This window comes from Thamnophis sirtalis, unplaced genomic scaffold, assembly GCF_051295495.1.
Source record: "Thamnophis sirtalis isolate CommonGarterSnake01/CBP01778 unplaced genomic scaffold, rThaSir2_p1.2 scaffold_6, whole genome shotgun sequence".
Taxonomy (NCBI): Eukaryota; Metazoa; Chordata; class Lepidosauria; order Squamata; family Natricidae; genus Thamnophis; species Thamnophis sirtalis.
Window position 1 is genome coordinate 63,403,307 of NW_028261386.1, and position 101,987 is coordinate 63,505,293.

Below are 101,987 nucleotides of genomic sequence, written 5' to 3' on the forward strand. Positions count from 1 at the left end.
CAGTTGCAATGTATGGCTGTGAAAGTTGGACATAAGAAAGGCTGAGCACCAAAGAATTGAGGCCTTTGAACTATGGTGCTTGAGAAGACTCCTGCAAGTCCCTTGGACTGCAAGGCGATCAAACCGGTCAATCCTAGATAATATCAACCCTGACTACTCTTTAGAAGGCCAGAGCCTGAAGATGAAACTCAAATACTTTGGTCACCTAATGAAACTCAAATACTTTGGTCACCTAATAAGAAAGAAGGACTCACCGGAGAAGAGCCTAATGCTGGGAAAGATTGAGGGCAAAAGAAGGGGACGACAGAATGAGGTGGCTGGGTGGAGTCACTGAAGCAGTAGGTGTGAGCTTAAATGGACTCCGGGGGATGGTAAGAGGACAGGAAAGCCTGGAGGAACGTAATCCATGGGGTCATGATGGGTCTGGCATGACTTTGCAACTAACAAACCTAATAACAGAGTTGGAAGGGATCTTGTGAGTCATGTAGTCCAACCCCCGCGCCCAAGCAGGAGACCCTGCACCATTTCTGACTGAGGGCAGTCCAATCTCTTCTTGAAAACTTCTAGTGATGAAGCTCCCACAACTTCTGAAGGCAAGCTGTTGGATTGGTTGATTGTTCTCTGTGTCAGAAAATTTCTCCTTATTTCTAGATTGAATCTCTCCTTGATCAGTTTCCATCCATTATTCCTTGTCTGGCCTTCAGGTGCTTTGAAAAATAGGTTGACCCACTCCTCTCTGTGACAGCCCTACAAGTATATTGGAAGACTGCTATCATGTCTCCCCTGGTCCTTCACTATACTAGTCATGCCCACTTCCTGTAATCGTTTTTCATATGTTTTAACCTCCAGTCCACTAAATCATCTTTGTTGCTTTTCTCTGTATTAAGATTGATCAACTAGCATATAATAAGCTGTGGTATGAGAGAACTGACAGCTTGGTACTCTTATCCTTATGACAAAAGAGTTTGAGTTGGTCTGAACTCTGTCCAAAGCAATTATTAGAGAGAAGCCAGATTCAAGCATTGACAAGCTTTCAGGCTGAATATCTATGGTATAGCTTTTTGTTGTCCTGGCACTTTGCCAGCAGAAGTGAGGATATTATAAACATAAGTTTTATTGTTACCTCAGATCAACAATTGAGCTCACACAGTGCACTAAGTAACACTATGCTTTGTCTGGTTCTGGCTTAATGGATGGTTACAGCGATCATGGTTTTTGTATAATTCACTACTTAACGTGGTTTTTGAATCCAGCAGGCCTCTCCCTTATTCTGGAAGTCCAGACTATAATCATTTCCAGCAGGAAGACCTGCAACACCAACCTATTGTTATAATAACTGTTGCCTTTCTCGACTTTACTTAATCCACGTTGGCATCTACAGACCATCTTCAACATATAACAAACTATCTCCAGGGACCCATCGGCAATTCTGTCCTGATCTCACTACATAATAAAGACAATATTTTTAGATCATCTCCTTCATCCCCAATTAATTTTAGAAACTTATATCATCTCATTTTTATACTGTAAGAGGTTAACACCCACTCCTCTCCTAGAAAACTGAAATATTCTATGAAATATTAAAAAGGTATAATATTGTATTTTCCCTAAAGGAGAAACATGTTTCTAAAGACAAACTCAGAGCCTCAGCTCCCTGCCCATCCCCCAGCAGATATTTTGATTGTCTACAAGACAAAAGACTTTCAGCTCCAAAGTGATAGAATTAGCCCTTCCTCAAGATCCAAACCAGGACAAAGCCATTAAATCATAATAGGAATTGCCCAAAGCCCCTTCATTACATCATCACCCAGCAAGATTCAAACAGGCCTGGGACTCGAGACAAACCTACAAAATTACCCCTGCATGGCCCCATGGGAGTCTGACAACCAATCAGACTACATTTCTTACACAGGAACAGGTAGCTCCAAGGTGGAGTCCAAGAGAGGGTATAAATTTATAAATCTCCCTCTCTCACCCACCCACTCACTTTTTTTGCCCAGGACCTCAAACCATCTGGTCCTGTCTACCATTAAACCATCTTTCCAAGCAATCTCCATGTTTCCAGTGTCTTTCTTCCCACTTGGAACTGAACCCAGATGGACATTTCTTCCAACAATACTATAGCTGCAATCCTATACAGTATACATTTACTTACCTAAAAATAAATTCTACTTAATTCATGTCACTTACTTATGAGCCAACTTTTATTTTTTTAAAAATCAGAATTTCCCCCCCAAAGTTACATATTATATTATGCATTTGATTTACAAACAGTCCAAATACTTTTTGTAAAATAAAATATAACATGTATATTCCAACTGCAGCTTGAATAAGCTTTTACACATAAATTTAGGTCACCTTCCAACAACTGTTATAGCCAAATCGGATTTCTTGATTTGGTGCTCTCTGTGCTGGCTACAGGTGTTAGAAGATATGATCCAACAATATGGAGTGCATGTGCATCTTTAAAATACCTGTGCCTAACCCAATGCCTGCCATCCTAAGACCAAATTTGGAAATGGAAGAGATGCATTGATTTTGCAATATTTGATGCAGCTTCCTGCCTTATCAAACATGATCAGGGCTACAGGTATAGATTGTATAAAATTCACCAGTAACTTCACAAAACTGAAAGCCATTCAATAACTGAGAATCTGTTTAATTAGAGAATGTACTGTACATAAACACTGGTCAAAACAGTTTGTTCAGCATAGTAAACCATTAGGTGGCACTGTAACATTATGCTCAACAATTGTACAAGAAATTTACAGTATTTTAAATATGAATTTATGTTATCTTAAAATTCTAAAAAGAGATGTCCCTTAAAAGCTTGGCTATTTATATTATCATCTTCCCTCTTTCATATCCTAAAGAGCTCATTAATCAAGTGGCCATAAGCCTAGTTTGGTTATTATTGTCACTGCAGAAATCAAAATTTGAAATTAAGATTAGTTGAATGGCACTGGACTGGGATGATGATAGCATAAATTGCCCTTAATTATTAGAGAGGGTGAATGTGTCTTTAATGATTGTGGTTTATGAACTACAAACTAGTCAACCAGCTCTTACTGCCTAGGATGCTTTGTGAGCCCAGTCCATGTGCTATTTTACGACTTAGTGTAGTCTGCAAACTCAGAAAATTAGATTAGATCAATTGTAGCTCAGTGTGTTGTGTGAATGCCACCATGAAGTTAGATGTCTATTGCTAACACTGTTCTATGCATCTCTGCAAGGAAATAATCCCATTTAAACAAGTGTCCACAAGTCACAAAAACACTGATGTTCTTTTGTCAGGCTCCTGGCACTTCTTCAATGCCATTAAGGCAGCCGGATTCATAACAGGATATGAATCAGAATTACTGAGCACATCAAAGTCAGCTCAGCTGCAGCTTGCATAAAGACCTTCCTTTTGTGATTCCTCGAATTTTCTGACAAGGAAAATTATCTACCTAGGAGGGAAATATCCAACTCCCAGTGGTGAGTTCTGATTACTGTACTGAATGTGATATAATAACTTGAAACAGCAGTGTTAATATGCATCAATTAAAATCTCTTTGGATGGCCTTCTTAAAAACATTTATTATAAATATATTTTGCAACATGGCAATATATACACAGTAGTCTTTGTACAGTATATTTGCATATGACCAGTTATCTCCCAGAGGAGGAGGAGGACAGCTGATGTCTTTATACCACATATAAAAGCATGTCTGGTGTGAATCTTGGGGAAGTTATTAACCCAACTATGCTCACACAATATTCTAAACTACTGTTCAATAAACAATGCTTTTTCAATACAGTATTTGTGGTTTACAAACTGTGGTTGCGTTTGTACTATATGTTAGGCTACAAAGAAGCAAACTACCTTTTGGATTAAACTAAAATGTTGGATTTCTGGCATTGTAACACATTGTCAAGCAACTCAGCTATCAGAAAGCACTCTCAGTTTGCTGAAGAACAGGTACCTTGGTTAGTTTCACAGCCCATCTTCTTCCTTTTATTGACATATTTAAAAACTCCAGTGGTTCCTTTAAATTAAAGCCACTTACAGAGATGGAAAATTGCTCTCTCTGCTTTCACTCATCCCCTTTTCACACATACAAACAAGCTCCTGCAGAGCAGATGTGTAAAAATAATAGAAAAGAAGATATGGTGTTAACTAAAGCAGTCCTTTTTTGCAGCTCCTTAGCCTTCTGTCTCTATGTCCAAAAGTTGGAAGGAATTTATTTAGATCAGTTAATTTATAATTGGGCAAAAGTGACTCAAACCTTAGAGGCACTATTCAGGACTGAAATATCAACCAATCCTAGCTTAACACCTGTGAATTCATTAGTTATTTGAGGAACTTTCCTAGTAGGACTGTTGAATATCACATAAGTCAGGGGTGTCAAAATCCTGCCCATGTGGTGTTTAGATCTGGCCCGCAAGGCCGCCCTGGAAATAACGAAAGACTGACCCATGGTGTCTCTGCCTCAGAAAACGGAACTCGGGAGGGCTGTGTACAGACCTCCTGGGCTCCATTTTTGCTGGAAGAGGGTTGCAGGAGGCCGTCACAGCCAAAAATGGAGCTTGTGAGCCTGTTTTCGCTGGCAGAGCACTTGGGCCACCACAGGCACCTCCGGCACAAGTGATGTCGAGCTGGCAATGTCCACCCTGGCCACACACATCATGCCCCCCCAAGGTCAAACACAATCCTGAAGTGGTCCTCTGAAATCAAGTTTGACACCCCTGAGACAAGTGCTTCCTTTTATTTATTGATCAGGTTAATCCAGTCACAATGTTTGCTTGGTGTGGCTTAGTCTGTTGTGTCAATGCAGCTAGTTATGATACTATGTATTCAATTTAAAAAGGGTTAAACAGATTTCATTTAGCATTTAACACCACTCAATGGGTGTGTTCACACTATATACAAATTTTGGCTAACTGATACTATTGTTTATTTTTGTTTCCTTTTTTATAAAATAAAACTATGGTAGCCAACTCAGGACAAAGAACAATCATTCATGAAGTGGGAAAAAGCTGAGTTTCTCTTTACTCTTTAAAACCACATGTTTTATCATATGCTTAACACACTATTTATGCCCATAAGTAGGGGCTATCAGCTAAGGGCACCAGTATTTTTTATCATTTTACATAGCAGCAAAGATTTACAAAAATCCTTAATGTTTTCTAGCATCTAGCAGTCATCAGGATTTTTGCAATCCATATTTGATAACATACATACTTTGCTGGGGAAACAATGAGAAAGGGACCCTTCAAATGGAAAAAAAGTTCCCCAAACTCAGTGTAGAATCGATTAAAACAATAATGTTAGTGTACTAAAAGATAAACATTCTGCAGGAACTTATACTTGAATCCGGTTTATGAAAACTTATGGAGAACTTTTCCACAATCAGGCAAACATTCAAACGAGTTAAACTGTAATTCCCAGCATGCTGACTGGGAATTCTGGAGAATTTTTGTTCTCCAACCCATCAGAAAGGTACCAGCTTCCAGTAGGTGGAATTCAATGTGTTTGCTGAGCTGCTTGTAAGAGCTTTGCTCAGTAATACCGTTAATGTCGTCGCACTAAAAAGTCTCCCAAATCCCATATCCTTCCAATAATTTATAAATGTTTTGGCCGGCTGATCAGTCTGGAATAGGAAACAACTCGAGAGAAATACAGTACACGCTTTGATTCATTACTTCACGATAATCTTAAAAGTAAAATAATAATAATAATATGATAATCACGAGGCGCCTCTCGCTGCTCACTTTTATCAGTGGAAAAACCATCTATAGCATAGAAAAGCCACGCTCACTTTGGGAGGAAAAGACCAGGAGGAAACGGGGGAGCTGCCCTTCTGGCTGCAGCCCAAAGTGGCGGGATTAGTCATCTGTTGTCCTCCTGATGCTGCTGACGTGGTGCCAGGGACAAAACGCCCACCCACTCCTGAGGGGAAAACGGACTGATTGGGATGGGAATTAGCATCTCTCCCGCCGCGTTACGTAGGCAAGGCAAGACAGAAACTCGCCGGACGCGGAGCCAAAAAAGCGCCTCAGGAAGGCAGAAGCGAAGCGCCGCCGCTGTCCCATCGCCGTCTGCTCGCCAACGCTGCGCCCGCTTCTTTGCCTGATTCTGCCTCGCTCTGAGGCTCGAGCGAGCCTCCTTCACCTGCAGCTGGGGTCGGCTTCGCCCCCTGCCCAGCCGATAGAGGGGCCGCTGCTTCTGCAACGGCATGGCCAGAGAGAGACGAGATAGCAAGGCGGCGGCGTTCTTCTGCCTGGCCTGGGCACTCTGCTTGGCTCTCCCGGGCTTCCCGCAGCATGTAGGTGGCCGAGAAGACAGAGCGGACTGGACTCAGGAGAAGGTGGGTGGCTTACAGCGTCCCCTGTTTTGTGGGTGCAACGGAGGCGAAGGGACAGGGGGCGCTGGGACAAGTACAGCCAAGAGGAGACAATGTCTGTGGGGTCGGCATTTTTGGCCTTTGGGGGAATGAAAGGGAGAAAATGTGTCTGTGTGTGTGAGTAACAGTATATATGTGTGTGTTATGTATGGGTATGGGAAGATATACTTTGTTTTTCATACATACATACATACATACATACATACATATAACATACATACATACACACACACACAAACACACACACACACATGCACATCTAGATGTTCTGCTTCTTTCTTTTTCATGGTAATACCAGTATGATGCATGGGGCATTGGGGCGGCTGGAGAGGTAGAGACCTGAACTCTTTTGTGTTATACCCTTGTTCTATTGCTATTCTTATTTGTGGAGTGGCCAGACGAAATCCGGTAGCATGATGTACGTCTTCTTCTTTTTTTAAGGGTAATGAGGTGGCTAATTGTATCATAAAAATAAGTGATCTGGAAGGCTGATGTACAAATAAATGCCTCTTACACAGCTGCACAGCCCTCAGACACTAAAGAGGAAAATATGGTAGCTCCCTCACCAACTAATGGGCAAAGTCTGAAGGCACATGATAATATAGCAGCATTGCTGAAGTCAAGATATCTGAAGTGGCTCAGTGCCTGATGAGAGAGCATCCAAACAACAGACCTACTACAATTGAGAGAGCCTCAAATTCCATCAGGGGAGAGGGCAAAATTGGAACTTTTTATTGGGCAAATATAGTACTGTGATCCTCTATTTTTATAGAAGAGTAGATCGCAAACTGGTCAGTTGGGCAAATTCCAAGCAGAGCATAATAAGAATTGTGCTCAATCAATTTGCCATGGAGGGAGGGATGTCTCCTGAGAAACATGCATAGCTTTGGTTGGCAAAGAAGGCATTTATTCATCCTTTGTTTGGCAAGCTGACAAGCATTTGAAGTTGTTACTAAAATTAATTAACAGTTGAAAGTCTTATGGAAGAGAAGCACCTTTATAAATTACTTAAATCCTTCCAAGAAAGTAGGGAAGGTCATATCAAAGCCTGGGAGCAACAGAAGAAGATCCCCTTCGTCTTGCCAGAAAGAATGTGGGCTTACCTGCAAATCACAGCAGGTGCATAACAGGAAATGCAGACCTTTAAATAAAAAGCCTAAAACCTTTTTGTACTGATGGCTTACATTGTATCAAGTACAGTAAGCAACAATAAAAAGTGATGATCTTTCAGTACAATCATGATAAGATTCTGACACTTTTTGTACTCCTTAGCAGCATATTTCCTACATTTTGCATTAATTGCAACATCTGGATACTTCTCAAGAAGTATTTCCTAAGCTTTGTCTCAGTTGTCTCATTAAACATGAAGGCATGTCTATGTAGAGGTGTCCAAGGAAAGAGTCAAAATCCATAAGATGGCAGGTATATGTTGCAATCAAAGCTCAATGCCTTTTGTATGTATATCAGTGTCCAATACACATGCAGAAATTGCAATACGTCACTGTCACCTGACAAGCCTTAGCTGCAGCCAAACAAAACAATTGGTTGATATTTTTCTTGCATCAAGCAATGCAGAGGTGGTATTCAGCAGGTTCTGACCAGTTCTGGAGAACTGATAGCGGAAATTTTGAATAGTTCAGAGAGCCAGTAGGTTTAGGTTTAGGTTTAGGTTTATTAGATTTATATGCCACCCTTCTCCCAAGGACTCAGGTCGGCGTACAACATTAAAAGAAACATAATACAAAACAAAAAATAAAAAAATAAATAGAATATCCCAAACCCAATTAAAATTGACAATGACATTTTTTTAAAAAAAATTCGAATTAAAATTAACAGTGATCAATAATTTATTTTGATTTGTTCAGGCCAGGCTGGCTTGCTGGAAAAGCCAACTTTTTAGGGCGCGTCGGAAGGACCGGAGGTCGGGAATTATACAAAGATCTGGGGGCAGCTCATTCCAGAGGGAAAGCGCTCCCACAGAGAAGGCTCTCCCCCTGGGGGTCACTAGCCGACACCTCTGGCCAACGGCACCCTGAGGAGGCCAACTCTGTGGGATCGCACTGGACAGTGGGAGGCTACCGGTGGCAGTAGGTGGTCTCGCAGGTACCCTGGGCCTAAGCCATGGAGCGCTTTAAAGGTCATAATTAGTACCTTGAATCGCACCCGAGAGACAACTGGCAATCAGTGCAGGCCGCCTAAGAGGGGTGTAACATGGGAGCACCTAGGTGCCCCCATGATAACCCACGCAGCCGCATTCTGGACCAGTTGAAGCTTCCGGGTGCTCTTCAAGGGCAGCCCCATGTAGAGAGCGTTACAGTAGTCCAGGTGAGAAAGGACAAGGGCATGAGTGACTGGACAGAGCATCCCGATCCAAGTAAATACATCCTGTGACTGGCTCTGCCCCCATCTATTCTCTGCCTCCCCAGTCCCAGCTGATCCAGAGGAAATGGAGATTTTGCAGTAACCTTCCCCTGGAGTGGGGTGGGAATGGAGATTTTACAGTATCCTTCCCCTGCCATGCTCACCAAGCCACGCCCACCTAGCTACACCCAGAGAACCAGTAGTGAAAAAAATTGAATCCCACCACTTACCCCTTAGTAAACAATTAAGACAGCAACCACCTATCAGCTTCATTAGAGAAGCAGAGTCAAGACTGATTGTGTAGATACAGGCAAATTATGCTGGCAATATTTTGATCTGCTTTACAGACTGTGAAAAAGTACATTAAACTTCACATGCACCATTAGCACATTGAAATATAACTAACATAATTTCCCCCAAATTTGACTGGCTCCAACAGAATGACATTAATTGTAGTTATGTGAAGCATAGGAAGCACACGGACATCCATAATAATGTCAAATAATGTTGGGAAATCTGATAGGATGTGAAGATTACAAAGAGAAAAAAAGACAAATGGCTTCTATGGCTAGATTCTGAGTCTCCCCCCCCCCCCCAAAAAAACCCACAACATTCCTAATCAAACTTCAGCATCCTCATGTTGAAGAAAATATGAGCAATTCTTTCTCCATATTACACTAAAGAAACCTTCATTACAAAATATTCAAATAATCACTCTTTTAATTTTTTTGGAATAGTGCCGTCTCGGGACCATAGCATTTGTTTTTCTTTCATCCAGATTAGAATAGCCATGAACTGTACGTATGTAGTAGCTAAGTGATAAAATATTTATGTATAAAACATGTCAAGATTGCACTTTATAATGAGGATAGTTCTGAATGTTGATTGGATTTATTCTGCATTTATTTTAATTTACATTAAAAACAATTACATTGACCTATTTTAGTAAATATGTATTATTGTGTTTTGCATATATTCAATTTATCATAATAGAAAGATTCATGATCAGGCAGCCTGTAGTGCAGAGTCTATAACTGGAGAATTTCAACATCCCCTCCCCCCTCATTTTTTTTAAACATGGAAATAGAAGTGATCTTCTTTGAACTGGAGGATTGCTCTACTTACCTGAAAGACTAGGGGTTTTTTAAATCAAATATTTGGCACACATAAGTAAATAGTTTATTATAGTCTTAGACAAGAGTCATAGACATAAGAGCATCTATGAAATATAACGTCTAATGGCTAGTATAATAGAATGAACTTTATTAACATCAACTTACGCTCTTAGAGGATAATACATTGCTGCAAATGGTTGTTACTAGGTAACAGTTTTGCAGCTGTATATGTCAGAGTTGGATTTTTATCAGACAATAGATAAAGAATATAAAATTTGTCGGGGTGCCTGGCATTTTGCTAAGTAGAAGTTCAAATGACTTTCAGTATAAAATGTATTGCATTTTCAATCAATTCTACCTCTCCTAGGTCCAATGGGATAGTTTTTGGATGACTGCTGTTTTCTTATATCTACCACCTAATATAGTCAAAAGGATGGCACCAAAGCAAAAAAAAGTCCAGCAAACTTTGTAATTTGGATTGACATGAATTTAGGTAGTCGGCTGGAAAGTGATTAGATTGATTTTTGTGGAATTGAAAAATCTTGTAATTTGGCCTAATTTGTATTGAAGCTCTTTGCAAGTACAAGTTTTAATGTGAAGTTACAACAGCACTGAAAACAAATTAATTTACAAACGGGCCTTACACTTACAACTGGTTCTCGCACTTACAACCATCACAGCATCCACATGATCACATGAATAATCATAATCAAATGCGGTTGCGTCAAGGGCTACTTCTCTCTCTTTCTCTCATCCCTTTATCTACCTAGCAAAGGAGTTGTTTTTTTAGCAGCTGCAGCAGCATTGTAAAGCTGTATCTTATTTTGTCTTTCAGTGGACACAAACTGGCATTGGTAAATGTTTGTACTATTTTATCAAAATCATCCTTTTATTGATTTCTATGCAACATTTTCTTGGCAAGTAAAATGGAATAGCATTTTAATTTTAATTTTTTCCATTATTTTTTTAACTACAATCAATCTAATCTTCATTACTCTTAAAAACTCTGTTGCCTAATATGCATTTTTTAATAAAAAAAATCTCTTACTATATTTTTCATTATTTATGGAAATCTATAATTTTAGCAGAATGCTACATTTGTAATAGGAAAGATTTAAAAAAATACTTAGAAGTGAAAAAGGTTGTGGATCAAACTGCATCTTACATTCTTCCAGTACTCAAAGGAAGGAGATGAATGAAATATCTCCATATACCCGTGATGGCAAACCTATGACATGCGTGCCGGATGTGGCACACAGAGACATTTCTCCAGGCACACCAGCTGTCTCCCATTGCTGTTCCAGTGCCGGTCCACCTGCTCCTTGCATGGGCGGGATCACTGGAAACCAGAAGAGCAGCTCCCTGGCATGCATGCACGTGCCGGGAAGCTGAGCTTTTGGTATCCAGTGAACACACACGCACTGACTACCTGCTCTTCGTGCACGCATGCACATAAGAAACCAGAAGACCAGGTGACCAGCATGTATGCGCACACTGGAAATCAGAAGCTCAGCTTCCTAAGCTGCTCTTCCAGTTTCCAGCGCTTTCACACATGTGTGCCTGGTAGCTGCTCTTTCGGTTTCTGGCGCTCCCCCACACTCCCGCAATCCCATTTCGGCACTTTGTGCCGAAAAGGTTCACAAACACTGCCATATACCATAAAATTAGCATGTGCTAGAACTGAGTCTTAGGAAGAGGTACAAAATAATTGCTTTTTGGAAGAAATTAATGGCACTATGTCTTCTCTAAAAATAGGAGTAGAGAATAGGAGTCACTGTACTAATGTCTTCAGTCTTTAACTTATGCACAGCATGTGTACATGTAAAAATACCTTACAGAAATGCCATACATTTCCATGCACAGTGTATCAATAGATTAAACTCTGGATAATAGCTCCTTATTGCTAGTTTTCATGTTAACCATAAACATTGATATTAGTTATTTTATCTTAATGTTTCCATCATGGATACAAAACAACATAAGCAATATAACTTCTCATCCTGATTTTTCCTTTAATTCTTTCTGCAGTATTCCCATCGCCCAACCATTTTAAATGCAACTAGCATCCGACAGGTCACTTCACAGACAAATGTTAATCGCATGTGGCAAAATGACCTTCATCCAATCCTGATTGAGAGATATCCAGGATCACCTGGGAGTTATGCTGTGCGACAGGTAAGACAGAACAAGTTGTACCTACTGATAGAGGTAAAATAATTCTACAGGCATAGAGAAGATAGAATAAGTACACTGCAATATAAATGTCATAGAGGTAATATCATTGCAAGAAAATTTTAAAAGCCTTCTTAAATCAAGCCAAAGGCCATCTATCCACTTTTCTATGTCATAATATGACAACTAATGATTCTAAACAGGAGGTTTAGAGACAGACACAAAGGCAATAACTTTTCAATTGCTTCCCTCTTCCTCCACATTTTTAAGCTATGCTGCTTATTATTCAGGAGGTGGTATACAGGTGTAGAATTAGTAATCATTAATTGAAACACAGTTAATGCTCCTGGAATGGAGAAAGTAATTATGTTGTCAGCATTAATGATAGCACAGGAAATAGCCACTAGCAACTAATATATTTCAACTTGGGGAAGAACTATACTTTACAGTCATAAAATACAGTCGCAAGTAAGCAGGACATTTATTATGTTAAATTCTGATCAATTGGAGATGTTGTCCAAAAATGATGGTGATTCTTAGTATAGTTGGAATATGATGATATATAAGCTCGATGATCTGCAATTTATGAAGCAAAAAAGGCAGATAAACGCTTTCAAAGAATATCTACTAAATGCTTGTTTCCTAGGAGATTGCTCATAAATAGCCTAAACAAAAATAGTATCTCTTGTGCTGCAGTAATTAAACATATCCAAAAAAGAGAATGTACTACTGTTCCTGGAGAAGATCAGTACAGTTTCTGAAAAAAAAGTTTTTAGTATGACAAATTCCTTTGATGTTCATACCACTGAAAATGACAAACCTAATTCAAGTCTCCCCTGCATATTAGGATTTCCAATCCCAAATTTATTTATTTCTGCCCATCTCAAACAATTAGATAATTAGCATTTACAGACTACCATGGGTATCACTGATAATCAACACCTATGATTATGTGTTCTGGAATTAATCCATATCCTAAAATACATCTTCATTCTTACAGGTAATCCCCCCCCCTTTTCTATCCTCTCAAAATCTCTGAAAGGTAAAGGTAATAAAAAGCTGCAAAGTGTTTAGTTTGTGATGGGCTATATTGGGGACCTTTCATGTACTTAGACAGGCATGGGTTGCTGCCAGTGTGCTTGTTTTGCTCACACACATGCTGTTCGTTCGTGCACTGTTCAATGTAAATTGTTCTTCGCGCATGCACAGAACAATTTACAGGGAACTGCACACATGCAGTCACTAAAAAACAAAATGACAATGGCCCAGCGGCAGCAAGGGAATCGGTTCGTGGGCATGGCAGGCCTGGGTCACTGCCTGTCCTGAGACCCAGGCATTAATTCCACTACCGGTTCAGCTGAACCGGGCAGAACCTGAAGCAACCCACCTCTGTACTTAGAGCTTAAGATAATAATACTAAGATTGTTGCTCTAATAAATTTACCAAAAGGAAGATGCCTAAAGTAAAATTCTTCTTTTCTTTGCCAGTGTCTTTATACGTATACGTGTACATAATTATGTCTTTTGTAGCTTCATTCTGATTAGCAGTAAGTCCTGTTTTTCAGTGCATAGATTTGATTTTATAGAAGATACATTTTTCTAACTATCCTTCAGCAATTGTAACCCTGTTACTTACAGACAAGTATCAACATGTTCTGTAAGATAATGAAGGCTCTCTTAGGCCTTGATTGCAGCAACTCTTGAGCTGCTATAGAAATGAGCAGCTGAGAAAACATATTACTAAGGAAACATCCAAAGACATATCCTCAGATGGGGGAGCAGCAATTATATATCATTAAGTGACAGCAGCTGGGATTGAGAACCTCTTACTTTCATAAGTCTTTCTTGCATTTCAATCTGGAATTGCTGACTGAAGTCCATTTTTCTCATATTTTGAACAATTTCTATGCCTTAGATATTTTTAAAAGTTTCTATGCCTTCTGCAATTATGACCATAAAGAAAATGTAGTGGCTATAGAATCTTCTCATTCTGATTTTCCTTTAGTTCTTTCTGTAGAATTCACTGCAGAAGTACTCTTATTCAAAGCTCACAATGGCCAAAACCTTTAGATTTGTCCATATATACAATTGCCTCTCTGATCCGTTCCTTTGCAACATGAGGTAATAGAGGAAAAAAGAGATACCCAAGATGTGGGTGTATGTGAATGTACCAGCATTCTGAAAGAATCATTCTCATATTAAAAAGCTAAAAATGAGAAAGGCGTAAGTAAATACTGTATATTATCACATTTTCTTTGCCTGATGACCTTTAGATGTATTTGATAGTTGTTCCTAGATGCTGCAGATAACAGGTGAGCTGGCAGAAAGTTATGGGAATGCACCATGTTGAAAAAGGCTGATAAGAGCTTGCTTAGTGCAAAATTTTGGTTTGCAGTATACAAACAGAATTCCAGCCTGAAACAGAAGACTTGTTCTGCTTCATTATCAATAGGCTAGAAAAGGTCTCCTGAAGAGAAATGTATTCAAAGCTGTGAATGAACATTTATCGAATAATAGGTTTCATTAGTCCCTGTTGATGAAGCTGGACCTTGGTGGCCAAGTGGGTCTGTTGCTAACGTACCTACCTCCCAACAGCGAGCTGCACTGGCTACCTATCAGTCTCCGAATCCACTTCAAGGTGCTGGTCGCTACCTATAAAGCCCTACATGGCATCGGACCTGGATACCTGAGAGACCACCTCCTGCCGATTATCTCTCTCAGACCAATTAGATCGCACAGGTTGGGTCTCCTCCGGATTCCATCTGCCAGCCAATGTCAGCTGGCGACTCCCCGGGGGAGGGCCTTCTCTGTTGCAGCTCCGGCTCTCTGGAACGAGCTCCCTGTTGAGATCCGGATCCTTACTACCCTCCCGGCCTTCCGCAAAGCCACCAAGTCCTGGCTGTTCCAGCAGGCTGGGGGGAGCTGAGAAGCATCTACCTCCACAGAAATTGTGAATGTTGGTTTTGTTTTTAATATGTTGTCTTTGTCTCATTCCCCCCTTTCCCTTGTCTTTTGTGAGCCGCCCGGAGTCCTCCGGGAGTGGGCGGCATACCAGACAAATAAATAAATAAATAAATAAATAAATAAATAAATAAATAAATAAATAAATAAATAAATAAATAAATAAATAAATAAATAAATAAATAAATAAATAAATAAATAAATCTTCTTCAGGAAATTTGTTGGCACCTGCAGGATTGATTTGTAAGGGCTTACTTAAAAATTAACACTATTGATCACTATTGATTTTTGGTTCTATATATTTTAGCATATCAAGCATCGGTTACAAGGACTGCAGGCTGGCTGGCTTGTTGAAGAAGACACATTTCAGAGTCATACTCCTTATGGATACCGCACTTTTTCAAATATAATCAGTACTCTCAATCCCCTTGCCAAGCGTCATTTGGTGGTTGCTTGCCATTATGACTCAAAATATTTTCCGCCACAACTGGATGGTAAAGTGTTTGTTGGAGCCACCGACTCAGCTGTGCCTTGTGCAATGATGTTAGAATTGGCAAGGTCCTTGGATAAACAGCTTTCTTTTCTGAAGGTATTTGCTTTTTCTTCAAATTGCTCCTGCATTTACTGTGATTCTAAGTAAGGTGACACACTTTCCATTCTGTTTTCCACTCATTCCATAGCAAAGCAGCTTGCCACCCAAGGCAGATCTTTCTCTGAAGCTTATTTTCTTTGACGGTGAAGAAGCTTTTGTGCGATGGTCGCCTTCAGATTCCCTATATGGCTCTAGATCTTTGGCCCAGAAAATGGCATCTACTCCCCATCCACCAGGTGTCAGGAACACAAATCAAATTCAAGGCATTGTAAGTGAAAACTTTATAAATAATGGATAAGGGATAAAAATGGCAGAACTATACAAAGTTTTTGGCGTAACGTTAATTTCTTATTTTATAAAATAAAATCCTATTAGTCCAATTTTTAAAATGTTATAATGATTGGGAAGAAAGCAAAAAAAATTGGAAGAGAAACAAAAATATTTTGCAATTATTACTTTAAATGGGGTTTTGAAAAGGGAAATTGTAGAGTGCTGTATTATTGGGGGCTGTGCTGTGAATGGTAGGGAAGAAGTCACCTCCAAATGTATCTGTTAAGCAGGAAGAGAGGAAGATATTCTTTGGGGGACAGGAGACCCTTACAAGGGAGCTGTCCTGTTTCAGGATGAACATACACACAAAATTGAGTTGTAATCTGTTTACTTTTAAGTTTTTAAGAACTATTGGCTTTGGCAGGCAGAGCTCTGATGTGTGCAAGCACACAAGAACACTAACAAGAAAGTGAAATTTTGCCTGTCAGTCCAAAGTCAAATCAGATCATGGGCATATGTAAACCAGGAACAGTACAATGATCTAAGTGCCATGGAAAATAATCAGACAGCCTAGGCTTCAGATAACACATAGGACTGAGTAACATAAAAATGCCAATCCATGGTTAGAGTAGATGTTCCCAACTGAAAAACCAACTTCTTGTAGTTGCATTATATTAGCTAGTGTGAACAAGATTTAATTAAGACAGTTGCTATTTTTGCTTCTTAGTGTTCCTCTACTCCACTCTCCAGGGTTCACAGCATGTTTTTAAGCTGGGTGGCTGCTTGGGATCAGGATCTTTGTGTTTTACATTGTTCTGCATTTGTTCCAGATTATTGCTAGCACAGTCAGCCTTTGGTGCTTGATTGCTCCTGATTCCTGAGTCTGATATCCTTCTTGAGCAGGGTCCCCATGTCTGAGTCCTTGGATTTAGAGGAGACCATGTAGGCCTGAGAAATCTATCTTTAGAAACAGAGTTCTAAAGTTAATTACATAGCACATTCAAAATTTAGTACAAACTTTCTTAATGAAATTAACAAAATAGATTCTGCTCTTATTTTTGTGCTGATAGGCAATGATTGTTCGTATAGGAGCAACGTTTGTAGTAAAAGAGTCACTAGTCTAGCACAAAACCAAGTCCTTCCTATAAAATCCCAAAATTTTCAGTTCTTTTGTAGCCATACTCCTAGAGCACAAGGATATGAATAAAGAGCCATGGAATCTATGTTCTTCACCTTAAATATGAGTAGGTTTATGAAATGAATTGCAAGCATGACTTTCTAAACTATCATTTAGAATAACATTAGCACTTCGACATATACTATTTCACAGTGCTTTACAGCCCTCTTTAAGCTGTTTACACCATATTGCCCCCAACAGTTTTACTGACCTCAGAAGGATGGAAGGCTGAGTCAACCTTGAGCCAGTCAGAATCAAACTCCTGGCAGGGTACCGAGTTAGCCTACAATACTGTATTCTAACCATGGTGCCACCAACAGAATAAAACAATCTGCAATGAAATAAAAACTAATCAGATAAAACAGACAAAGGTAGAGTTAATTGATAAAACAAATATAGAGGTATGCCACTTAAAAGCAGTTGTCATCTGAAGTTTTTGTAGACTTATTAGTCAGAATCAAGTCCTTACTAATTACAATAAGAGTCACACTAAGGTTTGTGAGCAGAAGATTTCAATCTCAGTGAGATATTTCTATTCAACAGTAGAAGTACAGTAACATAAATATATTGAAATACTTGTCTGGAATTGTCAACATTCACTGATTTTTAGACAATCATTAATATTCTCTTATGGGTAAAGCTCTGAGATTGGCATTTAAAGGACTAACCTTGACCCATTTCCTGTAGGATCTTTTTGTGTTGATGGATTTACTTGGTGCACGAAACCCTGTTTTTCCTGTTTACTTTTTGAATACAGCTCGATGGTTTGGGAGACTTGAATCGATTGGTAAGAACATTTTACAAAATATACCAGTTTTACTAGTAAAGGGATATTTGCATCTTCTAGTTTTATACAGTAGAGTATTTCTAGCAATACCATGCTATCACAAATGTTGCTATAAACATCTTTTCCCTTTGAAGGAGATGTTTAAACAAAAATGCATGCATTACAGAAGTTTCAAGAAATTAGTCATATATACATATTTTTTAAGATATTGTGGATTCTGTTGATTAAGATAAAAACTATACAAATGTTACCAAAACAGTACAATACAGATTAAGCAAAATATCTGTTCTAAGGCCATTTTCTGGGATACAGTAGCAATCATAACTATGAGTTTGCATTCACAAAGCATTGAGGGTGCATAGAATTCTGAAAACTCATTTTTTGCTTCAAATGTTTTAAACAGATTGAGAACTTAAAAAAAAACAATTATTTGATATTCATAACTTGATACTTTAAAAAAAAATCTTGCAGAACAAAACCTTCATGATTTGGGTTTGCTACATAATTATTCTTCTGAGAGGCAGTACTTCCGAAGTAATTTACGTCGACATCCAGTTGAGGATGACCATATTCCATTTTTGAGAAGAGGTATGGATTTTTAAAATGTATTTAAATTGACATACATTCAGCAATATATATAGAAGTGTTATTTATCTATGCAAATCTTTCTCCAAACTTAAGGAATTGTACAAATGTTCATTCTTATAGAGTCAGGTCTGGTCACAAACCCATTTTTCAGAATGTGATTTATTTTATTTTTGAAAAATCATAATATTAATGCAAGGAAGTCAGTGACTATAATTATGGTAATATTGCACAATTGTTTTTTTCTCTCATCCCATTTCAGATTGTAAATTACATACAGAGAGAGAATGATAGACTGAGGGATCTTTGATCTTTTTTTCAGCATGGCAATTCAAATTAACGGAAATACATTGGCAGGAGTCCCATCAACCGAGTATTATATAAACATAAAAACGTAAATGAAACATTTAGACCAATGTCTATTCAATTCACTTATACAAAGTAATTTTGTCAAAGGGTATACTTTTCAGTCTATTGCTCCAAATACTCTTCTCTGGGGCAGGGAGTGTTCATAAGTCTTGCCCTTTAGGATATTCAGGGGTCCACCCAGGGCACATATACAAAAGGAAAAGTTTGTGTCAGATCATTTGCCTCTGCCTGTGGACATACCTGTTCTAGAGGTAAAAAGTGGATTTGTTATTTACACACAGGACTTAAAAATGTTTATGTTTAAAGATAGATCCCACTTCAAAATAGTCTATTATCTCTGATAGGCAAAATCTATTGTTGATATGGCTAGTCTTTAAATGTTCTTACAATGTTAGCAGCAGTGGAGTTTTAGTAATGTTCTGATATTCAGTAGACTAAACAATGTGATTACAACATTAACACCATCATGCTTTCAATTTTTGTATTATACAACATTGTTGAGAAATAACAGTTGTCTCAAAAGTTGGACCAACTCTTCATCTTTTTGTTCTCTTATCCCAACAGGTGTTCCAATCCTACACTTGATACCTTCACCTTTCCCTAGAGTATGGCACACTATGGAGGACAATGAAGAGAATCTTGACAAGCCAACTATTGACAACCTCAGCAAAATTCTGCAAATTTTTGTGCTGGAATATCTCAACTTGGGATAACTGTTACCCTTAAATTAATATTTTGTTCTAAATACTTAGCTCTGTTTAGAATTCTTCCAAGAATAGGCTTTTACTGTAGACATAGCAATCAGATCTTTTACTTTATGCCTTGTCTGTGACAAAAACTGAACGATTGTCCATCTAGATTTTATAATGTTAGTGAAATTTTAAAATTTATTCCTAAACAACAAATACTTGGCAGTGTAAAAGTTAATTATGTTATTATGAGAAGCTGGATGTAAAAAAAAGATCAAAACACCATTTTTAATTTAATTGACTTTTTAATTTAAAAATGAATGGGAAGTGTTTATATATCTTAGATGTTAACTTCTTTCTATTAATCTTTAATATACATGTTTCATAACTTGACTAACGTAATGTTAAAAAGAACAATTAAGCATCTCAGGGTGAGAATCTGAACACCTTTGACCTGCCAACTCACACATGTGCAGAAGACAAGAGCTGCAAAACAAACAACAAAAAAACTGTATGTGGCTTGTTTATTGCACTGCTGTTTGAATGATTCCCAAATATGATTTAAGGTGCCAATGTTGTAGTCTTCTATAGCTGTGAGTGCCAATAAAAAACAGGGAATTAACTGCCTGGACTACAATTCTGAACCAGGTATGCAAATCATCAATCTACATCTCATTAAATCATGTTGTAAAATATATATTGGCTGATTAGTTTATCTGATGATGAGTGATCTTAGCATACAATTAGCCCTTAATTGACATTAATGATATTCGAATTTGCAAGTGAATCATAGATGGGTTGTAAAATCCACTGATATTATCAACATATTTTCAGGCTACATTTAAGAATTCCTGTCACCTTCTTCCAGTGCAGACATGAGTAAACATTTATTCCTCCATTTATTTCATTCTCTGAAAACCCTCAGAAAACAATGCCCAAAATGGCAGCATGATTCAACAGTTAATGATATTTTAAATATATACTTCATATTAATCTTGGCAACTACCTAGACAAGCCCTGTATTTTTCTTGTTAAGGTTTTTCAGAAGTGGTTGCCATTGCCTCCTTCCTAGGACTGAAAGTTACTGGCCCAAAGCCACACAACTTGCTTTGTGCCTATGGTAGGACTAGAACTCAATCCACAGGTTTCTAGCCTGTGCCTTAAACACTACACCAAACTGGCTCTCCTAATTAGTATATAAAATGTGTGCATTAATCTTAATACACTAATCAACAGTACTAAACAACTCTGCCTTGGAGGAAAAAATCCTTTTCATCGATTACATATCAGCACCACACATTGGCGTTAATTTGACAACATAATAGCTAATTTTATATAAGTTTGAGTTCCAAAACTGTAATTTTACAAGCATTGTTCATCTAAGCACATTTTTCTATAAGGATAGGCAATATGTGATTCTGTCAGCAGCTTAACATTTCTGACATACTAGGAGTTCAGTATAGATAGGAGGTTATATAAGATAGTATAAACACACTATAATTAATGGAGTAGATGCTGCACATATATGGTTGAACAAAACGCAACTAACCCTAAAACCATGCCTTTACAATCATATTCTATTCTTTCGATTCCTATAGTAGTTGTTAAGGGTAGGGGGAGCTGTTAGTTGAAACTAGACTTGGAAAGATTTCCTTATCTAAACAGAAACAGAATAGGAGGAGGAAGCAGAAGGAATGGGAGTAACTTCCTGTCAGCTTCTTCATGGAGTTCCCTTGTGGAAAGCTGGCAGGGAACATCAGAAATCAAACATACAAAATGAGGCCAATGCATAGGAAAGAAGACATTATATAAATTTTATAAGCTGTATAACAATTATATATTAGAGAAGGAGAAATTATTCATATAGGAGCAATATTTAAATATAACTTTGGACAGAAGAAATTCCTGTGCTTCCAATGGTTGAACTGTTATAGACAAGATAAAAAAACACATAGGTTTTTAAAATCTGATTTAATTAGTTGCTCCAAAAGAAAATACCATTATAAATAGGCATGTAACATTGTTCCATAAAATACAACCTTGTAATTGGTAATAATTTTCCGTTTTTAAAAAAAGGACAAGTAGCTTTCTCCTTACAACCCTGCCATGCTTATTTTTTCAGAGTTGACCTGATGTTGGTCTTGTGAAAATTTATATTTACCAACGAAAGAGAGATTAGTTCTTTAAATGTTATTCTGAGCATCAACTTTTTTTTTTAAGGTTGTCAAAACTCTTCTTTGTTTGAGCTGACACAGTTCCATATATTGGTGTTGTGAAGATACTTTGATATGAATACCCAGAATTCTGTTCTTTAAATAAGGCTAGACCTACACTTGACCCTGATTTCAACTAATTGATTGAAACCAGATTCTAGTTTATCTCAAATGAATTGATAAATCTAGAGATTTACATGCTCTTGCCACACACAAACCTGTAGCTTTACATTATTTTCATAAATGAACAAGTACACTATTTTGACTTTTTTTACTTAACTGGTTCTTTATCCAGTTTTAGGATTTGTGCAGAGGACAGATCGTGTTTTAGGTCATATTTATGCAGCAATATTAATGATTCCAAAGAGTTCAGAAACTTTTAGGAGCCACTGTATGTTTATTCATACCTTTATATTTGTTACAGGTAAATTGCCTATAATCTTGTAATTTCATGATGAAAATAGATCAAAGAGTTTTCAAAGGACTTTTTGTTTATAAAGGAATAGCAGATTTATCCAGGAAAGGTAATCATGCTTACACTCAATATCTCAAGATAAATGGATACCTTCTTTATTGGGGGGAAACAAGAGATGAAGGACAGCAATTCCATGTTGCTGTTGCAGAAATGGGATTCCCCAAAGTATGCTGTTTAAAAAGTTAGTCACTTCTGATTTCCCACAGTGGAAACCTTGGCTAATCCCAAACTGGCTATTAGTATCCTTCATTTATTTAAATGGAAGATGTCACTGAGGAAAAACCAATTACAACACACAATGCAAGTAGTAAGTATACAACTCCATCACCCAAATACTTATTAGCGGAACAAAACAGATTCAACCTGACATGCTTCGTGAAAAGCAGATGGGCTCCAGTTAGTATGAGCTAAGTCTCTTGTGTAAAACCTTTTGCTGCCCTTCACCCAGGAGTGTTAACAAGGTGGAGAAAATTTGTCAAGCATGGATTTTGGGGGGTTTTTTTCAACTCCTTCCCTAGCAGTAGGTATGGAAAGCCCCTATATTATATTTTGTGTAACCAGGTGAAGTGTATTTGTTCTGGGTCATTCTTCATCTATACACGTTTTTGCATATGTATGCACCAGGAAGGATAACACAGGCTACAGAAGCTCTGGGTCAGAAATCAAGGGGAAGGAGGGAAGAGGGTTTAAAATGAAGCAATCTTTCAATCAGGCTGAAAAGAATAAATGCTGAAATTACCACAACAGCCTGCTAGATCAGTAAACCCATCTTATTGTAGATTCTTTCAGGATAGTAGTAAAACCAGGTTTCTTTTATTGCTCAGCAGCTCTGGGCTGCATTTTTCAGCATTTCCTTCCCTGTCAATCAATCTATGAAAATCCAAATGCTGTTTCCGTTTGGTCCACCTGCAGCAGTTCTCTTCAGTCTGAAATTTATGTTGGTGATAGGAGATAAAAACAGAGCCTTCCTTGTGTTCTTACCCAGCCTTAGCACAAGCAAGAAGCAGACCCCTTGTCACGAAAACCCTCTCTTTATTTACCTCTTGTGAATTGCATTCACCCACCGAAAAGTCCAGGCAAAAATTTGCAAGAAGTTAACAGCAGCAACAGATCTTATCAGTTTCTTGTGATAATTGCAAGGCCTTGAGCTCCCAGCCAAAAGGCTGCAAATTACTGGTAAGTTCTGGCAAGCAATCTTTAATGCAAGAAACACAATGAGCAAAATCTCCAGAAATATAAACTTGTCTCCTACGACAACCACTCCCCTTTCCTTCTATTTATTCCCCAGCCAGGAGGAACCATTCAATGTCCACATGTGCTTTGCTTCCCGAGTTGACTCCTTGCCCTCCGTTGTTCACTTCTCCTAACTGCTCTGTGCATACATGCATCTGGAACAGGCCCCAGCTGTTCTTCCTCCTCACTCATCTCAGCCTCCAAAGACAGTTGCTCTCCAGTGGCTGGGAAATGTCAGACAGCCTTGGCTGTATCTCTGAGTCCGACACAGACATCTATCAGAGTCCTCCTAGAACTGGCCCAAGTTCTTCCCCAACTTCTTCATCATCTGAGTCTGCTGCTAGCTCTGCTGGTGTCTGGCAGGCCATAACACCTTGCTTCACCGTTTCTGAATCTCCATCTGTACTCTTAATTCCATTTCCCTCCTCTGTAATTAGGCACCACCATAGGAATCCCTCTCTTTGGATCTGTACAAGAGCTATAGGCCTTACTCTGACATTTTCAGCTCTTCCCCTCAGGGCTATGCTCATGGAGGAGGGGAGAAACTTGTCTTCAAAGTCTAACACTGTAAAGTGTTCTTGTTTAAAATCTCTGATGTCCTTTTTCTTCCAGAAAAGTAACTGTGCATGTGAGAAACGTATTGGACATAATATTCTTAATAATCAGTTACAGGTAGGTGGATGACCTTGTCTTCCCACACTGTCATATTTCATGATGTCTCCTCTGCACTCCACAAGCAAGAATATCCATAAGCATTTTAATATCAACCTGAATTTCAGGAAATTTGCTGGACTTACCAAATAATCATTTTCCATTGTTCAGAAAGTATAACTTTTAAAAATGATTGTATGATTACATCAAAGACAAATTTAAAAAAAATAATTTTGTTAATAGACACCTTGCAAAACCATTATTTTCTGGAGTTCCTTTCACATAACTGTTGAAATTATTTACAAGACCAGCAATATATGCAATTGCAATAACCTTTTATAAAGCTATGGCTTTACAGTCACAGAAATGGATAACTGCATCAAAAAAAGTCAATCCATGAGGGCACGTTTTCATGATTTTGAAAACTTCTGATACTAGTTTACCAGGAAATCAGTCTTGTAGAAAAATGAGCAATAAAATAATTGAAGTAATTTTAAACAATAAATATAGAAAGAGTTTATTAGGGCCTTAATTGACCTCGAGTGCCAGTTCCATATCTTTGGGGAACATTAATGAAGCCAGTCCTGAATCCATGGGTTACTCCTGTTCCTGGCAATCCAAAGCCTTGAGTGAAGACACTGCTATAAGGTACAGTTCCATGGTTGAAGTTCAATCCATAGGGCCTTGTCTGAGTGTTCATGAGAATGATAGGGTTCATATTTTTACCTGGTGTGTTAAAAGCAAATTCTGGAGGTGGACTGCTTGGTTTAGTTGGAGTGGATGTAACATGGTCAGAATTTTCCGCTGCTTTTAGAGATGGCATTGGAATAATGTAATGATCTGAAAGGTTCAGCATATTGTTCCCAATAGGTCCAGTAGCCAAAGTAGGCCTAATCCAGTCATCTTTGAAAATCTGAACAGTCAAAATAGATACTAACGCACTTAACCGATTTGTCACATGTGCAAGTACCAACTGTTCATTAGCATCTCTTCGAATTCTCACATGAACTGATCCAGCCTAGAAGACAAATTAAGAAAAGCTCATCAGTCTGTGACATATAAAACTGGTAGACAGGGACAAATGCACAATGAGAAACACACTTTTGAAATAATTTAGTAAACCCTGCAATCACTAGATGAGAAACTATCAGAATGTATTTCTTCATTCTTGCTTTTTAGAGAAAAAAGTCATTAGTGGATAAATACATACCAGTGAACCAAACCCCAATGTCCAGAAGTGTTCATTTCGAACTTCTAGAACTCCATCCAAAGTAGAAACCTGGTTCAAGACATAGAAAGTTACTGTATAAAATAATAATAAAACAATAATATGACTGTTTGGAATAAGGGGTCCTTGGTGTTCTCTGAGCTTGCTTGTTTTCTAACAGGTGTGTCGTTACCCTTTACCACTGTTTGTAATAGCTTAATAAAACAAATCTAGCATATTTTATAAATAAGAAGGCATTTTTGGATTGCCATTAGAGGTGTCCCATAATTTATTTATTTGATTTCTATAGCCATTCATCTCAGCAAGTGACTCTTGGCAATAAAACATTGCATTATGTTTTATAAAACTTAAAAACAATTAAAACCATTTAAACAGTACAAAATAAATATATATGGCAGCAAGTAAAAACGTTGCTATGGATGTTAATATAATCAGCAACTGGGGCTCTTAACACACTCTCACAACCAAGTCTTCATGGCCTTGTAAAAGGCCAGCAGGGTCATGGTTACCCTCAACTCTGAAGGGAGAGAATTGAAGAGGGCAGGGGCGATGCAGAGAAGGCATGTCTCCTGGTTCCCATAGCTCAGTGGTTCCCAAACTTGGCTCTGCTGGCTGGAGAATTCTGGGAGTTGAAGTCCACAAGTCTTAAAGTTGCCAAGTTTGGGAACCACTGCCATAGCTGACACACCTTGGCTGATAGGACCTGAAGCATGTCCAACTACCTGACCAAACTGGACAGATAGAAACAATTGGGAGAATATGGCCCCAAACTATGAAGGCCTTTTTTATATTAACTTACCTCTCGTATAAGTTTATCTAGTTGTCCAATCACATGAGGTGGTGTCGTCTAAAAAAAAGGTTTACAATTTCACAATGTAATTTATTCAGCCACAACACAAATGATTAGTAATTAGGATGCTGTTAAAGTATGAGCAATCAGTATCAAGGAATACATCTGACTACATTATGTGAACGCTTCTGAAAAGAAAGATACATTATTCAAATAGGATTTTTTAAAAGTTTTGCTGAATGGGTGAGTTCACATAAGCAGCACCTCTTCTGTGTTTGAACACAGACATACTAAACCACAATGTTAGTCCTTGACAATTTGTTCTTTTGTAACAAAGTTCTGGTATTATTTAAAAAAATTCTAACAACACTATGAGTCATCTACCCATTTAATTTGTCTAGAGATTTAGCCATCTTTGTTATTGGCACCTATAGTGGAGTAAACCCTATTTGTTCTATCTCCTAGGTTACCTATTATTTTAGCTTCCTGACAAATTTAGGGCCTTTCTGATGCCAGTTACCATCCAAAAACTCTAAAGAGTACCCTGATAGAGTACCCAGATTCCTACTCTAAGATGAGTTGCCATCATTTGTTATAGTTGGAAATTAGCCTTCCCCCAATCTTTTGAGTCTGGACAATCCTTTTCTAATGTTCAAGAGTGTCATTACTGCAACCTGATAACAAGACAAAGGAGGTGATTTAATTAAAGGATTAGTCCTCAAGAAGTAGATCAGTCTAATTACATGTAAGAAGTTGTTAATCTAAAGTATCTATTGAGAATAAATGGACAGGATAAACTGTACACATGCAACCTATAGAACAAATAAGCACAACGATCTAGGTAATCACAGAGTCCATTCTAAAATAATTAACCTTACTGTCTCTTCCCTCAGAAGACAGATGAATCAACCTCTCCTCTGAGGAGAGCCATCCCTGCCTGCTATCTTTCTTTTTCTCCTATCAACTTCTAAACCCAGCACTTCTTACTAGGAAAATCTTCTTGCAAAGAATATGCAAGTTATCGTTCCAATTAATTTAATTAACAATTCTGTACTGACAGCTACTGCAAGTCACAAAACTTTATCTGTATTACTATGATCTACAAGGCTGAAGATATGATAATAAATTGATAAATAGTACTACATGTAAAATTAGAAGTTAGGTTGGACAAAGATATTTAGTGGTCATTGGAATAAAGGGTAAAGTTGCTCTTAACCTCTATTTTTAAATAACAAATTGTCAAGAAAGGGTTCATAAAGCAAGTTCTTTGATGCCAGACCTGTCATTAAAGAATAACACTTAATTGTTTTCCAGAATTAATTATTGTGGTTGTTTTGCTGACCTCAGTAAGCAATGCTGCTTTTTTGGCTACACTCTAACTGCTAGTACAAAGTCTTAACTCTTTGTCTCACCTGAAGCAATACCTTTCCACTGTAGACACTCATGGGATACATGGTACCAAATGTCATCAAAGCAATAGCCACTGCAGAAGCTGTATCAACTGCAAAATAATTACTGAAAGAGAAAAATATAACATTATAGGCATCCCTGTTTTTCAGTATCAAGCTTCTGTCAAATGTTATCATTCCAATGAACAGTACTTACTTAATTTCGATTAACATGTATGTAATACAAAGAGCTAAAGCCCCAGCAAGATCAATCAAGATGAATGGATTCATACGTGGAAGGAAGATGCTACTCAGCCCAGGAATGATACCACACAAGCTAAAAGTAACAATAAATAGTATCAATTAGTGAAGAAAGCTAAGAGGCAGCACACTCTTATTATGCATATGGCAGTATCTCCTACAGTTGCTCTCTGAAATATACCAATGGGATAACTCTGATGCAAAAAATCCCAAAAAATAAAAATAAAATAAAAATCTTCATCTGAAATTTTAGAATGCTGTTGGAAAAGAAGATAATCTAGAGCTAAGTAAAAAAAAGAGTTTGAATCCATATAATCAAATTCAATTCCTCATCGCTACAGGTATATGTCAATGCATTTTTTCTGGCTACCAAAAGTGTTTTTTTCTCCCATTGTCTTATTCTAAAACAAAATTTTAGTACTCTGAATTAGCATTCAAATATTAAACAGTTTGGTCTATTGCTATTAGCATCTTGCCAACTGCAACTAAGATTTGTATTAATCGTTAAATCTGTGCCCAATTTATGCCAGGTTCTCTAAAAGACAATCTTCACCCATATAATCCTATCTGAACATTAATAATGTTTTAGGTTAGGATTACATTTTAGGTACTCTACATGTCTTATCTGCATATTTTAACAAGTTTTATGAGTATGTTGAATTGTAAGGATACAGCTTTTTTCAAGAAACATTAAGACAGTTTGTGTACCCAATGATTATTAGATAACAGGAACATGACTTTAAGGAAATTTGATACTATTTGCTTTTTACCACTTAAGACTTTCATATTAACTCATAAATGGGTGAAAAGGAACGTGCCCTCTTTCAGCAGAACAAAATGTAATCTAATATTATTTTAGCAAACTCAATTATTTTCATATTCTTGAGCTGTGACTTTGATTATAACAATTTGTCAACCTTCTTTATATTCAACACAAATTATCTGGCCATTTGCCTAAAGAAAAAATAAACATAGTTTAAAAATAGAAACCAACACCCTTCCGTGAGAAAGTGATTATAAACAAAAAAGACAAGAAGATGCCATTTCAATAAATCAAATTTCCACAGTATAACTTCCAAACAATATATATTTGGCAATGGCAACAAATCAAAAGAATGTCACAGTGGCCCACACCCACAAACTTGGGCTGCTAGTCTCATTAGCTCTGTCTATGTCACAGTACAAAGTTGCTAAGAAACAGAAATTTCCAGCTATTTTCAGGGAACTACCGGAATTTAGCATAAGAAAGAACTATTTTTTTAAAATCGTGTTTGCTTTCTTCTGTTTTAAATTTATTATTGCTTAAAACCCATACTAGAAACTCTCTCTTTCAAAGACCAAGCTAATACCTAGAATTGGCTATGCAAGCGCATTAGGTTTTTAAACTAATATTAAGTGCAAATGCAGATAAAGATGATATACCTTCTAAATACCATCTCTGTTTAGCAATTCATTTTTACAAATTGGGGTGGGTGGGTGGGTGGGTGTTGGACCAGCTGACATGCTTCAAAGTAAGCACCACCCTCTAGTATCATATTTGCATCACAAGAGAGCTCCGATATGCATTCTTAGAAAATAAAAACAGTGTATAGCTTCAACCCACATTTTCTTTAAAACAATGAAAGACTATGGTAAGGTAAGCTGGTAGTGAGAGAAAGTATCTAAGACAAGGGTGTCAAATTGGCATCATGCTCGGCCACGCCCACCCCAGCTCCACAAAAAAGTCTCGATATGTCTCTATATATCATATGACATGATTGAGTTTGACAACTCTGATCTAGGAGATAAAAGAGATATGGATAACCTAAGTATCACACCTTGAATTTGGAGGCATGGGGACCCAACCTTCCAATTCTGGGACCACCTGGAATGAGCCATGTTTTAGAAATGGACTGAACCAGAATTTTGATTTTTTTTCTTAGCCTGTAGAAAAGTTATTTTACCTGTGCTTTACACCGTAAGAGGTAGGAAAAAAGTTTGAGACTACATAAAGTCCTACAGCAATGTTTTTCAAACATGGTAAGATGCTCAATGAGGAATTCTGGGAGTTGATGTCCACATATCTTAAAGTTGTCAAGTTTGAAAACAAGTGTCTTGAAGTTTCAGGATTATCACTTTTAAAACATGACAAGAAACTACCACATCACTCATCCACCTGATGGGTGTTTTAACAATAGAGCTATTTTGTTAATAAAAAAAAGTCTCTCCTGCCTCACCATGATGTCAAAATTAGAAATACATCCTTCAGGCCAAAAAAAATAGCACACTCTGATTTAGAAGGCCTTTCTTTCTAACTTACCTCCTAGTGAGATCTGCAACATGTTCCTGAAGCCAACTTGTACTTGCCGCTGCAGAGAATAGTGTAATTGCTCATTAAGAGAACATTCAAAATATCTTAAGTCTAATATAATCCTGCTCAAATCTGTATCAAGTTCAACTGTAGGGCAAAAGTTCTATCTGAAAATTTTACTTTATTAGCACATTATCTCCTCATTATCAAAAAAAAACAAACCTATTTAAACAAGCCAATAATCTTCTAAGTATTCATTGACTTTTTAAAAAAAAATGTATTCCTGGAGTGCTGGGTAAATGGAATTCCTTTATTGTTTTACTACAGTGTATATTTAAAGGAAGTTCTACCTTTAAAATCAGCCTAAAGGTAAATTTAAATTAAAGTAAACAATATATTATTCTACTAATTGAAAGCACAATTTTATAATTATGGTCAAACTGCGTTAAAAACAAAGACATAAAAAACTTTATTCAATTATAATGCAGCATGATTATGTTTTCAAAATACTATTAACCGGAATCACAAGAGCAATTGAAAAAGATTATTAGAACTTGAAGTCAAGATTATTTCTAGATGTTATTGCAAGACTAAACTACCACCCAAATCACACATCTGTTACAGTACACTTAAATATAAGACCTGAAGAATTTTCATAGTCCACCCTTAAGTCAGAAAGAATTTGCGATGGAACATGAAAGGGCATATGAGGGTCCCTAACAGTTCTACATATATTTTTTTCTTGTTAAGAATTTGCATAAATTGTACTAAGGAAGTTGCACTGAAAGAAGATTAAACTGATTTGGGCAAACAAGTTTAAATTAGAGGTAATCCTTGACCTACAACCATTCATTTAGCAACTGTTTAAAGTTACAACCGCACTGAAAAGTGACTTATGACCAATCCTTGCACTTAGGACCGTCACAGCATCCCCAATGGTGACATGATCAAAATTCAGGCACTTGGCAACCAGGATATATTTACAATGGTTGCAGCATCCTGGCATCATGAGATCGCTACATGCCACTTTCCCAGCTGGCTTCTGAGAAGCAAATGCATGGGGGAAGCTGGGTTCACTTAACAGTTGCAGTAATTCACACAACAACCATGGCAGAAGAGGTGATAAAGTTGGCTACGACTCACTTAGCAACTTTGATACTTAACAGCTGAAATTGTGGTCATAGGTCAAGGAGTACCTGCACTTCCTCTTGCTGCATTTGTTCTCTCTTAGCAGGCATTTGGGTACAGGGCTTGCAGGCCTGTCCATATCTTGCAACTCCCTAACATTTCAAATATGCAGATGTAGAAATCCAAAGTCATTTGCATAGTTGAGCATAAACATAACCATGTTTTTTTTTAATCTAGATCATCTAGATAAGACAGTTTCCAAAATCAAAATAATCAAAAGGGAAAATCCAGCAGTGCAGAGATCCCCAACCAGGGAGTTAGCACCTGCAATGCGGTTATTGTTACCCTTTTTCACATTTTCTAAGGTATTGAAAATGAGGATGCCTCTGCTATACATCTAGTTTCTTCTTAGTCCTTCTGAGTATTATCAAAGATTTAAGGGATGGAAGTTGTGTGTTTGCTGACAACAACAAATAACATTTGGCTACTAATTAATATAATATCATTTTTTTAACTTTTATTAAATTAAAATACATATTTTATTTTTCAAAAAAATTATGTACCTTCAGACACGTAAGCAAATGGTTTGTTCTTAATTGAAAGCATTGTGAACAAGTTGAAAGTGAGTGCCACAAAGGTACCAACCAGCAATCGACCCCTAAAAAAAAATCTTTATCAATACAGCATATTGTCAGGTACAAAGTACAGGTATTTTATTTATTCTTCATTACCATTAGGCTCCATTTAACTACAGTGGTTGTTTTTTTTAAGTTCACCTGATTCCATTTAATTATATACAACTCTTATGTAAATAGAGAACTTATTAGCTGAGAGATTTATTAAATTTCTGTGCTGCTGTACAGGACTTTCAGAGGTTTTATGGGAATGCGTGAGTCTTTAATAGAGAGATGCCCAACCCCATGTCACCTGTTCTGTTGGTTTTTTTAGTCTTTAATCTATCTTAATTTTTAAATTGTTTTGTGTTATCTTTTTATTATGCTATAAGCCACCTAGAGTTGTTGAATGAGATGGGCGGCATATACATTAAATAAATAAATACATAAATAAAAACATCTAGGAGCCCAGTTACAATCATAAAAACCCTGAAACTTACAAAAACTATAGAACCTACAAAGTAGACCTCAAGTTTCAATAGCCCTTCAGAAGATATCATTTTTCAAGTGCTTCTGGATGGCAGCCAAAGTTGGAGTCAGCCTACATGACAGTGGGAGGCCATTCTTTCGTGGAAAAGCAGCATCTTAGCCTTCTGCCCCAGCACAAAATGGGGAAGCATTTACTGATGGAATTCTTAAGACTAAACAATCCAACCTCATTTTAGTGGGTGAACAAGAATGTAACTTAGTGCCAAGTCAGAGGCCTTTCTATGTTAACATCAATACTTTAAATTGCAACAACAATCTGATAGGAAGGCAATGCAAGGTCTGTAGTATAGTCCCACAGGCAAATGTAAAACAGTACACAGGCAATTTTGCAATTTTGGCCAGCTGAAGCTTCCTAATTGTCTTTAAAGGCAACCCCACATCGAGAGTGTTACAGTAATATAAATAAATGGGAACAAGGACATGAATCACTGTAGCAAGATTGTCTTGCCCCAGGTAGAGCTCCAAATGGCATACTAGCCAAAGCTGGCCAAAGGTTCTACCATCTGTGGTTTCAACTTGCTGCTTAAGTAAGAGCTCAATTTGTGAGCCAGCCCTTCAAGGGAAATGATTCCTCATCAAGAGATATAGTGGAGCTTCCAGAGCACTTTAATGGACAAACTCTGTCTTGCTAGGATTCAAATTTAGCAAGTTGTCTCCCATCCAACCCCTCACAACTTCCAGACAAATCTAACATCTAAAACAAAAATTTTACATTTCTTTTAGTAGCCATGGAACCCAAAACTATGATGAAATTACAAATAACATTAAATTTAAGCTTCTATTATTTAATATAAATCAGACAAAGCCTTTTAAAAAGACGTCTGCCAATTTATTGCATGTATGACTTAAAGTTATCTCTATATAAAATCCATTTGTATTAAACAAGTATCCCAGATCAACAAATTCAGGTGGATTTTTGTCACTGACCTAAAAGTCATGACAGCATTTAATTTTCAGTTTTCTGCTTTAACAGATAAAGTAATGTACTAATGGCCCTATTCATTATGCCAATTTTATATACTTGTAATATTTATTATTAGTTAATTTAAAAGGCTTACGTATGAATCTCTGGCTGTTCAACAAATCGTTCAGCACTGAAAAGACACAATAAATCTGTTAGTCACATATATAGTCCTTCATGCACCAGCAAATCTATGATGTTTACTGTGAATAAAACATCTTATTATCCTTTGTAGCTGGAATGGCTGCCTCCCCATCAAAAGGACCTCATGCCTTGGGACTGATAGTGGTTCTGGTACTGAGGCTGAAACCTCTGTCTGTCCCTGTTAAACCCCCTATCTGCCTGTCTAGCCGGGTGAGGCTGATAGTACCTATGAGATGGTGTCTCGTGGTCTATAGGTCTGTAGGCCGGTCTGCGAAAATAAGGTGCCGGCCATTGTTCTGCCGCTTGGTGGCGAGGTGGGGAGGACTTTCTTTTTATCTTTGTTCTCGACCAATATTGGGTCAAGAGAGTCTCCAAATAAGGATCCCCAGAATAAGGTGCAGACGCTAACCTCCACTTGGACTTAGCGTCCGCCTGCCAGTTGTGCCACCAGATCAGACGTCTGGTGGCAACAGACGATGACAGGGCCCAGGAAGAGAACTACACCACTGTGAGGGTGGCGTCCGCTGAGAACTAGCTGGCAGCCAGCAGTTTATTAAAGTCCTGCTGGAGGCGTGCGTCCTGAGGGAAGATTTGTTCTTGAACCTGTTGTAGCCACAACAAGGATGTTCTATTGAAGAATGAGGCAACTGAGGCAGCTTTAATTACCTAGGCAGTCACCTGAAAGTTTTTGCAGAGGGTGAGCTCCACGTTCCTGTCCTCGGGTTTGACGTTGTTAGCAATATCCCCCGCCACTAGGACAGAGAATGTAGCCAGGGCTCATCAACTGTTGGAACCTGAAGGATGTTGGTGAAAGTTTTATCCATGTTATAGAATTGGCTGTCACTATCCCCTAGGTTGGGAAACGCCCCTGGGCGGGTCCACTGATTTTTGACAACCTTGGAAAAAAGTTCTGGGACAGGTATCTCCTCCTTGTCCTGTTGTAGCTGAGAGAATAGGGTACCTTTCTTGCCCTGCTGAGGTTGAGCTGTAGGTGATTGAGCAGGAGGAACCTAGGGAGGTAACTCCAATTCAGCTGTTGCCCTGGCCTTGCAAAGGAGGGGCTTAAACAGCGATGGAGGAAAACAGCCAGAGAATGCAGGAGGGTCTGTTTTGGAAGACTCCTCGTCCTCTGAAAATCAAGGTCCCTCTGGGGCTCCTCTCCCAACAAGGATGCTTCACTGGCTACCGAAGGTGAGGTAGGCTTGACCTCAGTAGGGGCCCTTGTCTCCCTGCGTATGGAGCTATGCCCTTTGTTCTCAGGTTGTTTGGCAGGGGCCTTGTCTTGATGGCGTAGGCCAGAGGCAATGCCATGTGAAATGGCCTGTGCGCTGATTTGTTGCATGCGCTCAGGGATGTCCTGCATGAAATCCTCAGGGAGTGACTCATCCCTTGAAGGGGATTTATCCCTAATGGTCAGAGGACCCCTAGGAGCTACAGAGGTATGAGGAATCATGCTGGAGGTGGTACAGCCAAAGGGATTACCCTGTAACTCACCCACATTTCTAGCAGACAGGGGGGGGGGAATTTTCCTGCCCCTCCCAGAGCGTTGGGGAGAAAGGGAAAGGGCTCTTCTCTTCCTGATGGATCTGGACCTATGAGCAGGGCTGATGCTGCGGTCTGCAGAGACTAAAAGCCTCTCAGCTCTGGCCACTCTTTTTTCTAGGGCTTTCTGCCTGCCTTATTCATCCCTCTCCACTGCCCTGGATTGGCGTTGAACCACAGGGGCTCTGCCTCTTTTGGACTTGGACTTCCTGGGTGGGCTGGATTGGCTCTGGGCATTGGAAGTGCCAGCCTGCCTACTGGGGCTATTGCGAGGCATGGCTAAGCCAGGCTCTGCCACTCATGGCCCTTGATAACAGCAGTGGTGCTCCAAACAATGTCTGAGGCTTTTCTTCTGCAACTCTCTTCAGACTCAGATCAAAGTGATCGGCTTATCTCTAAGCTGATTGCAGTTCTTTCCACATGGTGGTGCTTAAAATGGCCGCCACAAGCTGCCTGTGCTTTCGGAACCCAAAATGGCCACTGCTCCTCTCTGTGGAACTCTGGAGCCACCACTGTTTGTGCAGCTGCCTCAGGAAGCCCAAACAGATGATTTTAAGGAACCTCTCAACCTTCGCAAGGATCCCTCTGCTCCCTGAGGCCAGTCAGGCAAGGATCTTCCACTTGTGGGGTTAGACTGCCTCTCTAGAACTTCCAGCAATTTAGAATTGAATTGTTCAATTAATCTGATTTTCTTTTTAAAATTGTTCAAGGATTGAGAAATTAATTCAGAAGTGGAGCCAAGGAAAATACTTCTTCTCTTAGACCAGACTGAGTTAATCTGGGCCAAGGAAGAAGGAGAGTCATAGGCATGGCTTCTGAATTATTGACTCAGTCTCTCGACCAATCAGGCTATGAAAATACTCACTCCTGAGCCATCCTGCTGTATCCATGGAGAACATCGTATTATCCTTTGTAGCTGCTGTTTTTTTTAAAAAAAGTTTTCTAGAACTGGAAATACTATTATCTTTGAAAATGATTAAATAATAAGCACAATAATACCTTTCTTTAAGTATAAAAAGTGCTCCAAGTTGTGCAAGAACCGTAGAAGCAAATACTGCTAGGACTTCAAATCTCTCAAATCTGCAGTTTTGGAAATTAAGCATTTAAAAATCAGTGCAAATAATAAAGACTATTAATCAGAAAGTATAATGCATTCATTGAGGTGGGTGCAAGAAGGTATGCTAGAAAATTAACATGTGCTATTTACTTTTGCTGTTATTTTCTTTTTATTAAAACATTTTTAAAAGTTAAGTTAAGGGAAGGCCAGATAAGTTGGGCAGCTGAATAATTTCCATGTATTTTGGAATTATTCTGTTCTATTAAGTTCTATGATTTAATTCATGCCACCTAGCAATTAGGGTGTCATTGTTAGGCAACACCACGCATGAATAGTTTTGATTTTACATGCAGTTAAAAAAAAGCAGGTTGGGCGCCTTAAAGTTTGGATAGCTTAATTTTAGCTTTGTGGCAGATAGGATTATTTTACGTTACTGAGGTTGATGAAAAGCTATGTATCCTCTGCTATCTGTTCATAATGAATTTGCAAAGGCTGAATAAGGGACAAAGTGTTAACTTAGGTTTAGCTCCTCTCTCTCGAGGACTTCACAAAGATGTCCTATTGTTATCTCAGCAACATTATGAACTTACTTTTTTTGTTTGTTGCAATTTGTATTTATATTGTTGCTTTTATTCTTGATACATTTTATAACGTAAATTTAATTCACATAAGTAGCTTGGATAATACATTTGTATGACAAGCGCAAATTATAAAATCTTATATGACTAATAAAAGAAAATGGCTCTGAAAGGAGATTGCATATAGATACCAGTTTACTACACCTAACTGAAACAAAACCGTGCATATTACAGCTTCATTTAGCTACAGTTTGAACTCCAAGGCATCAGAGATTTCAAAAATACAGATTACATTAAACACATCTAGTAAGAAATGTAAAAAGAAATTTCCATTCTTGCAAATTAAAAATGCACTTTCCCCCTTATGTGATAAGAAAGATTTACTTCCATAAAGAGAATAAAACTATATAAGGGCCCCAGAGTCTACATAAAACTGCATAGAGCCTGATCTGTTCTATCAATCACAGACTGGTGATTTCTGGGCTGCTAATATCATATTTGATTAAATAAATATAATATGCATATTTCAAATTAGCACCCTTTAATTTCTTGGGCACATATCAGTACAGTATTGAACATTACATATAATGCTCTTTTAACGTGTGCATTATAATTTTCTTGAATTTATAAAATCTCTTTATAAAGAAAATTGATCTAATAAATTAATAACATGTTTATTTCATAGTAAAATAATATTTTCAAAAGAAACAAAATATTAATTATCCAACTTACCCAAATGAATATGAGGAACTAGGCTTCTTCATCATCACCCAATAACTTATTAAGCATGTTATTAAGCTAAATAAAAAATGAAACAAAAATTAAAATAAGAGAAATGTAGCTATTAAAAATTATATAAAATAAATCCAGAATTTCAACATTCAATTATCATTTAACATATTAAGGAATTGCCAATAAAATAAATCCTTAGTTTAACATCCTGCTGAAGGGGAGGTCGGTATATGAAATATGAATTTTTATTTAATCCAAATGTATGTAATTTTCATTAAAATATATAATTATGTCATTATGTAAATAAAGTGGATTGATATAAATGATGCAAATTGATGAAAACTGTCTAGACTATTTCAGAAACAATGGGCATGTCTCTTGCATCTAAAGTCCGCAAATTGGGTGCTTTTTTCAGGTTGTGTCAGATTTTCTGTTCAACTGTCTCTTTAAATCAATTAATGCAGTGGTAATACCCTACATATGTTTAGTCAGAATTAAATTCCATTGTGTTGACAGACTTATTTTTTTATAAGAGTATTGCAATCTCAGTTAATGTAGGTGAGTATGAGTTAATCTTGAAAAAGCAGGAGTTGTTATGTAAACACCAACTCAGTCCTGAGAAAGAGGGGGTGAAAATGATATTCAAGATCACCCCGCTTTGATTCTCTTTAATATACGACAGACCAAAGAGAAACCTATTAGGCATACAAGATTTTGTTATTATACTTTACAGCAATATAGTAGAGATCCAGTTGTTTCTAGAACCAGTAGATATCCTGTGGTTTCCTGACCTGGCCTATGTTATGGGGCTGACAGGGATATTTAAAGGCTTGTCATTTATTTAAAAAGCAAATAGTTTTTACCACCAAATTGCATAGAAAACAAAAGTGGGGATTAAAGACAAAATATACTGCTGTCATAATGGGACTTAAGCATGCTTAAATCTCCTTTGTTTGCAGATCTTTGAAAAATGTCTCTCTCTGTGCTGTATGTGACATTAGAAAACAGTGGGATCTATTTTTATGGACTTATCTCCTATGCATTGAAAAGTCACTTAGGGTGCAATCCTATATCATATATCTGGCAATCCAATCCACTTAAGATTTAATCTTAAATAGATACAAATGGGACTGCATTTTACTTAACTAAGAGAAACAGGATTTATTAGGGAATATTAAAAGCTTTTTACCATAACCCATGGATTTGGATAAAAGGACATTATTTTTACAAGTGTTACAAAATTAACTGATGAAAAAAAGGAAACATACCTGAAAAGATCAAAGATTGTTAGATAGGTATATGCAGTTAAAGCTGTGGAAAGAAGATGGCCATTTTACTGTGACATAAACAAATGTTGAAAATAATTTAGTTAACTTGCCTGTAAGTAAATAAATGTACTGTTGCTTTTAATAAACAATTGTTGGGCTTTATGCAATTTCCTATTTAATAAATATGCATCTACCAAATCACAAAGCTTGTCAAGAAACTTGTTTAGACCTCTGGGACTTTTTTTGTATGGTGGCATCGGTCAAGGTTTGGAGGTTATTTGTGAATTTTGTATGGGAGTTTTCAGGTGTTATTGCGAATGCCATAATAGTGGATATTCAACAGAGGAGTTGGTGGATTTACTGCTAGGATTTCAGAAGTTTTGTATGCGCTGTGAGATTGAGGACTACAGAGTGAAGACTGAAGAAGTTAAGGAAAAGAAATAAAATATATGAATAGTGCATATTCATTGGTTCTTGGTGAAGGGTAAATTGTTCCTTGCATAAGACGGATGTGTCAAAGTGGTTATGCAAGTTACATAGTTTGGCAGAATCATAACTGTAAGGAGGTTCTTAAGACAACTCAAGGCCACTATTGTGGGAAATCTTAGCAACATAGAGCCGCAGCAGACAATTAAGGGAGGAAGCATACTGTTACAAAATAGATTCTTGAGAGCAGAAGAGCATCTCTCTTACATTTCTGCCCTTTAGATCAATGCCTAGAGCAGGAGTGGAAAAACATTTATCTACCAACTGTCACATTTCCTTAAAATAATGTGCAATATTTTCAGTAGGTTTTTAACTATTTTAAGTTTTTATATTCAATTTTCAGGTTTTTAATGTTCTATGTTTTTAATATTTGTATACTGCCCAGAGTCCCTCTATGAGGAAGATGAACAGTTTCTAAATGATAAATAAAGATCACATAATAGTGACAGGAAGAGTCAGTATTAGTACCTCCAGACACATTCAAGATCATTAGTATATAACTTCTCCATCTGAAGATATAAAACTGCGGTCCCAAGAAAATTGGGCATGACAATTTAAAAGTTATCTGTGTATTATGCAAATAAAAATGTAGACCGATCTTCAGTCATGAACCTATACAACATTAATCAAAGAGTTATACACTGCTATTCCTATCTATAGCCTCCTTCAATGTTTTATCCCCATCCCCACCAAAACAAACAAGACATTGAGTTGGATAGGTATACCTGGGTATGTGATGGGAGTCATTATGTGGGGTTTTTCATACAGAAAGTGAAAATAAAAGTTTTAAACTGCAAATCAGTCTATATAGCCTGTGTCTCCAGACAAAAAGCAATAACAAGGAGCACTAAAGATAATCTATGCTGCACAATTTAAGAATGACATAGACAGTCTAATATATACGGTAGGTAGCCCTCGGTTAATGATCACTCATTCAGTAACTGTTCAAAGTTATGACCGTGCTGAAAAAGTGGTGCTTATGACTGGTCTTCAAAGTTCCAACCATTCCGGTAGCTCCATTGTTTTGTCATCACAATCTGGGTATTTAGCAACCAGTGATGGTTGGAACTTCCCACAATTACGAAAACACAGTTTGTGGGCCACCTGCACATCTTCCTGCACCTTCCAAGCCTCGTTGCATTTGTACCTTGCTTCTCTGTCCATTCATGCATCTTTCTCCATCCATCAGCAGCCACTTCCTGTTTGCCAGCCTGTTTGCAAGCCATCTGGGAATTGCAATTTCCTGCTAGCTTTTTACACTGATCGGATGTTAGAAGTCAGCAGGATTTTGTGACAAGGTGGTCATTTAATGATCCATGATCTTGACTTAACAATGGCAACGGAGACTGCAGGGATTGCTGTCACTAAGTAATACAGGCATAAATCACATTGTGTTCTACAAACATGTCATTTAGAGATGAAAATTCCAGTTCCAAATTGTAGTCCTAATACAAGGACTATCTGTACCTGCAATAGTTGTTTCAATTTTTAGATATTTTAGCACAATTTTATCATAAAGCACGTGCATCCATCTAATAGAATTGTGGGCATCAATAAAGGTAAGCAAAGTTTCACATTTAGTAAAATTAATTTTGATTTATCTTAATATCCTTTCACATCATCAAATAATAAGAATGACTTTAGGAACAGAAAAAGTAAAAAAAAAAAGCTAGCTATCAATAATGCTTACAAATACAATTTTATGTCAATATTAAACAGCTTTTGTATAGCTCAATCATCTCATTAAAAGGATAACATACCTATGCTGTTTGTAGAACTACACCACATAAGCAGGAATGCAGTACATAATATATTTATTGTACCAAACAGCAAGATCTTCCATGACTATAAATAACAAGAGTTGAAACAAGTTTAGTAAAGAGGGTTTTATTGGGGAAAAAATCCTTATAATCTACAGATAAAATATTGAACATTCAGCTCAAGTTTCCCATGGCTTTAATCTCTTTGCTGAAAAAAGAATGCCAGAGCATAGTCTAGGATCAATGTATTCATAATTTTTCAAATAGTGATTTATTGACCAACAGGTAGTCTTCGGCTTATGATTATTAGAATCAGATTTTTTCATGCTAAGCAAGGTGATTGTTAAGTGAGTTGTGCCTAATTCTACAACCTTTTTTGCCACAGTTAACTGAATCACTACAGTTTAGTGAATCCAGCTTTCCCCATTGATTTGGATTGTTAGAAGCCTTCTAGGAAGGTCATAATTGGAAATCATGTGACCTTAAGACACTGCAATGGTAAATACATACCAATTGCCAAGCAGCCAAATTTTGATCTTGTGACTGTGTGGATGCTGAGATGGTTGTAAATGCAAGGGCTGGTCATGAGTCACTTTTCTTAGTGCTGTTATAGCTTCACACAGTCATTAAAAATGGGTCAAGGACTACCTGTTCATCTAAGTTCAACAGCTTTTTCTCTTCAGCATTGCACAGAGTTCCTTGGCCCAGAATACTATTTGTTAATCAAACTCAATAAAAATAAAATGAATGCATGTTGACAGTTGCACTATTAACAAAGAAAAGTTAAAAAGACACAGACTTAGATAAACGGATAGATGTAACAAATTGAAAAAGCTAAATCTCAGATATTCACAACTAATAAAGAAAATACTGACTGGAACATTTTCCCCATTTGTTTATTTGTCAGACTGACATTCTACTTCCATCAGCACATGACATTCAACAGGGCTAAAAGAAATAACTATAAAATATTATGTAACACAATGAAAACTCAATTAAATCCTATTAGAAAATTCCAGAAAATAATAATAAAATCTCAGCTTGCTTCCATCAGCCAAAAGCCACTTCCATGTCAAAGGCTTGCTTATAAATATTAAGCATATTTCAATCTCTCTATCCTATAATGTTGCTCAATAATAATCGTATGTTAGATACATCTCATAACATCGAAGTTACAGTTATTATGCAATTTACAAGAATAAAAAAGGTTTACCAGTAACAAAGGAACAAATATAAGGAAAGTATAGGGAGCAACTGGAACAGGAAATAGGTTAAAAGTGATGGAGTAACAAATCAGAGTCATTGATTCTGTATACATGTTTAAGACTCTAAAAATAAGCATCTATGTATTAAATTATTTTCTTGCCCGTAAATGCAAACACTTACCCTTCGATCAGCAGTTACTGTTCTAAATTCCTGTGTTAGCTTGCCCAGAAGAGACCGCTGTGATTTGCGAAACAAATATATTGTTCCCTACAAAGAAGATAGCAATAGTTGTTTACTAAATTTTCTATTTTTTTCTAACATTCCAATTCATGAATTTGATTTCTACATGCAATCTATCACAATAAATATAATCTCCATGCTAACATTTAAAAAGTAACAAAACACTCACTGATGGTACGGTAAATCCATTAATATATACAGTTTATATCAGTGATTCCCAACCTTTTTTTGCCCCACCTAAGCATCTCTAAAATCCTGATGCCCCGTGACATATAATTCTTACTTTACTCAAAAAGTGAACTCTACTCAAACAGAGAAGCCTAAAAGGCCATTAACTTGGTTTAAACAAGGTTCATATTTCCCCCATTAAAAATCAAATTGCCCCCCTATGGGGTGTGGGCCCCACATTGGGAACCACTGGTCTATATAAAATGTGTACCTTACCTCTGTTAAAATGCTAGGTTTTTGATATGTAAAAAAAAAGAAGGCCAAGATATACGCTCTACAATTCAATTGAAAAACAAACTGAAAACATTTAGGGGGGAAATAATAATAAATATTAGAATAATGTGGCTGCATAACTGTGCACACCCTCTTATAAGTAGGGATATGGTTGTGTTCAGAATTAACCAATCACATTCAAACTGATGGTAAATAGTAGTCAGTACACACTTGCCATCAATTAAAGTGATTTGATCAAGTCCATATAAAGTCCAGCACTGCTAGTAGGATTTTTATGCTATTTACTCAATTGCCTCTTAAGCAAAAAGTCTGTAAAGAGCTTACAAAGTATAAAGGGATCTCATTTCAGAAGAAGGGTATAAATCCCCCCCCAGTGGTGGGTTGCAGGAGGTACGCCCCGGTACAGGTGTACCGGTGCCTGCCCAGAGCACTGGGTACCATTCCGGTACAGTGCTCTGGAGGGTCCACCCACCCGCCAGAGCTCCTTACCTGTATTTGAGCTCTTTGGCACTTCCAAGCACACACATGGAGCGCACAGCGCCTGTGCAACTCTCCACTGAGCAGCAGAAGTGTTGCGGAGGCATCACAAGAGGTAAGGACGCATGCATGCACTATGTGCATTCATGTGGTGGACACTGGTCCCCGTTGTACCGTACCAGTTGCAACAGGATCCAGAACCCACCACTGCCCCCTCACACAATGAAGACAATCATTAACAAGTAGAAAAAATATCGCACAACAGTGACATTATCAAGAACTGGAGATACCTCCAAAATTGATGAAAAAATCAAGAAAACTGGTCTGAGAGACTGCCAGGAGGCCTATAGCAACATTAAAAGAGTTGCGGGAATTTCTGACAAGTACTGGTTGTATACTACATGTGACAACAAACTCCTGTATTTTTCCTACGTCTGAGATATGGGATAGGATGGCAAGATGGAAGCCTTTTTTTACAAAGAAAAACATCCAAGCCCAGTTATATTTTCTAAAAACCTACATCAAATCTAACAAAAACATGAAGAAAAAATGTGTTACGGTCTGAAGATGACAAGATCAGTGTTGATCAGTGTTGAATTCCAAAAAATATGTTTGGTGGAAAAACAACACTACACGTCACCAAAAGTATACCTTACCCACATTGAAGCATGATGATGGCAGCATTATAATTTAGGGTTGTTTTCTTCAGCTGGAATAGGACCTTTAATCAAAACTATGAACAGTTCCAAATATCAGTGTTGCCACAAAACTTTCAGGTCTCTGCTAAATTGCTGGAGATGAAGAGGCATTTCAACTTTCAACATAACAACCAAAAGCATACCTCCAAAAGAAAGGCTTCATCAAAAGAAGATCAAAGTTTTGGAATGGACCAGCCAGAGCCCAGGTTTAAATCCAATTTAAAATCTGTGGGATGACCTGAAGAGGGCTGTGCACAGGAGATGCCCTTGCAATCTGACAGATTTGGAGCGTTTTTGCAAGGAAGAGCAGGCAAAGTTTCCCAAGGCCAGATGTTCCATGCTGATAGGCCCCTATCCCCAAAGTCTGAATGCTGTCATAAAATCAAAAGAAGCTTCAACAAAGTATTACCGTAGTTTAAGGGTGTGCATCTTTATGTAACCACATTATTGTAATGTTTTATTTCCTCTCCACAAAAGATTTCATTTTGTTTTTCAATTGAATTGGACACTTATATATTACACTGGAGATGGGGGGGGGGAATCTGAAGTGATTTATCTTGGTCTGATTTTATATCTCAAAAACCAGGCATTTTAACAGAGCCGTATACTTTCCATGTCCACTGTATTGCCAGCTAACTTTAAAATATTCACTCATTGCATTTTTACCCTATTAAGAATTCAAGTGTCTTGAGGTGGCTTTATAATCACCATAACATTTCTTAGGTTCAAAGCAGACACCTTATGGGTACTTTAGGATTTTTATGGCTTTAAAAGGATCTGAACCCAGACCACTCAGCAAGCCGTTTGCTCCAATCTCTTGAACAGAGACTACAGGTGGTCATTTATTCACTAGCAAATTATTCTTTTGCTCTTTCATAGAAGGATGTATTATAGTGTAAGAGGCTAAGGGAAGCAAGTATACCTTTTTCATGACATGTGGTTAAAAACAACTATTAATTATCGATCAAATTCATGACATGTGATTAAAACAATTAATCAGTGGAACAACTTGCCTCCAGAAGTTGTGAATGCTCCAACACTGGATGTTTTTAAGATGTTGGATATCCATTTGTCTGAAGTTTTGTAGGGTTTCCTGCCTGGACCGGGGGGGGGGGGGGTTTGGACTAGAAGACCTCCAAGGTCTCTTCCAACTCTATTATTCTAAATTCCTAATTAAACAACGCTTCCAGGTTATCTGGTTTGATGAGCCAAGCCATCCCTCCAGCCACTGCACCACACCTCCTCTCAAGGAAACCCCACACATGGGATACAGCGGGCTGCAACCCACTTACATTTCCCCCTTTTAACCTGAAACAGGACTCTCCAGTGCAGCACAGATTAACAAACCGCCTTCTACACACACTTGGAACTTTCTGCGCAAAAAGGCTTTGGAAAGCTATTCTCCAGTCTTGACAGCCACCTTTCCCTGCTGCAGGGAACTCCCCTCCTTCAGAACTGGGAAGCCAGTCAACGTCCCCCTCCTAGCATCCTCTCACGGTTGCACCACCGTGGACACCGAGTCGCCACGCAGCGTTCGAGGCCCTCAACTTCCCTCCGCCCCCCAAGGTGGGAACTCACCATATTGCGGAACGAGCGGCTCCCAACGGGGCCGGAAAAGGCGGGCGTCTCCTGTCACCAAAGAAAGGAGTAGGAGTTGAATTAGCTGACGTGTAATTGGCCGACCCCGGAACTAAACAGGAAGTGACGTAACCTCGCTCCGCCCCGTTCGGACCCAATCGAGGCAGAGAATGAGGTTCCCACTTGCCGGTGTTCCGTTGCCTTGGAAAAGGTGCACGCGATAACCGCGGTAGCTACCGATAAGGTTTAGCGTGGGGTCATTTCTCGATGACGGGCAAACTCGTTATTTCTGGATACGGTCCGATAACAGTGATAAGAATGCCTTGTAGCAACAGTGGAACTGCAATTAGAAATAATAGAGCGGTGGGCACAACTGGCATCAGAGGTGGGGAACTGTGGCTCCTTTTATGGCTGGCTGGAGAATTCTGGGAGTTGAAGTCCACAGGTCATAAAATGAACCTGTTTCCCTTAATCTAAGTCAGGGGTCCCCAAACTTGTGGACTTCAACTCTCAGAATTCTCCAGCCAGCTATGATGGCTGGAGAATTCTGAGAGTTGGAAGTCCACAAGTCTTAAAATTGCGAAGTTGGAAGACCTCTGATGTAAATACTCTTCAGAATTCCTCGCACAACGGGGCGGGCGTCTCCTGTCACCAAAGTGCTCCATAAATGATGGACTTCGACAACTCCCTGGGAATTCTAAGGAACTGTAGTTCAGCATAATTGGAGGACACCAATAGAGGGATCAATTTTCCTTCCCCTTTAATGCAGGGTGCAGTCTGTCACACATCTGGCTCGCATCTTTTAAGAAGCTGCAGTTAAGCTAGTCGTAAAATACAAAGTGAAAATGACTGTTTTGTGTCCCAAGTCACAAACCAGTTGACCGTATCTTAATCTAGCATGCTGGAATAACATCAAGCATACAACCTGGAAGTAAAGAATTTCCTAACAGTGAGAATGATTGATCAATGGAACAACGTGCCTCCAGGAGTTTTTCAAGAAAACTCCCGACCACCATTTGTCTGATATGGTATAAAGACTTCTGCTTTGAGTAGGAGGTTGGATTAGATTTCCAAGGTCCCTTCCAGTCCTATAATTCAGTATCAAGTGAGATTGTGCATCACATTATCAAAATGTAGACTTAAATGACTTCTGATTAACCATTCTAAGAACTCTTTGAATGAAAACACCTCTATTTTGCAAGCCTTTGAAAAAATGTGTTTAAGACTCATTTTAAAGCATACTGTTTCAGTTTTGGATTGAAAATACTGTTTGTGCATGATGCTAATGTAATCTGTTCTTCAAGAGGACTTACTTTCAAATGTTAAACAGCTGGTTTTCCTAGTTCTTAAAAGCAGGAAAGTTTAATTTTCTTTTTATATAATGTAGTATTCTCAGTCTGATGCTATCCAAATAAGAGTACTCAACCAGCACAGAAAGCAGTTGAAAACAGCGTTTTCCAAAAGCTTTTTATTCACATTTTAACCCTTTCATATACATCTTAGATTTTTCTAATCTTCTTAGATTTTTTTTTTACTTTAGTTACAGAACAGGTGACTAGTATTCCGATGCCCCAAGTAATAGCCATGCAAAAAATGTATTATTGTGAAAGATGTCTTGTGGCATAGTTCATAGGATAATTAAGGCATCAAAGTAGAGGGATGTTATACTTCATATTTGTTTTGAGTGTAATAAAAAAAGAATGCAACCAACATCTCACAATCCATTTTAACATACTTAAAAAATATTAAATAGTCAAAATACTGTTTCCAAATTTTTATTTAGAAAATAACAGAGGAAATTTTCTGTTTCAACACAGTAAATTAGAATTTAAAGTTAGATTTCTAGTCTTATTTCAGAGATAGCAAATGGAAATATCCCACAAAAGTCATTATCCTATGAGAAATATTAACAGCAAAAAGTAATACTGTAGGCAAGAGATTTGCAAGTCATGAGTCAGGAACTCAACATGGAATAAAACTGAATATTAAGACAAATTGCAACAAATAAGTCAATCTAATTCTACATGAGCATTTTTCATATATTTATACAGAGTTTTCCTAATATTTCATATTATGAAACCTAATTTCAACAGCTAGAATATGAGAACTTTTTCAAAATGAGTTCAAAGTTCTCTCTTTATAGCTGAAAATCTGTTCAATAAAACAGATTTTTAGTAGCACCTTTGATTTAAAATAAGAACTTATTTAAATGTCAAGTTTTTATTAAATGAGATAACTAATTGAGAAGAACATTCTTTACAGAAAAGATAACAGATGTCTTTTAGGACTTTCAGGAACTTGTATGTATAGATTGAAGCACTTTTCTCTGTTTTCCCCCATGTAAATAGCATAAAGCCTTTTTTAGAAGAATCGGAAAACAAAATTTTAAATTGTCTAGGATGTCTGTTTACTGGACATCCAAGATGTGTTGCAGAACAAACATCAGTTAAAAAGTCCAACTGCTATGGTGGTTGCTTGATAACCGAAAACAGACATAGTAACAGTTTATGCTACTCATTGAACAAATAAATCCTACATCCATCTTGGAATAAATTTGGAGCTTCATCAGGTTCTCATTAATGCAAGCACATTAAAAATAACTGGAGGGGCCTAATACACTATATTTTAGAAAACATAGAAGTATTATTAAAATGATACTAGATAAATAACTGTTTCTCACATTTCTATTTAAGAGAATTGAAATAAGGACATGATTAAAATCATTGCTGGATTATGGCTTGAATGAAAATGTATTAACTGTTATATTTATTTCAAAGCAACATTTATTGCATAAAAGCAAATAGTCTGTAGTGTCCCACCATATTTCAAAATTTGCTAAATACCTACACATAACTGAGATTTCAGATATTTCCCTTCCCAAAAATGCTTAATAAGATAGATAGCACTGCCTTTACCAAAGATAATATACATGAAGCTAAAAATCCAACCATTTGTATTCTTATGAAATAAGCTATAATAAAGACAATATACTAGGATCTCTAGAATCTGTTCAAGCATCTGAAATACTCCTAACACTTGCTTAAAAAGGAATTAAGCCAATTGACTTGACAGTTTTAATTCTATTTTTATATATCTAAATCACCTAGTAATACTGATTCAAATATCATAAAAATAATTCTTGCCTGAATAAATGTTTGCTTTAATTAATCAGACTCTAATTGCAAGTATAATTCAGAAATGTTCAGCCCTTAAATTAAAATAAGGCAGATTATTGCAGCTTTTACTTGGATGAGAAGTGAAACATTTTCAAAGAAAAAAGAAAGTCCAGTTGCCTTTTTGAAAAGCACTTTTGGGACAACCATGACCTGGATGATTGAGAATCTCCAGACAGTAATTTTGATTATTAGGTTTTTGAAATCTGATGTATTTGTAGATTTAAAATGACAATTCTGACGATTCTAATTGGGACTTCAGGCAACCACAAGATTTTACTATATCAGGGGAAAAATAAACATGTTCAATGTCCTTGGATTAGATTATCCAACTTTAGAATAAAGAGCCAAGTGATCAAGAAGCTTTAGACAAGTATAATTTGTTCAAGGATTAAAACTAATAAAACTTTAAATAAGACTGTATAATCACTTTATTGTATACTGTACCAGTATGAAGAGCTGAATTGTACAGCAGGAGTAGCTAGTGTCATCAGTCTTTTGGTAATGTCTTTTTACTGTGTAATAAACATCTTTACCATTTACCTTTAGTAAGAGTGTTAATACTATGCAGTATTTCTGTATTCAGATGCATCAATATGGTCTTGAAATTATTTCAAAGATAAAACAGGAAAAGAGGCTTTGAATTTATTCCATAATACGTACATCTTACAAATATTTGTTGAAGTTGGAGACATGCATCTATTCTGTACATACCCACAAACACACTTTATGTATAAGCAAAGAAAATTGGAGGAAAAGGGAATAAAGGGTATCCACAATAGTATGAAACCTAACCTTTCCAAATTCTCAAAAGATAAATCACAATTAATCAGTTTCAGATATTAAATACTTGCCTTGTTCAATCAAGCTGTAAGAGCCAAGTAATATAGTTTTATTGTATTTTAAATAAAACTGTGATAGTTTAATAACTCATACAAAGATTTAGTAACAAGCTGTTAATAGAACAATATATTATTTTTTAGATTTGCCTTTGCACATAAGGCATAATTTCTTCTATAAGATAGCAACTGAAGAAATCTCTAGAAATTTGAAAACCTTATTTTAAGATTAGGAGTATTGTTGATTTGTAAATAGTATGTATTGTCAAAAAAAATTAAATAAAGTTCATGAAATCCTACTTCAAGTTCAAAAGTAGCTTTCAAAAACCAATAACATTTTAATAGAAATGTTACTTTTCTGGCCCTGTTTTTTTATCCTTTTGCACAACTACTAAATTTAAAAACTGAATTAGTCTGTATTTGTTTATCTACGTCATACCCTTTCTATTATATATTAAACATACAATTGAATAAATTATCCATTTTGTAAACACCAATCATATTAGACAGAGAAGTAAATCCATCTGTTCCTTTAATATTAAAAGCCCATTATATTACAAGTCATTTAATATCTTTTTTTCAAAAATGGTTGTGTAACTATAAACTGAAACATATGGTAGATATAAAAGACCAATTAAACAATTACAGCTATGATCACTTGCATATCTTAGAAAATCACCAGAATGGAAAATTCCCTGGCTTTTGGTCATTGTGGTCACAAAAACTAGCACTGAAGAGAAACACTGTTGTTGATTTAAATTTATACTATTTCATATTTTGACTATGATACAAAAACAAGATCCTACTATGGATATTTATAAATGCACTGGAAAACTCCTGCAAGAAAAAACAACTTTAAGACATTTGGTATACCAATTTGTTGTACTAATATATTGACTGTGGGACTTCACAAAGAGAAAGAACAAAACTATGCGGATGCTTTGTATTGTGGACTTTTCAAAATAATATTCTTATCCATATGGGTTTATTTTTAATTTGGCACATTATCAATACACAAGAAACTGAAAACAAGGCTTAGTGATTAAGAAAAATACAACAAAAGTAAATATCATGAGCAACGTTTAGAAAATACAAAAAAAGTACACAAAGTACATTTTTCCTATCATTCATTGGTACAATTCTCTTCCCCATTTTACTGTGCTCTCATAGTTTGTTGGGTATAAATCCTGGTATTAAAGTTTAGGGAGCTCATCATCAACTATTACAAATCAGTCTTGCCTTTTAGTGCAGATACTGCTGATGTCTTGTAAACATTCAGCATTAGTTTGAATCAGCTGTCCCTTGCTGACAACAATCTCCCCTCCTTTGATAAAGTTGTTGATCAAACTGTAGTGTCTCCAAAGGCTTTGTTCCAGCGAATGTAAGCTTCTAGGGTTTGAGGGCTAAGACTGCATTTTATTTTCTTCAAAGACTCGATGAAATCCGACAGCCGAATATTCCTCATCTAAAAGGAGAGGGGGAAAAAGCTGCCTTGAGTATCACATATTATTCAGATATCTCTCTCCGTGCATACTGTATGTTCAGTTAGCCATGTTCCCAGGAAGTTTTGTTGATAAGAAAGATTGGTGTTATAGAAATGGCTAGTTATATATTAATATGTAAAAGCAAAAAGTTGAGGTTGGTGTGTGTTTATCTTGTATTATACTAGGAAGAGTTGGAAGTCAATACTTCCTTTTCTTTCTTTTTCTCTTCCCCTTTGTATTTCACACCCTCTTTTTCCTGGTCCCTTTCCCTTAATTTCCTATTTTCTTTTCTTTTTGTATTTTATATAATAAAAATAATAAAAGAGTATCACATATTATTGGGTTTAAAACTTGTTTTCTAAACTGTATTATTTTCAAAAATCATCAACATGGGACTACCAACATTGAGACACAGACCAAAAGTAATTCAACTTGGATCAGTACTACTATGTTGATTCCACTAGATGGCACTAAAGTATGTGAATCAATTTTAGCGAATCATTTCAGATCATTTCCCCATTTCTAGCATGCTAAAAAGACTCAAAATACAAAGTGCTTAAGGCAACAGCATACTGTGATCTCTCTGCTCCCTATTTCAGTCTCAGTCATGTTTCTGGAAATTTAGAGGACAGAGAATCTACTAACACAGTGCCATAAGGGAAGGTTGCAGGATGGAATTAAAAAATCTATGTTGTACTCATGGAATGGTAATTTTTACACTGCAGTGCTGTATAAGTGTCTATACATCTAGCCTTTTTTCTGAAGTGTTACATATTTTTTAGTTGCATTTGTGTTCTCAAATATAAAATTATGGTTAGTAATTATCTACTTAGAGGAATTGTTTCTATGACATATTTTGGGGTATTTAATTGCTTTTTAGTAGAATCAGATTTTTTTTAATGTTATATAGACCAACTTGACATCTTAGTACTTTTCTAAATTAAATGCATGTGTTCTACTCTCAAAAAAGTGTATTAAAATAATCCATTTTATTTTGAATGTTCAATTGTCCTCTGAAAACAATAATACAAAAGATTAAAAATGACTGAATTGTTGAAGTCAGCAAAGCACATACCTCACTAGCAGACATGTTCTTCACCTGCTCAGGTTTTAATTCTGTAAAATAAAAGAAACATAATTAATTAGTTTCAAATCAATATATCCTATCAAAAAGCTTAATATTTGAATTAAGACAACTCCGAATTCTGGCAATAAAGCTGATTTAAACCAGTTCATGTTAAGTTCATGTTTCTTCATCTTGAAGATCATAAGGCTCTAGACAGGTCGTGATCCCAGGACCATGGGAATACTGCGACAGTCATCAGTGGGAACTGGTCACGAGTCACTTTTTTCAGTGCCATTGTAACTTCAAATGGTCACTAAACAAATGGTTGTAAGTTGAGGACTATCTGTTTTAGGCTTTTCAAGATTTGGGGAGTGTTTACAAGTTGAAGAAGAAGGAACTTGCTTCCCAAAACTTTCCACTCTCACTCCCTTTTTTAAAAAACTCCCAAACAAGAAAAAAAGTTACATCTTTAAATATTTTCAAATTCTGATACATTGCCTCCAATGTATCTTATCTGCTAATAGATAATAGATATTTGCTAATATTATCTATTATAAAACAAAAAGAAAATACTTCAACTATTTTAGATTTAACAATCTGATACACTAAATTTGTTTAAGCTTGTACATTGCCTTTTTATACTCATTTCTTTTTATCATTTAGTTACTGTAGCTTTTTAGCATTCACTGTTATTTCTTTTATATTACTGTCACATTAATTGCCCCAACTCCTACCCATCAAGAAATTCGAAAAGATGCAAATATGAATAGATAAATAGGTATCACTTCTCACCACTTTGGTGGGAAGGTAACAATCTTCCATGTGACTCTATGTATAGACATGCTGGCTATATGAGCATGAAAAATGTCTTCGGACAATGCTGGCTCCCTCAACTAAGAAACAGAGATGAGCATCATCCCTAGCGTCGAACATGACTGGAAAGGGGAAACCTATACCCTTTTTTTCATTAGGTTACAATGTTTCATTTGATTATGTTTACTATTAGCCTGTCCTTATTGGATTGGTTGCAACTTCTGTTATATACTGTCTCTGTGCTAAACTACAGTCCTAATGAACAGTGTGTGTGGTGTGTGTGTGTGTACGCAACCAATATTAGCTAGTTAATTCTAATTATTGAAATTATTTTAAAACACTACTAGCTATAGCAAGGACTTGAGCAAACTAAACTATTTCGTTGGATCTTAGCTTAACAAAAGATGCATATCTGAGCACTATTTAGAGCCACCTTAGAGATGCATTTAATTCAAAGCTAAAAGTTTGCTTACCTCGTATAGGGCCCAACGCTGCATCTTTTGCCAATGCTGTTAAGTCGCTACCTGAATATCCATCTGACATTCTTTAGAAGTGAACACAATTTCAAAAAATTATATTCTTTACAGAAAGCTAACAAAGTTTATATTCTGTATTATAAATCAGTACAATACAATTGAGTAAAACAGAACTTGTAAATTTTGGATGAAATAATTAGGTACATAGTTCAGAAAGACTTTTCAATATTTAATGCTGATATTAATGATATTAAATTGTAGTCTTATCATTTAAGAAGTCAACATACTATATATGATAAGAGATGAAGTGCTGATATCTTTTCTTTATAAACAGTGAGGAAGAGAAACATGACTATGCCATTACTCAGAGCCATTTATATTTAGCATTTCTTCTTATGAGCAACAGCTGCAAATATCACTAGGCGCTGTCCACCTAGATTTAGCATTAAGTTAGAATTTACTCACCTAGCTAACTGTGCCAATTCCTTTTGGGTTAATGGATTTCCTTGTTTGCTCAAGAGATTTTTTAGTAAAAGCAGTCGAGTCTGCAAAATATAACATTCTCTATTTGCAATCTTTGCTTAAATAATCATGCAAAAGGCTCTATACATCTGAAAATTGTGCAGAATGATTTTCACTTTGCAAAGACAACAGAGAAGATTAAGTTTAAAATCATATAGGACAGAAGTGAAGCTATATCTTGAAAATACCTATATGCTTCTATGTCTTGCTATTATACAAATATTAGCAAAATGCTAATGGCTTAATAGAAACACAGCAAACTGCAAGGGTTCAGCATTCTTCTATTCAATCTATAATACCCAATCAGACTATCCCAGCTTCTCACATATTTTAACACATTCATTAAATATGTGAAAAGCTATGAAAATCTGATTGGGACTGATATGGAAGGCAATGAAAATTCACAACTGTCTTTAATTTGCTGTCCAGTACATTATGGGTTTAAATAGATATTTCATGGCAAGTAACAGATTTGGCTTGGCACCCATGCAAATATACCATTTATATTTACTTGCCTATTGCTTGAAAGTTTTCTTTCGCATTAAAAGTGAAAGCTTAAATTTCCAGATATTGAAAAATAAGTAAACTTGAAGCAGAAAGATGCATTCTCTTTATGCCAATCCTTTTACAAATAAGGCATATTCAGAACTGATATAGTGACAATTAAATGTCCATCCATATGTAGGTTAATTCTGATGTTAATGGTAATTTGTTATTCAGCTACAATCTAGGTTCGTCACTACTTCATAGGAAGATAATCAAAAAGTTAAAGAAAATTTATAGAGTAGGGAAATGAGCAAAGGGGATAATTGACAGAGGAAAAGATTAAAAAGAAGGAAAAGGAAAGGAAGAGTATCACTACAGAAATTCTAGACAACCTTATGATAAAAGAATCCATCCTATAATTAAACACGAACAAACAAATTTTTGTATTATTAATTTGCATCCAAGAATTGAATAAGAAACATTCTTACTTTAAAATATTGCCATAATCTACATACCTCTTCATTAGGCAACGATACATATACTCTTTTGGTGAATCGTCTGAGAAAGAAATAGAAAGTATAAAAGATCTACTTAAGATTCAAGATATAATAAAAAATATTGAAAACATAATAAAATTTTCAAACCAGGATTGTAGTTAGCAATAATGGTTTTTTAAACTCTAAAATTTAAAATTAGCCCTTTATTTATTGCTAGCAGTTAATATTAGAATTTCAAGATTATACTTTGTTATTAGCCCAGTAGGCTTTGAGAAGTGAGAATTGTAGATGAGATTATGAGGAAGAATGATACACTGGGCTTGAGAAAGTGGAACACAAGCAAAAAAAGAAAAGGGGAAAATGGAAAAACAGGAAACAATAAATAGAAATGGAAAAATCTCAATTCAATATCAAAGCAGCTGCACTTCTTACTTAATTTTACTTATTTTGTGGGCATGTATTTTGTAGGTCTCGAGTTCCAATTGTGTACGAATGTGCCAATTTATATTGCTAATTTATTTTTATTTATTTTAAAATTAATAATTGCATAAAAATGCTATCTTACTAAACTTCTATTTAAAACGTATAACTCAAGAGTGTCTTTACTGATTAGAATTTAATAGTGAAAGAAGACATGAACAATGGAAGGAAGAAGGAATCACAAGTGTCATTAATAAAATTTAAATTCAGGCCCAATACATTTTAGAAAAGGTGTTGCTTTTTCAAGTGTGCCATAAAAACAGAAGCTATGCAAAAAGTTACCAGAATAACTTTCAATCCACCGGTAGTATGACCAGTTGCTTAGCAATCATCCAAAGTTACAACAGACCCTCCCAAAAATCTTACCTCTGACCTGGATCCAAAAGCTGGTATCCCCCAACCCACCCAATCCCCAATCAACATGATTGTGTTTTGGCACTTGGCAACCAGTACGTTTCTACAGTATCCTTGAAAAAGCAATAAATATTCCAAAATATATAGGAAAACTAAATTTTCCTGGCAGTTGGGATTCTTCCCACTATGTTGACTAGAATTTGGTCAATTATTTTTAAATAATTGGCATACATATAAGAAGAAAACTTGAGAGTTGTTTTGAAACACAATGGCATTTGGCCAGAAAGATCTTTCCATTTTCGGTGAATAGAAGTTTATATTTCATTTTTAATGTATTCAACCTGTCTTCAAGTAACAAAATGAAGATAAATTGTTGATTTGTATCAAAAATATAGTTATAAAATATTTCCAACAATTCATTCCAATAATATTTCCAGTAAATATTTCATCATCTATTTACTGTCCTTTTTTTTCCATTTTTTACCAAAATAAAAATACTCTTTACACATGGCATATCAAATTAGTGTTCAAGAATAGCATCAAAGCTAAATTTACATTACATATTCCTAATTAATTATGCAGGAGTTAAAATACCTGAGTACAGCATCATCAAGCTCCTGTGGCCTGTTAGTTGCTCCCATTACTAAAATGCGATCTTCTCCTGAAGACTGTACCTTTTTTCCCCAGAAAGCAAATTCAGATAGAATCAGAAACGGAAACATCAAAGTATAAATATAAACATATTCTTGTAACTGGGAACAAACTATTTCCACAAGACCATGTAGTGGCAATGCAGAAACCATTATTATTTTGAGGAGTTTAATGACATATTATGATTTTCTCATTATTAGGAAAAGTCTACAAGGTTTTTTTTTCTTGTTTACTGAATAAAGAAAACAGGGTGAGGGGAATCTTCAGGTAGCTTGAAAGTTTTTCTTACACTAAGAGTCATATGCTACCAAGCCAAGGACATCTTGTAGTCTCCTGACAAATAACAGTCAGTAAAGTCATGATGCTAGGTTTTGATAAAAAAAACCCTTGGGGTTTGTCATGGTTGACTCGCTACGGAACCCTGCTCGCAACGAGACAGCAGTAACGGGGGAAGGGAGGGAATGTAAGTGTGTTGCTTGGAAGCATGAGACAGACCCAAACCCCAAAGTCATCAACTGGGAATGCAAGAGCAACTGATTGGTGGACAATGGACAATAGGAGGTCCAGGGAGGGGAAAGTTTTCCTATAGTGTTTGCAGGCGAAAACATGAGAACTGGCTTTTCTACTTCTGTTCCCATATGGCTTTTCAGTAAAGATACACTCTTGGATAAAAAATGTCCCAGGAGATTCTTTTGCTGTTTAATGCAGTGGGATGGTTGACAGGGATGTTGTTTGTTATCAGTCTCTGCTTTGAACCTAGCATTGGGTACTAAGGAAATTGGCCACCCTTGTGGTATTTCTGCTGTTGTTATTAAGGAGCTCCTGGCAGCTTGTAAAAGAGAGGGGTATTATCTTGCTTGTTATGTATGCTTTTGACTCTGCTTGAGGTAACAATAAAGCTTAAAGTTATTTTATTCATTGGTGTATTTATTGTCTCTAGATCCAAAAAAATCAAGCATACTGAAAAATACTTTAAGCTTAGCAAAAAAAAAAGCGGGGGGAGAGAATAGTAGCAATTCATCTTTTACTAGAAAAACCTCAACGGTTTTTTAAATCAATAATAAAAAGTTTAATCGTTAGAATTAAAAATATTATATAACTGCTGCTAACACCCAGCACTGTAATACTGTTCCACAATTAATACTTACACCATCAAACTCTATTAAGAATTCTGTTTTTAAACGTCGGCTAGCATCATGTTCACCTTCTCTTCTTTCACATAATAAACTATCCACTTCATCTAAAATATAAAGATAACCTTTATTGATATTTTTCTGTGACCACACTGCACACATTAAAAATGAAATTCTACTGCCTGCTCAAAAGAAAATATCTATCTACCATACCCATACATAACACACATATACATGCTATATAAATACACACACACACACACACACACATATCTATACCTACACCTGTGTGTGTGTGTGAGAGAGAGAGAGAGAGAGAGAGAGAAAGAGAGAGAGAGAGAGAGAAAGAGATTTCAAATAGCATATATTATTCAACAGCTCTTAAGTTATCAACATTTGTAGAAATGACAGAATTAAAATTTCTGGTTCGGGTTATTAATATACTATCTGAAAAGCACTTAGCCAAATATGGCTTATCTTAAAAATCTAAGCAAAGCAGAGCTGGTTAGTACCAGAATAGGAGATCCAACAGGAAAACTTAGGATAGGAGACTAGACCAAGAAGTTTAGAAAAAAGAGAAGGTAATGGGAATCCATTTCCATACATTGGTTAAGAAAATTAACAAGTACCTGTCAAGGTCATTGACTGGAAAAAAATTTGCTTTTTTAAAAAAAAAATCCTGTTCTCAAGTATAGATTATCAGTACTTATTATAAATGTTATAAAATAAATTTAAAACTGTGAATTAAGAACATATTATTTCTGCAATGCAACTCAATAATAAAATGGATAATGAATGATATGTTATTCTCAATTAAAACTATTTTTAAAAGGTTTATCCTTTAAATTTAAATCAAAATTCAACTAGTCAGATACATGAAATTTTACCAATAAAAATGATAGAAGGCTGAAGTTCTCTAGCTACTGCAAAAAGTGCACGGACTAGTTTCTCTCCTTCACCAACCTAAGGGGAAAAAAAACAAGATATCTACCTCAAATTGATTGAATCATATGCTTCACAACTGGCATATTATCAGTGGATACTAAAATATGACTAACTTGATCTATTCTATGACTGTGACATTAAATCTTCGTTACTATATTTACTATAATTAAATTAATTTTAAAATGTTTATTAAAGTTTTCATCTGTATCTCCCTCTACAAGCCAGGCACACATAAAGCACTTTTTTTTCCAGCAGGCTGCCCCAAAGAATGTGGAATGGAAAAGGTTCTAAAAGGAAAAGAGTTTTTACAAAATTAATATATACTTGTTACTCTAACCTAATTACACAGGAAAGTACAGAATCATACAATCATACTTTATTGGAGGAGCTTTTTTTTGCTTCTGTCTTGAAAGAAACACTAAATTGAAATGTTAATATAACACATATCAAATCTGTTGCTGCCAATTAATGCAGATACATCTTTCTAGAGGCACCTACTAATTCTTTTATCTAATCTCTATTCCTGAAAAACCCATTTCTTAATATCTGGTTAGATTCACAGTTCTGGGGATATAGTGGAAAAAGAATTACCTAAATACTTATTTCTATAGCACCATGTCCAAGAGGACTTTATCCATACAAGAATTTTCAGAGAGACATAAGATTGTATTACAGCTTTCAATTTAAATGTATTCCAGGGGAATACAATTAGATACAGATATAGATAAGAATTAGAAATAGTTTAAAGGTAAGGTAAAGCTTCCCTCAAACACATATGCTAGTCGTTCCTGATTCTAGGGAGCAGTGCTCATCTCAATTTCAAAGATGAAGAGTCAGCGCTCTCCTTGGCCATGTGGCCAGCATGACTAAAAGCCGAAGGCACACGGGACACTGTTTAAAAATATTTTAGAAACAGATAAACATGATTTCAAATGTACTGGAATCTGGTGCAAATACGACTCCATTTATTATTATTTTCAAAACTTCCTAAAATGACTTTTTAACCATAGCCAGAATATAATATTGCTACTTACATATTTTGATGTCAGACTTGCAGCACTTATGTTAAAAAAGGTTGAATTTGATTCTGCAGCCACTGCTTTGGCCTATATTAAAAAAAAATTGGTTTAAGTCTGCAACATAATACCAAGCACATAACATCTTTCAGCAATGTAATTATCCTTATTAGTCAGAGTTCTGCTGATTGGACACATATGTGCCCAGTAAATACCGTAACTAGATATGTTAAAGGAAATTTCAATCTATCAGCACTTTAGCAATGTATGTTATACTTTTATATGTCTGCTTATATATTTCAGAATTTACTTTTTCTTGTAAGATACTGGGAAATTCTGAGCATTCTTCTAACTGGAGTACCCATGTCCCAACATGAAACTACTCTGTTATCTCAAAATGATAAGAAAGAATATTTCTGGGTACATATATAAAATATAATGTTCAAACACTGTTTCCATAAGCAATATGCCAAACACACAAATAGACAGTATTTTCTGGCTAAAGGGAAGGGCAGAATAATTGAAATGAATGAGCTGGGAGTACACATGGGCATTTATTTTTCTGGATTAAGGAGTGAAATTTTGAGGATTTTTAAAGAAAGAAATTATCTTAAGCCTCTTTTAAATCTCACGTTTGTTTCCTGCCTTAAAATGAAAGAAAAACACACTGCCAATTTTTAGCAAATATAATCAGATTTAGAAGAGGTACTGGGGGGAACAAAAGAGGAGATTGCCTGCCCATGTGATAGAAGAAAGCAGCTCTCTTACCAGCATCGTCTTCCCATTTCCTGGTGGGCCAAATAACAACAATCCTCGTGCAGGAGCCCTAAGTCCTGTAAACAACTACAAGAGTGACTGAATTACATTTTGGTTCATGGCATAATCTGAACTCTTCAGTCTATAAACTAATAATTTTATAGCTGAGAGAAGACATTATTAATGTTTTTTGCAGTAGATATGAAAAACACTTATCATCCTGATTACTGAATACTTTGCCATTGAGCTCTATTTTTTTGTACTTGATACTAGGTCAAAATAAGAGTCTAGGAAAAATAGGCCAAAAAAGACCACAGAAAAATTCAAATAATACAAAAGAAACTAATACTTAAATTATTAAATTTAAGATATATTTTTTGGAATTCACCAAGCTATAAATGCTATAGAAAAAATATACTTTCTAGCATAGAATTTATTTATTTTTTTAATATCATAAATTGTTATTCATTTTTCAAGCAAGTAATGCTATTATAGCCTGTTATCCATGATTGCAGTTCTACGTTTTCTTCACAAAGTGTATTTTAATAGTCAGGTGTGAGCCATCTGATAGAAGAGACAGCAAAACTGCCTCCAATTGGCTATTCTGGCTAATATATATATGCTATGGATTTATTTCGTTAATTGCCTTTAGTCTTTATCTTAAGAAAATGAATGTGTAACACACAGAGTATATTAATTGGAATGATTATATAAAGATATGTCTTTTATTATAGTATCAACAAAAAATTGTCAATTTTTCTTTCCTGAAACATCTTTAAACATAGCTGGAAGAGAATTGGATAGATTGCACTACTTATCAACAGTAATATTTCAATTGTCAATTGATGCTACAAATGCAAAATCTGAACTATGGTGCCAAAGTCTACTGAAAAATTAGAAACTCAGATGACTTGGTCAAATATATATGTATGGACTCTAAATCAAATATTCACCTGCAAACTTTTAAGAGCCAAATCTAAACTATATTCTGAAAGTTGTGTTCAAAAATAAGCCCATTGTTTCCTCAAACTGCAGCAGAGATAGGAGGGATGATTAAGAGTGGCCATCTCACTTAATGATCATCATTGCTTGCAACAATAATAGGCAGTTTGCATTACAGTTATAGGTCAAAGAACATCTGTAGACCAATTATATCTTTAATACTGGTTTGGAGATACACTTTACCTATAAGCATACTAAACAGAAGGGCAACTTTCACTTTCGTTAGGTTTCTGATCCAGGCCATCTTGTTCAATGGCAGAATAGAAGAGCAATTTTGCCAGTACTTTCATTCTACTGTAGATTCCTAGAACACAAAAATCTGGTTCTAAAAATAGAGACCATCTGGAGAACGTGGAGGTCAGTGGTAGGTGCTGCATATAAAGAGATGCTTAAAATTGTTTCTCCCTCCCTTCCTGGGCAAGGAGGATTTTCAGCAGAATTTCATTTAGAAATGGATGATACCCATAGGAAAGGCATACCTAATATTAACTGCTTCAATTGAAAATATAATTATGCTTTATTTAAACTTTACCACTGAAAACCTAGCGGATGTATAGCGGGGGAGTAGATAACATTCGTTTTAGCACATTACTGAGCATGTGATTAATTTCTATTTATTAATCTATGCAATATAATCAATATATTGGACCAATAAAAGCTGAATATTTTAAGTAACTATAAGAATGCCAGTTTTACTCCAGCATCTAATCCAATACTCCAATTGTACTTTGATACAGAAAAATTGTGATTACACATAATAGATGCAAATATAACAAATATGCATGTTACATGAATACATCCAAAATGCTAATTTTTTAAAAATCAAAGTAAAATCTACCAGATAATGAAAACATAAAAGAGGCAATAAAACAAGCCAATAAACAGATTGCTTACTTCAGGTCTAAGTGAAGGAAGGATAACAATTTCTTGCAGTGCCTGTTTAGCCAACTCCTGCCCAGCGATATCATCAAAATTGACAGATGGCCCACTAACAAATACAGAATAGTAATTAGTGCAACAATAGGCATCTCATTCTTCCAGAGTACAGCTGAATATTTCACTCTTTGTCTCAACTGATTTTCTTTTTTAAAAAACCTTTACAGTTAAGAAATTCTCATGGTATATTAAATATTATATTTTAAAGAATATTTTCATTTCTTCCTATCAAAATCTTAAACAGATGCAGAAAAAACAATATGAACATTACTTGCCCTGAAAATAATCACACTTGATATTTACTAGAAAGCATTCCCATTTCACACTCACCTACAAAATACTACTGGCACTTACCTGTCTACAATTTCATTGAGAATAAGATTAGCAAGGTTACTATCCACATTTTTGAAAATCTTTGGGTCTTTCTTTTTTCGTACAGCAGTTGAAGGAGTAGAAGGCTTGGTGGTTCTATTATTTTTTGGAGTAACCTAAGAAAACAATTATTTCAAATGTATTTCAATATTATTTTAAAAAAAGAATTAGATATCAGCTTCAGTAATCTACAGGAAGGAAATTTCCATTCAGCATCTGGGTAATCGGTTAAACAAATCTGTGATAAGGCAATAACTTTATTTTTAAAAAATACAGAAAAAACAGTTAATTAAATGTTACAAAAGAGTAATGTAACATTAATTATATGACATCAAGGTATTGTCAATTCTTAGCAACCATATACTATATATTTTCTCCATGGTAATATAACATACTTTTATAAATTCAGGAAAGGAAAAACAGAGCACAAATATATCCTCTCTCCCTCTTTTTCTTTTTTCCTTCCTTCCTCCTTCCTCTTGCCTATCAACTTTTTTTTTTTTTGTTACATAGAGGACACATACCCACAACAATAAAAACAAAACAAAACAAAAAGAAAAAAACCCATCATCACATATAGCATGTCGTTTGGTTACAAGTGTTTTAACATTTATCATTCTTATACATTTATTATTTCATTTAATAGGTTATAATATACAGTTTGGGTTGCTTTGTTTACCATCCCTTCCTCCTGTTATAACACCACCTTATTTTCCCTTTCTTTTCTCCCTTCCTCCCTTCTCTACTTTCTTCCTTCCTGCTCTCCTTTCCCTTCCTTCTTCCTGTACCTTTCTCCTACTCCTGCTCTTCCTCATCCCCTTCCTACCCTCTCTCCTCCTCTTTCTCTCCTTTCCATCCTCCTCTCCTTACCTCTTTCTTTTCACCCTCTCTCCCTTCTCTACTTTCTTCCTTCCTCCTCTCCTTCCCCTTCCTTCTTCCCTTACCTCTCCTTTGCTCCTGCTCTTCCTCTTTCCCTTCCTACCCTCTCTCCTTCCTTTTCTCTCCCTTCCATCCTCCTTTCCTTTCCCTTTCCTTTCTCCCTCCCTCCCTTCTCTACTTTCCTCCTTCCTCCTCTCCTTCCCCTTCCTTCTTCCCTTACCTTTCTCCTACTCCTGCTCTTCCTCTTCCCCTTTCTACCCTCTCTCCCCCTCTTTCTCTCCTTTCCATCCTCCTCTCCTTACCTCTTTCTTCTTTCCATCTTCCTTTCATTCTCTCCTCCTTTTTCCCTTTCTCCCAACTCCCTTTCTGGGAGTTGAAGTCCACACACTTTCAAGTCTCCAAGGGGGAGAAAGACTGATCTATCTAATTAATATAATTATTTCTCCCTCTCTTTTTCACTCTCTCTCCAGCGCACACACGCAAATGCATAGGGCAGCCCACCTCACACACAGGTAACTCCGGGCGGCTTACGGGAAGAGGACAGCCGACCACTCAACCACGCGGGGGGGGGGGCAGGATTTCGCCAAGAAAAGTTAACTTTCCTGCGAAAGGGGCCGGCAGCCTCTCAGCTCTTCCCGGCCGGGGAGACCTCCCCCCACTTCCACTCCTGCGACCCTCCTCCCGCCTCCTCGGAGCTTCAAGCAAGCTAACTGGGAAGGCCGGGGAAGAAGAAGAAACGGCGGCGCGAGGTCAGCGGTCCTTGGGGGCGTGGCGGAAGCCCTGCCAAAGTGTCCGTTCCCCAGCCCGGCTGCCGTTTCTCTTGCTGAGGGCGGAAGGGGAGGGGGAAGAGGAGAAAGGTAAAGTGGCGGCCCTGTCAAAACGCACGTTTCCCGCCTCAGCTGCTGAAGGGATCGTGCGGCCGCCACTTTACCTTTCTCCGCTGCCCCCACGCTCTCGGAGGCGGCGATCCCATTCACGAAGAGGCAGGAGGAGAGGTGGGGGCGCTGGCAGCTGCCCGCAGACAACTTCCACGCGCTTCAGGGGCTTCTGCCGGGCAGCGGGAGCCCCGGAAGCGAGAGGAAATTGTCTGCGGGCGGCTGGCAGCGCTCCAACCTCTCCTCCTGCCGCGCGGATCCATTTTCATTCATGAACGGACTCCCCAGCAGGAGGAGAGGTTGGGGCGCTGCCAGCCGCCCGCAGACAACTTCCAAGCGGTTCAGGGGCTTCTGCCGCGCGGCAGGAGCCCCGGAAGCGAGAGGAAATTGTCTGCGGGCGGCTGGCAGCGCTCCAACCTCTCCTCCTGCCGCGCGGATCCATTTTCATTCACGAACGGACTCCCCGGCAGGAGGAGAGGTTGGGGTGCTGCCAGCCGCCCGCAGACAACTTCCAAGCGGTTCAGGTGCTTCTGCCGGGCAGCGGGAACCCCGGAAGCGAGAGGAAATTGTCTGCGGGCGGCTGGCAGCGCCCCAACCTCTCCTCCTGCCGCGCGGATCCATTTTGATTCACGAACGGACTTCCCGGCAGGAGGAGAGGTTGGGGCGCTGCCAGCCGCCCGCAAACAACTTCCAAGCGGTTCAGGGGCTTCTGCCGCGCGGTGGGAGCCCCGGAAGCGAGAGGAAGTTGTCTGCGGGTGGCTGGCAGCGCCCCAACCTCTCCTCCTGCCGCGGCGATCCGTTTTGATTCACGAACGGACACCGCGTTCCCCACCTCTCCTCCTGCCTCTTCGTGAATGGGATCGCCGCCTCCGAGAGCGTGGGGGCAGCTGCAGCCGCCCGCAGAGAACTTCCACGTGCTTCGCTTCAGGGGCTTCTGCTCTGCGGGCGGCTGCAGCTGCCCCCACGCTCTCGGAGGCGGCGATCCCATTCACGAAGAGGCAGGAGGAGAGGTGGGGGCAGCTGCAGCCGCCCGCAGAGAACTTCCATGTGCTTCAGGGGCTTCTGCCGGGCGGCGGGAGCCCCGGAAGCGAGAGGAACTTCTCTGCGGGCGGCTGCAGCTGCCCCCACCCTCTCCTCCTGCCGCGGCGAGCGGAAAATTCGATTAGAATTAGATTACTCACCAGTCAGCGCAGCTGCAACCTCTTTCGTCTTTTGGCGAAAGGAAATGGAGACTCGCGCAGGCGTGCTGAAAATTTCCCATCCCAGCCAGCTCACTGATTGGCTGGAGTCCAGGCCAATCCAATCAGTGAGCGGCAGGCTGGGCTGGCTTAAATTTGTAGGAGGTAAAAGGCTAAAAGCACACTTTTTTTGGCGCTCGCCGCTCCCGCCCATCAGCTGCTAGCTTGCTGGGCTGGCTCATCTGGTAGGATAGAGAACGGAACGATGAGCCAGCCCAGCAAGCTAGCAGCTGATGGGCGGGAGCTGCGAGCGCCAAAAAATGCGTGCTTTTTAAAAAAGCGTGCGGGATGCGGGAAAATGCATTGGAAAGCGGGGGTGTCCCGCCAAAAGCTATCTATCATCCATCTATCTATCTATCTATCTATCTATCTATCTATCTATCTATCTATCTATCTATCTATCTATCTATCTATCTTCTAAACAAAAATAACTTATATTCCATATTATTTATCAAAGTTTTAATTGCTTTTAAACAACTATTTTTTTGAATAAATAAGAGACAGAATGTAATAATCCTTCCTTCCAATGCCTAACATACCATGCTGGTCAAAAAGCAAAGGTAAAATCTGTACAAGAACTCTGTATTACCACTTTGAGTTGATGGCAGTGATATTTTAAACTAGGTTTTTTTTCTACACTGAAAATAATAAACCCAAAAGAAAATAAGCTCAGTATCACCATTAACCATTTTCTAAATCTATGGTTTTAAAATTAACAGCAAAATAAATTGGAATACTTGAATTCTTAACCATCCTTAATAGTTCTGCTATACAATAAGAGATTTTTGTTAATTTTGAAAATTACAAATATTTTAGCTTTTCCAATGAGAAAAAGTGTTCTACCTTTTTGATCATTTTGTTTCTTCTTTTCCATATACTTTTCCATGGCAATTTTTTCCAGGCATCCAAGTACCCATACCATCAGTGAAATCATTTCTCAAAGCTTATAATTGAAGCAGTTTTGCTACCCAGTTGCCAACTTGTAAAATATGGGCGGAATCCAGCTATTTCCAATGATAGAAGCCTCCCATTCGCAAAATGGGGAAGAAAGCTATACAGATAGTCCGTGACTTATAACAGTTCATGTAGTGACCATTCAAAGTTACAATGGCTCTGAAAAAAGTGACTTATGACCATTTGTCACACTTATGACCATAGCAGCATCCCTATGGTTACATTGTCAAAATTTGGCCACTTGGCAACTGACTCATAATTATGACAGTTGCACTCCCAGGATCATGTGATCCCCTTTTGCAACCTTCCGACAAGCAGTCAATGGGGAAACCAGATTCGCTTAACAACTGTGGCAAGAAACTAAAATGAGATAAAACTCACTTAACAAACGTCTCACTTAACAGACGTTTGTGGCTGTAAATCAAGGACTACTGGTATACTAAATTCATCTTCCCTAGTTATTTTCTGTCAAATTATTGAAAAGCATTTTTCCATTCTTTTAGCAGATATCTTCTACTGATAACAAAAATGACACTAGATATAACCACAACCTTAATCAAAATTAAGAGCAAAATAACATTAAATAGGGTTTTTTCCCCTAAAAATGTGTTTGAGATTACAAACTTATACAATTCCCTTACAGTAAATCACATTAGCTTCTATGGTCTATTCTAGTCTCTACCAGCCTTTCCTAGTAATGTCAATAACTGAACTTAGATTTTGCTGCATGCAAAACATGCTATTTATAAAAGGCAATTCCTTTATTTTGAATTGCAACTTTTCTATTGCTTTTTCTATTTCAATTGCAACTTTTCTATTTGCAATTAACAAAAATGCAATATGCTGTGCATAGAAACTAGTGTCCTACCTTCTGAGTTGCAGCTGAAGGAACTCTAGGTGCAGAAAAATTAGAAACTCCAGTATAACTAGGTGTTCTTTGGTGCCCAGAAAATCCTCCAGATCCAGCCTTTGCCACAGATTTTGAACGAGGAAGTGAATTACTACTATGAGACAATGGATCCTTCTTTTTTGGAACAGTTCCATTTTCTACAAAGAAAAAGAATAAATTTCTTACTACAGAAAACATTCAAATCAACTAGTTGCACTTTTACTTACTTTTAAATTGGTACTATCTATTAATTTAGTTGATTTATGACAGATTTCACACAAAAACTCTGAGCAATAATATAGGGTTAAATCTCACAATACATAATGAACAATAATAATATAAAAACACATAATTTAATTTATTTATCTATAGCAATTACCCATAAGTGAGTAAACACAATATCTTTGTGAACAGATCACCTCAGAAACATGACATGATTTATCTTAATAATGTTGCTTTCGGTTTGCACTGGTATTTCGTAAACTTTATTGAGTAGGTTGCTTTGTTAGAAAATTTTAGAACTAAAAATATTATCATTTCCTGCAAGCACAGCCAATGTATCTCAGCACTATGTATACTAAAAATGTACAAAACTGTTATACTTTTTTTTAACTTCTCAAACTATTACAGAAGCACAGTTTTGACCAGGTAGCATACAACTATTTTTGCAGTATTCAAGCAATATGAAACACCGTACAGGTTGTCTTCATTTAACAACAATAATTGGGACCACCAACTCCATTGCTAAGCAAGACATCACATAGCTGTGACTTGCAATTATACCACCGGCTTCTCCATTCACTTGGCTTGTCAGAAGCCAGTTGTAGAGCATGCAAATAGTGATCACGTGACGGTGATATGGTGCAACAGTCATAAAAAGCCACTGGCTGTGGAGCATCAAATCTCAATTATGGGACTGCAGGGATGTTCAAGAATCATAAGTCCAAGGACCAGTCATAAAGTTATTTTTTTTCCATACCATAATTTCAAATGATCACTAAACAGAGTAGTAATAAAATGAGTACTACCTATAATCAAAAATTCAGTGCAAGAAGATAATGTACATTTTACATCTATGGAAACTTGAAAATAAAATTATAATGTAACTATGAAGATCAATATAAAAATTCTAAAGAATTCTAAAGAATATATTGATCTACTACTTACTGTATAAACTGTATGTTCCATTTACCAGTAACCTATGGCTCCTTACAGATTACTGTCTTGGGAATGCCTCCTTTGATAGCAAAAGACTACCCCCCCCCCGACCAATGCAGTGAAATTTTGGATCTAAGTGGAATTAATTAATATATGATAGACTTCTTTACCTAATGATATTTTCATTAATCTATATTACTATATAAAGGTTATCAACAAGAAAGCAAGCAGTTAAAATGTTTCTGAATCTTAGAAAGTTAGATTCACTCTTCACTTAACATTACACATTTATTTATCAAATTTATATGGCTACCAAATTGAGAGTTGGACACTCTGGATCGTGTACAACTGTCAATAAAATACATGTATGCAATACAATAGCAGAGTTGGAAGGTACCTTGGAGGTCTTCTAGTCCAACCCCCTGCTAGGCAGGAAACCCTATACCATTTCAGACAAACATCCAGCATCATCTTAAAGACTTTCATATTTCAAAACAGAAAAATCAGTTTTAAAATGGAGATAATTGAAACTAAAAATACATGCAAAATATGTAGAACCTCTCAAATATTTTCAGAATGATTCCTAAATAATTAAAACTTATCAAACAAATCAAGCAACAATAAAGTTGTCAACATTATTTGTTTCAATATCTAAAAGCAGCAGCAAAGATACTATGTAAGATGCCTAGGAATAAGACTCTTATCAGGTAGATGCTAGAGCCACAAGAGCATCAAAGAAGTTTATATTACTGCCTGTAGAAGTTACATAAAAACTAGGGCTCAGGATACCTGGTTCCAAACAAGAGTTTAAATTCTGTTTGAAAACAATGAAAATACAAAGTACTACAGTAACTAGATTTCCAGACAAACTTCAACAAACAGTGCAGGAGTGAATAAAACTTCTTGTAAGCTGTTCACTTGTTGTAAGCCACTTAGTTGCCTTGAACCACAATACAGTATATGCAACAAATAAATTTAATAAATAAATAAAATCATGCAATAATCTAAGATTACACAGAAACTGGCCCATCTGTATCAGTGAAAATATTACACACACTATGGAACAACAGAATTTGGGGGAGAGGAGTGATCATGCATTGAACTTAGATACAAATGTATGTTAAATAAAATTTTTACAATACTATTAACTGGGCTAATATAGCATCAACTGGCATTCTAACCAGAACAGTTTAATTTCTGCTTCACAAGGTAACAAATTTGTGCTCTTCAAACTCCTGGTCTTTGTACAAGATCTTTGTTGATTCTAAATAACTTTTAAGTATTTACAGTACCTCACCTGATCCAAGTATAAAAGTGAGATAGAATATTTGCCTGTTTCTTGTGTACGTATCTCTTCAGTACTATCCATATAACTGTAACAATCAACTCCCAGTTTCTGAATGATTTTATTCAGTGGTTCCGTATATGTTAAAGCACAGACAATGTGGATTTCAGATAAATTCGCAATTCGAGATGTGATAAAGATACTATGTTTTTCAAAGTAGATAGAAAGTAATGATTAGCTGATCACTGATTAGAATTGCCAACTGATTTTGTTTTAGGAAGGTATGGCAGATATTTTACTTTGATAAATCCACAAAAACATCTAACTACCTGATATTATTTGAAGGAAAATTAAAAGGAAGAACAGAATAGGAAAAGTCATAAAACCATACTATTTTCTAAAATTTATTTTGCATATGAAATTTATTAGAACAGAAACTATTTTCCATGCAATCTAGTCTATATGATTATTTGGTTTAAAAAGTATCAATAAAAGTAGTTGCAATTGCAAGCAGTAATCAGTTTTTTTCAACAATATAGTGATATGCCGATTCTCATTATGCTACATATATAGAATTAGAGTTGGTATCAGTACATCACAATGGATGAAATCACACTGTAGTCTTACAAATATAACTTATCTTCCACAAAGCCATGTATACAACTTTTTCTTGCCCCAATCATTAAGTGAATCATTACAGTTGTTAATAATAAGACTGTTAAGTGAATCTGGCTTTCCCATTGAATCCGCTTATCCAAAGATTGCAAAAGGGAATCACATGACTCCAAGACACTGCAACAATCATAAATATGAACCAGTTGCCAAGCATCTGAATTTTGATCACGTGATCATGCAGATGTTGTAATACTTAGAAGTGTGAAAAAAGTTATTTTTTCCAGTGCTATTATAACTTCAAACAATCACTAAATGAATGGTTGTAAATTGGTTACCTGTATTCATATACCAATACTAATTGTTTCAAGCAAAGCATCACACTAAATCAGTTACTGAGAATATACTTTTAGAGAGAAATAATTATCAAAAATGTTTTTATAGAGCAAAAAAACTGTGTGTGTGTGTGTGTGTATATATATATATATACACAAAATATATTATATTATGTATGTATATATGTATGTATAGGATATTATTTGGAGTTACTATGTCTTATAAGAATAAAAATGACTGAAGGTACAAGCTAAAAAGCTCATAAAAAACATAGCAAAGAAATTTCCAAAACAGCTTAGCAAGAAATCACTAAACATTTACAACACTCTACCTAAATGTTTTCTCTTATTTTCATTCATTATTCTTATTTCTTAAACACGCTTTAAGAATGTTGAACATCAATAATTTTCTCATATAAATAAACTTCAAGCTAATTTTCTCATTATTCTATCTTATGTACACACACTGACAAAGAAAAGCCAAGGAAAAAAATGTCCTTCAATAGGAGATATATGCAAAAACGTTTCTCTGCTTTTGTTTTTATAAAAAATAGCAAACAACATAATTTAATGTAGATATGAATTTTTAAAAAATTGAATTCTTTTTTTCTAGCACTGCATTTTATAAGAATCCTAACTAGACTTTTCCAAAATTCCAAACTTTATGTCAAAATACTAAACTTTAAAACTAATGCCTTTCCTTGCCTTTCAAGACATAAGAAATGTTAAAAAAGCAATTTGGTGAAGACAACATTAATTCAGCATAAATTAATAAGAAACTTTAAAAGAGAAAACATTTTAAAACTATATTAGGAGCAGGGTATTTATTGCTGCGTATTTTGTTTTGATAAGGTAGATACTGAGAGACATCCCCCTAATTAATTAGGTGCTGGGAAAACCAAACCCACCTGACTGGAGATGTCCATTGCGGCATACCAGGTTAGTATTGTCACTACGGACTTCCATTTGCAGCTTGGGAATTTGCTTAACTGCCTGCATCTTCTCTATGCAACAGAACAGAGGAGGGAAAAGGACAAATAAAAGACAAAAAATGAACCAATGAAAGTTACGTATACTGGTAATAACCAAAATGATTTTGCCTTTAGTTGGCTTGATAAGGATTAAAGTTACAAAGCTTATACCTAATGTTTACAATGTTATGAAGTCACATCTTATTAATAAAATACAATTTATGTAAAACTGTGAGCTGCAGTCAGTAACTGCATTTTTCAGAAATAGCGAAGAAAAGAACTAGTGGGATACTTTAAAATGAATGTGCAAAGAATTATGATTTCTTCTACCTATCATCTCAGAAAGTCTACAACTTGTTGGTTCAATTTGCAATCATATTTCATACTAAATTTAAGTATTTCTTTATGATAAACATTCCATTTTAAGCAGTTAAGTATATTTGTAATCTACAGGTTATTTCAAGTTGCTACATAATTCTTTAAATAAGAGCACAGGAGGAGCCTCCTTTCTGATCAGGTGAACTTTCCCTAAATATTAAGTAATTGTTGCATAATTAAAATAAAATTACTACTTTTCTAGCAATAAGATTTAGCATTGCATTATAATTATCAGAAATAAATTAGACAGATACAGCTCATAAATGATCATTAAAAAATTCTAAAACTTCCACGTCTTATACTAGTTTTAGAACCAGTTATCACCTTTTGAAATGAACAGCTTGTTAGATATCATCCTGAATCTAACTGTCAGCCATTTACAACAATATTTAGATTCATAAATAATCTATTTATAAAATCATGGTCCTTTTCAGTTTTTTAGAAAACAGATCAAATCTATCTCTTTTTTTGTACTTCAAAAATTAAACCAGCCATTTAAAAAAATTAATAGCTTTTCAATACACATTAAGGTAAAAATGGTATTACTACTTTGTTACTATCTCAGAACAATCTAGATTCTTTTTTGATACTATCGTGTATTTTCATGCAACAGAGTACTGCAATATAGCTTTAGCTAAAAGAGGCATCACAAAAACACACATTCATTTTTTAATATATGCATTTTTTGAAAGGATTCTTATCCAGCCCTTCCTAAAATCTTATCTCACATTTCTTCTCTATGTTCCTTTCTTGTATACTGTTACCCAACAGTCCTTAGTCAAAAAGATGACCCTCAATTGGTCATATCAACACATGGCAAAGACATATGTATACATAACATTTATTCCATATCATCTACACCATGGCTGTCAAACTCCCAGCCCATGGGCCATATGTGTCACACACTGGCCACGCCCACACCCAGTTTAGTGAAGGGGGGAAAAGTCCTGATACATCATGTGATGCTGCTGTGATGACATGAGTTTGACACCCCTGATCTACACCAACCTTTCTCAACTCAGATTCAGCAAGAGATCTCTAAGCGATCTCTGGAGAGCCAGGGATAGGGGCCATGACTCTATCCTAGTGCTCCTTGACCTCTCAGCAGCCTTCGATACCATTGACCATGGTATCCTTCTGCGGCAGTTGCGAGAGGTGGGAGTGCGAGGCACCGTTCTTCGGTGGTTCTCCTCCTACCTCTCGGACAGGTCGCAGTCGATGTTGGTCGGAGGGCAGAGATCGACCCCCAGGCCCCTCAATTATGGGGTGCTGCAGGGTTCGGTCCTGTCCCCCCTCCTATTTAATATCTACATGAAGCTGCTGGGTGAGATCATACGTCGGCACGGGATAAAATACCACCAATACGCGGACGATACTCAGCTGTATCTGTCCGCCCCGTGCCAACTCAGTGAAGCGGTTGAAGTGATGTATCAGTGCCTGGAGGTTGTCAGGGTCTGGATGGGAATGAACAAGTTTGCACTCAATCCCGACAAGACTGAGTGGCTATTGATGCTCCCTCCCAAAGATTGGCCATGTGCTCTATCTCTCAGACTGGGGGGTGAAATTATACGCCCCTCAGAAAGGGTTCGCAATTTGGGAGTCCTCCTGGACCCACAGCTGACTTTAGAACATCATCTGTCGGCTGTGACCAGGGGGGCATTTGCCCAGGTTCGCTTGGTACACCAATTGCGACCCTGCCTGGACAGGGAGGCACTTCGAATAGTCACTCATGCCCTTGTGACCTGAAGACTGGACTGCTGTAATGCGCTCTACATGGGGCTGCCCTTGAAGAGTATTCGGAGACTTCAGCTTGTTCAGAATGCAGCCGCGCGAGCGATTGTGGGTGCACCTCGGTACACCCACGTTACACCTATCCTCCGCGAGCTGCACTGGCTGCCTGTTGGGCTCCAGACACGCTTCAAGGTGCTAGTCGTTACTTTTAAAGCCCTGCATGGTATTGGACCTGGGTACTTGAGAGACCGCCTCCTGCCAATTAACTCCCTACGACCGATCAGATCCCACAGATTAGGCCTCCTCTGAATTCCATCAGCCAGCCAGTGTCAACTGGCAACTCCCCGGGGAAGGGCCTTCTCTGTGGCTGCTCCAGCCCTCTGGAACAATCTCCCCGTTGAGATCCGGACCCTCACCACCCTTCCAGCTTTCCGCAAAGCCACGAAGACCTGGTTGTTCCGGCAGGCCTGGGGCTGATGAATTTCCAGCTCCACTTGAATAGTTGCGACTGTTGCTGTGTTTTAATTTGTCTGTCTTTTGTTTTCCTGTTTGTATCCCCCCTTCCCCTTTGGTTGTTAGCCGCCCTGAGTCTCTCAGGAATAGGGCGGCATACAAATTGAATAAACATCAACATCAAACATCTAAGGTTCTATAAGATACCATGACTGGGAGGAGGTGGGGGAAAACCTTTTTTTAAACAAATGCACTCATAATAATGGGGATTTTTACACATCACAACTCAGCTCCACTTTGCTATTGTTGTTAAATGTTGACAAATGTGGGTTGAATAGGTTACAAATGAATTGTATGGTGATTTTTTCATATTTTTTGTGAAAAATAGTTGTTTAATTTTTATGCAGGGATTCACTGATCTGAAAATTATTTCAAAGGTTTCTCCAGAGTAAAAAGTTTGAGAAAGGTTAATCTAGGACATAATTCATTAAGCCTGCTAAATCATTTCTAAAAACTATATGAAAATTAATCCTTATACTTCCTTTATTTCATCTTGATGGTAAACAGTACGTTAGAGCTACTGCCACTATGCATGAAAAATACTATATCTAACAGTAATGAAAAACTTTCACTGCCTTCATGTTCATTTCCAAAGGTAAGTCACAGCATTGATGTTTGCTTGCACATAAAATCTTGACCTCCCACAAGAATGATAACATAGTTGAGTAGATATGGTGACTGGGCATGCTGCCAATTATATACTATGGTTAAGAATATCAATGGCAAAACCATACAGAGGGTTTCAACTGTAAACAGAACTGAACTATGGGATTAATGTTCAATCTTACTGGAAGGCAATATCTGTCTAAAAGCAGGCCAATAGTCTGCACGTACTATTTTATCTTCACATTCATACATGACAAGGATACTTGAAGAGCACCCAGAAGCTTCAGCTGCTACAGAATGCGGCTGCGTGAACAATCTTGGATTCCCCAAGGATGCTGCATATAATACCTCTGCTGTGTGAGCTGCACTGTGTGCCAATTTGCTTCTGGATCCAATTCAAGATGTTGGTTATGATGTTTAAAACCCTACATGGCCCAGATTATTACAGAATCACTTTCACCCCATTAAGTCAGCTTGTCCCACTTGGTCAGCAGGGAAAATATGCTGTGGATCCATCAGTTAAAGAATGTTGATTGGCAAGTTCCAGGAAGAGATCCTTCTCTGCCTTTGTCCTCATCCTTTGGAAAATCCTCCTACCACCACTTCCCTTTTTTAACTGCTGAAGACCTGCCTCTGTCAACTCAAAAATGCTGGGGTACATTTTTGCCTCTTTGTCTTATTAGAAACATGGTATATGAAGTAGCCTTTTTATATCTGTAACAGCAAATCAAATAAAACAGTGCCCTACAGCATCTTAAAAATGTAGCTAAATTTCTATCCTTTGCCATGGGCCAAACTCTAAATTGCTCCAGGCCTCCAGAAAAGAGCAACAGCAATTTGAAGCCTTTCAGGACAACACTAAAGTTATACCAATATTTATAAGCCCTGTAGGAGAAAAAACTCACTATTATCAAAGCTGCAGGTGCAGGAAAGGGTAAGGAATCAACAAAGTACAATTCCACATCATAGGATTGTAGTTTACATTTGACACTTCATTTAACAGCAAGTTATTTTAATATAATACATGTTGCAGCTGCATGTTATTCTTGTTAAAATGTTTCTGTTTGTTGTTGGCTATGAAATACGTATTTTTATAAATTCCAATCTTACAATTTTTCTGGTCACAGTCAATGACATTTAGGGATGCAGTTTTAAGCAAACCACAGTCACAGAAATATACAAAATCTTTTTGGCACCATTCCTCCAAACTTAAAATGTTCTGATCCTGATTTTGTTTACTGTACTCTAAGGATTCCCAATCTTTTTAGCCTCTGAGGGACATTTGAAATGAGACACTGTTGAGTCCCACAACAAAATGGTGGCTATGGAAGCCACCTAATACAAAATGGCAACTAGATCTACCAGACTAATTACAAAAGAAATGTCAAAAAAAATAATTGGATAATCATGAGAAATATATGGAGAATGCACTACAACTGTTTGGAAGAACAACAAATGGAAACCTAAGGAGTGTGCTTTTTTAAAATCTATATTTCTTAGTTAACACTGGCTTCCTAAAATAATCAACATAATTAAAGAGATAGTATATGAGATTTATAAAGTCATAAGCTATCTTATTTAGGAGCTTCATCTTTTCTAGGTAGAAATTCTATGTCCTTGTTTCTCCTAATAATTAAGTAAAGCCATGCATGCTATCCCAGCTTCAACCCTATGAGACATAAACCATGTAACATGGATAAATGATTTAACAGGGTTTTTAAGAAAGTCAGCAGTGAATAAATTGAGATACTGCTATCCCTACAAGTCTGTGATGACTGAAAATAACATGTATGTGATGATACAAATCCTACCCTTATTTGCATCCTAACTTTTGATCTAAGTAGGTAATTTGCCGAGCTTGCCTCATTACATGTTTCTTTCCTGGCCCCTCCAGAAATTTTTGCTACTATCTAGTTTTATTTTGCCTCAATTTATAAATGCTTTGATTTAAAAGATTTCAATTTATGATAATCTGTCACTGAATTCATTATGTATTTTGTAAAGGTCTGTACCCTTGAACTGATTTCAAGATTATTTTGTTCAACAATTTACTACTTTTCTTCAAAGTAATCTGCAGTTAAAACCTATTTAGCTGAAATTTTAGCAACATTTTTCTCTATGAATTTTCCTTCTAAGATGCACTTTATACTATATTCCATCAATGCTAATTCTGGACCAATTGCTTAGTCATTTCAAGAAGAAACTTATGTTCATGCTGCATTTTTAAAAGTTTTCGCAAAAAAAACTGCTCACTAGTTCTTCAGCTTCCCCTTAGGAAACCAAACTATGACAATATATTTGCATCTCTAAACAAGTACACTAATGTAAAATGAAGTCTATCAGTGAAATGTACGTTTCAAACTTAGAAAAAAATAGTTTTAAATCATTTTTCTCTCAATACATCGTAAACATATGCACTACCAGTTCTACAATTTTCTAAAGTAACAACATTAAGTAGTACCTAACAGCTGCAAACGGTCCTTGGCCATTGCCAAATTTGTCATCATTTTAGACTGGAGGCGCCGAGCTCGATCATAATGGTCTCCTTAAAGAGAAAGTTAAACATTCAGCAGAGGTATAATTGCAATATCTATCTTATACTCCATCAAAAGTGAGTAATTAATGCAAATGATAACTAATAAAATAACTATATCAGTTGGAACAAATGAAACTAGAAGTAACATGTTTGGCAAGAAACTTGTAGGATGCTACCATGTTTCCCTGAAAATAAGACAGGGTCTTATTTTCTTTTGACCCCCGAAATAAACACTTGGCCTTATTTTCGAGGAGGTCTTATTATTTTTGAGGTGCAGGAGGCAGCGAGTGTGGTAACCTCATGGCTGCTGCTATGCTGCAATATTTTCGGGGAGGGCTTATTTTTTGGGAGGGTTTATTTTAGCACATGCGCTCAAAAGCCCGATTTATCCGGAGAGGTCTTATTTTCAGGAAAACAGGGTACTACAATTATACAGGGTTACAAAATATGGACTCCTAAGAATAACTGCAGATATGAGAAATTACTATATATAATATATATATTTTCCGTCCCAAAATACTCATATGTACATATTATGAGTTTAAAATTTCTTTTGAAAAGTGATGCATTATGATTACAGATTTCAAAATCTATGCCAATATTCTGCCAGAGAAAAGTACTACTGTCCTAATAAAGACTATTAATTTTAGAGAGTAAATGATTATTTTTAAGCATCTTTAACAAAAATTAAAAGTACTTCAAGGTGTTGACTAAATCTTAGCCTTGTGTCTTAAATTATCGAACTTAACTATAATGTGTTAACTCACATTATAATTTTTATACAATACATTAACTGTTAAATTAAGTATACTTTTGTTCCTATCTTAATACCATAAGAAATAAAATTCTTTTATGTTACTCCATTTTCCCAGCTAAAACTATCATCAGAAAAACTCACTAAAGCCGTAATAACTAAGCCAAAAAATGCAAATATAGACTATATGTTCAAAATTTTTATTCACCTAAACAAGTAGCTCCTACTTACTAAACTTACTGCTATAAATTTGGCATGAGCTTTAGAGCAAGGGTGTCAAACTCAATTTCATTGAGGACCGCAAGGTTGTGTTTGACCTCAGAGGGCTGGGTTGCACATGGCCAGGGTGGGCGTGGCCAGCTTAACATCACTCATGTTGGGAGTGCTTTTGGTGGCCTGAGTGGTCTGCCAGCGAAAACAGGCTGCACAGCTCCGTTTCCAGCTGCAACAGCATCCTGCAACCCTGTCAGCGAGAACAGCCAAGAAGGACCACACACAGCCCTTGTGAGCGGCATCCTGCACCCTCTGCCAGGGAAAACGGAGCTTGGGAAGACCGCATGTTTTTCCTTGCAGAGACACTGCACGACAGTCCGCTGTTTCCAGGGTGATCCCGTGGGTCAGTTCTAAGCATCTTGCGGGCCCCAGGTCTTGGGTTTAACACCCCTGCTTTAGAGGATTCCCTATTATTCTTTGTTTCTATGACTTCTCTATACAATCCCTTTCAAAAAGATAAAAGACAAAAGACATGATATGAACAGAGGTGATTCAGATCTTCAATAATTATTCTATAATCATTATATCCAATGATCAATATCTAATTATCAATTTCAATATATGTAACTGCCAATCTAATGTATCTAAGCAGATTACCTAATAACAGGCTGAAATTATTAAAAGTTTTTTTAAACACTAAAAAGCAAAACAAAAACAATAGTAGAATGCAGTACAATCAATTAGTTATGCAGAATAACTATAAAATGTAACATACACTATTGCAGGATAATACAAGTCATAGAAAATAAAACTGAACACAAACTGTAGAACTTCTGGTATTAAAAAAAGGTTTTGCTACAAAGTATAGGAACCAGACATAATCCTTGGGAAGTGCTTCTACAACTCTACAACAAAAGTCTCTGCCTTATTTCACCTATGACAGTAACACAGAACGACGATTGATTAGTCTGAAAGCAATATGAGTGAGAAAATTCTTTTCCCAAATTTTTCAGAAGTTTAAGGATCAAGTCTCAAAAAATTGAATTGGATCTAGAAACAATGTAACAGCCAGTGCAGTGGATGAAGCACTGATATTTATGTATTTATTTACTTAAAGAAAATATACAGTTGACTCTCTCATATACTGTAATGATTCTAGGCGACTCACAACAATCCCCCAAAATCCAAAAACAAAAGTATTCTTCTTCCCAGGTACCAGATTAAACAACCTCCTAGCTCAACCCTCATCCTAGCTCAAAGCTTGGGAGAAGAGCCAAATCTTCACAGCTCTCCAAATGGCTAAAGATATGCATCCCTTGGATCTCAAGAGAGTGGCAACTTTTAAGGGAGTGGCCCTGGAGTGCCCCCATCCTGTCTTAGTAGAACAAGGAGATATCTCCGGCAGAGGTGGTCCCATAAGGAACCTGGCTTTCTGCCAGCACTATGAATTGCAACCAGAAAGCAACTAGGACCCAGTGCAGCTCGTGCAGCAGAGGTGTTAATCAGAAAAACTGTAGGGCACACCAAACTGCAGTGCCATTGTATTTGGAAACTGTTGCAGCTTCCAGATGGTCTTTCAAAGACACCCTCATTTAGATTGAATTGCAGAAATCCAAATGAGAGATAACTAGGGCAGAAGTGACTGAGAGCAAGGCCTCCTGGTCCAGACATTTTTTTACTTTTATTTATCAAATTTTAAAACTACCCATCTTTCTCCCAGAGGGACTCTGAAATAAATATTTGGTGCACAAGATGAATTTGTGCAAGGGCCGCACTGGCCATATTTGCTATCTGTTCTTTTAGCAGGAACCAAGAGTTGAAGATGATCTTCAAATTGTGCACAAAATTTGTCTGGGGGAGTGTTACCCATTCCAGAATCTCACATTGTCAACTCTCCTGATTCTAAGGGGTCAAAAATCTACAAGCACTCCATTTTGCTAGGATTGCATCATAGCTGGTTTGTCCCCATTCAGGCCCTCAAAGCCTCCAGGCATTGAGCAAGCACCCAAAGAGCATAACTTGTCCAGCATTGGCTAATGGAGGTGGCTAATGGAAGAGATAACACACATAACCCCCTCTCTTTCCTGTATGCACTTTGTTCCCTGTCTCTTCAGCCTGGTTAGTTTTATTTTAATTAAGATTTTTTAATTTATGATCCTTATTGTTTTAATGATTTACCAGAGCATTTTAATTAAATGTCTGTAAGTCCTCTTGTATGGGTGACATACAAGTTTAGTAAATACATTGGGAAAAGATATGCAATTGGGTAACATCAGCATGCTGGTAATACCAAAGCTCCTGCTGGCAGATGACCTCTTGCAGTGGCTTTATATAGGTGTTAAATAGGAGAGAGAACCAAGTCCTGAGACACCTCATATAACATGCGACTATGGCTGGACCTCTTCACCCTGCAAACACTGCCTGGTATGTGTCATGGCAAAAGAAGAATCACTACAAAACAAGTCAGCCACTACTGTCACTAATGCTGTCTCAGTACTATAGGCCAGCCTGAATCCTGACTGAAAAGCTATGATATGTTATTAACCAATTCCACTTATCAACTCTGCAATTTTAATTTGGAACAAGTTTCTTATTTTCAAAATTATAAGCATCATAGGAATCCAGTTTGACAAATGTCTTTGAATTTTTATGATTATACACATTATGGCAATAACCAGGAAGTCTTCTAATGGTAGTTGGCTCTGCCAAACATTACAGTAGTCCTCAGTTAATGACCGCTCGTTCAGCAACCATTTGAAGTAAGAACAGTTCTAAACAAGTGGTACTTACATCCCATCCTTGAAATTCTATCTGTCCCCGCACACCCATGGACACGATTCATAGGCTTGGCAACCGGATGTTACTTAAAACAGTTGCAATGTCTGGCAGTCACTTGTTCATTATTTCCAACCTACATTGTTGGCTTCTCACAAGCAAAGACAATGGAGAAGCTGGCAAGGAAAGTTGCATGTGCTCCTGTTCCTTTTTCTCCTGAGGAGCTTGGCTAGGAAACTGATACTGCATAGCCTGGAACACACACACACACCCCCACACACTCTTAATGTGCACCTGCCAGACCAGTTGCACTTGCCCCAGGCTACAGCATCTTTGTATTCACACAACAGCTACTTGCACACTCTCTTACGGTCTAGAGCACCCACCTACCCAGCTGCACTTATAAAACAGCAGCTACCCACCCACCCCCACCTGGTGGTACCCCTCATCCAGCCACAAGCAATATCGGATGTAAGACTTCCTGCCATTTTCCTCACTGACTTTGCCTGTTGGAAGCTGGCAGGAAATCACAAGCTGAGGTCACATGAGGTCCTCACTTAACAATCCATGATCCTTGCTTAATGATAAGCAACCAAGATTGCTGGAATTGCCAAAGCTAAGTGATGCAGTCATGGGACATTGTGCTTTACAACCCTTATTGCTTAGCAATGGAAATTCTGGTTCCAATTGCCATGGTTAAGTAAAGACTAGTTATACATAGTACCAAATACAACAACTTATTAATGGAATTCCTAAAAACTAAGGCTACCTGATAATTAAATCAGTGTTGGGAAAGTCATGTTTCCTCAAAAATGCTGGACTATAATTGTAAGCATTTCTATGCATTGGTTATTATAGTTAGGATTAAAGGGAGTTATAGTCCAACATATGGGTGGTCAAAAGTTTCTCAATCTTGAATGAAATAAGGATTGACATGAACCTCTGAATTTAGTCCAATTCTGATGAAGATGAACATCTCGACAGAGATGTATTAATAATAATTTAACATATCCAGAATTTGGAATAATTCAAATTTATTGTACAGAGAAATATTGACAAGGAAGTAATAATGACTACCAAAATTAGCCGCTCAGTGAACAGCTAACAGTTTAGTCTGTAATCACTGAAAAGAGAAAGTTTATTTCCACAATGAAGAAAACTTTACATACTAATTTTGCCTTCAGGTGCATGTCTAACCTTTTCATCAACTTGAAATCTTCATATTTACACAAGTTTGTTGAAAGTCCTGCCTTGGTGTAACATGAAAGGAGGCATTCTCAGTGGTTCTATATAGAGTATAATATGGAATATACTGCTACTGCCCTAACAGGGTACCTGGGCACCTCTCCTCTAACACTTAAGATGTTACAAAACATCTTTGTGCCTAAACTGTGCTAAGGGACTAGTATGCCATTTTATTAGAAGGGGTGCATTTAATTTGAATGTAACTGAGATCACTAGAATGCTTATTTATTATAATTTGGTAGTACATCATTTTAAAAAAATCCTATGGATTTCACAAATTTCAAGATTTTTTTCTTCCAAACTGTCTATTCAGAATTTTCAAACCAAATTGATAGCTTTTCTTCTTCATATAACACTAAAATGAACTTACCTTGACCAATAACTAATATAGCTATTCCTTTCTCGAGTTCTTCGATTCCCTTTCTATACCATTCAACAGCTTGTTCCTTTTGTCCTGCTGAAAAAAGTGAGTTCTATTATTTTATTGTGAAAGAACATCAGACAGTATACAAAGCATAATTATCTGTACCACAATAACCAAAATTGAAAGAAAATATAAACACGTAGTCTTAGTCCAAGTAGTCCAAACATTGACAAACAAGTAATTTTCTCTTGTTAAAACAAAGATATACAGAAAAAAACAATAATACTTTAGAGTAAATCTGATCCTCCTGTAGTTTGCCAATAAAAAGTAAGTGCTAATTTTACAAACAAGATCTGTTCAAGCATTTTAGTAGGCAATTACATCTAGGGTAATTGTCTGACCTCATTATAGGCATAGGTCTGAAGTTCATCTATAAACTCCAGAAAGCTTGGATAATGGTGAATGGAGATTTGACTCAACCATGAGAAATCCAGAAAGGAACAAGACAAGGCTGTCCTTTATCACTATTATTATTTATTCTAGTGTTGGAACTGTTAAATAGAGATATTAATCAAGAGAACAGAACAAATGGACTACAAATTAAAGTGCACAATTACGTGGATTTGCTGATGAGTTGGTGTTAATTGTGCAAAATCAGCTAGAGAACATCGAATATTACGAGGAAGATTAAAATGTTTGGAGAAATGGCAAGTTTAAAAATTCACAAGATTTTAATAGACAATTGTGTCTAGGGTAAATTGTTCTGTACCAAACCTTACTATAGGCATGGAATTGAACTGAAACATGTTAAACTTATTTTTTTAAAAACAGGTAAATAATAGTAGCATAATGACTACATCAGACTAGAATTACATCAGAATCAGTGAAAGGCAATGTAATCTAAATACAACACTAGCTAAAAATTATACAGCTGAGAAAGTCAGCATTACATCACTGCCATCATGGAAGTCTGTTCAATTGGACTTTTCTATTCAATTTTCTACCAACTCTCTTTTAGGAAGTATTTCTCAAGGGACAGGAAGAAACAGATAATGATGGCATTTACCACAGAAATCTCTTGAATTGAATTTCCTTCTTTATTCTCATTACCATCAGCTGCCTTTAAAAATGATTTTATACTTGCTTTTTAAAAAAATACTTTATCATTATTTATGCTTATAAATTGTAAATCACTTAGGAAGATTACCCTGTGACAGAATATAAGTAACTGAAATAAATTATTACATATTTTATGCAATAAGTTTTTTAATTGTTACTTATTTTAATTCATGCTATCATAACATAAAATACATGTGAATAATAAATCATGAATGTTAAATCAAGCACAAGTAAGAAGGTATAGAAATTAAAGTGAAAAGCTATTGATCCTTATCCTAAGTAGTTTTAATATTTCAGGACTTACATGGCTAAATTTATATGTCGGCCTGAGTTAATTAAGTCACAAATCTAGGCCTAGATACTAGATTCAAAATTAATTTATGTCTTAAAGCTTTTAAATGGCTTCCTAAGTTAATTCTAAGCTTAGACAGTATCTCATATTCTAACTTAAGAAATAAGTAGTGCCTGACTTCTAAAAATATTTCAAGACTCAGAGAATATTAAAATATTCTAACAAATAAAGTGCAAACTTAAAAATAAAGTCATTTGAGTCCAGCAAAGAAGAAAGGTTGAATTCAAAACATCTAGGGCAAAACATTTATTGATGCACAGATTTGTTTTTTTTACTTTGTTTCCAATTACACCTGTGCCTACAGTGTTAGTGATACTATATGTCGTTTATTCAAACTGTTAAGCCCATGAAATCATCAAAAGCATCATGAGTTGAGTTTACTGTAAATAATATTTTTAATGTGGGAAAGTATTATGCTAAACTCTTGATGGCCTTGGTAAATATTAATCTAATAAATAAACAAACCCTTCCTATTTTTTATGAAGCAAGAGCTTTTTTAACATTTCTCCTTCTCACAAATTAAGCCAAGACAAGAAACATCTCAAATTGACCCCAACTGTTCTATAAAAGAACACTCAGAAATTACAGCTGCAAGCCATAAGGATTGCTGTACAATAATCAAAGTAATAGAGATTTTGCAAAAAACTAAGCTAATCTATGGTTAGTGTACAGTACAAATACAATTCTCTCATCATTGAAGGGATTATTAACAAGTTATGAAGCAATATAATTTATTTGGAACACAGTCACAATTTCTTAGTTTTCTATCTGTAGTTATAAAGTCTTCATCAAAACAATTTTGGTATATTTTCTCTCTGACCTCAGAGGCAATTATATTTCATTAGTACTACTATCAAACATAATAAATGTATTGAAGCTTGGGGTGGTTTACAACATGAAAAATACAATTAATACTGTTAAAAATGTAACAGCCCAAACAGATCAATTATAACAAAAACACATCAATGTCTTTACAAGCATTCTAGCACCAGCTCTGAGAATGGAGATAGGTGCAATGGTCATCAAGAGAGTTGACAGTATACAGTATATTGATTGACCTGGTTACTTGAGAGACCGCCTCCTGCCAGTCACCTCCCAAAGACCTATTAGATCTCACAGACTAGGCCTCCTCCGAATTCCATCTGCCGGCCAATGTCGGCTGGTGACTCACCGGGGGAGGGCCTTCTCTGTGGCTGCTCCGGCCCTCTGGAACAATCTCCCTGTTGAGATCCGGACCCTTACCACCCTTCCGGCCTTCCACAAAGCAACTAAGACCTGGCTGTTCCGGCAGGCCTGGGGCTGTTGAACTAACCAGCCCACTTCGAGGTTATGACTGTTGTTGTATTTTAAATTTCTGTTTTCTATTTTTATTTTTGTACCCCCTCCCCTTCTGATTGTTAGCCGCCCTGAGTCTTCCAGGAATAGGGCGGCATACAAGTCAAATAAAACCAAAACCAAACCAAACCAAATATATCTCTCTACTTGCATCCTATTCCAGAAAACGTGGCTTGAAACAGAGCTCCAATAATGCTTGTGATTACCTCTCACTAACCCATAGTTAATCATTACTCAATTTACCATAAAATAACCACAGTGGTTAAATATTAACAAGGTTAAAATATGAATTGTAGGCCTGTATGTCATGCAACCACAGCCAAGAAGACAGTGGAAAATCATCACTGCAGTTAACATTTAATCAAAATATTTCACCCTATGGTACTGTGTAGAATTAACTGAAGTAAATCTTTTGCTGCATACATACTATTGTTGCGGAATAGAAACAGGACAACAGAGCAGAAATTTTCATCAACTTCTAAAAGCAAGTTTTAATTTTTTTAAACAGATATAAAACTCAAAAATTAAGAAAAACTAAAATACTGCCATTAATAGAGCATTTCTACATTTATTAGCACATGTATGTATGCAGGTTAACTATCTGACATTTTTAGTGTTTAAAATCTTAGGTAACAATGATGTGACAGATTTTTGTTTGAAAAATTATTGGCTTTCAAATATATTATATTGGACAATAATTAACTAATGGTCTGATTCAGTGTAAGGTGGCTGCATATATTTTTCAACAAGTATAACTTGGAAAGTCTCACTTTCCAAGAAATAGGCACAACAGTACAATGCTACAAATGTAATTTAACCTTTGTGTGTTATGAACTGCTTGAATATATTTTACAGAAGGCAAAAATGAATAGATCTAATCAAGGTAGTGATGCTGATAAAAATTAACACATCAAGGTGGTTTCATCTATTTCAATAGGAAAGAGTTCTAGCAACATATCTCACAAAATCTACAAATCTGCAAAATGTAGATATGGTATTTAAACACTTCTATCAATGGGTTTAGCTCGGCCTCAAAACTTTACTGTCAGCAAGCTGCTATTAATTATTGACAGTTTGCAACTGACAAGACACAACTTGTACCATCCACACTCCACCTAATATTAACATACTCCTGCTTAAGTTACTGCTGTACAGTAACCTAACCGTATAAGGAAAATGCCATTTTGGATCATTTGCCTAAAGAAGTCATCATTCAACAGCAATTATTTTTTCTCCTCTGTAATGACAGCCATAGAGCCAGTTTGGTGTTGCAATTAAGGCACCAGGCTATACCTAGGGAGTTGTAGTCCCACTTTAGGTGTGAAACTAGGTGGGTGACCTTGGGCCAGCCTCTCTGTCAGCGCTAGGAGGAAAAACGGGAAAATCACTTCCAAAACTGTTTGCCAAGAAAACTGCAGAGATTTATCCAGGCACTTGCCAGGAGTTCAAAATCAACTGAAAGGCCGCCCTAGCCTAAAAATTAAAAAAAAAACCTGCTAGCCAGAAAAAATAACATAACACCCGTAAAAATGTAAGCTTGAGTCACTACAGAAGAGACTGGGAGGAATGCAATGCATGAATAAGACACAACCTGAACCTAGAGAACAAAGAGACTTAACCCAATCCTGTAGCACAAAGTCTCTTTCAGACTCACAACAAAGCCTCCCCTCACATGGGCTCCACCCACAAGCCCTTCCTATCAACATCTTTCATGCAGAGGAGGAACCCTTTTACTGCTGCTGTGTGGTTGTAACGTGGGTCTTCTCGGCCTGGGCAATTCAACGCTTGCAATCCCGTCCCTTCCCGTTATACACCTGTCTCTAAGAGCATCTCTACCCACCCGCCCGCCCCGTTAAGGCTGTTAACGACGTTAGAGCGATGTTCATCGCTGCTGGCACTCAACATCCCGACGCCAGCTCCATCCACGCCGAGCCCGAGAGGTCATCTTTCTCAGCTCCTTCCCTTCGCCTCGCTTTCTTAAGGCGAGAGTCGCTCACACAGGCGTAGCGGCTTTTAAGGCACAGCCGTGTTAGGCGACAAGCAGGTGTCCGGCCCTAATATAGCAGTAATGCCGGCTGTCGCTTCGCCACAAGCCTGAGGGGAAAGCAGAGGCTATGACGAAGCAGAAAACCGAGCCGGCTTCTAGACGAGAATAAGCCGAAAAAGGAAGGCTTCCCCGAACAGCTGGCGAACCTCGCAGCCTTCCCCCTCGGGCTCGTCCGTCGGCCCTGTCCGCTTCCCCCAACCCCCGACTTAGCTTACCCGCCTCGTCTTCGTCGATGCGCAGAGCCGTAGAGATGCACTCGAAGGCGCGCTTGTGACAGGTTCGTACCGACTCGGGTGCATCGCCTGCCCGGCTGGTGCCCTTGGCGGCGGCCATCAACGCCCCGCCGCGGGAGAGGCGCTCGCACAGCCAGGCGAAGAGCAGCCCGAGTTGGAAGGCGAGGAAACGAAGCAGCGCGAAGACGGCGAAAAGCGGATACGAGAAATAGTAGAGATTCCGCTTGTGAGGAGAAGCCACCGCCGCCTGTTGGCGGTGTGAGGCGGAAGCCGAACCGGCCGCGGATGAAGGTGAGGCTCCGGCGGTCCGAGTCGGGGAGCTGGAGGCGCTTAAGCCCTTTTTCTTCCCTCTCCCTCCCGGAGAATTCATTCATCACCACCGTAGCCATAACCCGCTGCCAGGGACTGACAACAACCACCTGCGAGGGCCTGCCATAGCGGAGGCTACGCCCCTTTTTTGCTCAACCCCGCTATCTCTCACACGCGCAGACGAGAAAGTCTACGTAGCGAGCCTTTCTGAATAAGAAACTCCGTAAGCTCCTTTCGAGGGTCTATTGTTAGTCTTAGGACGATCGACGCCGGAGCGCAATGCTTCTTTTCAGAGGAATATCGGAAGTTTGGGTTCCATTCCACGTTAGGAAGTTCGTCCTTTGTGTGAGAGCGATGCAGTCTGGGTAATGTCGTTTAAACAACCTTTGCCGAATGGGAGTCAGAATGTTTTCCCTCGTGGTGTCTTGTCAGATGATCCTAGAAATGTGGTAGCTTTATAAGCCCCTTTTATGTTTTCAAAATCGGCAAGAGCTGCCTCTCGCTTGCTGTAAAACTAAGGCGTTGCACCGAACTCCTTGGCTGATTTGCACATCCCAATAAATAGTTATGCGGTTGTTTTGGGCTTAATATTGAAAGATGAAGGATTGGAGTTGTAGTGTTATTGTGTGAGCTATGCTATTATGGTTCGGTCAATGTGTCATTGTTTTTAAAAAGAGCGTTTGTAAAGGTAGTAAGTATAACTCCTATTTAGCCTTATCCTTATAGGCCACTTTGTCTTTCTTTTCTTTCACTTTTATGTTAACACATATAGTATTCCACATGTGGCGTAGAAAGTCAGGGGCTGAATTTGCTTGAACTTTGCTTACTAACTTTGCAAAATGGCTTTTGAAAGCAAAAAGTGTTTATTAAGGGGAACTGTAACATATTTTATAGGGTACAGAAACCATATATTAAATATATGCAATGCATATGAAAGCAAGCGATCAAACAATAAAAGTACATTGATTACATGTGAGAATAGAACAACAAAGAACATTTTCGATAACATTCCACAAATGGCAATTTTATAGGTTACATTATTTCCTTTCCCAGCTAGGTTTATATTGTCCTTAAAATGTGTGTTAAAGGAATATGGTCTCTCATTTAGTTTATGAATAAGCTATCGTAGTTTATAGGCTCTTTTTCCAGATTAAAAAAATGACTAGTTAACAATTTTGATTTCAAAAAGAGGCATTGATGCCTCCTTAAAATGCTAATATCTCTCCCGTTAAAAGGTTAATAATGAAGCTTAAAATTCTAGGTAGGGCGGAGATAAAATAAGTATTCAGTACAGATAATTCAAATCTCCAATTTTGTATAGTTATCAGTTACTGCTATGCTACTCCTAAGTACTATAGACACAGCTACTGTATGGCACTGCTACGTTTTTCACTATCACTTCTGGTTCTTGTCTATTACCACAATATCTGGTAGATTGGCCCAAATCTGCCTGTCCATCTGGATCTGGAAGTCCCACGGGATTTTAGCCCTGTTATTCTCCATGACCTTCTGTGGAAACTCCCATCTGGACTTGGGAGGGTCTAGTCCATACATTGTGCAGAGGTTCCTGAATACAGTGCCAGCTACTTGTGTATGCTGTTCCCGCCTGCATCTTGCACTCTGCCGCTATATATTTGAACTGTCTCCAAAGCTACTCTATACATTCTGCAGTGGTGATAGATATAGCCGCACCAAATAACAGCAATATCAGGAATAAGCTGTATGAGAAATTGGAGAAGTACCGGGACCCAAAGGAGGTGGAAAGTAAATGCCAAAGTGGTCCCAGTGGTAGGAGCACTCAGGCTGTAATTCCTGGTCTGGGAGACTATCTCCAACAGATCTCCCAACAGCAGAATTTTCTATCCAGAATAGTGCAGTGCTAGGAGCATATATATCACTCATAACGGTAAAAAGGCAAATATGTATCATGTATCACATGTGCGAAGTTCATCTATTGGCTCTTACTGTAAAACCATGCTGCCACAAGATGCAGTCAGATTCAACATCTTGTAGGCCCCGTTTATCTTAAGTCTATCATCACACCTTAAACACCTGTAGTGATCTAAACACCTTCACATAGGGCAATTTTTCTCAAACTGGTTTTAAATATGGCACAATTAACTTGACTAAATGTCATTCTGATGCACAAAGTTATATTTTTATCACCCCCCTCTTCTTAAAACATGTTGCAAATCCAATGTTCTGTAAACACCATTGAACTTAATACAACTTTTAAATACACATGGCTAGAATAAGAAAAAGAAAAGATGGCAATCTATCACACTGACCCCTTGAGCTTTCTATACTATATTGTCACTACTGCGTCCCAGTATTCTCTTCTCCCTCCCTTGTTCAGTTAGTCAGTACTACTAATAAACAATGCCTGGTTCACATAAGCCAAGAGGAAGGAATATGGAGATAAACTTGAAGAAGAAATGCAAGAACATTAAACAATTGACAATTCAGGAGTGAGAAATAAACTCAAGATAATCCTGCCTTGATTCTGTTTGGTATAAAAGAAGGCAGAGAGATACTCTGGCAGGATTTCAAGGCTGTTGTCTTATAAAAATAAAGTAGTCCTTGTGTTATTTATTCCTGGACCTGTTTTATTTTGAAAGGCTGACAGCAAATAAGCTTGCTACATTTGGCCAAATCTACCCAATGCACTAAACTAAAATCAAGTAAAATAGATTCCAGTTTAGTGTGTTGTGATTTACCAAGCATATGCTTTATGGGCACAGGCTTCTTGGGATTTCCAATAATTCATAAGAGGCTGCATCAAAGAACTACAATAAATCCTCATTCCTTCCAACTTTTGAGATTATGTCCCTAAAAGTAAATTGTAATTAATCTCATTCAAGGAAGCAAAAAGTGATATGGTCTTGGCTTAATTGTAAAAAGTGTTTATTAAATCTTGTGACACATTAGTACACCCTGATATATTCCAAATTATGCAATAAATCAGAGGAGTGAGAAATTCTACCCTTTTCTTCCAAGGGATTTCATACAATGATTAATCCTGCTCCACCCATCCCAAAAAGCTGGAAACTTGCTTTCTGCTCTCCTTACCAGAAATACTATTCTCCAAGTATGAGTTACCCTTTGAAGGCAAAAAGCAGCATTCTTGCCCTGCAGCCAGGGGGGAAATGCTGATTAGTTAAAATATGTTGGCACCTCATTGAAGAGTGGAGTGTGCTAAATAATTTTATGAAGATAGAAGGTAAGGTGTTTTACTTTACAGTAATTTTACATTTTAGAATTCATTTGGGATCAAGATATTTATAACAAATAAATTGCCTCTATAAACATCAGAATCTACATAAGGAATCTTCATACTCTCAACGCAGAGAGCTACTATGCGACAATCCAGACTTCCATTAGAAGACAGAAAATATACAGGAAACATCAAATCCACTGGACTTCAGCAGCCCGGTTCCGAAAGCCCCACCTTTTCCCATCTTGAGTTTTTCTAAACAGGGAAAGCATTGAATGCTTGCAAGTTAAAGACGCCTGTTGCAAAACACGAATCCGTACTTCATCCAGAACAAAATTCTGCTTCGTGGTGAGGTGATAGCTTCTTTTCTGTAAATTGTTAAATTTATAGCAAACGTCTGAAAAAAAGGACTCTTTCACCCTGATCGATTCGGTGACTAAGCACCATTTTAACTTCGAGGATGCATAGCCCGCATTTTACACGGCTCAATACCAACCGGAGAGGTGTTTTTTTTTTTCCAACAGTCTCCACCCACTCGGTGCAGCGCTCGGGGGAGGAGACATTTCTTATTACGCAGGCGCACAAATGGGGGGGAGGGAATCTTGGTGGCCCGTGAAGTGCGACGTCCCTCCTAGTCCATGGCACAACATCGTACGACAACCAATATCTTTTTACGACTGGTAACGACGGCTGTTTTCCTCGTTGCTCCGCGACGGGCCGTTTCTTCCCAGTTATATCTTGGAACCGAATTTAGTTGACGAAGGGTAAGTATCGTAAGAGGAGCACAGGCACTTTGCAGCCTTAGGGCAGTTTATATGCCGGAACCACTTAATTCCTCCCTGCTTGATTTTTAACTGCAAAAAAAGGAGGCTTTTTTTGTTAGGACGCCGAGTAAAAGCTGCTATCCAATCTCCGCTTACATGAAATAAAGCGGGCTTCCTTTTGAATTAATAAATATATATCTCATCCATGGGCTTTCTAATTCTGGGATTAGTTCCTGCTCAGTCTATGGCCCCCAGGTAATTTTGATAGCCTCATCGAAGTCGTGAAATCACTTTTAAATATCGCTTGCTTAAGAGAGTTTTGCTTTACTGGCTTAATATAAAAAGTACTTGGAATCTGGGAGAGTAGCAAAATAACTTCGAGGTCCCGGTCTCAAAATATCTTTTGAGGTTCGGAATGTTAGCCTTGTATGTCATAATATATTAACTTGTATAATCAATTCTCATTTTTTTAAAGTTCTCTCAGATTATTTTAACTTCTGTACAACATGGATACTGAACAGATTATCGAGGGACAGCCACAGGTAAGGGCTTAAACCAGCAACTGTAATAATAATTCTTTAATATTTTGTTTTTCAAAAAAAGGCAAATATTCCTTTCTTGTTATTTTATGGTTGTGTGTTGTTTTACAGGTTCCAGAAAATCCACATGCAGAATATGGCCTTACGGAAAATGTAGAGGTAATTGAGATTTGATTATTTCCAACTAAATTTAATGATACACTACTCAGTGTATAATTTTGGATACAGAACTGAATGGAGTTGCTGAATGGAGCCTCATATATATTATGTATTAGAACGTTTGATTGAATATTGGTTCTGAGATTATGATACCGTACTGAAAATTAGAGAGGTGTCTATTAGGTTTTTTTAAAAAAAACTTGATGAAAGAAGTTTTTATAATTGTCTTGCAAAAAGCTTTGTTTGGTTGCTTTGTGATGATGCAAATTAGGTGGAGAGATACTTAGTATATTGTTAGAGATGGAAATCTTATTTCCCCCATCCCTTGGGAGTACTTATAGGGCATTTATGATATTTTTGAAATTATGCTAAGCCTATTTTAAGTTCTGCTGGATGCTGGAAAATTGCAGTACTGAGTTTCAGATGTTACAGTTCAAGAGTTTCTAAAGATTCATACGTCCATGGGATTCTGGATTGGCCACTCAAGTCTCTGGAATACATTTGCATATTCATATGTATACTTTGGTACAACAAGACTTTAACCAACGCTATAAATTCTATTGAATAAAAGCATGAGTATTTTCAGCTTTGTTGCTTGGAGTTCTGTTCCATTTAGAAGAATATTATTTTGCTTGTGTAGACTATAATAAAATGCATAGAACTTTGGAAATATTCTAGACACAGAGGCATGCAACTTGAAGGGCACATGGGTGCAACTTAAGAAGTTTTAATTGAATGATCCCCGGAGATTTGTGTACCTCCAAATTTTAGGGCACTAAATTTGTTCCTTAAATTCTCAAAAATGCTAAAGATTAATCTTGCACATTTTGGTCATACCCATTCTAAGTACCTCAAAAGGAATGCCTGGAAACTCTGTAATTTAAATAAGAAATTTGGATTTCAATTAGAGATGGGATAGAAATCTTCACGAAGCGTATGTTTATAATTTTAAGCGGATAGTGGAAAATGAGAAAACAAGTGCAGAAAAAACATCGAAGCAGAAAGTGGACCTTCAGTCATTACCTACACGTGCATATCTGGATCAGACAGTTGTCCCTATCTTATTACAAGGCCTTGCAGTCCTTGCAAAGGAGAGGTAAGTTATATATAAAATTATCCAAATCACTCTTGATTTCTTGTTTGTATTTTTCTTTTAATTATTAAGGCCTCATCTGTTTGTTTCATTGTAGCATCTTTTATCATATTCTTGCAGCCATTTTTAAATCTGCTTTCAGATCAGTCTCAATCTTAGATAATACTTGTTTCTCTTCCATAACGTCTTTTAAACAAGGTCCATTTATAGAAGCAGACACTCTTAAAATTAATTTCTGTACTTTTTACTAAGTGTTGAAGAAAATTCACCCAGTGCTATAAAACCTGTCAATTCAAAGATTCCTAATAGCTGAAAAGAAGTTAACAAGCTATTTCCAAAGTGATTTCAAAAGGAAGCAAAGGCATCAATCATGGTTTGAACAAGATGGTTATTCCCTCCTTTCCCAGATCTTTAAAACCTACTAGAGAACACTATTTTGAAGTCTTCTCATGAAAAGTAAATATCTTGAGCACTTGTGGGTAATCTCAAGTCCTCTTCTTGTCCAGAGAACAATTTGAAAGAGCTAGTCATTAGCTCTTCTTTCCATCTCAATTGTCAGTTGACCATTTCTTTCCTGGAAGTCCCTCCATCTAGTTCGCATTTCAAGATGGCCAATGACCTGCTAAAATATGACCTGCGATATCAAATATGTGAAAAAAGGATTGAATTGAAGAGTAGAAAGAATGGGGGTTGGAACTAAAGAGATTAGTGTATACAGAGAAAGCCCTGAGGAGGACCATATCAGAAAGTAATATATTTCAGAAACAGAATGATTGTATCTCCTGCTAGCACACAGTCCTCAGCTGAAAAATTCTCTTTTTGACTTAAAACATCATAAAATATGTAAAATTACTTTACATTGTTATATATGTTTTGTTGTAGTATTTTTTTTCTGTTTTTAAAGGTAAAAATGTTCAATAAAAACTATTTTTAAAAAGTCATCATAACATATTAATATTAATAAAATATTTAAATATTAAATACAAATAAAAGAATCAACAATATTCTTGATAAAACAGTTGAGAAAACTGATGTTAAAACCATGTAGCCATCTGCTAGGTCTGGGAATCTCAAGGAATTTGTGATTTCATAAGATGACTGCATTGACATGTTTTGACTCTCATGATCAAGTGAGAACAAAACCACAGATTAATACATGAAATTGAAGTTCTAACTCAAATTAATAAATCAGCAAGGCCTGTAATTTAGTCATGAATTATTCAATATACTTTAGTGACTGGTTGTATAATAAAATGCTTGACAATCTGGAATGACATTCAAAGTATTTTCTTCTTTTTAAATAAGCAACATGTTCTATAGCTTTAATATTCAGTATTTGAATATTATAATATTGAAAATAGGATTTGAATTATGTTTTAATTTTCATATTAACTTCATAAGTTAATTGAAGTTAAAAGAATTTTATTTTATAGCTATTGTTTATCTTTTTTCTTTTCAGGCCTATAAACCCTATAGAATTTTTAGCGGCATATCTGTTAAAAAATAAAGCACAGTTTGAAGACAGGAATTAAATTCATCTGGAGATTGACAATTGATTGCTATGTTCTGTACTAAAAACATGAATCATTGTCTTATACATAAATCCTGCAAAACCAAAAATTCTCATCTACAGACCATTAATTGAATTATTTAATAAAATACCTTATATAAATTATGAAATGTGTATTAAGGTGTCATGATTCTCCACCGGGATATAAATATGAAAAGGCTAGAGTTTACATCACAACACATTTTATTATTTGACCTCATCTAGTTCAGATATCCTTGGAAAATTCACAGTTGAGAATAAGTAATTCCGAAAGTATAGTCCTGCCTATAGTTTATTGAGCATAAATGCAATGGAACTTGGAAGTTAATTCTAATGAAACATGCAAGGAAAACTCTATAACAAGATATTTATCAGGATACATTACTTTTCTACCGAAAAAGTAAATGTATGGTTGCTCTGGTATAGTATTTGGCACATTTTGCAGAAATAGGGAAGGATACATATATATATTCATATTCAACGACTGTTTATGCACTGTTGGCAAATTATCACAACAACAATAACATCTTATTTCTATGAATATATTCATTGGTCTTGTAGAAATTTTACTTGTGGGATACTTCAATCATAATAAAGTTGCTTTCAAAATATGAATAATGAAAGCTAAAGAAAAAATCATGAGAATAAGATGACTAATGTGTGAAGGAAACAGCACAACTAATGACAAACCTATAAAAAAGGCATACCCAATTAAATTATTGCTCTTTTAGTGATTTAACCATGTTAAAACTATTGGAATTAAATACATTTTAAATGTAAAATTATAGCTAATGGAAAGGTAAAATATTTCATTATAATGGAGCTTCACAGTGTCCCCCACCCTTTTCAATTTTTGATCATTTGTGAGAATGTGGGACATTGTTCATTTTTGATCATTTGTGAGAATGGGGGACATTGTTCTGTAATAACACTGATAAAATACTTTGCATGTAAATATATCTTGGTTTCTGTCTCTTCAATCTCTGCTTCCCTTTTTATAAAGCTCTGGATAGCTACCGTATTAATTTTAAAAAGATAACCCCCTCTTCGTGTAAATGCATAGGATGGGTAAAGTGTTAAGTATGTACACTGCCAAGTTGATCAAAAACAACAGGATAAAAATCAAATCTGGACAAAAGATGCGCTTTGAGATACATAGCCACATTAGCTAAGCCCAAGACCAGAGGTTTGACTCCAACCTGGAAGTTTATTTGTAATCAATGCAGTAACCAGAACTCTAGAATTACACTTACACTCTTAAGCCCATTAGCACTCACTCCATTTTATTTGGGATTGACTATTTTTCAGTTTCTTCAAAAGCAATCCTATGTCAAATACATTGCAATCTAAATGCTGAATAAGAAGAGTGAATCGTTATTAATACAATAATATGGGGCGCAATAGCTCAGTTGCTAAAGACACTGAGCTTGTCAGCTGGAAAGTTTGACAGCGCGGGTTTGAGATTTGAGCGCTGTATGAAGGGATCTGTTAGTTGCCCCAGCTCCTATCCAATCTGAAAGCATGCAAATGTGAGTAGATAAATAGGCACTACTTTGGTGTGAAGGCAACAGCATTCCATGCACCTTGGCAGCTGCTGCCAAAAAAGCCAACACAATAAGACTAATCTTATTGCATTCTTTGACAAAGTGACAAAATTAGTGGACCAGAGGAATGCCGTCGATATAGTTTACTTGGACTTCCTTAAGGCATTTGACATAACCTACTACTAGATAAAGTAGAAGAATGTGGGTTAGACAGCATCACCACCAGATGGATTCGTAACTGGCTGACCAACTGCACTCAACGTGTAGTCCTCACTGGAACTGCATTTACATGGACGGAAGTATGCAGTAGAGTACCAGTACACTTCAACATCTTCATCAATGATTTGGATGAGGGAATAAATGGGGAACTCATCAAATTTGCAGATGACACCAAGCTGGCAGGAATAAGATACAGAAGGGTCTTGACAAACTTGAACATTGGGTACTATCTAATAAAATGAAATTCAATGGTGAAAAGAGTAAGGTTCTACATTTAGGCAAGAAAAGCGAAATGCACAGGTAAAGTATAGGTGGTACCTTTCTCAATAGTAATAACTGTAAGAGGGTCTTGGAATCCTAGTGGACAACCATTTAAATATGAGCCAGCAGTGTGCAGCCAAAAAAGCCAACACAGTTCTAGGCTACATAAACAGAGGGATAGAATCAATATCACGTGAAGTGTTAATACCACTTTATAATGCCTTGGTAAGGCCACACTTGGAATACTGCATTCAGTTTTTGTCGCCACAATGTAGAAAAGATGTGGAGACTCTAGAAAGAGTGCAGAGAAGAGTAACAAAGATGATTAGGGGACTGGAAACTAAAACATGAAGAACGGTTGCAGGAACTGGGTATGTCTAGTTTAATAGAAAGAAGGACTAGGGGAGACATGATAGCAGTGTTCCAATATCTCAGGGGTTGCCACAAAGAAGAGGGAGTCAAACTATTCTCCAACCTGAGTGTAGAACAAGAAGCAATGGGTGGAAACTAATCAAGGAGAGAAGCAACTTAAAACTGTGGATAAATTTCCTGATAAAACAATTAATCAGTGGAACAGCTTGCCTCCAGAAGTTGTGAATGCCCCAACACTGGAAGTCTTTAAGAAGATGTTGGATAGCCATTTGTCTGAAACGGTATAGGGTTTCCTGCTTAGCCAGGGGGTTGGACTAGAAGACCTCCAAGGTCCCTTCTAACTCTGCTATTGTATTGTATTGTATTGTATTGTATTGTATTGTATTGTATTGTATTGTATGGAGCAACATTGCTGCCCTTGGCTAAGAAACAGAGGAGCATTACTGCCTATAATCGGACATGACTGGTTAGGGGAAATCTTTATTGATAATTCACCCCAAACCAAAGGATTACTGCATTTCCTCTGGTTTCATATAGGTATTAAATAACATGGTGCCATTCGCATTTCCAAACACCCTTATAATCCTAATGCTTAAAAAAGTGCATATAAACTCAGAAGACATTATCTCAATCGTCTTCTCAAGGACTATCTAATTCATACCAAATACGAGCAAGAAAAAAAGATTCTGCAAAGAACCTTAAAAGCTTGCAAGATATCTGTTCCTCCTTCACTCTGAAAGATATAGGTAATTGTGAACAAGTGTGTACAAGAATCTGCAGATGCAGAAATCATGCAATTGTATGGATGCTTAATACTTTCATCATTACAATTACCTTATCAAATCTCAAATTTGCATATCTAGCCAAGGTTAGTCACTTCATTTTCTACTACGGTTGTGGTAAATGGCTGGCACAAACCACTCAAATGAGTCTCCCCCCCATCCCCCCCTCTAGAAATAAGCTTGACTTGGGCTAAAAAAATGTCTGACTGAGATAAACATTAATGTCCTTTTTCAGATACATTTTACTCCTGCAAGATAAACTACCATTTCTAGTCTATGATTGTTTACATACATCATTCTTTAGATTCCCCGGTATGAATTCATGAAATCCCAAATACATCCAGATTGTATCCCCAGGGCATGGAATCCCAGCATCGAAAGCATAAAGGTCAACCATCAATCCAATTATGAAAACTGAGGGCCTGGGCAGGCTCCCTAGGCAATAACATGCGCAGTACACTAACAGCAGCCCAATTTCTCAACAGAGGTGGAGATAACATCCATGCATGAGTTGACATTGTCCGCCTTCTGATTGGACTGAGTCTTATTCACTTATATAATTATAGGTAGTCCTCAACTTACAACCTCAATGGAGCCCAACATTTGTGTTGCTAAGTAAGATAATTGTTAAGTGAGCTTTGTCCTATTTTACTATCATTCTTGATGCATTTGTTAAGTAAACCATTGTTGTTGTTAAGTTAGTAACATGATTGTTAAGTGAATCTGGCTTTCCCATTGACTTTGCTTGTCAGAAAGTCACAAAAGGCGATCACATGATCCCGGGACACTACAATGGTCATAAATGTGATTCAGTTCCCAAGGGTCAGAATTTTGATCACGTGACCATAAGGATGCTGCAATGGTCATATTGTGAAAAATGGTCATAACTCACATACAGCACTTTTTTCAGTGCCGTAACTTCGAACAATCACTAAATGACTGTCATCATGGACTACCTGTAATGCATCCATTAGTTGGAAACTAAATCAAGTACAATACAGGTCTCTCAGCCTACTTCATGAGGTTGTTACCGTGGAAAAAACTGGAGGAGGAAGAATTATGTGCATTGCCTTGGGCACATCTCTTAGACTAGAGGAAAGGCAGGGTGAAAAACTAACAAATAAATAAGAAAAGTTGCCTTGGTTTAATTAAACTACTGTTACTGTTGACCCAGACAAAGCCAGGAGAGGGAACCCTTGAGAAAAATATCTGTTTTGTTTAGAGCACTGCTTAAAAGGGGGTTCTTGTAAATTTCTCCCATCTCCAAGGGGCATATTGAAACCACAGTGTTTACAATTAGGTACTTAAAAAAAAGAAATCTATTTAGGTTTGTTATTATAATAAAGAACATATATATATATATATATATATATATATATATATATATATATATATATATATATATATATATATATATATATATATATATATATATATAATTTGTTCTTCTGCCTTGACTTATTTGTAGCCTATTGAATTGATGTATTATTGTTATAAATATTTTTGTTGTTGTGTTTCATGATTTTTGCTGTCTCAAGGTATGTATTTATGAAATTTTAACATCTAAAGTCACGTAATTAAAAAGAAATCCAGATGGGAAAAATTAAAATAGGATGTGACAAAAACTAGACAATTATAAAAAAACAAATTGAGACAGACATGTTTTTACTTGCCACTAAGAGCTTAAAAAATGAAGCTGAATTAATTACATAGAAAGTGAGTTCTACATCATTAGCAGATGACTTCTGAGCCAATCTTATTTTCCCATACAATAAAATTTTGAGCTATAGATATTTCTGGGTCGCTGGGGAGGGTGAACTATAAGACAAAATATTTAATCCAAACCTAAATGACAGAATTATTAATATAAGAATAGATAGAAAATTAGTTTGGGTGTATCAAAGAGATAAGATACATATATCAAAAAGCTTATTAAGTAGTAAATCTGCTAAATTCTGCATTACAATAGCTGAAATTGCTATAGCATAGTATCTTCAGAAACAGACAGAATAGATTGCATTGCGATAATTCTGATTAAGTCCAAGGATGCTGGGAACAGGCTTAGCAAAAAAAGGCAAAAATGTTAAAATGTAGATTGGACTGGACAATCATACTAAATGAAGGCAGAGCTAAGACCCCCCACAACAATGGCACCATGGATAATTCTATATAAAGAGAAACAGCAGAATATTAATGACTGAGTCATATGCATGATTTAACCTTATGATATTGATTCTTTGACATAGCACTGCACATGAGCCAGCCAGTATAGATTATAATACTGTATATTCCGCCGTATAAGGCAACTGGGTGTATAAGACGAACTCCCCCCTACTTTCAGGCCCCCGCGAACCAACTGAAGGCCTCCGCTGCCGGGCTTTTATAGTTCGAACTCAGTGCCTTCCTCCTCCAGACTGCCAGTCAGACCTTACTAAGCCATCCCAGTGCTATCCATCCACGTGCCCAGGCAAGGAGCGCCGAGGTTATCGATTGAAAGGCTGGAGTCTGCGCTGGTGACGGCGCGGCTTTTTGCTTGGCGGTGTTGCTTTTCTTTTGTTTTACTTTTTGGTATGGCCTTTCTTATACCCGGTCTATAAGATGACCCCCGATTTTTGAAATAATTTTTTTGGGTTAAAAAGTCACCTTATACTTTTTATATGGTGCCTGTTTTCTGCTCAACATTTTGTATAAATACATATAGAGAGTAAGGAAGATGACCTTCAAAAGATCAGTTATGAAAGAAAAAAAACATAGTTTAAGTCAAAACAAGGAATTGCGGGAAATTCTCAGTCACCCAGGTCATGGTTGTCCCAAAAGTGCTTTTTTCAAGAGGCAACTGGGCTTTCTTGCTTTTTTCTTGAAGATGTTTTGCTTCTCATCTTCTTCTTGCTTCTTGGATAAGAAGCTTCTTGGATGAGAAACATCTTCAAAGAAAAACAAGAAATTCCAGTTGCTTCTTGAAAAAAGCATGTTTGGGTCAAAACAAAGAGACATGCATAAGTGACTCAGGCAAACACCTCCCTAATTCATATATATTTAAGTGAATGGGAGTAAAGCATTGCAAGATTATGTTATTGTAACCAATAAAAATAAAAATAGCTTGAGCCTTCTTGTACGGCTGATTTCTTGATTTGGTCTGCGTGGTGGGGCTGACACCTAGCCAATTGGGGTTTATTCATTAAAGTATATTATACAAGGAAAGATTAATGACCATAATTAAACTTTCAAAGAAAAACATTACTGAGGTGAAGAAAAGAGACTGACTGCTATTCAGTGAGTGACTTCTACCATTCTATAAAATTCATGATGTTT

At 37.0% G+C, this 101,987-nt stretch overlaps 4 protein-coding genes across 14 annotated transcripts; 2 read left to right on the plus strand and 2 right to left on the minus strand.

The window, feature by feature from the left end:
* The first annotated feature begins 5,900 nt into the window (after positions 1 to 5,900).
* On the plus strand, positions 5,901 to 20,158 carry QPCT (glutaminyl-peptide cyclotransferase). 2 transcript variants are annotated; one of them, XR_015696964.1, is made up of 8 exons: positions 5,901 to 6,350; positions 11,891 to 12,037; positions 15,302 to 15,583; positions 15,675 to 15,854; positions 17,721 to 17,820; positions 18,292 to 18,408; positions 18,668 to 18,799; positions 19,339 to 19,519. XR_015696964.1 is itself a non-coding variant. In XM_014071685.2 (7 exons), the coding sequence occupies exons 1-7, from the start codon at positions 6,219 to 6,221 to the stop codon at positions 19,485 to 19,487; spliced, it is 1,107 nt and encodes a 368-aa protein (XP_013927160.1). In that variant the 5' UTR covers positions 5,908 to 6,218; the 3' UTR covers positions 19,488 to 20,158. The 2 variants fall into 2 exon arrangements, 1 of the variants encoding a protein (XP_013927160.1); XM_014071685.2 differs by lacking the exon at positions 18,668 to 18,799 and having other exon boundaries at positions 5,908 to 6,350; positions 19,339 to 20,158.
* Positions 20,159 to 24,353: 4,195 nt separating this feature from the next.
* SLC30A6 (solute carrier family 30 member 6) lies at positions 24,354 to 45,580 on the minus strand. Of its 4 annotated transcripts, XM_087717987.1 has the most exons (15): positions 45,473 to 45,524; positions 44,038 to 44,265; positions 42,198 to 42,284; positions 40,812 to 40,896; positions 38,566 to 38,608; positions 37,298 to 37,363; positions 35,930 to 36,010; positions 33,342 to 33,377; positions 31,684 to 31,778; positions 30,002 to 30,050; positions 27,659 to 27,778; positions 27,466 to 27,568; positions 26,063 to 26,110; positions 25,246 to 25,314; positions 24,354 to 25,053 (listed from the first exon to the last, which is right to left on the minus strand). In XM_087717987.1, the coding sequence occupies exons 4-15, from the start codon at positions 40,837 to 40,839 to the stop codon at positions 24,556 to 24,558; spliced, it is 1,236 nt and encodes a 411-aa protein (XP_087574113.1). In that variant the 5' UTR covers positions 40,840 to 40,896; positions 42,198 to 42,284; positions 44,038 to 44,265; positions 45,473 to 45,524; the 3' UTR covers positions 24,354 to 24,555. The 4 variants fall into 4 exon arrangements, with proteins under 4 accessions (XP_087574113.1, XP_013927117.1, XP_087574114.1 ...); XM_014071642.2 differs by lacking the exon at positions 44,038 to 44,265 and having other exon boundaries at positions 45,473 to 45,580; XM_087717988.1 differs by lacking the exon at positions 38,566 to 38,608 and having other exon boundaries at positions 45,473 to 45,526.
* Positions 45,581 to 49,276: 3,696 nt separating this feature from the next.
* Positions 49,277 to 88,240, minus strand: SPAST (spastin). Of its 4 annotated transcripts, none has more exons than XM_014071619.2 (17): positions 87,853 to 88,240; positions 82,791 to 82,874; positions 77,359 to 77,442; positions 71,607 to 71,702; positions 67,288 to 67,466; positions 62,456 to 62,589; positions 62,060 to 62,153; positions 60,176 to 60,250; positions 59,426 to 59,497; positions 58,334 to 58,409; positions 57,462 to 57,553; positions 56,257 to 56,336; positions 54,847 to 54,889; positions 53,789 to 53,868; positions 53,321 to 53,391; positions 52,044 to 52,084; positions 49,277 to 50,949 (listed from the first exon to the last, which is right to left on the minus strand). In XM_014071619.2, exons 1-17 carry the CDS (start codon positions 88,238 to 88,240, stop codon positions 50,827 to 50,829), a joined length of 1,812 nt encoding a protein of 603 aa, XP_013927094.1. In that variant the 3' UTR covers positions 49,277 to 50,826. The 4 variants fall into 4 exon arrangements, with proteins under 4 accessions (XP_013927094.1, XP_013927085.1, XP_013927105.1 ...); XM_014071610.2 differs by having other exon boundaries at positions 82,791 to 82,877; XM_014071630.2 differs by lacking the exon at positions 71,607 to 71,702.
* On the plus strand, positions 88,020 to 95,628 carry DPY30 (dpy-30 histone methyltransferase complex regulatory subunit). 4 transcript variants are annotated; one of them, XM_087717992.1, is made up of 5 exons: positions 88,020 to 88,161; positions 92,633 to 92,699; positions 92,808 to 92,855; positions 93,809 to 93,951; positions 95,408 to 95,628. In XM_087717992.1, exons 2-5 carry the CDS (start codon positions 92,664 to 92,666, stop codon positions 95,478 to 95,480), a joined length of 300 nt encoding a protein of 99 aa, XP_087574118.1. In that variant the 5' UTR covers positions 88,020 to 88,161; positions 92,633 to 92,663; the 3' UTR covers positions 95,481 to 95,628. The 4 variants fall into 4 exon arrangements, with proteins under 4 accessions (XP_087574118.1, XP_087574117.1, XP_087574116.1 ...); XM_087717991.1 differs by lacking the exon at positions 88,020 to 88,161 and adding an exon at positions 88,405 to 88,544; XM_087717990.1 differs by lacking the exon at positions 88,020 to 88,161 and adding an exon at positions 91,950 to 92,157.
* Positions 95,629 to 101,987: the final 6,359 nt, after the last annotated feature.

Bases quoted from the DNA above. Each gene is read 5' to 3' on its own strand.
- QPCT (XM_014071685.2), top strand. From the start codon at position 6,219: ATGGCCAGAGAGAGACGAGATAGCAAGGCGGCGGCGTTCTTCTGCCTG. The intron at 12,038-15,301 runs GTAAGACAGAAC...TATATATTTTAG, and splicing joins GGAGTTATGCTGTGCGACAG to CATATCAAGCATCGGTTACA. The intron at 17,821-18,291 runs GTAAGAACATTT...AAAATCTTGCAG, and splicing joins TGGGAGACTTGAATCGATTG to AACAAAACCTTCATGATTTG.
- SLC30A6 (XM_014071642.2), bottom strand. The intron at 27,779-30,001 runs GTAAGTTAGAAA...TGTTACTTTTAG, and splicing joins GTTGCAGATCTCACTAGGAG to CTTGTGTGGTATCATTCCTG. The intron at 25,315-26,062 runs GTAAGTTAATAT...GTCTTGAACCAG, and splicing joins TAGATAAACTTATACGAGAG to GTTTCTACTTTGGATGGAGT.
- SPAST (XM_014071610.2), bottom strand. From the start codon at position 88,240: ATGAATTCTCCGGGAGGGAGAGGGAAGAAAAAGGGCTTAAGCGCCTCC. The intron at 59,498-60,175 runs GTAAGAGAGCTG...TTTTTAATATAG, and splicing joins GAAATGGGAAGACGATGCTG to GCCAAAGCAGTGGCTGCAGA. The intron at 56,337-57,461 runs GTAAGTATTAAT...TGGGGAAAAAAG, and splicing joins TCTTAATAGAGTTTGATGGT to GTACAGTCTTCAGGAGAAGA.
- DPY30 (XM_087717992.1), top strand. From the start codon at position 92,664: ATGGATACTGAACAGATTATCGAGGGACAGCCACAG. The intron at 92,700-92,807 runs GTAAGGGCTTAA...GTTGTTTTACAG, and splicing joins TTATCGAGGGACAGCCACAG to GTTCCAGAAAATCCACATGC. The intron at 93,952-95,407 runs GTAAGTTATATA...TTTTCTTTTCAG, and splicing joins GCAGTCCTTGCAAAGGAGAG to GCCTATAAACCCTATAGAAT.